This window comes from Nycticebus coucang, chromosome 15, assembly GCF_027406575.1.
Source record: "Nycticebus coucang isolate mNycCou1 chromosome 15, mNycCou1.pri, whole genome shotgun sequence".
Taxonomy (NCBI): Eukaryota; Metazoa; Chordata; class Mammalia; order Primates; family Lorisidae; genus Nycticebus; species Nycticebus coucang.
Window position 1 is genome coordinate 3,386,392 of NC_069794.1, and position 144,179 is coordinate 3,530,570.

The 144,179-nt window shown below is 45.7% G+C and overlaps 1 protein-coding gene, 1 long non-coding RNA gene and 1 other non-coding gene across 4 annotated transcripts; 2 read left to right on the top strand and 1 right to left on the bottom strand.

Moving 5' to 3' along the window:
* Positions 1 to 31,970: 31,970 nt before the first annotated feature.
* On the top strand, positions 31,971 to 59,876 carry LOC128566795 (uncharacterized). Of its 2 annotated transcripts, none has more exons than XR_008374643.1 (3): positions 31,971 to 32,441; positions 34,272 to 34,469; positions 59,509 to 59,876. It is a non-coding gene; the product is annotated as an uncharacterized LOC128566795 (long non-coding RNA). The 2 variants fall into 2 exon arrangements; XR_008374644.1 differs by having other exon boundaries at positions 34,272 to 34,458.
* A 67,504-nt stretch (positions 59,877 to 127,380) lies between these two features.
* Positions 127,381 to 127,484, bottom strand: LOC128567054 (U6 spliceosomal RNA). Its single transcript, XR_008374728.1, has one exon. It is a non-coding gene; the product is annotated as a U6 spliceosomal RNA (small nuclear RNA).
* A 14,602-nt stretch (positions 127,485 to 142,086) lies between these two features.
* Positions 142,087 to 142,630, top strand: LOC128566897 (39S ribosomal protein L18, mitochondrial-like). The gene is made up of 2 exons (XM_053563998.1): positions 142,087 to 142,542; positions 142,599 to 142,630. The coding sequence occupies exons 1-2, from the start codon at positions 142,095 to 142,097 to the stop codon at positions 142,628 to 142,630; spliced, it is 480 nt and encodes a 159-aa protein (XP_053419973.1). The 5' UTR covers positions 142,087 to 142,094.
* The last annotated feature ends 1,549 nt before the right edge of the window (positions 142,631 to 144,179 follow it).

A 144,179-nucleotide genomic window follows, 5' to 3' on the forward strand; every position in this document is an offset into this window, starting at 1 on the left:
TCCCATGACACGCAGAGCATGTGTATAACATTCTGGAAGGAGCATTCCCTTTTCATTCAAAGATCGGTGTCTTTGCCTGAAATAATTTCCCCCACTTTTTTCTTCAGTTACTGGACCTACACCATTTCCATGAAGGATCCTGGCGTTTCTACTCCTTAGTCTGCAACTGCTCAGCCGAGCTCCCTCGAGAGAATTCCCACGCCAGCTGCGGAGCTGCTCCTGTGACACAACGCCTCAACGCCTCAACGCCTAGCGTTTTGCATCAGGTTGCATCAGATGATGTCAGAAGATGAAGGAAAACAAAGCGCTCTCCCCAGGGACAGGCACCCATGACCACAGAAAGGGGGCGGAGGGGCAGGTGGCCAGCCTGGGTTTGGCTGGAGAGCGCCGGCTCCTGGGTCAGTCGTTGTTCAGCCCCACCTTCTGTTTAGTTGCTCTTTACCGTCTTGGGCATTAAAAATATGTTCTTAGTGCCTAGGAGTTTTCTGGGACTCAAAATTCACTTTGCTGTTTAATGACATTCGGGGCTCAGTACGTGACTTGATTTTGTGTCTATCATATTTTAAAGACAGACGGTTGAAATGCCAGAACACCACCAGGCACCTGTGGGAAGTGACACCCAGGACTGATGTCTTATTGACGACCCCCCGGATCTGTTAAAACTTACTTCTTGTCCGGCGGCGCCTGTGGCTCAGTCGGTAGGACGCCGGCCCCATATACCGAGGGTGGCGGGTTCAAACCCGGCCTCGGCTGAACTGCAACCAAAATATAGCTGGGCATTGTGGCGGGCGCCTGTAGTCCCAGCTGCTCGGGAGGCTGAGGCAAGAGAATCGCTTAAGCCCAGGAGTTGGAGGTTGCTGTGAGCTGTGTGATGCCACGGCACTCTACCGAGGGCCATAGAGTGAGACTGTCTCTACAAAAAAAAAATAAATAAATAAAAAAAAACTTACTTCTTGTCAAAGATGTTTATGAGATCAAATGTTTTGAAATAAAAATGTATATGTAAAAAATATAGCTGCTGTTTGGTTTAAGACAGAGGTAAAATATGACTTGATTTTAATCCTTTCTTCATCATGTTTCTTTCTTCCTGTGTGCTTTGATTACATTTCATAAAGAGCCTTGTAATCAAACTGGCACTGACTACTTCTCCTATAGCGAGACCTTGGAACAGGTGCTAAGGTAAGATTTTCCAGGGTACCAGCCCTCGGTGGCACTGGCTCAGATCCTTCTCAGGGGTTGGGACACAGTTGTGAAGTCCCCTGGAGAGATGGTCGCGCTGCCTGGAGTCTCGTCTGTGTGAAGGTGTCTTGTAGAGACACTTGCGTGACACTCAGAAGCACACACACAAACAGCCCACACACACTGCAGGGAGTGAGCCCCACACCCCAGTCTGACTCTGAATAGTGGATCTAGTAAAGGGGAAGGAAGATAAAGGCACAGCCCAGTCCCTCCCCTCTTATACCTGCCCACAGAGGGAGCCTGGCTGCTGTGAGATCTCGGGGTTGGGCTGTCCACTCCCCGTCCACACTTGAGGCTGCCCTCAGAGGCAAAGGACAGCAAGGATGGGGCTGAGGATCTGTCTGATGTTCTGTTCTCTCCAAATAATCTAGAATTTTCCACCATATTTGAGGACATTTTCTCAACAGCATTTCAGACACAGGGCAACTTCCGGTACCTGGTGGAATGGGGTCTGAGGGCACAGGAGTGTGGCTGTGTGGGCGATGGTCCTCACGTGGCTTGCTCTGGTTTCCGGCACATCTGGTCCCGGCAGGGTCAGTTCCCCTCTTGACGGTGGCACCACCTGGGAGAAGACGGGATGGGGTGGGAGACCAGCCGTGCGGGCTGGTGACTCACAGCTCTTGGCCCCTCCATCTGTGGTCATCAGTTAGCGAAAGGCCACAGCACCACTTTGCAGGCATGGGGTTTTGTAATCATGCATGCTGGGTGCTAGCGCTGCCTCAGGGCTGCCCCTTCTCTGCTTTGCCCTTCCCAATCCACCTCCGAGCCAGGAGGCGTGGCTACACTTCACAAAGGCCACCCGGATCCTGCCTTGCCCCAGCCCCGAGAGTGCCCGCTGCTCAGCTCCTCCTGCACTGCCCACCCCGTCCCCATACCACTGCTCTCCTGTCCTGTCTACACCACAGCCTCGCCGGCTTCCTCCGCAGTTCTCTCTCCTTCTCTCTCCCTCACACACACAGACACATGGAGACACACACAGATATAGATACAGATAGACACACAGACACACACAGACACACAAACAATTAGACAGACACACACAGACACACAGACACACACACAGATACACAGACACACACAGACACAGACACAGACCCACAGACACAGAGACGCAGACATGAGTACTGCATACACAGACACGCAGATACACATAAGACACACACAGACACACACACAGACACACAGACACACAGACACACACAGACACGGACACACAGACGCAGAGACGCAGACATGAGTACTGCATACACAGACACGCAGATACACATACAGACACACACAGACACACACATACACAGACACACACAAACACACAGACACACAGACACACGCGTGTGCACACAGTGCTCCTGCCGTCCCTGTTCACGGGTGTCTTGTCTAGAGCCTAAAGCCGTGGTTTTCAACCTGTGGGTTGTGACCCCTTTGGGGGTCGAATGACCCTTACACAGGGGTCGCTAAATACATCCTGCATATCAGATATTTACATTCGATTCATTACAGTAGCAAAATTACAGTTATGAAGTAGTAATGACAATAATTTTATGGTTGGGTGGTCACCACAACATGAGGAACTGTATTAAATGGTCGCAGCACTGGGAGGCATTAGGAAGGTTGAGAACCACTGGCCTAAAGCCTCTTTGATTCCTCATCTTCTGGGCAATTCCCCTGGGCCCTTCCACGTGTACCTCTCACATCACTTCCTTAAGGGAATTTTCTTACTTCCCTCAGAGTAGGTAAATACTCTCCTCTTTTATGACACCACCATGTCACGTACTTTTTCAATGGTTATAAAATATGGCAAATATCTTGAGCCACACTGGAGTAATGTGATGCTTTGCATTTCCTGGTACACCAGGGCCCTCTCATCCTCAGGCTGGCAGCCACCTGCCCAGGGGCAGGAGGGTGAGCAGCGAGAAGCAGTGGACAGGTTTATCCCCACAGTAAGGATAGGCGGCTTCTGGCATGCTAACTAGGACATCTGAGTTCACAAAAACACACAAGGCCCAAAGGCTAAGCTTTGAAGAGAAAGAAAGTGATTTCCCAACCTGGGGATCTCCCCTTTTGACAAATTCAAAGCCAGGCAAAGTGGATTTGATCACAAGGGGTTTCTACAAGGAAGGTGTTGGCGGAACAGGAAGTGAAAGGGGTAGCCTGTCAGCTTTCACTGCACTGTGGGCCAAAGTGGAGCGAGACAGGGACAGCTGAGTGACAGGGCTGCGGGGATGGCCGGGCAGGACGTGTGGGCGAGGGTGGGAACGCACTGCAGACAGCCACAGAGATCTGTCTAGGGCAGAGGCTATGGGACATGCTTTTCAGTAAAGACTTTGTGCGTAGCAGGTCGCCCCTACCACAAAAGTCCACAAGGGCCTCCTCAGAGAGGGCACGGGTTCGCAAATCAGACGGGCAGAACAAGGACCTCAGCTTCATGTCCTCGTCACCCAGGGCACAGAAAACTCTGATACCAAGACAGTCCCACAGATGGTGGAGGGTGTGGGAGAAAGGTGAGGAAAGTCCAGGGGTTATCTCAGTGTAAAGGTTGCCTGGATCCAGAACCCAGTAGCTGTCACAGGTAATTTCAGAGGGTTAGTGGGGCCAGTGAGAGTGAGACCTCATGAGCAAGGGGGATGGTTGGCAGTTCCTGGGAAAATACCCTAAGGCCAAAGAGAAGGTGTTGGCCAGGCTCTGCTGAGGCTGTAAACAGCAGGGAAGCATTAGCATGGGTGTGCAGGGATGGCTGGGCTGGGGTGGCACGTGTGAGTGGATGCTACATTGTGGTGATTGGCCAGTATTTACACCTGTATTTGAATCTCACCCCCATTGCAGGCAAGTACCTTAGTTAAACTCTAACTCAGATTGCTCATGGGTAAAGATTCATTTTGTTGTGAAAATTGAATGAATTAAAGCAAGTAAAGGGGTGAGAACAGTGCCCTTTGGTTGGAGAGCATACAGATACTCACCACTGTTCTCATGGTGTTTGGGGGAAGGTAAGCTTCATCAGGACAAAACCCATAGAAGTCTTTTTCACCAGTGGGCTTTCAGTGGTTAGTAAAGTGTCATGCAAATAATAGGATATTAACAAATATTTCTGGGACAAATATATAAATGAATGAATTGGAAACCTGAAGCTAGACCAGGGTAATATATATGTTATTTTTAAATGCCATATACCTGTGTTAATAGCATAGAATCATGCTGAAAAAAGATATGTATTATCAGAACTATTATCAAGAAACTCACTCACCACAATATACAATAAATATAAATGGATCAAACTCTTAACAAAAAGAAAACATTCTCATATTAAATTCTATTTATATATACACAAGTATACTGAAGCAAAATAACACAGAAAATAACACAAAAACACAAGAACAAAGAAATTAAGACAGATAAAAAATTAAAAGAATCTAAAAGAGCAATACTAATATACAAAGTAAAATTTAAGAAAGAAAAAAAAAAAAAAAAAAACAAGAGAAAAAGTAGGCTACTTCATACTGATTAGCACAGTGTATTATGAGAGTATCCCAGCCAGGAATGTTAAGAGTCAAATGATATAAAATCAAAAGATATCAAAATTTTAAGAAATATAATAAAAATAGTTAAAGCATAGTCTTAATAGCACAATTTAACAATTTTTGCTTTTTGTAGATAAATTTTACATAGGAGATTTTTTTTTTTTTGAGACAGAGTCTTACTCTGTCATTTTGGGTAGAGTGCCATGGTGTCTTCATAGCTCATGGCAACTTCAAATTGTTTGGCTCAAGTGATCCTCTTGCCTCAGCCTCCCAAGTAGCTGGGGCAACAGGCACCCACATAATGCCTAGATTTTTTATTTTTAGTAGAGACAGGGTCTTGCTCTTGCTCAGGCTGGATAGAGAAGAAATTAATTATGTAATGAATGAATGTGTTTTATTTACTTAGTATTTGTAAAAAATAAGTTGTCTTCTGATGTCCATGGAACACATGAACACTAGTGATAGCCTTCCTTTCAGGAAAGTACTCAATACAGGAAACTCCATAGGCCCTGTTTTTTTGACAATAAGCAATAAGCAATTACATAAAGTTCAACATTAAATATAAAACTTTGAGCTTTTAACTCAAGGAAAATATCAGAGAAAACTAAAACTGAATAAAGAGATAGTTTAGAACTGCTGTTCCCAACCCCTGGGCTGTGGATCAGTGCTGGTCCACGGCCCATTAGGAGCTGGGCTGCATAGCAGGTGAGCTGCAGGAGAGTGTGGGAAGCTTCATCTGTATTTACAGCCACTCCTCAGCTCCCCGTCCCTCATTTCACTGTCTGAGCTGTGCCTCCTGTCAGGTCAGCTGAGCCATTAGATTCTTATAGGGTCAGGGACTCTAAACTCTGCTTCTGAGGGATCTGGGTTGTGCGCTCCTGTGAAAATCTAGTGCCTCAGATGATCTGAGGTGAATGTAATGTGCTTGAGTCATCCTGAAGCCATCCTTGTCCTCATCCCCTGTCCATGGAAAAATTGCCTTCCATGAAACCGTCCCTAGTGCCGAAAAGGTTGGGCACCACTGGTTTAGAAGGTAATGATACCATCATGGATGGGATGTAACCAGATTGTGCTAGGAGAAAACTGCAGATTTTCAAGAATTTTATCTATGAATAAGAAAGTATGCAAGAAAACTACCTATTCCACTCCAGGGGCAAAAGAAAACAAACAAAATAGCACAAAACAATGAACAAAACCTTAACAAAGCACAAGAAAGAAATGAATAAAGATGCAATATAAATTACTGACTTAAAACCTGAAAAACTATAACAAATCTAGCAGTGCAAAACCAGATTCTGTGGAGTGAATGTGACACTGACTAACCTTTGGCATGGTTAACAGGAAAATAAAGAATATGCAAATATTCAGCGTCAGACATGAGGACTTAGGGAGGCCCCTGTGGCCTGCTGGTGAGCACAGTGCCCCTGGCTGCCTGGGTCGACTGCACCATGCCCGGCTGTGCGACCCCAGGGAGGTTGCCGGATGCCCCTGGACCACAGATTCCTCACAGTCCAGAGGACTGTTGAAGGTTATATCGAGTTACAGTTTGTAATTCTATTTCAAACAAGACCTTTAAAATAAAATATCTGACTCTGGGAGGCCCGGGTGAGTGGATAGCTTGAGCTCAGGAGTTCAAGACCAACCTGAGCAAGAGCAAGACCCCGTCTCTAAAAGTAGCTGGGCGTTGTGGTGGGCACCTGTAGTCCCAGCTACTTGGGAGATTGAGGCAAGAGGATCTCTTGAGCCCAGGAATTTGAGGTTGCTGTGAGCTATGACGCCATGGCACTCTATCAAGGGCGACAAAGTGAGACTGTGTCTCAAAAATAAAATAAAATAAAATACATGCTATTTGTTAGGTAAAACAAAAAATGTATGGACAGAAGGTTTAAAAAATAAAATGATGGGGCGGCGCCTGTGGCTCAGTGGGTAGGGCACCAACTCCATATACCGAGGGTGGCGGGTCAAACCCGGCCCCAGCTAAACTGCAACCAAAAAATAGCCGGGCGTTGTGGCGGGCGCCTGTAGTCCCAGCTGCTCGGGAGGCTGAGGCAAGAGAATCGCCTAAGCCCAGGAGTTGGAGGTTGCTATGAGCTGTGTGAGGCCACGGCACTCTACCGAGGGCCAAAAAGTGAGACTCTGTCTCTACCAAAAAAAAAATAAATAAATAAAATGATACAATGCAGGGCCATAAGAGAATACATTTTACTATCTAGTTGAAATAAATGAATTTCTAGGAAAGTATGTTTATCAAATCTAAGTTAAGAAGAGACAGAACATTTGAATTGGTCAATGCTGTCGGAGACACTAAAAAACATTAGGACAGAGCTCTGCTTCTGCTGGGGGACAGGAATGTTTGTACTTTAGGCTCAGTTAGTCGTTAAACAACTACTACTTACTTGTCTGCCATGTACCTCATGCTGCTTTTATTATGTTCAGGGTAGAACCATCTTTCTCCATCTCCATTTGTTTAAATTTCAAAGCTGATCCGTATTCCTTGTTTGAAAAAAATGAGAGTAACAAGCAGTGAAGATAAGAAGCAAACATCTCCATCTCCTCCGTCTGTTGTGTGTCTCCTTAATTGTTTTAAATATCTATCTGTGCGTCTTTCTGTCATCTGCATCAGTCCGAGTTGTGTGTGTGCACGTGTGTGCGTGCATGAGTGTGCTGTGTGTGCACTCTCAGTAGGAATAAGATGACTCATTTCTTTTGCCACCTGTTCTCCAGTTGTGTCTGTCCCTCCATGCCAGAACATATTATAATTATGCGTGTTTTATTTTCTTTAAAATAAACCGAGTGAATAAACCTGTAGCAGAGGAAATACAATCCCAGGTCACTAAAACTGGTATTGGAAGAAGCCATCAAAGGCCAACGTCTGCTAGATTCTTTGCCAAAGCTTTGCCAGTTTTCTGAGCTTCCTGCGGCTGCGGCTGCTAAACACGTATCATATGGTCCTTCTCTGTTTTTTTTGCTGTGGGAGCTTTTAGAATTTTCCTTTAATTCTGGTGTTTGTAAGTTTTATCAGGAGCTATTTAGGAATGGATGCATTTTCCTCTTTATCTTCTGCAGTCCTTGGGCTGTTACAGAAGAAATTTCAGCTCTGAAAACAGGCTTCAATCATTTTCTCTGATTATTTCTTTCTATTCTGTATTTTAAAAAAGTATCTGTTAGACAGTGTGACCCTCCTGGATGTATCTTGTATGACTTGTTGAGTTTTCACTTTTCATTTGTCTGCTTGTCCCCCGCCCCCCAGATCTGGGCGGTTTCTCTGCCTCTGGCCAGGCGGGCTCCGGAGGGCAGCGGCCTCCCGCCCACACCCTGCTGGGTTGCAGCCGACGTTCGCCTTGTCGGTCCTGTCTTCATGACTCTACCTCTTCCTTTTCTGTGAGCACCGTTTGCTGCTTTTTCTCATCTCCCCCCTCCCTCCTCCTTTTAATTGTGGCTAATTCTAATTTTATGGAAGCAATTTCCTCTTCCATCTCTCAGGATCCAGTTGGGTATTTTATTGTTATTAGCTGTTTCCTCTCAGGTGAGCTGCCTTGTTTGCCCTGCTCGTCTTTATCTTGCACGCTGGTCTTTTCCTCCCTCGTTGGGTGGCGTCGGTTGGGTTGTTTTTATGAATGAAGTGCCGAGTTGATTTATGGAGGGTGGTTGTGGGCTTCCTCCGCAGCTGCGCACAGCTGTGTCCTGGCGGCCTCTCCCGAGAAGGGCTGACTGCAGGCTGAGGAAGAGGGCGAGGCCTGACGGCGGGACCTGCCTCCCGCGCCCCGCTCCTCCCCTGCCCGCGCCCCTCCGTTCCTCCCGCCTCTCCCCTTCCCTCCCCGCGCCCCTCCCCTCCGCCGCTCTGCGCCCTCCCCTGCCCGCGCCCCTCTGCTCCTCGCGTTCCTCCTCTCCTCGCCCCGTGACCCTCTACCCTGCGCCCCTCCCCTCGCCCCGTGACCCTCTCTACCCTGCGCCCCTCCCCTCCGCCGCTGTGCGCTCTTCCCTCCTCACGCCCCTCCCTACCCCGCTCCCCTCCGCTCCCGCTGCGCCCCTTCCCTCCGCCGCTCTGCACCCTTCTCCTCCTCACGCCCCTCCCTACCCCGCTCCCGCTGCGCCCCTTCCCTCCGCCGCTCTGAGCTCTTCCCCGCCCCGCGCCCCTCCCCTGCCCTCGTCCCTCTGGGTCCCCACGCCCCTCCCGGGCCGGCCGCCAGCCAGGGAAGTTTTGTTTCCTTGAGAGCTGATAACTGTCGTGGGGAGACTTCCGAGCTGCCTTGGGCCATGGCTCTGTCATTGTCTCGATAATTTTTTCACAGCGCCCCTGGGCCAGAAGAACTTCATGGTTCTGCGTCTAGGTAGTCAGCACCAGACGACGCTCTCCAGGAGTCCTCAAACTTTTTAAACAGGGGGCCAATTCACTGTCCCTCAGACCATTGGAGGGCCAGACTATAGTTCAAAAAAAACCAACTATGAACAAATTCCTATGCACACTGCACATATCTTATTTTGAAGTGAAAAAACAAAATGGGAACAAATACAATCACACCGCCTCATGTGGCCCGCGGGCCGCAGTTTGAGGACCCCTGCTCCAACTGTTTGTAGCTTTGGTTCTAGATTAGTTAGCATTTTGTCATTTTTTGGAGGAAAATTTTATACAAATCTACTAAGCAAAAGTAAATTCCTAAGAAATCTCTACATCGGAAAGCAATTTTGGCATACTTGCCCTAGGTATTTTTTTTTTTAAATGAACTAATAGTTATACAGAAAGGACTGAATAAACCAAAAAGCAGAGTCTATAATGCATGACATTTAGCCCTTCAGGAGAGAATAATTTTTGTTACATAATGGATTAATTTAAAAATTTTGAAACACGCATGTGATTTTTTATAAGTTAGATGTTCTAGTCAGCCATTATAAGACCTGGGTAAGTTACCTTATTTTTATTATTTTATTTTATTACCTTATTTTATTATTTTTAGGAAATCCTATGTGCATGAGAATCTCCATATCCTGGAAAGGAGCAAATGGCAAATATTTTGTGAAAGAAAATGGAAGGGTCAAGGCTGTAAAAAAAATAAAATTTCCATCACTATTATCTGAGGGAACCCTACACAGGAACCAGATTTGGGGGGGTTCTACATATGGCTAGTTCAAGAGCTATGCTGTGCTCTGCTGCCGGATGAGGACAGGAAAGTGAATGAATTGGCTGGGTAGATTGGTGACCAACGGTCAGCTGTCCTGGCTCTGAGTTACTGGGTAGATTGGTGACCAAGGGTCAGCCGTCCTGGCTCTGAGTTACTGGGTAGATTGGTGACCAAGGGTCAGCCGTCCTGGCTCTGAGTTACTGGGTAGATTGGTGACCAAGGGTCAGCCGTCCTGGCTCTGAGTTACTGGGTAGACTGGTGACCAAGGGTCAGCCGTTCTGGCTCTGAGTTACTGGGTAGATTGGTGACCAATGGTCAGAGTCCTGGCTCTGAGTTACTGGGTGGACTGGTGACCAACGGTTGGCGTCCTGGCTCTGAGTTACTGGGTGGACTGGTGACCAACGGTCAGCGTCCTGGCTCTGACTTATTTGTCTCAGGACAGAAAGTGTTTTTTTCTGATAACCGTCTGTAGGGGAAAATGGTAGGGAAAATGTGCTGCCCCCAAAGAAAAAATAGCCTATGAAAAGCCTGTTGCAGAATTCAACCCTTTCATTCCAGCAAGCAGGTGTTTGGGTTTCCAGCATGGCTTTAACAAGACTTAGCTACATTGCCCTAAGTTGGCCATCTAGTGTCCTTCAGCCTCAGTTTCCTCAGCTGTTAGCAGAGGATTCGGGCTGGGTGACTGCAGGCATCTCTTGGTGGCCAAAGCCCGTAGCTTCATAACCCCATCTGAGCTCAACTGCTCCTTTTGTGCAGTTGAAAAACAGCAGATCCGCCGGTGGTGGGCATAGAACCCTCGTCTCCCCTCATTTCCTCCATTCGTGTCTGACTGAGACGAGCTCTTGTTCTGCCCTCCTTGGCTGCACATTCTCAGTTTCCCTTTGCTCTCTGCTCTTTTTAGATCCTGGGCTTCCTCCAGCCCCAACCCCAAACTGCTTTCTTCCTGCCTGACCCCACCTGCAGTTTGTCAAAGGCAATGTCTCTGTCTGTACAGATTCGCTGTCCGAGGGTATCGTCAGCCCAGACCTCCTCCTGGAGCTTCAGACTCTGGACATCTTTGCTTCAACGCCCCATAAGTATCTCTAACTCGGTGTAGACTGAGCTGAATTTATTATCCTTTGCCCTTAATTGATCTGTCTTGAAATAGAATACTAATTGATTTCTTTCCCTTCCATGTAACCCTCTCCAATCCATCTTTAGTCTGTCAACAGGATGATCCTACTAAAACCCAAATCTAATCATGTTTCTCTCATGAAGAAAAATCTTTAGCTTTCCTATTACATTCGGAATTCATTGAAACCTCTTTCCAGTTCTTTGTGGCCCTGTCACCTGCTTCTCAAGCCTTTGTTCTCTGCCACATAGGCCCTCAGCCTTGTAGCACAGTAGTTGTTTTGCTTTTGGCATGAATTTCTAATGACTTTGATTTGTGTGTACACTGTGTAACCCCCACCACCATCTGGATCTACGCACAGACTCTGTCAGGCTACCTCTATGGCCTGACTTTCCCGCCCTGGCTCTGCAGCCCTGTGAGAGTGCCTTCTGAATGCCGTCCCCACACTGCAGTCCTATCAACTGTGGAGATGGACTTCTTTCATTCACCACAATGCCTTTAGGGGGCGTCTCATTGTTGTATCAGGTCTGCCTCCTCTTCTCCCTGGGTTGTGTAACAATGAACCACGGGTGATTTCTTCACTCACCTCTGACCTTCTGATGGACATTTTGGTTGTTTCCAGTTTGGGGCAATTATGAATAGAGCTGAGATCAGCATTCATGGCAGGTGGATGTAAGATATAATATTGATTACATTTCTCCCGGGTAAATGCCCAGGAGTGGATTTGCTAGATCATAAGGTAAGGCTGTATATAACTTTGTAAGAGCCTGAAAATTTGTTTTCAAAAGTAGATGACTGCGTTTTTTTAAAAAAAGATTTGAGGTTGGTCCCGACGCACAGTGGGGTTTGTTAGCCATGGCTGAGGGTAATGTGCACGGCTGGTCATCCCACATACTCTGAGCTGCTTGAGGGCAGGGACCACATGTGTTTGTTGCTGTGATCTCTAAAGCCCCAGGGCCCAGCTGGGTGGCAGCACGTGCTGAACATGTGAGAGGCAGTGGTCCTCTGGGGTGGGTGCAGGCTACTGCCCAGCAACAGCACACTCAGAAGATTATTATTATTATTATTATTTTTTTTTTTGAGAGTGAGTCTTGCTTTGTTGCCCTGCCTGGGTGCATTGGCACATGCATATGTGGGTCACTACGAAAGTTCTGAGACAGACTGCATCATTTTGTTTTCAGGAAACACAGTTGACAGTGTTCATTCAGATTCACCCACCTTGCTCAGCTTACTGGTGTTGCTGGGAGGGCTTCCTTTGTTTTTGTTCTTGTGGACTCTACATTTCTTGCTTTTTGTTTATCTCAAAACTTATCTCATTGCAGCCTCCAATCTCAAGTTCATGAGATCCTCCTTCCTCAGCCTCCTGAGGATCTGGGACCTCAGGTGTGCGCCCCCTCACCCGGGTGCACATGGAGGACTGGCACACAGAGCAGGTGCTTTTAAAACACTCCCTTTTCTCTCAAAGTTATTTAAGCGATGATCAGTAATAATCAGCAATAATGATGATTTTCTTGATTTGTTCTTTAAAAACGAATGAAAAGCAGTGAAAATTGTACATTTCTATTTTTAAAACATTTTTTCAAATTCAGCAAAATATTTCATAAAGTAAAGTTTATATTTACCAAACAAAAATATTGCCTCTTGCACCTGGTCCTTGGTTGCCCTGTTTTTAGCTCTTATACATAAATAAAAGCTCCAGTGGCCCCTTGACAGCCCTTGCGGTGTCACTTCTAACGTAGAACTCAAGGTTCAAACTCAAGAACAAGTGGATCGATGGGCACCTGGGCTTCTTCCATGACTTAGCAATTATGAATTGGGCTGCAATAAACATTCTGGTACAAATATCTTTGTTATGACGTGATTTTTGGTCTTCTGGGTATATGCCCAGTAGAGGAATTACAGGATTGAATGGCAGATCTATTTTTAGATCTCTAAGTGTTCTCCATATCTCTTTCCAAAAGGAATAAATTGTGGTATATGTACACCATGGAGTATTATGCTGCCTTAAAGAAAGATGGAGACTTTACCTCTTTCATGTTTACATGGATGGAGCTGGAACATATTCTTCTTAGTAAAGTATCTCAAGAATGGAAGAGAAAGTACCCAATGTACTCAGCCCTACTATGAGACTAATTTAGGGTTTTCACATGAAAGCTATAACCCAGTTATAACCTAAGAATAGGGGGAGGGGGGAAAGGGAGGGGAGGGAGGGGGAGGCGGGTAGAGGGAAGGGGATTGGTGGGATTACACCAGCGGTGCATCTTACAAGGGTATATGTGAAACTTGGTAAACGGTCTGTGAAGCTAGTGAATGATGCCCCATGATCATATCAATGTACACAGCTATGATTCAATAAAAAAAAAAAACAAACAAACAAACTCAAGAACAAGTGTCGTCACAGACTTGCAAAGCGCCTGGTGCAAGTGTGGGCAACTCACGCCACTAGGCTATGCCCCCCACGAGGATGTGCACCTGGGTCCCGTGTGCTGGGCTGACTGTGTAACTTGGAATTTTCTGCAATAACTTTCATGTACAGTGTGATGTTTATTAAATGATAAAAATACTAATTAACCAACTGAAATTACGGGTATTCATTTCCTAGGCCAATGTAACAAATTACCCCAAACTGAGCAGCTAAAAACACAGATATTTATTCCCTCACAGTTCTGGAGGCCAGAGATCTGCAGGGCTGGTTCCTGCAGAGGCCCGGGGGCATCTTTCCCCAGCTGTGGATGGTGGCAGTCCTTGGTGTGGCTTGCCTGACAGACGCCTCACCCGTCTCTGGCCCGTCTTCACAGGCCTGAGGCCATGTGCGTCTGACTTCCTCTTCTCCCCACTGGACTAAGAGCCTCCTGTGCTTCAAGGCAACATCATCTCACCCTGATCACTTCTGCACTCTCCACTTCCAAATAATGTCACATCCACAGATGCCAGAGGCCACTGCTTGAACACAGCTTTTTGGGAGATGCAACTCACTTCGTAACAACTGCATATACATTATGGAAGCTCAGCAGTGAGCCAAGCTGTTAGTTAGAGCTTTCATCAACAACGTTTGTGCGTGTGGAAGTGTTTATCACTGACCGTGTTTAGAATGGTTCCCCGACCGAGGTGAAGACAAACCACCTCGGCTGCCTTACACGTTACAATTACATTCCCTGCAACAGAACTTACTTGTGTGCCCCAGACTGTCTGCTCCCCTCAGTCGCTCTTGCCTACCACCTCCCAGATGGTGGGAACTGGACAGTGCTTAAAATGCCTGGAGAGGGTCGCTCTCCTTGAGGCCCCGCTATCACCAGAGGTAGACCCCCGACGTTTCTTTCCTCTGTTATTGTGTTAAACAAACAAAAATAAACAAAATCAATTAGGAGAGAATGGAAAGGGTTCCTCTCAAGCCGATAGATGTACAGTATTTCTGGGTCCTGTGTCACAGTTTGTGTGCTTTGACCTGGGGACGGCAGGGGGAATGATACTGCTTTCTTGTTATATCACATTAAACAAGTTTGCAAGCAAACAATTTAATGTGGAGAAAAAGCTTCCAATCAGAGAAACATTGTTTCCCAAGTGCTTGGACGTGACTTAACAGCAGGGGTGGGCAATCTTTATCCACGAAGAGCCAGTTTGTAAATATATTAGGCATTGTGGGTCAGGCCTTCAGACCCACCTGCAGCTGCACTCGCACACAGCCACAGACCACACACACATGGGGTGCTGCTGTGCTCCAATACAATGCTGCACAAACAGGCCTAGGCCAGGTTTGGCCCATGGGCTGCAGGATACTAACCTCTGACTTAGAAGAAAAAATGTTTGGAAGAATAGCGCAAGCTGAGCAGACAGGAGATGCCAAAGCATCATTTTCTGCCTTGATAAAATCAATCATTTTTCTGCCTTGATAAAATCATGACAGCACAAAGAAAGTCCTGACTATTTCAGTGGTTTTGATGCTTCCAGGACTTGCTACCTACCCCCCGAAAGAGTGGGACAGTACATTGGGATGTGGAGGGGACAGGGGATAAAGGTTCTCCCCTCTGCCCTCTTAAACCAGTGATTGTCAAGCTGGGGGGTCCTGACTGTTTACAGGTCATTAAATTGATTTAGTGGGTCATGACCTGCATTTAAAAGAATGGACGTGGTTAGAGTGGGGAGTGACAGGGGCTTCGTTCAGGGTTCTCCGTGCTTTGTGAGGCTTTGCCGGACACTTGAGCGTATATATATATATACTAGGTTGCATAATTAATAAAGCCCCACTAGTGGTGGAAAAAACCCTGTTTTTATAAAGTTAAATCTTAGGGAAATAATACGGTCAAGGCACCACATTTCTTTTCTGTTAAGTTTTATGTAGGTGGGATGATTGTGAAAAATTGGAAAGCAAGAAAACCTAGAAAGATTTGACATTTAGATTGTTTGCCGAGGGCTTCGTAAGTTATTTAAAGAAATCCCTCCTAGAATTCAGGAATAGACACTCTAAGCATTATTTACACAAAAATAAAGTGATGGCGAGTTAGAGGAGCCGCCTTTGTGGAAAGCCTCACCCTCCAGCAGGTGCAGCTGCGTGAGGATGTGCCGGGCGGCTCCCTGCCTGCCCTGCGTTGCTCTGAACTGTCCTCAGTTTTGTTTTAGTCCCAGTTTATATCGGCTCAGCCACCCCTGTGTGGTGATAAGGTGCCTCCCTCTTGGCTGGGAGCTGAGGTGAAGGTGAGAGTGACTTTCAGAGAAGCGAGAGGTGAAAAGTACCAGTTTCAAACTCTTTTTACCTTATAATCTCAATAGTTGGTTTGGGTCTCATCTTCGCACTGTCCTCCTGGCCCCTGCAGGAGACCCACATAGCTACGTGTTGGGCTGAAGCATGTTTGATACATGGAGAAATCAGGACTTTCTGCACTGATGTGGCTGGGCCAGGTGACTGGTGTCAGCTAGAGTTTTCCTTCCCCCCACCCAGCAAGTCTCTGCCCTCTCAGGAGCCAGACCTGGCGTGTGTGGCTTTCTCTAAAGGCAGTGCCTCCGTGTTTATGAGCTCAGGGTAGCCCTAGGACTCCTGGATTTTCAAGGAGAAGTGCACCTGTCTGTGTGGGGGTGCATGCCTCACCTGACCCGATGTGGGATTAGGCTAGGACACCAGGAGCTTTGGGGTGACCTCGAGGCATGGTACTAATGGGCTAGGAGAAGTCAGCCCAGAGTTATCTGAACAGCAGCCAGTGGTCACAAGTGGGCACTGCTAAAGGCCAGAAGAATGGACCCTGAGTATCACACTTTAGGGCCTGGAGAAGGATTCCAGCTGGCTGCATGCGGAATGTTGAGGCACCCAGTGATCTGGGAAGAACGCGCCTCTCAACAACAGAAGAGACAATGAAAACATCCTGCCTGTGTTTAGTTTGATGTATTCCCTTTAGGAGGGCATATCGGGGGCAGTTCAAAACAAAAACAGAAGCAGATGACACAGGGGTGAAGTGCCGGCTGTCTGCAGTCAGCCTGGGGCTTTAGCCCGTGTGCACCAGACCGCAGCCAGCTGCTGCCCCCCCAGAACTGCGTCGCTGTTGGCAGTGTCCACGCACAGCTGCCCAGTCTTAGTGCAGCGGGGACACAAGTCTTGCCACAAGCGGTGCAGCTGGAAGGTGTTAGCACTACGGGTTTTTAATTACATCCCCTTACTATATCATCAATTAACAAAAAGTAGATGCTGGACCACAGACGGATTCCATTGTGTGCCTTTTGGGAGCCTCTGGGTAAGGAGGGAGGGGTGTGGACATCAGCTGCAAATGTTAAACGTGCAGACGTGCACAGATATATTTAGCTATATAGATTAGGGAACTCACACTATCCAGGGTTTTCACTCATACACTTTATTGTTAGATACCTACTACTGTTAGATTTCTGTATGAACAGATCCTAATGGGAAGACCGGCCATCCATCCAACCCTCGAGTGCTCACCACTCAGCTCTGACATTTTGCCCTGGTTGCTTTAGGTAGTGTTTAAAATATTAAAACATTAGATTCTTGGAAGTCCATCCTCTTTCTTACCATCTCTTCTAAAACATTTAAAATGATTTTTTAAATTAGACAATGAATTCCAAAAATTAAGGACACTGCTTCCTGGTGGTTTCCCCTCTGCCAGTGAAACGCAGAGGCTGCACCTCGGAGGACCGGGAGCTGCCGGGCAGGGAGTCTGCAGGGAGGAGAATTTCAGACAAATGTCCTTGCTGCTTCCAGCCTTAGTTTTGGTTTTGTAACAGATGAGATGTATTCGCTACTGCTGAGATCTGTTCTCTGTCCCAGTAGCGTATTTTAGACAGCAGTTGCCAGGAGGCACGGTTATGAAATAAAATATATCACCAGACGGTCATATGGGACGAGAACAGCCTTCCCGGAGCTGATGACTGGAGCTAACGGACGGGTCGGGGTCGCTGCTGCTGACCGGGATCATGGACGAGTTCTCAGCGCTGTCGTGAGGAAGTCTCCCTCTGGTTAACGGCTACTGCCCTGTTGTTGGTTGTATGAGAGGATAAAGTCATCATCTGTGACAAGCGTGTATTTCCTGACATAAGTGAAGCTTCCGAGAGCTCAGCCTCTGCCCTCTCCCCCGCCCGGCATATTCCGGCTGAGCCTGCAGCTGAGGCCGGGAGAGGGCCACGGTGAGGCTTCGCTCTGCAGTGTCTGGGGGGAGACGAAGCATCCTGCGGAGGGTCACTCTGAACAGTGACCAGGTGGAAGCGCATGCTGGCCGCACAGTGCAGCCTCCTGTGACGCTGACCCCGCCTTTGCATCTTCCTGGTGCTGGTCTCACTGTGAATCGGCCTGACTTGGAACCCTGCCTGCCCAGCCTGGGCGTCATGGAAACGTGGCCTTCTGCAGGACCAGCCAGCTGCTCCCTGCTCCTCCCCTGCCAGGGTGCAAGGTGCGTGTGTGTGCATGTGTGCGTGTGTGTGTGTGTGTACATGCGTGCATGCATATGTGTGTGTGTGTGTACATGCATGCGTGCATGTGTGTGTGTGTGTGTGTGTGGTGTCCTTTGTTTTTCACGGAGGTTGTTTTCAAAGAAATCTGGGTGAAACGAGGAAACTCTGCCCCTGTTTTCAGGAAGATAGAGAAATGAGCTTCAGCAGGAGCCAGGTCCCCTCTGAAAGCAAGCGCTCTGCCTGGCATCAGGGGAAGCTCCGCATCACAGGAGCTCATCTGTCTCTGCCCCAGTGCCAGGAAGTAAGAGCCCAGTCAGGGGAATCATAAAGAGAATGCCTGGAAAATTCACATCTGACACCAAGTCAATGGGAGTTCCTGGTGCAGGTGTTGGAATTCAGAGAAGACAGAAAAGTTCATTCCAAAGGACTTTGACTTTCCACTGATCTTATAAAAGAAATCACTTGGAGGCTCTTCACATGGGTGCAGCGACAAAGGCTTTGTGCACAGATTAGTTCTCGGAGGGTTAAAGAACACATCCTGCCCAGAGTGGTACACCTGCCACCTGCCCGGCCCTTTTCCTGGAATGCTCTTGTCCCCGGTAGTTGCCGCCTGGCCCTGAATTTGTCTTTCCAATCCCAGTTTAAATGCCACTTTATCCCCTTCACTCTGCTAGTTTTTAATAATACTAATCCAAGATGTTATGTTACTAAATAAATGATTAATTGTTCATCTCGCGTTTACTCCTTCCAGAATGCTCTGTGAGACCAGGCACCTTGTTACCCACGGCTCTATCCCTGGCCCGCGTGGCACCCAGCATAGTGTAGCCTCACTTTAGCTTTAGTTATTTGTCACAGAAATGAATGTCTGAATACATCACCAAACAGAAGTTTTAAAACTCTAAACTCTTAGACTCCAGAGTTTATTTTCAGGAGAGTCAGTGTTTGTTTTTGTTATGTTGTATGTAAGTAAATTATTTATACCTCTTTTAAAGTGGATCTTCGGTGTCTTGCAAAATGTACATAGAATAATATAAAAAATAGGTAATGAAGTCAGACCAAAGAGAAAAATAAGAGTGTTTTTTTCTCATAGGCAGAAAACATGTATTTTTTTTAATTAAATCATAGCTGTGTACATTAATGCAATTATGGGGTACAATGTGCTGGTTTTATATGCAATTTGAAATACTTTCATCAAAGTGCTTAGCACAGCCTTCACAGCATTTTCTTAGCTATTGTGTTAAGACATTTATATTCTATACTGAGTAGATTTAACATGTATTCTTAAAAAAACATTTCTAATATATTCTAAGACAGAACTTAGGAGGCAGAAGCCATCTTATAACAATGGTTCTCTGAATATATTCCTGCAGAAAATGTGCTCTGCAGACTGAACTAAACAGCCTGTTACCTTTAAAATAAAACAATGACCTTTCCTAGGTACACACACAAGGTTTAGGAAATGAATAGACTGTTCTCAATTTAAAAAGTTTCCCAGTAACTTTCTCTTAAATCTTTGACACATTCTACTGCTTATCTGCCAGAAAGCACTTAAACTGATAAGGCAAAAGAGCCAACCAGTCCTAAACCTTAGCTGATCCCAACACCTTGGGATCAGCTGACTGAGGTTGTTTGACGGCTGAGTTTTCATGCACAGCTATGTTCATATTTATGAAATTTTATTGTAAGAGTTCAATGTTGCCATTCTTTAAGCACTAAGAAAAAAATCTAGTTCTAAAAACAGAAGTAAACATTGGTGTTTTATCAGCTTTCGTAACTTTCTGATATTTCATTCCCTAAATCATTTTGGAATCTCTGTTTAAACATATGGCCCTATTAGATAGTCAAAAACAGGAATGGAGGCGTTTCCCTAAGACAATTCATGCGCAGAAAGGAGCGACTGAAAATAAAGGAGGGTAGGTTTTACTTCATTCTGCTCTGTTTTTTCCTGCGTGACGAAGTTTAGCTCTTTCCATTGATCTAATTGCTCAATAATTTTTGAGTGCTTCAGTTTATTTTAGCCATTTGGTAAGACCCTAAAATGCCAACCACAGCATTACATTTAAAATATAAAAGCCTAGATTTTCCCTTATACCTTTGTGCCAAAGTCTTTTTTATTTGGCCCCAGATACAGGCTCATTTGCTCTGAGAGATTTGTGACAAAGAGTTCCACAAGACTCTGGTCGCAGTCATTCAGCAAATGGCAAATTTCAAGGACTAAACAAGTGTGTACAGAAAGCACAGCAGTCCCCTATGTCATAGCATGAGGGTTGTGACAAACCCACAGCCTCCTCCTTTGCCCCCTGCCCCCCTGAGATTGGGGACCCTGTTCCAAGCACCTTCGCAGGGGGGTGTTATCTTGTTTGCCCAGCACTGGGCCTCCCAACCTTGGGACTCAGGCCCGGCCTGCCTGGCTCCTCTTCTCAACCCTTCACTTCATTTTCACCTGTTGCCACAGGCTTAGTGGGTCCAAATTTTGTCCTTTTGTTTTTTTCCCAGAGGGTTGCCTAACTTTCCCCTTTAGCCTAACAAGGCAGCGCTGCCACTGCCAGAGCCAATGGAGCTGGCTCCGGGTCACCTGCTGCTATTCTAGCTCATTAGATGCAGCGAGTTCACGTTTCCCCAGCCCTGAAGTAAACATCACCTTTTCCCCAGTTGACTTGCCTGTGCTGAAAACACACCCACCCCTTCCTGCTCGAATTACAACTTGGGCTTGACTCTGCGCCAAGTTGCCCTGCCGTTTTCCAAGGGAGGCAGCCACCTAGGCCTTGCTGAAAACGTTCAAGCCGTTTTATTCTCCGGCCCACAGAGAGCCACAGAATGCTTATGCTGATGGAGGGAAATTGAAGGCCAAGAAAGCAACGAAGGGTCATTTCCCATGTATCCCATTTTCAAAAATGTGTTGGGTCTCTGTACAGCCACATCCCTCCATTCAACCGCAGGTCTGGGATCAGATGTACAGTTGTCCCTGGCTTGCTCTTGGGATGCACATGTCTCCTGTGAAGGGCAACCTTCCGGGGCACGTGTGTCTAGGAGTGGGCCCAGCTACCCAGCTGGTCTGAGCTGGGAGATTAGTTAGCTCATAAGACTAAAATATTTCAATGACAATAAAAATCAAGCAGGGAGCCGGAAGCTGCAGGGCTGGGAAGTGTCAGGTTATCTCCATGTGCTGCCCTGGCCGCACTTAATAGAGTTTAAGGAAGTCTTCTCTTTGTGAAGCAAAACTTTCAGACAGCACGATATGTCTGGAGTCTGCCACACGTCATGGGACACTGGCAACGTCCATTTCCTGAAACTTTGAACCCCGAGGACCTGCGGGCTTTGAGCTTTGCTTTGAGCTTTTCCTCGGTGGCGAGCAGTCCCCTCTGCACCTGCCTGTCCTGGTGGCACCCGGGATGGCTCTGCCATGGAAAGTCACACAATGGTGTGAGTGACGTCTTTGCAATTGGCTGGGACACTGCTGGGCCTGGGGCTGCCGGGACAGGGCTCCTCTCAGCTTCTAGAAAGCTGCCTCCCCCTGTCCCCGCAGGGATCACCTCACATTCTTACCATTCTCAGACTCCCCCACCCACAGTGGGTGTCTAACCTTGGCTTGGAATTTTCAGAGACAACAGAAATAACCTGGATGGACCCCCCAGCTTGGCAGAGCCTTTTCCCAGGGCCGGATGTCTGCTCACATCTGTCTCCTGGGCTCGTGTCCGAGAAGTGACTCCTCTTGCTCTCCGAGGACGTGCTCACCTCTGCCGCTCCGCCGGCTCTGGGCCATCTTCTCTCTGCACATCTCTTCAAACTTTTTTTGCCACTTTCTTAGAAAGTCAAGAAGAACTCTGTCAACCTTCAGTGTTACGTCCCTCCCTCAGTCTCTTCCCCGCTGTTTACCCAGGGCTTCTAGATGCAAAACTCCACCGGCGTCATGGCGCCAGGCAGTGGTGCTGGCCGCTCTGCACTCACTCAGCGAACTCACAGAGCACGGCCTGTGTGCAGCATCCTGGGCTGGCTCCTGGAGGACGGGAAAAAACAAGCACAAACCCACTCCCAGAAATCTCCTCACTCATTTGCGTGATCGCGCGTGTGTAAGCGGCAACACAGCAGGGTCCATGCCCCCTGCACACCCAGGGGTGTGACTGCGGGGTGGGACCGAGAGACACCGAGGCAGCGTTTCTTTCTGTTGATTTCAGGTTGATATGGGGGTGCCCACGGCTAGGTTACTTCGTCTGCTTTTGTAAGGTTGAAGTCTGGCTTGCAGCTGTGCCCTACACCCAGGAAGTGTGTGTACCCCCACGCAGTGTGCCCCTGCCCCTCGCTGAATTTAACTGAGATCTTCTCCCACACGAGACGCAGTTGTTAATCTGCTGATTCTGACTGAGTACTGAGTATTTCAGTGCTTGTTTTCCATCCTCACGACACTGCACTCAGGGGCATGTGCTCAGATCCATTGGGCATTTCTGAATGAATGGCTGCACTCTTCCTCAGAGTTTATCATACGGGGGCCGTGGGGATGCAGGGGGACCAGATTGCAGCTCAGCCACCCTCCTGACGTAGGGTGTCTGTCTCAGAGGGGTGTGCCTGTGAGAAGGCACCCTGTCCTGCCAGGCAGTGTGGGGTTTTCCTTGAGTTGCATCTGCCACAAGACAGCAGGATGGGCCCCCCTAGGTGGAGAGAGGGACGGCAGGATGGGCCCTCCTGGGTGGAGAGAGGGACGGCAGGATGGGCCCTCCTGGGTGGAGAGAGGGACGGCAGGATGGGCCCTCCTGGGTGGAGAGAGGGACAGAAGGCCCCCTGGGGAGAGGTCGAGAGACCAGGCCTGACCCACTCAGGGGCCACACAGTGGGAAAGAGTGGTGGGAGGACGCCATGTGCCTGCCCAGTGGACTGGCTGGGGGCTGCGAGGATGAGCTTCAGAGGTCACAGCTACAGGGCCACAGAGAGGATGGTCACATGGATGCTGACCAAGACCCGCTTGATTTTGGTCAGAACGTGTTGGAATGGGGCATTTTGGGGGCAAGGAGCCCTTTCTAGGATGCCAGGGGAGGGAGAGTGAAGGGATGAGCCTTGGGATTAGAGAGAGGGAACAGGCCTGAGCGCCTAGGGTGAGACCAGTCAGACCTTGCAGTGAGTAAGGGGCCCCAGAGTGGGCGAGGGGGATGTTGGGTTGGCACAGGGTTCTGCCCTATCTTCCCTGGTCTAGTTTTGCAGAGAGCTGATTCCATGTTATTTATCACCCTGGTTTCTTCCTAAAGCAGCTGCTGTACAACAGAGGGGCAGGTGAGAGCTGAAGGGCAGAGGTGCGCAGGTGAGGGCCCCCACCTCCTGCCCCAGCCGCCTGGCGTGGGTGTGTTTCTCAATCTGGCCTTTCATCCTTCTCCTTTGCTGGCAGGTCTCCCGGAGCCTGGCAGGGCGGGTGATTGACAGCCCTAGCTTTCTGTGTGGCTGTTTTACCTTTTTCTGTTTTCCCAGGTATTCTGGGAGGAAATTGGAGGTGTCTGAGTCGGGCACTGTTCCATGGACAACTGTCCCAGTCCTGGAACAACCTCTGCTTGACGTGACTGCTTCGGGGAGAAAAAGTAACTTGTGGAAGACAAGGGAGGGAAGGAAGGGCAGAGAGCGAGCGCCGGCTTTGCTGGGGGTGCACACACCACACGCATGTGCACAGCAGCGCAGTGCTTGGGAAAGCGTCGGAAGCGTCGTCCCGTCTGAGTTTTGTCATCTGTGTGACCTTCGTTGTCATTCTTTGACCACTTTGAACTTCATTCTCATCAGCTGGAGAATGAGTTTAATAAACCGCCAGTCCCGGGTTTCTACGGGGAATGAATGTTATGTAGTTAAGGGTTCACTTCAGCGGGTAGTGACAGCGAGGCGATATACAATCAGGGAGAAAGCCCCCAAACAAACCAAGAAAATACATTATTGTAATATAAAAATAGTCTTCATGTGATACATAGATTTACATGTATTATAAAAAAAGCAATTTTCTCAGTTTCAAAATTGAGAAGAAAATCAGAGAAGCTATTTCTCTGATTTTATAGTTACATTTAAAAAAAATGTAGGTTTTAGATATATGAATAGTAATCAGTAAATTCAGGTCTTAGATATATGAATAGTAATCAGCTATGATTATTGATAAAGAAAAGAAATGTGTTGCTGAAACTTATTTTAAAAGTGGACAAAATAATGACACGGTCAATCAATACTCTGGAGTGTGAATTGACTACCAATGCGTTATTCACTGTGAGTCCCCCTCACAGCCAAAGGCAGGGTGGTGGTGACAGGCCCAGTGTCCACGTCCAGCCCAGGAAACTGGAAACTGGAGATTCCTCCCAGCTTCTGCCCATGGCTGTGGATGCATCCTGCTGCATGTGCCGTCCACGAGGCCATCCTCTGGTTCCAGGTGATGGACAGGTGACCAGAGAGGATGGACTGGTCAACACGAGGTCCTCGCCATTGTGGGAAGTGCTCGTTCACATCTCGTTGGGATTAGTGTAGAGGCTGGTCACCATCTCGGTAAAGGTGTCCAGGAGGTGTGGCATTGCCTGGTCTGTCATCTTCTGGAAGGCCAGGTAGATTCTGAGCCTGGAAGAGCAAATAAACTGAGCTGGTGAACTGCAATGAAACTCAAGCGCTATTAGTTTCGGCAAACAATCTGAACAAGTCATTCTTTTTTCCCAGCTTCTCTGCCCCTATCACCAGGTGAGACATCAGAGGAGGATTTAGGGTCTCTGGGTCATGAACCAGTATGGGTGTCCTCATTTGTGGCTGAAGATCTAATTAGGCTGGGGCTGATTAAACATGTGACGACAACTCTCTTCGGGGAAGGTTGTGCAGGACCCTCCCCTCTGTTGTGACCATGGCAACTGGCAGGGTCTGGAGCCCAATGGCACATGCCCTGCTGGGCTGAGCACTTGGCGTTAGAGTCGCAATCACTCTAGGAATCCATGTTTTCTAGTTAATGGCGTGCTGTCTGAGTGCCTACCCATCTGGGATTCTTGACATGGCCCTCAAGCCCTGTTACCAGGGCTCTCTCTTACCTGTCACCCTTTAGCTCCACACCTCTGCTTCCTAAGTCCAGCAAAGCTTGCACTATGGACCCTGCAGCTTCAGTTTGGTACTGTGTACTGGTTTCTTCTCAGAGAGAGCTCCCTTTCCAGGAGCTAAAGCCCCGTTCTATCTTCAAATTCCAGTCCTTCAGGGATGGATGCTATTCAGAGGTCACCTTGTTTTTCTTTCAGAATTACACGGCCTTTGCCTATATCTTTTTTTATGGCACTGACAGTTTTATAGCCGAGGGTCCTTATTTGTGGGTGTGTTTTGGCATTCCTTCTAGACCATAAACTACGGAGGACACACAGCCACGTCCTGATCGTATTTCATATCTTTAGACGTCATCACGACTGTTACGGCTGTTCACAGCTCTGTTAATCTGAGGCCTTCCGTCTTGCCCTGGCTCTAGTGTTTATGCCGCATCTGCGTCCACGCAATGCTGTTGGTGCAACAGTGATGGCAGCGGCAGTGATGGGTCAGACACAGGTTTTCTTTTAGTTTCCATCTAGAAGGTCTGAAGGGAAATTAGGCCATAGAATGTGTAAAACTAATTCATTCAATAAACAGGCATTTATGGTGCCTCTGCTGCGTGTACCTTCCCATCCCCTCAGAAAAACTGCTGCCCTCACTGAGCTTATACTCGGGATGGAGAGGACAGGTCAAACACTACAGATGTGGCAGGGACGTCACTCAGTAGGTCAGAACATGCGAGTGTTGTATAAACAGGAGCAGAAAGTCACGTACGAGGGCAACCCAGTGTCCTGGGGGTGGCGAGTCTGAAATTTCAAATAGTGTGACCAGGATGAGTCTTAGGGACGCTGTGAGCCAATGCAGATGTGCAGAGAAGTTGACAAATTTCACAATGTTGTGATTTTTCACACGTACAAATGGAAAAGAATTCCTATATGGAATGTAATTTATAAACAAGTCTTGTGTAGGTTTTAAACATGATTTAACTATATGTAGTATTTTTATTTAGCTCTACATTATAACTCTCCCAGAGATAATGAAGAAATTGAATCACGTGGCAGAGTTTTTATAAGGAGATTTACAAACCCACTCTAAATGGCTTTGACTTTATCCTAATTGTCAACCAAATATTAGAGTATCTAATATTTATCAAATATGCATATCTGAATACTTTTTTATTGTATTCATCTTTCTCATTCCGTATCTAATCCATCTGGATGTTATTTCTCTGTACCGTGTTCACTAATTTCCTCTTTGACTTCTCCTGTTACCTTTGCCCTTCGGCTTTGTAGTGTCTGATTGATGTGTTAAGAAATAACATTTATTATATTTGTATTACATGTTGGCACAGCCCTGTAGTTAAAAGTACATCAGAAATTATTTTGAAAACAAATATGTCAGAAACTATGTAAAGCTCAAGATCACTATTTTTCATTGAAAGTTTTATTTAAATAACTGTAGATATACATGTAATTTTAAGAGCTAGAGCAACAGACACCATATACTCCTTAACCAAGGTCCCCCCGTAGTGACATTCTGTAAAGCTAGAATACAACGTCACAGTGTGGATGTTGGCATGGACACCGTCCACAATCTCACTGGGACTTCCCAGATGCATGGTACTCCTGTGTGGGACTGTGCTAAGTTCTGTCCAACCCTGTCACCGTGTGGTCTCCTGAATCCACCCTCAGAGTCAAGGGACTGAACAAGTCCACATACTCATCCCTCCCATCCCACTGCCTAACTCCTGGGGACCAAGATGAATCTGCCATTTCTGAACTGTTATCTTAAAAATGTTATAAAATTAGAAGCATACTGTATGCAACCTTTGGAATTGGACTTTTTCTTTTTTTTATTCAGGATAATTCTTCTGGAGAGTCATCCCAGTTGTTGCATCAATAATTTGTTCCTTTTTATTTTTGAATGTTATTTCTTTGCCTGTGACCCGACTCCTGAAAACGCCTACAGGGAGTCCTCAGACAAGCTTCCCTCCCCTGAGAGGCCCCAGAGACTCTGCTGCACTGAACCCTCAGACATGCTTCCCTCCCTGCTCCTGAGAGAGCCCTGCAGTCCTGGCTGCCCCAGTCAGCCCTGAGAGGCCCCAGGGACTCTGCTGCACTGAACCCTCAGACATGCTTCCCTCCCTGCTCCTGAGAGAGCCCTGCAGTCCTGGCTGCCCCAGTCAGCCCTGAGAGGCCCCAGGGAATCTGCCTTCTGCCCTCTGCGTCCCTCTCTGTGCTCATCTTTTCTCCTCTGCTGGTCACCATCACCAGCTCTGTCTGCTCCTAGGTAGGTACCACTAAGTCTCAGGTAGTCTCCTCCACCTCTGGGCTCCATCTCCCCATCCGTCACTGCCAGATCAGAGTCCCTGTAATGCAGCTCTGGTCCATGGTCAAAGCCTCACTTCAAGTCCCATCTTCTCACGCTGTTGTTCAGCCCCCTCGCTCCTGCCCTGGTGATGTTTCCATGTTCCCCAGTCAGGTGCACCCCTGTCCTCTCAGCCTCAGCTTGTGCTCACCATCACCTCCAACCCAGCATCAACATTTGTTTTTATCTGAGGAACACCTTGGGGCCGTTCGTTAGGTGAGACACACTTCAAAGCAGTTTGTAAATACTAATGTATTCCGTTCTCACATCGTCCCAACCCCATGTTGCCCCCATTTGACAGAGACCACTGATGGGAAGATAGGCTCTGTGACATGGCCAGGCCAGGCCTACGCCATCACCGGCAATTGTAGTGTGGCAGAATACTGCCCTGTAACTCATTGCTTTTGTGTAAAACATGATAATTATCCCCTAAAACTATAATAAAAACAGGATGAAAGGTAGAAAAAATAGATCAACTGCAAATCCCTAGAAAAAGGACAGGAGCGTATCCATCAAAGTCTGATAATAGAGGAACTAAAATCTTGTGCTCTTGAAAGGGGTCATCACTGGATTTGGGGCAGGGCCATTGATTAGGTTTTCCTCTGGATTGAAGATGTAGCAAAAAAAATGTCTTTGGGCTTTTAACAGACCTTATAAGTCAGGCCTTGGTATCTCCTCTGTTTCATAAAGCTTAAACATACTAAATGTGTTAAGAAAAGGTGTCACCTTGCCTTGCATTGCAGATCCCAAGAACTTTGCTGGGATTATCAGGACAGTGGTGCTGGGGGAACCCAGGAGGGGGTGGAGAGCCAGAGAACCTGAGTTAAATCCCTGTCCTCCAAATGACCAGCTCTGTACATGGTGATTTCATCCATAAAATAAGGGTGGTGACAGCAGCTACTTCACCAGGGAATGGGGGAGTTTTGGTGAGGTCACGCAGGTAAGACAATTAAAACAGCACTTGGCAGGCACGAGCACTTACAAATTCTGGTAACCTTCATTTCACGACATTCATTGACAGGAATGAAATTGCTCTGCAAAATAAAAAAAATATGAAGCCAAACATCTTTGCTTGTAATTTTACAGGAGTACTTCAAGTCATCACGGCTGCCACTAATGCCTGCCCAACTGACATACTTATAGTTTCTTTTTAAAAAATATTATAAAGCATCTTCTTTTTGACTTTTAATGTTGCAATAGGAGTCCACTGAATTGGTTTGTTCATTGTCTTTACCATAATATCATGAGCCTTTGAGAAAGAATCCGGAGATTTCTGAGTCCCAAGCATGGAACGTGAGGCCGGTTATTCTGGGATTTTATTCATGTTGTTCTTACCCTGGGTGTGGCTGAGGCAGTGACTTCACTTTTGTCTTAGAAGACAATTGTGAAAGAATTTTTTCTAATAGAATATGTTATTTTTAACATGAAACTGATAAGAGATCTGGCTCAGACTTTGCTGTTCTTCAAATGATGTTTGAAGTTCAGCTCACGCAGCAACTGCTCCCTGAGAGCCTGCCATGGGCCTGGCACAGGGGTAAATGAGACTTGACCTTGACTGTGGGATGTTATGCTCCAGAGGAGAACCAGACTTTTCAACAGCTGATTTCCAAGAAGCATGGACGCACATGTGGGCCTCAGCAAGGGGCTCCGCGCCATCTCTCTGTGCATTTCAATGTGGAACCTCCCCTCCTGGGGTCCCTTGTCAGTCTCTGCCCCTGTTCGTCTGACTTGCATCCAAATCTAATGCATCTTAGAGAGGGAGGGCCTGGCTTTCAGAGGGTCGGGTGCTTGTCTGAGGTCACCAAGCCACCAGCAACAGCCCAGGCGGCCTTACATTTGGGAGCACTGTGATGGTGGAGAGGTTGGGACTTAAAAAAAATCACAGTTCTCAGTATTTAAGGAGCTCTGAAGCTTCTGATTTAATTTAAGCAATCAAATTATGTTAACGTTTCCTCATTTATTTAGTAGATAGTTGTTAAATTTCTCCAATGTGACAAGCGTTTTTCCTAGGTCCTGGAATTCAGAGGAGGCAACCATGGGCTAATTAGAGATTGGCGAAGGAGGGCTGGACCAGCCCCCAGCAGGCAATTAGTCCTCACCGCACCCTCCCTCTATGATTGTGGCCGACAGAGTGTAGAAGGAATTCACTTGTTTATTTCCTTTGAGGGACGAGAGAGTCCAGGATTAGCTTCTCCAGGAGTCCACATAAAGAATCCACAGGCTGGAGCTTGGGGGTGGGCCACAGTCAGGGCTGTATGCAGAGGTGAGCAGGAAAAGTGAGCAGCAGAGGCATTGACCCTTGGGACCGGAGCTGGACACATGTCTGTAAGTAACATGGGCAAACCGGGAGCTGTGGCCCTGGGCAGCGTGTGTGTCCCTTCCACACCCCAGAGGGGTTTTCGAGAAGCATGGAGCAGCTGGATCACCGGTTCAGGGTAACTGTCCATTTACGCTCTGCTACACAATTTACACTCTCACTTTCCTTGGGTCCCCTTCATCAAGGCCATGATTATAGGACACTCGCCATTTGCCATTTCCCCTGTATGTCTGCTGTTGGTGCGTAAGCAATTAAGAAATAATAGACTTTCTTTCTCAACATTCGCTGATGTGGAAATTTGAGGCTCTGAGCTGGGGGCTCTGCTGTGCCCAGGTCATTGAGGAGCACACAGTGAGACACAAGGTTAGTGTGCCCAGGTGGGGAGCCATCAGCTCCCCTGCAAAACCCAGCTCCAACTGGCCAAGAAGCTGCCCCTACAGACAGCGAAACAAAATCCCCAGAGACTAGTTAAGTGAAAACACATTTCATTGACTTGGGGTTTTATTACGAAATAGGCAAACGTGTGGTTTCCAGGCCAACGCTGTTCAAACGACTGAGGTCCTGACCAAGTTGGCAGCTCTTTCTCGATGTCTGTTAGTTCCACTGAAATTAGCAGGTCCATTAAAAGTCAAAGAGGGACTTGTGAGTGAGCCAGGATGCTGAGCAAACTAGGTCCCCTAGAAAGTTGCACTGCAACCTTGGGTGCCCATCCAAAGCTCAGTGGCCTTTGCCTGGCGGGAGATTGCTGCACAGAAGATGCCACGTGGAGCTGTGTGAGGACGCGGGGTGCTGGGGTCCCCCCGCTCTCGGCTGCCACCACCCTGGGCCCCTGCCCCCCACTCTCAGCTGCCCCCGCCCTGGGGACCCTGCTCTTGGCTGCCACTGCTCCTCCTTTATTTGGTTTCATGTGTATGAAGAGATGACGCCCACGTCACCACACCTGCTTTTTTATTTATTTATTTTTTTATCGTTAAATCATAGCTGTACATTAGTGCAATCAAGGGGTACAATGTGCTGGTTTCATGTACAATCTGAAATATTCTCATCAAACTGTTCAATGTAGCTTTCATGGCATTTTCTTAGTTATTGTACGTAGACATTTGTATTCCGCCTTTAGTAAGTTTCGCCTGTACCCATTCTAAGATGCACCGTAGGACCACACCTGCTTTTTAAAGGCCTGCATTCCAGTGGTAGCACATTCACAAAGCCGGGCAGCCATCTTCACGACCCGCCTTCAAAACTGTACCACCCTGGAAAGAAAGCCCATCCCACGAGTGCTGGGCCCGTTTCCTCCCCGTTTCCTTCCTGGAAACTGCACCTGCCGCCCACCTGCTGCTTTGGGCTTCTGGACACTTCACAGACGAGGGACCGACACCTGTGGCCTTTCCTGACTGGCTTGTTCACCGACAGCAACGTTTCAGGGTCCCTCCATGTGGCAGCACCTGTCAGAGCACTGTCCCCTGGTCATGATGAGGACTCCCAGTGCACACAGGCCATGTTTTGTTCCCTCATTCCTTAAATATTAAAAGAATTTTAAATTCCGTGTGTCTGTGTGTAGATGTGGGGTATGTGTGTGTCTCTGCGTATGTAATATGGGTGTGTATGTAGATGTGTGTGTGTGTAGATGTGGTACGTGTGGGATATGTGTGTCTGTGTGTGTAGACGTGGTGTTGTGTGGTGTGTGTGTAGATGTGTATGAGCCTGTAAGGTATGTGTGTATGTGGGGAGATGTATGGTGTGTATGTGTGAGCCTGTGGGGTGTGTGTGGTGTGTGTGCATGTGGGCTGTGTGGGTGAGAGTCTGTGGTGTATGTGAGTGTGTGGGGTGTGTATAAGTGTGTGGGGTGTGTGTTGTGTGTGCAAGTGGGTGGGGTGTGTGGGGTGTGTATGACTGTGTGGGGTGTGTGTGAGCATCTGTGGGGTGTGTGGGGTATTTGGTGTGTATGAGTGAATGTGTAAGTATGTGTTGTGTGTGCAAGCAGGTGGGCTGTGTGTGGGGTGTGTGAGCATCTGTGGGGTGTGTGGTGTGAGTGTGTGTGGTGTGTGTTGTATGTGCGAGTGGGTGGGGTGTGTGTGAGCATCTGTGGGGTGCGTGGTGTGAGTGAGTGTGTGTGGGGTTTGTGTTGTGTGTAGGAGTGGATGGGGTGTGTGTGTGTGGATGTGGGTGTGTAAAGCAGCCATTTTGTGTCTCACTCAGGAGTGTCGGGGCCCTGACGTCTGTTTTCTCCTCCCCTGTAGGGCTCAGGCTGCTTTGGGCCTTTAGTGACATGTGTAGGGACAAGGGTCACCATGTGCCTGAGTTGGCGCCACAGCAGGGCAGGGCCTTCATCTGTGCAGTGACGGCACAGGGTTGGGGTGGTCTGTGTGGCAACTGGAGTGTCGCTGGTGGGTGTCCAAGAGACAAGGTCGCTGTTTGTGTCCGGCTGGCTCTCTGGCTCCCACCACTCACGGGACGCATTCTTCCCCATCAAGGGGGGATGTGGGGGGTTGGCCGCAGCCCACAGCTCCTGGGGAGCAGGCTCTGGGAGGAGGTTCTCAGCCAGGGCTGCGGGGCGTCTTTGAAGTCCCCCAGGAATGTCTCTGGCTCTGAATAGCATTCTCCTCCTTCCAGGACTCTGCTCACTTGTTTTTTCTATAGAAACAAAAATAGTAACCAGGCGTGTCTCCAAGGATGCCTGAACCAGGAAGCTCAGGAGATCCAGCTCAGAATTGTCTGTTTTTCAATTGCCTTATACTAAATGGAGAAGATGAACCCATCATGATTGAGGTCTGACTTTTGTTGACCTGAGATTTCCAGGATTGGCTAAAACCTACTTCAGAACAACATGGGAAAGAGAAGTTCTCCAAGTTCCGGGAATGACGGATTTGGGCCGCCCTGGTGAGCAAACGAAGACGCTGCCAACTGCTGCTTGGCCTCAGATGGCCTTGCAAAGGCTCTTTCTGGCATGATTTGGAATTTGAGGTCCCCACTTAAATTCTGAATTTATTTTGTGATAATTGGCTTTGGGAAGGTCACCAGAGGTTGGGTCTGGCCTGACACAGAGGCCTCAGCCCGAGCCAGAGGTATACGCATGGAGCTTGTGAGCCCCTGAGCCCCCCACCTCCTTGAAATAGAAAAGGAGGAAAACCCCTGGGGAACTATTGGCTGATTCCTGGACAGGTGCACTGCTGGACTACCCTGCCCCACCCATGCCCGGAGCAGGACTGGGCACCTCTACTAGGGGCAGGTGGGCTCATCCGGGCTGGGCGCCCTTTTCCTGGGCTGTGAGGAAGGATCCAGGGAGCACTTGAATGTTTGTTTGAGACCAGTTCTCAGGGAACTTTCCCAAACTATTTTATGAGTTGGACAAATGCACAGGCTGGAGAAGCACTGACACTGAGTGACCTCCCCGCCCTCGGCCTATGAGCGCCCCTCCAGGCTGTCCTCACCTCCGAGCAGGTATGCCCCAGGGTGCATGGGATTGGGCCCTGTCTGTGCAGGCAGTGTCATTGCTGTGAAGCACACTCTGCCTTTGCCACCTGAGTGCTGTTCTCAGTAGAAATTAGGGGAGTGTACCTAAAACCAGACTCTTTTCTAGGACAGGACAGGAGGAGCTCCCCTTCTACCTTAAATCATCTACCCTGCCTGTCCTGCCTGGCCAGCAATGAGGAGGTGAAACCTAGATGGGGTGCCCTGGGCCTCCTAGGAAGGGAGGTTGGGGAGGGGTCTCCTGTAACTGGCTGCAGATCTTGTGTGTAATTATAATTTGAATTACAACCTTTCATGCAAAAGCCCTAAAAAACTGCATCCAAGTACTTCATCTGCTACCAGCAGGGCCTAATTTTGCCCGACACTTTAGCCATTTGGAAAACTATCAAAAGAAGAAAAAGGGGGTTACGTTTCTCATGCGGCAGAGGGGCTCAGGTAACTGAGGGAGGTTCCTTCCATGAGTGCAGAAATGTCTTTATAAGGCAAGTAGCCCAATTAGGGGCTACTTTTACCTATGTGTTTTCTGATAAATAGCCATTAAAAAAAAAAAAATGCTGCCTGTCCCTGTTCTTTCTAAAGCACCTGCAGAGACGTTTATCCCATTATCATATCTCTGGTTGGAAACCACTGTATTTTTGACTCCATGGATTTCTCTCTTCACTGTTTAGAAGGGGCTCTTCTATTCCCAAATGCACAATTCTAGCTTCAAAGTGAATACCTTGCAATCAACACCAAATAAGGCGAAGACCTTCACAAAGCCTCAGATTGTAAGGGGGCCTCATCAGGTTTCAGAAACTCCAGCAAACAGGCATTCCTAACATATTCCAGGCTGCTTTTACCTCCAGGCACTTAGCAATGTGCAGCCTTTGAATTTGCTTAAAACTATTAAGAAGTAATTAAGCAGTTACAGGGTCTTTTTCAGCCTGTCTGAGGTGGGGATGTGGGGGATGAAAGGCAACAAGCAGCACAGCGCGGCCTGCCTTCCTCTTAGCTGACCTTGCCCGCTAATAAATTCATCCTGTATTTTTTCTGCTACTGCCAATTTATGGCCTACAGGAAACTAATCTTGTACAATAACTACCTTCCTGGACTTGGTTCCTAAATAGAGCCAAATGGATCTGGTGGCGGAAGCGCTCCCCGGCAGTCCTGAGAAACAGCGCTGAGCTCAGCAAGATCCGATGGGGGGGGGGCTCTGCACCCTCCTTGTCTCTGACAATGTAATTATGTGCTTGTTTTCAGCTGCCCTGCACTTAAGGCCAGAAAATAAAAAGCAATCCTGTGTACAACATCTACAACAATGATTTCAACGTCAAACCAAAGAACAAGATGTGTATTTGAAACATGCCGATATCCAGATATTGAGAATTTAGGGAGTGAAACACACCCAGGCAATCAACATTTCCCTGGAGTTTCTGGTAAGATACAGGTATCTGCCCTGTGATTTTTAAAAACATGCACAGAGGAGTAACTTTTTGTAATGAGCTAAGGAAAGAATTGTAGGTCAAACACAGAAGCATCATTGGCTGGGGGAGTGGGGAGGGAATGAAAGGCTGGATATAAACTCAGGGGCATTTATTAGCAGTAGTTTACAGCAAGGTTGACACAGGTGTGGAGAAAAGTAGGGGCTGCTAACACTCAGGATAGCCTGCATGCATCTTCCTAGACCCTCGCAAGCGGCACCGTCCCTGTGCTGGGAAAACTCAGAGTCTGTCCTTTAAAGAAACTGAAAGTGTTTAATCTTTGATAAGTGCCTGGCTCCTCAGGTTGCCTGCCCCGCTGACCTGACGCCTCCATGTTGACAATGATCTGTCCCTTGTGAATGGGCTGCTTCCTGTGTTAATGTAGAGTGTTGTTCTAGAACTGTAAGGAAGCCACGAGCAGAAGGGGAACGGAGCCTCTGCAGAAAGGAGGGAGACAGCGCCCTGACCAGAACCCAGGGCAAAGATGGAAGGAGCACGGATAATCCCAGCTGGGCCAGGACAGAACCCCCTGCAGAGCCTCTAAACCCCGTGAGGCGTCCCGCTAGCCCACCTACATCAGAGCACGGGGGCACGTCTCAAGATTCTGGGTTTCCCAGAAATTCTAGGGGCTGGGCAGGGATGGCTGTTAAATATCTGAGACAACCTGTGGCCTTTGAAGGTGATGCAGAGGAACCCAACCCTGCTGGACATGCAGCCAGCAGGAAGGCCCGGCCTCCCCGGGTCCTGGGCACGTCTCTCGGGCTCTGGGTCGCATGTCCCCAGCTACACAAGTGCAACCCTATGGAGATCAGGGCTTACAAATGCAGTTAATAAAAATACCTAATAACGTTGCGGAGGCCATAATTTTTTTTTTTGTAGAATCTCACTTTGTAGAGTCTCACTTTGTCACCCACGGCAAAGTGCTGTAGCATCACAGCTCACGGCAACCTCCAGCTTTTGGGCTTGGGCAATTCTCTTGCCTCAGCCTCCCGAGTAGCTGGGACTGCAGGCACCCGCCACAATACCCGGCTGCCTTTTGTTGCATTTTGACTGGTGCCGGGTTTGAACCTGCCGCCGTATGCAGATGGTGTCTTATTCACTGAGCCACAGGTGCCGCCAGCCATAAATATTTTTTAAAAAGTTTACAGTGGTGACTACCCATGTTATTATTATTGTCATTATTAATATGAATGAGATAGGTGTCTGATTCAAATGGCCCCTCAGCGGGGTGGGCAGCCCTGGGTGCGTCTGCAGTGAGTGAGCAAGGCCAGGATGTGTGCAAAGGGCTCCTGAGGAGTCCAATGATGTCACTTTGTTCCTAATTTGACGAACTGTCACCCTTCCTCACCCTCCTAAAAGTAACCAGGACCAAAACCATTATACCTATGTTACACAGCACTTTCAAGTGGCCATTTCTCTGCTTTAAAAATTCAAGCCCAAACACGGAATGAGAAGAGGCAAAGGCAGGAAAGCCATGTGCAGCCGGGCCGCTCCGAGCGCTGGACATGCCCAGGAGGGGCACGGGCTCTGCAGCGGAGGTCATGCACTGGGGGCCAGCTGCTCTGATTGCAGCTGCTCACTTCTGGCCTGACACGTGTGTTGACAATGTGTCTTTGGGTGGATCAAAGGGCCTCAGGTGTGGAGGCTCCACGCTGGCTGCTGTGTGTTCTCCAGGTAGGATTCAGTGCCCCCCTGGTTTTCTCTGCAGTGCCAGGCCCTCAGAGGTCACTTGGGCCATGCTGGAGGAGAGATGAGTCATCAGGTGAACAAGCAAAGGTGAGGTCCGGCCTCACCTGGGCCCACGAGCCCCCTCCTCTCCCATATGCCTCAGCGTCCCCCTGCTGCAGGGAGGCTGGTAGCTCGGGATCTGCTCAGCTGGACGGCACAGGATATTAGCACCTGGGTTAAGAACAGGTGGACTGTTTACCAGCATGAGGCCAGGCAGGAGGCTGCCTCCCGTGCAGGCACCAACAGGAACCTCCCCCATCATGGTAACACTTGCCATGCCAATTTGAGACACGGTCCCTGAAATGGTCCTCGTGAATGCCCTGCACATAGTCATTATCTGAACATTGGAAAGAAAAGTCTCAAACAAGAACGAGACTGTGTGGCCCCAGGCTTGGTGACCCTGAGCCCTGACCCATGAGCTTATTGGACAGGGGTCTGGGTGGCAGGACACTGCTGGAGTGGCCCTTCGAAAGTTGCTCTAAATCAGTGATTTCCAGCCCATGTGCCAAGACCATATTAGTGTGCCCTGAGAGGATCTTAGGTGTGCTGTGAAAATTTTAAAGACCATTACTTAAATTACTTTCAAAAGATGTTCAAAGCACAGTAAGTGGTTTTTTACTCTTCTTTTTTGATCAAGATGATTTAAGTGTGCCTGCAACTTTAACACAGGTTCGAGTGCACTATGATACAAAAAATGCCAGAAAAACACCACAGTAAATCACAGAAAGGATGTTGGAGAGACTGGGAAAGAGGAAAGAACACCTCTGTTCCCAGAAAGGGGGAAAAGATCGCACAGAAGCTCATGGCATGTATGTGACGGAGGTTGAGACTTTTCCACTGCTTTTGGTCACTTAAAAAATAAGTTGTATTTGAGTGTGTTTGTATTGCTTTTGGTACAAAATTCTGCCATCGTAAGGGTGGTGCTGATGGATGCGACCCCTTACAAAGAGCACCAGGAGGCAGGCCGGTGCCGGGGCCTGAGCACAGGTGGTGGCCTGGATGGTTCTCATCATCACGGGCTGAGAATTCCTGTGACTCTGCTCCTGCCCAGCACTCCCTCGTCTCAGGCTCCTCCTTGGTGAGACAGGTAATGACTGTGTCCTCTTCATGGGATTACTGTGGTGAACACCCACAAGGCAGTGACCTTACCCAAGTTATTTAGCCTTCTGAGCTTAACACTCTGATCTCCCATGTGAAATACCAACCATACTAACTCTGGGGGACTGATGGGGTGGTCATGTGGGAGGGTGAGAATAAACATCAGCTTCGGGTGTTATTCTTGGCCCGAGATTCTCTGGGCTTTTCTCATCATGAGTTCGCTTGACTAGCTTTCAAGAACAAAGATTACTGGACGCTCTTCTGTCCCCCACCCAGGGACAGACAGTCTTTCCCATGTTGGCAGCTGACGTGCGATCACTGTTGGTCCCGCGTCCTTTAATCAGGACACTGGCAAACTTATGGGGGTGCTCGCCATGGTGTAAAGCACTGGCGGTGTGCGGCATGCCTGTGTCACCTCAGCAGAGGAGCATGTGACCTGGGAACCATCCAGGCCACAGCTCCAGAAAAGCCCTAAGTGGGTCCAGAGACTGCCACGGTGTTTGAGGATTTATTTTCATCAGAAGTTTTAGCCTCTCTTCACACATACTGATAACGGCTCTAAAATGGCTGAAATGTTTGTTTTTTTAAACACCTACAAACCACTTAAGGAGGCGTTGTGAGTACAGCAGGAACTTTTTTTCCTAGACCCTTTGAGGATGAACTGCCCTCCTGGTGCCTGATAGGCCTGGACACGTCCCTGCATCTTCTCCACAAGCGTGATTATTCTCCTACGAAATGATGGTGGAGCCGGCGGAGGAGGGATTAACACGGAGCTGGGCATGTTGCCTGACTCTATTCACGTTGGCCTCAGAAGTGTCCTTTAAAACACAGGATCCACTTCGGAGCCACAGGCTGTCATGTCTCCTCAGTCTCCCTTTGACTATCGTGGCCTTGACACTCTGAAGGTTACAGGCCAGTTAGCAATTACTGAGTATGATGGGTTAGGCCACCTTCAAACCATGCACGCAGCCTGCTCTTCAACCCACCTCTGTTCCCTTGGTTTGTATCCATGTTTTGGTCAAGGGATCATGGCCCATCCTCAGCCCTACTTACCCCACACTCATGTTTTCTCAGCTGGTTCCCAGGGAGAGCTGGGTCCACCCAAGGAGAACGGGCCTTGACCCCATGGTCTGGGCACTCAGGGTGGGTCACGCACTGGGCAGAGCTGCACGACACGTGTGTGGACATACACACACAGGCATGTTTATGGCTGTGTTTCTTTCTAGAAACATCCTTTTATGAGGAAAGCTGTGAGTTCACACCAATATCTCCAGCCAAATCCGGCACCACAGGGCTCCCTCAGCCTCGCTTTCCCCCCTCTGAGTTTGTGACTCCCATCCCCTTCCTGTGCCACCCCTACATTTTCTACCACCCCTGCCAACCTCACCCTCCAAGACCGCTGCCCTCTGATTCCGTGTGTTTTCCAAGGCCAGCACCCCATGTGGGCGTCCTGTGACGTTCTGTCTGAACCATTCCCTAGTGAAAGCCCCCTCATCCTGCCCTTCCTGTGAGTGCCCTCCCCTGCTCACACAGACGCTCAGCTCTGGCCCCCCACCCCCGTTTTGCTGACAGCCTGCCACATCTGTGCTGCCCCACTCATCCTAGCCAGTTTTCATCTCACTGGGCCTCTGACTTCGCAGCCCAGCCCTGTGCACCCCCAGCCCCAGCACAAGCTTCAGCAAACCTTGCCAGGTCCCCTTCTTGCTCAGAGTTCCTCCCAGTGGGGAAGTAATTTTGTTTGGAATCATATATGTTCTGAAGGACCATATGTGTCTTTAGGGTTGAACTGTTCAGGAACACCTGGAAAAAAAAAAAACGAATGGAGCTAACTGGTATAACACATTCAATAAAAATTCCCAGGTGAGCTCCAGGAATTAGTGAGCATGAGGGTAAAGAAAGACCCTTCTCACTTGGGTCTGCAAATCAATCAGCAATGCCTCTGGCTGTGGAACTGAGCGTGCATGTCCGTGTGTACATGTATGCAGAGGTGCCTGTGTGTACATGTGTGTGCATGTGTGCAGTGCACCGTGAATCCGTGCTTGGCCACCTTCTGGCAGGGGGTCACTGGCAGTGCCGCAGCTGGGAGCTTCATTGACGTGTTCTGACATTAGACAGACTGCTGGTGCATGGAGCCTTGTGGCTTCTTCCTCTCTTCTGTCCTAGGGGTGGGCTTTGCAATCCTGCCTGGCCAGGGGAAGGTAGTGGCATCAGCTCCCACTCCAGTGTGGCCAGGGACCCGGCTGATGTGTGCAAGATTTCCCACGTACTCCTCACGTACTCCTCAGAGACAAGCTTTGCCTAAAGGCTGGAGCCGCTGCACTTACTCTGGGGTGGGGGTGGTGGTGGTGGTGTTTGCATTTGCTAAACATGTAAATATGTGGAAGGTCCTTCGGAACAATGCAATCCAGATGGGTATTTGCACAGGAAGTGCCAGGAAGCTGGCAGAAGCCGTCTTCCCATCTCCCCAGGGCCTGGGAGCTATCAGCCCACTAGGGTTCACACAGCTGGATACAGGAGCAGCCACGGCCACGGGAGAGCTGCAGGCAGGGGCGCAGCAGGCAGCTCTGCTTCTCCAGGCATACGGATGAGCCCTCCACTGAATTTCTCATCTATAGGTATTGACAATTATTCTAAGATAGTGTTTTCTTTAGGGCCAACAGCTTGTAAAGAAAGAATTTAAGTGAAAAAATTGGTATTTTAAAATCAAATGGAAAAATGCATTTTTCTTTAATAAGTAATGCTAAGACATCAATTAATCTTGTAAAATCAAAACATAAAGCAACGAGCAATCAAAAGTACTTTGATTCTTCAAACTAAATTTAAAAAATCCTAATGGATTAGGGAGTCAAATGTAAAAGAGAAATAAAAATGAAGATCTAAGTTAAAACACAACTTGCTTTAGGAAGATGTTTCTTAAGCATATAACCAATTGAAGAAACTACAGAGTAAATATCCATAGATCCAACTATGTAAAAATGAAACCCCAAAGTTTAAATGAACAACAACCAAAAGGAGGAACAAAATTCAAAGCCTAATGCAATATTTTTGACCAATCATCAATGGCCTTTAATGTGTAGGTCTTTCACTGATCAATAACGAAAAAGATAAGTACTCCAAAAGAGAAAATTTCCAAGGATAAGAACAAGAAAAATCGAACCAGAAATGAATGAACTCTGATCACCTGCAGTGCTGGGAGACCGTACCAAGTGGCTACCAGAGACCCAGGCAAGGGTGTCTTCATACTGACGTGGACAGCAGTGGTATATTCTTGCATTACTGTAAATGTACATTTTTTATTTTTTTTGCAGTTTTTGGCTGGCGCCGGGTTTGAACCTGCCACTTCTGATATATGGGGCCAGTGCCCTTCTCCTCTGAGCCACAGGTGCCAACCCTGTAAATGTACTTTTACTTAATGAGTATTCTGGTACTATTATACGGGTACTTGTATTTACGAATGAGGGTCAGAAAAAGTTGTGAAAAACAATGTGAAAGGGAAATACTTAGGGTCTAGCTAAAAATTTTGCCAAGCTCTTGTGGGAAGGTTGGATAATAGAAGAACTCGACTAAGGAATCTGAATTATATTTCATTTTATGATTATTTATCATGTATGCTTAGGTAAAATGTATCATAAATTTTCCCAATTAGTTTTGCAGCGGGGGCGGGGGGGCTCAGTCATCAAATAATTCATATAGTAAAAATTAAAAGAATAATAATAGAGGCACCAGCTAACCTTTCCTGAGTGCATTCCTGGCGTAGCACCATGGGTTCACAATTTCAGTTAATCAGCACAATAAGCCTATGAGTTAGGCATTATTGTTATTTTTTAATGTTCATTTTATGAAGGAGAAATTGAGGGCTGGTATCTTACCAAGGGTTCATATATCAGTTAGTGTCAAAGACAGATTCAAATGCACATTCTGGGGTTTAACTTAGTGCCCTGCAAACCTGCCCTTCCATGTCAAAACTTACCAGCACCATCCCTGCTTTCTAATTCTTTGAACTTTTTTCTTTATTAAATCGTATCTGTGTACATTAGTGCATTTATGGAGTACAATGTGCTGATTTGACTTTGGTGAGTGAGCATCTTTCTAAAACATCACCTTAGAAACATCAAAGCACCAACACGTAATTTATCTTCATTTAAAAGGAAACATGGTGATTTTCAAATGGAACACTGTATTGACTGCTGCTAAAACAGATGAATTAAGGAGCTTCCGAGGTGCCTCTCCTGCTCCCGTCTATTTTGTTTTATTATTTAAGAGTATAGATTCCAGAGAGACTTTCTGAAAGTTAGATGCTCTACAGGAGCCAACATAGGTTTGGATTTTCCTTCTCTGACACCCATGACAGCCTTGCTGATCCGATTTCCAAACCAGGATTTTGCCAAACGTAAGCCCCCTGGAGCCCAGAGCCGGGTCTGCTTGTTGGCAGGTGTGTGCCCAGACCCCGGCTCACGGACAGCAATTGTGCAATGACATTTGTTGGTTTTCATCATGAGAGTTTGCTGTGAGAATATGTGTATGTGCTGTGGAAAGAAAGTTGAAAGAAATCGGTAATGTCTAAACATTACTCTCAGGAGGAGCCATTAATCTGGTTGATCGTTCCTCCAACTTTCAGAGGCTGGGCACCTCTCATCTCATCATTAATGCCTTTTCCCTCCTATTCTCTAAACACGCTGGCCTCACAAGAGTGCAACTGCTGGGAGAACGCATTCCAGAATCTCCACCGATGACAAAGCAAAGGCCGGTCCCTCAGTGTGGCCCTGGCTGTGCCACCCTGGTCTGGTCTGCCTGGTCCTGCTGCTGGCCGACTCTCACCAATACCTGGCCCCCTCGTGTGTCCTAACCGCTTTACCCTCACAGCACAGGAACATGGGCTGTTCCGTGGCTCTGGGCCCAGTTCATGCTCCCTGTCCCCTAAATGCCCACCCCTACCCATTCTTTGAACCCCTGAGCTCCCGCAATCTGGTTGTTTGAAAGATCATCTATCCCGTCTCTGCACACCTGTGCTGTAGGCCACATCCTCCCTCACATCTCTCTCTTAAGTCCGTCCATCTTCCCCTTTGGACCTTAGGGTGGTTTCCTGGAGATGCTTAGCAAAGCACCACAAACCTGGTGGCTTTAAACTAGAGAAATCCCTCAGTAGGTTCTGGAGGCCATGCGTCCAGATCCCAGGGGCTGCAGGGACGATTCCTTCCGGAGACCGAGGGGGACTCTGCATCAGCCTCCCTCTTGGCCCCCTTTGCGGTGGTCAGTCCTCCACGTTCCTCAGCTCGTAGAACCTGCCCCATGCCTGCCTCCCTCGCCACGTGGCCTTTGCCCTGTGTCTCTGCATCTCTTTTCTCTCAGAAGGGACACATACTGAGGGATCGAACTCTAATTCCCTGATCTGGCATGACCTTGTTTCCACTGATCATGTCTGCAAAGACCTGTTGGCAAATAAGGTACATTCCGTGCTTCAGGATGCGTGTGAACCCGTTACAGTCCCTGCTCTAACATGGGGATTTCCTCTGTCCCCTAGCAGCGTCCTCCCCTGTTCCCAAATAGCCACACACCGGTGAGTGCTGACACCAGAAACACCCCCGGATCCAGGGGAACAGGGAACATGAGGCCTCGGGGTTGACGAAACTGTCACGGCTAAGAGCCGGTACGTGCTTTTAACTGTCCTCTCTGGGAAAGGGCTAAGCTTTGCTCCGGGTTTCTACCCTTTCTATTTTTTTCATATTGAAAAGTACTTTTTTAATGACATAATAATACTAAGTGGCAGGAAAGAGTTTAGGGAATTGTCTTCATTTTGAAAATTGTGCTTAACTGAAGGCCCTGAATCTGTCTCTCATTTTTCTTTTCTTTTTATTTCTTGATCATTCATCCCTCTCTACTCACTCATCTGTGAAGCTTAAGTCTGGGAGACATTGCTTTATGGTAATTGTTTATTTGGATACCTGCCCCCCTCTATTTTGTGAGAACCCCTTGGAAGTAGGAACAGTATGTTACCAAGGCCACCGGGAAAGTGTCCAGCCGTGCCTGAAAAATAGCATCAACAGTGGCCCGTGACCTCCCGGATGGCCCTTTACCTGTCTCTGTGTCCCCACTGCTCAGCTTTGTGCCCAGCCCCTGCCATTCAGGGGATGTGGACACAGGGCTGTGAGGGCACACAGTGTGGGGGGCCAGAGGTCCTGGCTACAGCCACTTCCGGGAGAATGGACACCTTTGAGCAGAATGCGGTGCTGAATCCTTGAAAAAGAGAGTACTATGTGTTACTTTTATGGATTTTCTCCATAGCACAGCCTGAGCTCTGCGACTTTCTGGGGAGTGACACATCCTCAGGTGCACAGGGGTGAAACTCGCGTGCACAACACCTGTTCACTCCTCCTTCCAGCCATGGGTCGAGACGGGGCCTTCAGCAAGGGCAAAACCAGTTATTGTTCTGGGCATTTCTGCCAAAAAGGATTTTTCCTAAACAGGAAGACTCAAGCCTTTCTGTGGTTGTTGCTTGCATTGTCCTAAGTTCTTCTCTGAGAATGCATTCGTTGTACAAATAATTCTCAGGTGGCCCTGGGAGCTTTTAAAATGAATGACTCTCCTTCCTGAGATGGAAAAGGGAAAAAGGAAAGAGAGAATGGGTTCCTGGGCTGATGGGAGCCCTGCCTGAAACAGCAGCAGCGCAGAGCAGGGGACTCAGGTGACTCTGGCTTGTCCAGAGCAGGACTCACCTCATGACCTGCAGGGGGGCAGCATTGTGCCTCCTTGCACTCTTCCTGAGGAATCGTTTCAAAAAGAGAAAAGATTCTTCTGTTTGTATCTTCCTTTTTTAAAAAGAACATTCTTTTAAAAAAGTTTTAGGGTCAAATAATATTCCATTGTACATATGTAGCCGTTTCTTTATCCATTGGGCAGCCGATGGACACCTCATTTTTTCCACTTCTTGGCTGTTGTGAATAGTGCTGCAGTGGGCATGGGAGCACAGATATTTTTATGAGGTAGTGAGTTCATTTCCTTTGGATATGTGCCCAGAAAAGGGATGGCCAGGTCATATGGTGGCTCTATTTTTAGTCTTTTTAGAAACCCCCATGCTGTTTTCCATAATAGCTGTGCTAATCTCATTCCTATCAACAGTGCACTAGGGGTCCCTTCTGCCCACACCCTGACCAGCCTTGGTCATGTTCTGTCCTTTTGGTGACAGCCGTGCTCACGTGTGTGAGGTGGCACCTCCCAGGCCCTGTGACTTTGTTTCTCTGATGATTAACAGTGCTGAGTGCACCACTTTGATCAGTCTTCTTTGGAGAAACGTCTATTCTCGTCTTTTGCCCATTTTTAAACGAGGTTATTCATTTTTCCACTCCTGAGTTGTATGAGTTCTTTAGAAGTTTGGGTATTAACCCTGTATCTAATACAAGGCTTGCAAATATTTTTTCTCCAGTCTGTAGGTTAGCTTTTCATTTTGCTGATTTTTTTTAGATGTGCAGAAGCTTATCAGTTCAATGCAGATCAAAACTCTGATGATCATTATTCCAGAATTTTCTAAATGCATCTAATTATTTTATTTATTTTGCCTTTGTGGCCTGAGCTTTTGGTGTGATACCCAAAAAATCATTGCTAAGGCCAAGGTCAAGGAGCTTTCCACCTATATTCTCTTCTAGGAGTTTTATAGATTCTGGTTTTACATTTAGATTATTTTCTTTAAAAAATTCGTTTTGAGTTGACTTTTGTGTATGGTGTAAGATAAGGGTCCAATTTCATTCTTTTACTAGTGAGAATCTACTTGTCCCAACACTATTTACTGAAAAGACTATTCTTTCCCCATTGAGCCTTCTTGGTGCCCTTATCAAAAATTAGCTGACCACATGTATTTGGATTTGTGTCTGGGCTCACGTTTCTGTTCTACTAATCTTTCTCTTTGTCTCTTTGTGCTAGTATCAGACTGTTTTGCTACACTAGCTTTATAATATAAGCTTAAATCAGGAAGTCTGATGCCTCCAGTTTGGTTTTTAGTTTTCTGATTTGTTAATTCTCAGAATGATTACTTCCAAGAATGGTTATTGAGGGCCTCTTATGGATCTGAACGTGTTTTAGGATTGTTTTTACTTATGTGAAGATTATATTGGGATTTTGAGAGGGACTGCATTCAATCTGTACATTGCTTTGGTAGAATGGGCGTTTTAATGATGATTCTCCAATCCGTGCACATGGGGTGTCTTTCTGTCTATGTATATGGCCCAGTTTCTTTCATCAATCTTGTATAGTTGTTAGTCTTTTACCTCCTCGATTAAATTTACTCCTAGCTATTTAATTTTAATTTTTTTGGTGCTATCTTAAATAAGATTTTTTTTGTATCTTTTCCAGCTGGGTCATTATCTCCTGTTTGTAACTTTTTAAACTACTGTGACACCTGTTTTCAGAGGGTCAGTAGGAAATCTCAAGCAACTGTCCCCTGACCCTCTGACCAAACTGTCTTTTCACCCGGAAGGCCTGTCTGCACAATTTGCTAAAACTCTTTCTTTCCATTTATGTTCAATGCGGATAAGACGTGAAATACAGAAAATCAAAAAGAATTGACGGACCCTGCCAAAGATAATCCATAGTTAAAACTCTGGTGATCATTGTCCCTGGATTTTCTAAATGAATTTAATTACTATTATTATTATTATTTTTTACAAAAGGGCAGTACCTTATTACCTGAGTTTCTTCTTTCTACTACATGCTACATGAGAAACGTCTTTTCCTTCATTGAGTATCCATGGGAAACACTATTTTGGAGGTTCAGCAGCAATCAATTGTGGAATATACCCTCATTTATTTAAGTAACTTCTTATGAGATTACTTTAATTAGCTCTGCAAGACCCCTGCTATGGTTTGAATGTTTTTTCCTCCTCCCAAACTCATGTTGACATGTATCCCCGAGGTTACAGAGTGAGGGGGGTGCCTCACCCTGGTAGGCGAGGAAGGCTCTGGCTTGGAGAGCAGATTAGTGGATCATGGATTCATAGGCTAATGGGTAAATGGATTAATGGGTTATGGTGGGAACGGGTTAGTTGCCTCATGGGTGCCATTGGCCCCTCACCATGTGATGTACCATAACCAGGAAGAAGGCCATAACCAGGGGCCAACACCTTGATTTAGAACTTGAAGCTATGAGGATTATATGAAATACTCTTCTTTTTTACTTTATAGACTATGCTGTCTGTGGAATTACGTTACAGCAATAGAAAGGGACTGAAAGAACCCCTCCTTTAAATCTTGGGTGAATTCTTGACTTTGAAATTAGGAATTGTGTGTGTGTATTTATATCTATATTTACATGTAATTTAAAATATTTTTATTAAAACTTAGGCCTGCTTGTAGGCCTAGAACAATAAAATGCTACCAGTCATGGGTCTGTAGAAACCATGGAATACACACACTATTTGCTTATATTTTCTGAATTTGTTCCAGATAACAGATAACTTGGTTACTTACCAGAATTAGATGAACTCAAGGGCAATGGCTCCTTCGGCTCCCGAGACATTCTTATTTTTATTTTTATTTATTATTATTATTATTATTATTTTTAACCATTTGACACATTTTTATCACAATGGTTAACATAGCCTTTCTGGCGTTATCTCACACCTGTGGTGCATCTTACAGGGGTATTTGCGAAACTTGGTAAATGTAGAATGTAAATGTTTTGGCACAGTAACCGAGACATTCTGTGTAAAGTGCAGGTACCATCAGCAGACTCAACCCTGCAGGGTCCATTTGGGAACTGGAGAAGTTGTTATTGGATATCTAAAAGGGACTGATCACTTGAAATATACCTCCCAGGTTTATTATAACATGTCCCTCCACTTTCTTTGAAATGTTAGAATGGCCCACATCACAAAATCTCAAAACTGCAGATGCTAGGGTGGATGTGGAGAGAAGGGAACACTTTTACACTGCTGGTGGGACTGCAAACTAGTACAACCTTTCTAGAAGGAAGTATGGAGAAACCTCAAAGCACTCAAGCTAGACCTCCCATTCGATCCTGCAATCCCATTACTGGGCATCTACCCAGAAGGAAAAAAATCCTTTTATCATAAGGACACTTGTACTAGACTGTTTATTGCAGCTCAATTTACAATCGCCAAAATGTGGAAACAGCCTAAATGCCCACCAACCCAGGAATGGATTAACAAGCTGTGGTATATGTATACCATGGAATACTATTCAGCCATTAAAAAAAAAAGGAGACTTTACATCCTTCGTATTAACCTGGATGGAAGTGGAAGACATTATTCTTAGTAAAGCATCACAAGAATGGAGAAGTATGAATCCTATGTACTCAATTTTGATATGAGGACAATTAATGATAATTAAGGTTATGGGGGGGAAGCAGAAAGAGGGACGGAGGGAGGGGGGTGAGGCCTTGGTGTGTGTCACACTTTATGGGGGCAAGACATGATTGCAAGAGGGACTTTACCTAACAATTACAATCAGTGTAACCTGGCTTATTGTACCCTCAACGAATCCCCAACAATAAAAAAAAAATAATAAAATAAAATAAAAAAAAAGAAAGAAAGAAAAAAAAAAAAAAGAAATGTGACTCTTTTTAATACGGTTTTACCGGACAGATTGGAAACCAAGTACATGTCATAGATTGATCTCCTGAGATTAGTATGTAATGTTTCTGAGCCGTGGCTGTTGTTATTTTAAAGGAGTTACCAGAAATTATGGGAGCGAGTAGGGAAAGCGGATGTGTTTATCCGCACCAGCGTTCAGACGGGATAAATACCAGATACACACGCCATTTTTTTCTCCACTGTTGGCGAGACATTACAAAATTAGGACAGAATCTGTGTGAGTTATTTTGGAGACTGACTTGAGTTAGTTTGCTACATACAACACACACACACATATTTTTTGTTTTAAAATAATATTCTGACATCACAGCTGGAGTGCGTGGGCTCTGGCCCAAGAGCACCACCCCCTTCACCAGGACAGCACTGCTGTGTTGGCTCTGCTAAGATTTACTTTTAGGATTTCTGAACTTGTAGCTTACAAGGTCCATCCAGAGAGATGGACAGGTTTTAATCCAGTTCATCCCAGTAAGCAAACAGATACCATGATGTGTGTAGCATGTTGATGTCACCTCGGAGATGTGCATGGATGTGAGAAGAGAAGCTTTGGTTTCTGTTCTTTGATGCAGGGTTTAAGGCAAGAAAGAGAGAAAAAAATGTGCCAAGTTGTGCTTGTTTCCTAGACTCCTTTCTCCATCAAATTAAATTATTTCATCTTTAATGTAATGCTTTCATAGGGCTTGAGTTAAAAAAAATACATATACATACATCTATAAACAAAGCTTTGCCTTGCAAATCTGAGGCCCAGGAAATGGCAGAGGAGCGGAGTTTGGACTTTGACTATGTGGCGTCTTCAGGCTCAGCAAGCTCTCGAGTGGGCTGCGCCCCAGGCCACCCTCCTGACACTCAGCGACCGGCGCTGTGCTTGTCTGTCACCAGTAAATATGGACAGCCATTTTCTCTTGTTTGCATTTTTTGCAAGGATGGGAGGGAGGGAGTCAGAAGTGGAAGAAGAAAGGTGTCAAGTGAGAAGTGTTCAGGGACGGACACCAGGCCGCCCAGCCCAGGGAGCGGGGCGGCCAAGACAGCGCTCTTTCTGAGAAGAGCCAGCTTGACTTGCAGGGGACACCGAGTGCTGTGAGCTTCCTCCTCATGCGGTGGACACTCAGGATGGGGTTTTTGGTCAAAATTAGCAAACACAAGACTCCCTGAAAAAGGAAACATCGCCGCTAGCCCAGCTTCATGGCACACCTCGGTCCTGTCTGGGTTTGCAGAAGTCTCTCCAGACGTCCTCTAACCCTCAAAGTTTAAAAGAAAATGCAGAAGAGGCGTTTTGAGGATGTGGGAAGCAGCTATCTTCCATTTCTCCTTTCAGGGTTTGGAGAGGTGCAGAGGAGCTGTGAATTCTGGGGAAGGCTCCCTGGCAACCTGCCCATACTCACTTCCTGATTTCTGTTTCCCTTCCTGCCCCGTCCTGTAAGTTATCAGCCCTTCCCGCCTTGCATCGAGCTGGCTGTTTTCTTTCCTGGAAAGGGACCTGCAGGGCCTCAGGCTGACAAAACTTCTGAGAAGTCCAGATGGGATGCATGGTCCCCATGAAGCACCTGCTTATATCAGAGAGTGCCAGGCTGGGGCTGGGGAACCTTTTCACGTTGGAAGCCACATTAATCTGGCTGAAATCAAACAAGGCCACATTCAAGAAACTGCAATCACATACACTTAAAAATGTATATTATTTGTAAAAATCTAACTCCTGTGTACTCAACAATTTCAAAAAATGAAAACTCCTTGTTAAATTTAAATTTAATTATTTTTAATGACTTTCGTTGTGTCTGCTTTTTGGTGGAAAACATTTGAACATTTGATAGCAGCGGGGAGGTCTGCAGTTTCACTTGATCCTCTAAACGAGCGTTAGTATTTGTGATCTTACTGGCACCTTGATTTGGGTTAGGAAGGAGAAGGTACATTCACAGAAATAAGTGGGTGAAAAGCAAGGAGACATTTTTCTTGGCCTATTGCCAAAGGTTTGGGTATTCTGCTGCATTTTTCCATATTTTCATTGGCTCTTCCATAGCATCAAAAAATGACTTTTTTTTTTTTTATTGCTGGGGACTCATTGAGGGTACAATAAACCAGATTACACTGATCGCATTTGTTAGGCAAAGTCCCTCTTACAATAGTGTCTTGCCCCCAAAAGGTGTGGCACACACCAAGGCCCCACCCCGTCCCTCCTTCCCTCTCTCTGCTCTTCCTTTCCCCACCCCTCCCTCCTTCTTTCTCTCTCTGCTCTCCCCTTCCCCAACCCCCACTGTGACCTTAATTGTCATTAATTGTCCTCATATCAAAATTGAGTACATAGGCTTCTCCATTCTTGTGATGCTTTACTAAGAATAATATCTTCCACTTCCATCCAGGTTAATACGAAGGATGTAAAGTCTCCATTTTTTTTAATGGCTGAATAGTATTCCATGGTGTACATATACCACAGCTTGTTAATCCATTCCTGGGTTGGTGGGCATTTAGGCTGTTTCCACATTTTGGCGATTGAAAATTGAGCTGCATAAACAGTCTAGTACAAGTGTCCTTATGATAAAATGATTTTTTTCCTTCTGGGTAGATGTCTAGCTTGAGTGCTTTGAGGTTTCTCTATACTTCCTTCCAAAAAGGTTGTACTAGTTTGCAGTCCCACCAGCAGTGTAAAAGTGTTCCCTTCTCTCCACATCCATGCCAGCATCTGCAGTTTTGAGATTTTGTGATGTGCGCCATTCTTGCTGGGGTTAAATGGTATCTTAGGGTGGCTTTGATTTGCATTTCTCTAATAGATAGGGATGATGAACATTTTTTCATGTTTGTTAGCCATTCATCTGTCTTCTTTAGAGAAGGTTCCATTCATGTCTCTTGCCCATTGATACATGGGATTGTTTGCTTTTTCCATTTGGATTAATTTTGAGTTCTCTATAGGTCCTAGTTATCAAGCTTTTGTCTGATGCAACACATGCAAATATCTTTTCCCATTGTGTAGGTTGTCTACTTGCTTTGGTTGTTGTCTCCTTAGCTGTACAGAAGCTTTTCAGTTTAATGAAGTCCCATTTGTTTATTTTTGTTGTAAGCTCATCGATTTCATCTGTAGTTCTTTGGTGCCTTGGTGCTATCAACTAGGTGAGGCTGAAATGCTAATTTGAGTGTAACGTTGTGATTCTCATTGCATTCTCCAATTAATAGGTCTGTAGCTGCTGAGTATTCCTCAAATGATTTGTATATATCATCCTGCTCATCCCTGACCTTTGCTAACTGGGGAAGATGTTCATCTGAAATTTCCTTTTGGAGAATACATGTTTTGAAAAAAGGCAGCTTTTTTTATTTTTATTTTTTTATAAATGTGTGAATGTTTTGCCACATATCATGTGTAGACTTAGTTTTACCTTGAAAGGAAATATTTGAGTTATTTTGATTTGACATGATATCACACACAAATGCTGTGTTCCTATGGAAATTTTTTTCAGTAATTCCCATCGGTGAACTCCCTGTTCTTGTAGAGGTAAAATTTTTGCTAACCCCTGTCTCTGGGATAGCCAACACAGTTTAGAGTGATATGAAAAATCCATGCTGAATCTTTCATTGTTAAACTTTTGCATGCTATGAAACTGAAGATGCCATGTCGCTTTTGCACAAATATAGTTAATAATACTTACAACTTGTTGCAAGTTTCACTTAAAATAGATTGAGCACAGAGATTTTTCTTATACAAGGTATGGGTGAAGGGGAGGGGTGAGGTTTGACAGAGGGAGGGTAAACAGTGGGACCACACCTATGGAGCATATTGCAAGGGTACAAGTCAAATCTATCAAGTATAGAACGTAAATGTCTTAACACAATAATCAAGTAAATGAGGTGAAAGCTATATTGATTAGTTTAATGTAAGCACTCCAAATTGTATAAAAAAATCAACACATTGTACCCCTCATCTGCATAAATGTATTCATGATCTATGTGTACATGACTTAATAAAAAAAATTAAAAAATGAGATATGGGTGAAAAGAAACGAGACCATCTGGAGCTGTTAATACTTTTTTGGAATCTGCAATAAACCCTTCATGTTTTCCTGTCATGGAAGGTGCACTGTACACACACTCACCAAATTTATCAGATTTACCAAGACATTTCTCTTGAAAGTTGTTCAAGATGTCTATTCCACATGTTCTGTTCGGAACAAGTGCCTGAAGTGAGTAACTTTTTCTTTGCAAAGAAAATCTTCTGTTATGACTCGAATGAAGTGTAAAACCTGTGCTGAGTCAGTAGTTTTAATAGATTCATCTAACATGATTGAATAATGTAAACATTTTCCTTTTGAAGTGTTCCATGAAATTGTTCTGATAAGCTGACGGCTAATTCCTGCTGTCAATCAGTTAGGATTCTCTTCAAAAGAGGCAGTTGTTTTTACTTTGAAATTTTATCAGGGTCTAGGCATCCTAAGCTTTAACAATGCATTCTTTCACAATTTCTCCATCACAGAACGACTGCCTTTTCGCTCCAGTATATAAGATACCTTATAAGTTGCTTAAGTGGCATTATTTCCAGGTCTTATTGCTGCTTAAAAGAACTGTCTTAGCTTTCACTTTTTATCTTTTAATTTCTACAATACAACCTTTCATGCCTCTCCCTCTAACTTAAAATATTTTTGGTCCTAATGAGTGTTGTAATGCTGATGAACATTAAATTTCTTTAATGCTGATATTGCAGATTCATAAAGCAAGAAAATCATTTTATTTTTAGCAGAAGGAAGATATAGTTGCAATTCCCAACTCTATTAAAAAAATCTGGCTTGGCACCCATAGTACAGTGATTACGGCACCAGCCACTTACACCAAGACTGTCGGGTTTGAACCCGGCCCTGGCTAGTTAAAACAACAATGACAGCTGCAACAAAAAAATAGCCAGCGTTGTGGTGGGCGCCTATAGTCCCAGCTACTTGGGAGGCTAGGCAAGAGAATCACTTAAGCCTAAGAGTTGGAGGTCGCTGTGAGCTGTGATGCCACAGCACTCTACCAAGGGTGACATAGTGAGACTCTGTCTCAAAAAGAAAAAAAAACAATCTGTGTTTTGGCCAGGCTCGGTGGCTCACATTTATAATCCTGGCATTCTAGGACGATGAGGCAGAAGGATCACTTGAGGTCAGAGGTTTGAGACCAGGCTGAGCAAGACTGAGACTTATCTCTACTAAAAATAGAAAAATTAGCTGTGCTCAGTGTGGATCCAGCTCCTCTGGAGGCTGAGGCAGGAGATTGTTGAGCCCGGGAGTTTGAGTGTAGCAAGCTGTGATCGCTTCACTGCATCCTGGCACAGAGCAATAGAGTGAGACGCTTGTTTCCAGAAAAAAGAAAAAGTCTGTTTTCTTTCTTCAGTGTTCTCTTTTTCTTTGACATTATGGACTATTAAGCAGACAGAATTGAAAAGTACTGCTTAGCTGCGCAACTATTTACAAATTGCACTTCAAACAGAAATGTGGTGCACCACAGTCAAAAGCTGATAGCAGACTGGTGTACTTGACCCCATAAACTCTCGCCAGCTATCCTCATGCAGTAGTAGCACTGGTCAGGTTGGGGGGTGGTTAGAATTATGTCACCAGGGCAGCAGCCATCACGTTAGCCCTGTGCTTTACTGGTATTCTAATTGTGCTGACCAATCTGGGAGCATTATTTTGTTGACATTTATTTCTTCTTCGGTATTTTAAATGCATTCATTTTAAAAATAAAATGAAAATGTAATAGATGAACAAAAATGTATTAATAAAAATAAAAGGGTTTGCTATGTAAAATTTGTATTTAGTCAAAAGGCCACAATTAAGGACCTAGAAGGCCTCACGTGGCCTGGGGCCACAGGTTCCCCACCCCTGTGCTAGCCCCTGCCCTAAGCGCTTCCATCCAATTTCTTATTTTTATTTTCACGAAAGTATTTATATTTATCCCATTTTCATGAACATGGAAACTAAGTCCTGGAGACTTAGTTTATTTAGCTAAAATTTATTCAGCTTTCACGTAGGGGAAGCCAGGATTCAAACCTATGATGTTTAGCTCTGGAGTTCTCACTCTCAACCAAGCCAGCAGCCTGGAGTTCTCCCAGCAGTGGTCTCTGCCTCCCTGCTAGGGGTTCCTACAAGCCAAGGCTGATCTTCCAGGGCCCTCCCGAGGAAACAAGAACCCTCAGAAACCCCACAGGGCATCCACTGTGGCCAGGGAGGACTCCCCACCACTCTGGACGCCTCTGACTGCGAGCGGGGCCTAGGAAGCCGCCACCCCACTGCCAGGAAGGATTTCTGCAGCGGGACCCTGCAGAGGTCTGCCCGGCAGCCTGTCAGGACCCAGAGGATGGATCCCTTGGATTGAACCTGTCTCAGCCTCTACACAGTTGCTCTATGCGCCCTCCTTCCATTCCGCTTCCGCTAAGCGGTTTTCTCCTGTTACCCGTCGCTGCTGCGGAAGAAGCAACGAGAAATGTCTCACTTGTTATTGCCCTGCTCTGTTAGTTCCAAATTCGAGAGGAAGAAAAGGAAAAAAAGGGAAATGAAGACATCCTCGGTTTAGAATTTAACTCTCCCCCTGAAATTGGAAACAAGTGTGTCATTGATGTTGAAACATCAGCCTGGCTTAGCTCACAAAACACCATTTATCAAAATTCCTGGCTTGCACAGTCACTCTGCCAGACTCAATTACAGAATTAATTCTGCCCTAACTGGAAACAGAGGTTTTGGTTCATTTCCTCTCCAAAATCTCTGGGGATGCCTTTGATATAATTCCAGTGTGTCCGATTCAAGCCCGTTCAGTTCCAATCAATGGGCACTTTCTGGCTCATCTTCTTTAACACACACGCACTCACACACACAGACACACAACACACATGCACACTCCATGCACCCAGGCACATATCACACACGTGTGTGTGTGCACGCACCACACACACACTCTCACACGGTCCCAGGTCCCTGAAAACATTTGGGAAGCGTATCTTTAAGAAGTTACAGGCTTATTCTTCCACATTGGTGGGCCCTGTGTGTTTGCCTCTTTGTATTTTTTCCTCCTCACGAATTGCTTTTTTAGATTGCTGCCTTCTCTGTTCCTCATCGCAGAAGTTAGATTTAGATTAACAGGAACTGACAAGAACAGAACGCTGTGTCTCCAGGGAGCTCTATCAGGGAACTGAATTCCAACACTGCTATCTCCACCATCACCCTCAGACCAGAACATCCCTACCAGTTGTGACACACAACCGAATTGTGGTTTCAGCTCCCCGGCAAAGAATATTGTGGGCAAGTAATATGAAGTATATCACTATGTACCAAGTCAGATGTGTGTAAATACAGCCACATAAATACCGAAAACATAATTATGTGATTCTTACTCATTAGCATCAAGATAATAATTGTGAGGCTTTCTGCTTTTAGTTTAACCAGATTTAGTAAACAAAACTGCACAAAATCACCAGGATTGTAGGTAAAATGATTGAACATCATCGATCTTATATGTCTTCATTAGAGGTAAGCCTACATGGTTGGAAATTTCAGATATAAGAAAAGTTGCACTTTTGACATGTTTGTCAGAATTCTGACAAGCAGCTCATGGCAAAGCAGAACATTTTAAAATATATGTATTCAAATAAGGTAATTTTCAAAAACCCGAACATTCTGAACAAGGACACTTATGTGTCTTTGTTTAATGACAAGCCATTGTATATGACACCAGTAAGCGTGCGCTTTAGTAGAAAAATGCAGGATATTATATGACATTAAATTCTTAGGATAGTAAAGAAGAAAACCAAGACACGGTCACATAAGGTAAATGCAGTCATGAATGAAAAGAATCCTTCTGTGAATTATTTGTAGTGTACCTACCATCTCTAGGGACCCGAGAGGTAGATTAAACAGGAGCCATGGAAAGAGCAGATGTGTATAATTTAATAGGGAAAAGGTGGCTTTATGGTTGTTACATGAAGATGAGGCATTCTTATTTTAATGTAGTTCCCCCTGTCAAATCTCATGTGTTTCTTATGACCGGAAACTCATACAGCAATTTTAAAACGCTAGTTTTTAAACAGCCAGTTGGTCCAGAGGTCAGGCCATGTGAGCCCTTGGAATGCTGTTCTGAGACGGCCGGCTGCCCAGTGGACACCCTCCAGAGACCCCACAGGACAGAGGAACTGCAGTAGTGAACCCAAGATTCACTTTAGTCCAAGTTTCACTTTTGAGAGAGAAAGTAAAATGGCCTTGTAGCTGGGAAGGTTTGTTCCCAGCCGTCATTCTAGACAGTCAAATCTCTCATCCTGGGGTCCAGGTAAGGTGTCAGGGGCCAGGAACAAGGGCTTTGGGTCCGACCACTTGGTTGGGGTCATTCATAGTTCTGTGACCTTGGGTGAGTTTCTTATCCTAAGGGCCAGTTTCCTCTTGTGTACAGCTGGGCTAACAACAATCTCTTTTTCCTTGAATTGACGTGGCGTTAAATTAGAAAGTCCACGTAAAGCTTTTTGCGCTGCGCCTGTCACAGGCTGGGTTCTACTCAATCAGCATTTCCTGGGGAAACTGTACGTGCCACCGAATTACCTTCCACACCGGGACTCTTAACCCCGTATCTCAGGTCTTGGGCATTAAGGAAACACTTCATTTCCGCCTTGAGAAAGAAAACCCTGGCTGCAACTTTATGACAGGAAGTAACAATCCAAACAATAACATTTCCCCCCCCCAGATTCAAATTTCCTCTTTGAGAACTTCACAGTTGCCTTTATGGAATCTTGGCTCGTTGTTACAACAGAGGTTTCCAAAGGCTGGAATCATAAGCGCAGCCTGTACCGCAGGACTTGCAGGGTACACACTATGTTATATTGCCCAGATAATTTCAGTAAGGTCTCTGACACTCTGCTCTTTGTCACTTTTCCTAAGAGGAACAGTTCCTAACAGGGTCGAAGGATGGCAAACTCATGGGTCATAAATCTCAGGACTGAAGGGCATGTTCCATGTTATTACTCTCACCCCTTCAATTGCAGGTGGTGAGGTGGAGACGAACGAAGCAGAGACCATGTGGGCCTGGTTATTTCCTCCTAACTTTGCAGAGTTTACATACTATAGTCTAAACCAGTGTTTTCAACCCTTTTTTTTTTTTTTATTAATTTCACAGCACACTTGAACCTATAGTTAAACTTCCATGGCATACTTAAATTATGTTGATCAAAAAAAAAAAAAAGTCAAAAAAAGAATATACTTACTTTTTGAATTTCTTTCAAAAATAATTTAATTAATGATCTTTAAGAATTTTCATGGTGCACTGAAGATCCTCTTACCGTACACCAGTGTGCTGTGGCACCCGGTTGAAAATCACTGGTCTAACTCAGAGACAGAGAGCGGACTTGGCCGTGGGCTCTCTGGAGCTCCTGCCTCCGCCTCCTGCGGGCAGCAGAGCCATCCGCCTACCGTGTCCAAACCACGCTTGTGAACATTCATTAGGCAGAAAAGGGTCAGGGAATCTTCCAACTTCGTGAAATTGATAAAAAGTGAAGTTGCCAACTTTGCAAGGTGGTCTCCGTGTGCGGCCCCGCCGCAGCTTCTCCTCCTGCCCAGAGCGTGAGACCGCGGGGCGCAGCCCTCCCTGCCCTCTCCTCCCCGCGCGTGTTTTCACCCCCACATTTTGAAGTACGTGGCTTCCTGTCATCCCCAGTGCCGTTTGAGTGTAGCACCCTCGTTTCGACCCGCTTATGCACAGTTTTCCTCTGATGTCCGGACGCCCAGGAGCGCGGACGCGGCTGGGCCCTGGGCCCTGGTGGTTTGGGTCTGCTCGCGTTTGTGACCGCGTGGCGCTCACGTCTGCGGGGCATCCAGACGGGAGAGACGCTCACAGAGACTTCCACCTTCTCTCATAAATACTTTAAAGGAGTAATATTCATTTCGTGCTTCTTTTATTTCCACCTTCCCTCGGGAAGATTAAAAAGAAAGGCCTCATGACTGTTTCAGCCCCGGGATCAGCCCCTGCGCGCACCTGCAGCCCCTGCTCGCGGAGGACGGAGCCTCTCATCCCTTCCCCTGCCTTTTATATCATTGGCTGGATCAGCAACATCTTTACAGTTTCTAACATTCAGCTAGAATAAAATCACCAAAATTAGGGAAGCAAGCCGACTTTTACATTTCTGTTAAAAAGGTTTTTGTTATTTTTGTTACAAGGTCTTTATGTTTATTGAACAAATGAATGAAACACTCCCGGAGTCACATCATTGCTATGAAGGGAGACAGACTTATTTCACATTCCGAATGTTTATTGTGAATACTTACTTGCTAAGGAAGTTTTCTTTAAACTTCTTAAAAAAAATTTTTTTTTTGGAAAAATTATGGGTTTCCAGAAATGTTGGAAGGATAGTACAAAGAGGTCTCCTAATGTTAAGATTTTCATAACCATTGTACAGTTGTTAAAACCTGGACATTAACATTGCTATGCTACTTTTAACTATAGATTTTATTCAGATTTTACTAGTTATAAACTAATCTTTTGTTTTGTTTTGTTTCAGGATGCAATTTAGGACACCACACTAGATTTACACTAGGTTTCTTCATAAAGTCAAAAGAGCAAGAATTCCCCCTTAAAAAATAACAATTGATGAACTTTACTAAAAGTTGGCAGAATTATCCTGTAAAAAACAAGATTGTAAATATTTTAGGCTTTGGGGTTCTTGTGATCTCTTTGCATCTACTCACCTCTGTCCTTGGTGCAAATACAGCCCAACATATAAGTAAACTGATGCTCATGGCAGTGTTCCAATAAAACTTTATTTACAAAAGCGTGTGGGGCTGGCTCGTGCCCATAGCTCAGTGGTTAGGGCACCAGCCACATGCACCAGGATTGGTGGGTTCGAACCTGGCCAGAGCCTGCTGAACAACAAGGGCAACGATAACAAAAATAACCGGGCGTTGTGGCCGGCACCTGTAGCCCCAGCTACTTGGGAAGGTGAGGCAAGAAAATTGCATAAGCCCAAGAATTTGAGGTCGCTGTGAGCTGTGACTCCACAGCACTCTACTGAGGACAACTTAGTGAGACTCTGTCTCAAAAAAAAAAAAAAAATAAGAAAAAGCATGGGGTCCTAGTGAAGCAACATGCAAATTTGCCAACCACTAACTTTATTGAGCCGTGACTCACATTAAGCCTGACTCGCTAGTCACTAACATGCACCTTTTCTTACTGTCGCCAAAGCCTTTAGGGTCTTTCCTTGCACTGCCCTGGGGGAAGCATGCTTTGTGCTAAGGTATCTAATCAGGTCTCTCTCCTGTAGTCTAGAAGGGGGGCGGTTGAGTTCTCATGACTGAAGATTTCTCTTGCACCTTTATCTATACCTGGACATCCTCATCCACAATGCTGATAGAATAATCATCATAGAACTAGAGGCTTAAATTGCATATTAATAATATCTCCACGAATAAGCATGGCAGTTAATACCTGCCATGGGAGGCACTTTTGAACAAACTGCTACATCCATCAATTCCCTTTAAATGAAATGTATTTCTGTACGATTCACTCACCTTTTATGCAGTTATATTTGGAGATGACTTCTTTGAAGAGTGTGCTGTTCTGAGGTCAGTGTTGTAAATATGTATATAAGTTTCATGTTTTGCGGCTATTTTCTAGGTCTACAGACAAATTGAAGGGGAGATGCCGAGTCAACTGAGGACCTGAGCAGAACAGAGAGGCCGACTGTGCCCAAAAGAGAAGGGAGCGCCCAGGCCTGATGGTTTCCAGCTGGAGCATTAACTTTTTCCTGCTTTCAGACTAGAGGTGAGATGTCAGCTCTTTCTAGGCCTCAAGCCTGCTGGTCTTTGGACTGGAACTTACGCCATCAGCTCTCCCGGGCTTCAGATGGCCTGATCACCTTTCGGATGGTGGGATTTGCCAGCTTCCGCAATCACTCGAACCTGTTTCTTATAAGAAATCTCTCTATATACACACAAAGACATACACACACACACACAAAAAGTATACACATCTTAAGAAAGGAAAAACTGTATTAAAATTATAATATTCAACATATACCAATAACAAAGGATGAATACACGTCATGCTGAGTGCCTCTCATAACTGCAGAAGTGACATGTGGCTCGGGTGTACACACACACACACACACACACACACATATCCCACTGGTTCTGTTTCTCTAGAGAACCCTGGTTAATACTCTCACCATCACTATCCCTTGGTCGTATTTGGACACATCATCATCACCCAAAGTCTGCAGTTAGCATCAGTTGCCGTGGGGGCCCGCTGTTGGTGGTGGACATTCTGTGGTTCGGACAGGTGCATCCTGACACATGCCCATTACAGTATCATGCAGGGCAGTTCCACTGCGTAAGGATCCCCCCTGCCACCTGGTCATCCATCCGCCCCCTCCCCTGATCGCTGGCACCCATAGATCTTTTTACTGTATCCACAGTTTTGCCTTTTGCAGAATGTCATATAGTTGAAATCATATAACCTTTTCAGATTGGTTTCTTTCGCTTGGAAATATGCATTTTCATTTCCTCCATGTCTTTTCATGGCTTGAGAGCTAATTTCTTGATGGCATTGAAGAGTATTCCCTCGTCTGAATGGACCATAGTTTATGTATCTGCTCACCTCGTGAAGGACACCGTAGTTGTTTCCAAGTTTCGGTAATTAGGAATAAAGTTGCTGGAGACATTTCTTGGTTTTCGCATGAACCTCAGTTTCAATGCATTTGGATAAACACCGAGGAGTTGAATTGCTGGGTCATTGGATAAGAGTATGGTCAGGTACCTAAGAACCTGGCAGACTGCTTCCAAAGCCACTGTCTGTTTTGCCTTCCCACCAGCGGTGAGTGACAGTTCCTCCTGCTTCACAGCACGCCGAGTTTGGTGTGGTCGGTGTTTTGAGTTCTACTAGGTATGTGGCATCGGCTATGGGTTGTTTAGATCTGCACTTCCCGGATGACACGCAAGGACGACCGTCTTCTGTGTGCTTCTTTGTCACCTGCAAATCCTCTTTGGTGAGGTGTCTATTGGGGCCTTTTGCTCATTTGAGTTTTTCATTTCCTTATTATTGAGTTCTTTGCATATTTTCGATAACAACACTTTATCAGATATGTTATTTGCAGATATTTTCCTCTAGTTTGTGACTTACATTCCCATTATCTTCCAGGATCTGGTTACAGAGCAGAAGTTCTTAATTTCGTGGAAGGCCAGGTTCTCAGTCATGCCTCCATGGCTCATACGTTTGTTGTTGTATCTACAAGTTATTGTCAAACCCAAAGTCACCTGCGTTTTCTCCTCTATAATCTTCAAGGACTTCTATAGTCTTGCATTTTACACTCAAGTCTGTGATTCATTGTGGGTAGTTTTTGTGCAATGTGTAAGTTCTGTGTCAAGAATTTTTTTTTTAAACTTGGATGTCCAGTTTTTCTAGCACCATTTGTTGAAATAAGCTATTCTTTATCTAATTGTTTCTGCTCCTTTGTCAAGACCATTTGGTGTTATTTGTGTGGGTCTATTTATGCATCATCTATCCTGATCCGTTTGTCTCTCTTTTGCTGATAACACACTGTCTTTGCCACTGTATGTTTATGGTAAGTCTGGAGTTTGAGTAATTTCAGTTTTTCAACTTTGTTCTTTTTCAATATCATGTTGGCTAGTTTGGGTTTGTTGATGTTTTTACACTTTGTAAGATATGGAGTTATGGCTTTTCAGCCCTATTTCTTTTTTTGTGTGTGTGGCAAATAAAAATCTGTCTTACTTTAAATCGAAGTATTAGACATATGCATTTCTTGGAAACCTTTCCTTTTGTGTAGGCCTTGAATGTTCCCTCTTTATGAATCTCTCTGTCTCATGTAGCTCTTAATTTTGTTGTTTTGCCTATTTCGATGACCAGGTGCACAATGCTGTTTAAAAAAATTGGTTTTTCCACAAGTTTTTAATGCCCCAGTTAGATCATCTGTAGAATCCACAGTTTGGGGTTTATAGAATTCTTTAATAGCTAGGGAAGATGAATTTCCCAGAGTTACAAGGTGTGGTTTTTGGCATGTTCAGGAAAAAGCAAAACAATAGTAAAAAGGAATTTCTAAGAACGTCCCCTGCCTATGAGTAATCTCACTTTATTTCCTGCTTGGCCTGCCTGAAAGGAATTGATCCTCCTGGGAAGAGCCTCAGGTTTCACTGGACCCTGAGGGGATCATGGGTTTGTGGGAAGAGCCGAAAGAAGATGGGCCGCGGTTCAGGGAAGGAATCCACAGTTCTGCGGCTGCCGACTGCAGATTTCCCCCTCTGCTGCCTCACCTGTGAGGGGTGTGGGCCCCCCATGTGAACAGGCGAATCAGGAGGGCCAGACAGTGTCATTACCATGGTCACACACACACAAGTCTGGGTCAGAGTTTTATGGGGTGACTCCCATAGTTGTCATAAGAAAGAACATGTGAAGTGTCTGTTTGGAGACTGAAATTTACTATTGAATAATCTTTTCTGTTTAACCCTCTGGAAATCTGCCTGTTACAGAGTGGGTCCTCAGAAAAATACAGATACACATAATTTTGCTCATAATTTTAAGGGATTCAAGGACCCTCTGAATCTCAGAATGAGAACTCAGGCTTTAAAACCCTACTTTGAGAAGTGTGTACTGTGTTCCTATAATATATACAGTATAAACGCAGCTTAGCTGTGTGTCCTGGCTGTATGCAGTGCTAGCCCCAGAAATTTTGTTTCAGTGCTTTAAACCCCACTGTGGTCCTGGCCATGGTGGCCAGCTGCCAGCTTTTGTAAGTACGGTTTTACTGGCTGCACCCTTTGCTGTGTAGTGCTTTCTTGCTACAAAGCAAAGCTAAACAGCTGCAACTGAGACCACCTGGCCTGAGAAACTATAAATATTTACTTTTTGAATATTTTTAGAAAACATTGGCTGGCCCCTGCTCTAAAGAGTGAACTTTGGAAAAATGGTATACAGGTGTATATTGAATGCACTTCAGCAACTAACTATCCGAGACAGTCTCCAGATCACCTGGATGGCTCTGCTAGCTCAGGATTGGTCCCAGCTGTGGACCTTGAGACTGGGGGTGTCCCTCCCCTTGCATTTCACAGAGAAACACTCATCTCACATGCGCAGCACCTGCACCAAGATCAGGAAACGTCCCCATCACTGTCACCTCAAAGAGCTTACGTGGAAAAAAGCTCAAAATGTATTTCACACAATGGAAATGCACTTATATGATGTAAGAATGAAGCCTACCCTGGCCTCTCCTTCCCAGCTCAGGAATGCGGGGAGCTGGGGGCCAGTGAGAGGGGAGGTGGAGACACAGGGTGTTTGCGGGGACACCTGTAGTCCTGCCACAGGTGCTGCTGCTACAGGGAAGCCTGTGATGGTCTGCGCAGTGCTGGAGCCGTGTCCTCCAGGGTGGTGGTCACATGGAGCATGCTATCTCCGCCTTGAAGGTGGAAGGTCGTCTGCACCAAGAGGTGGCCAAACTGCATGAGCTTCTAGAAAGGGCCATGAATGCAGGGAAGGAAGCAGAGTCCATTATCTCAGAAAGATCTGAGGCCAGAGGAAGGGTTTCTGCAGCAGGAGGCCCAGACATGCGGGCAAGGCAGAGCCACAGGGGGACCAGACATCAGGAGCGTGAGGCACCTGCGGGGAGTGGGGGAGAAGGAGGTCCCTCTGTGAGGCGTCAGAGGCTCCTTCAGTTGTGCTTGACGCAAGGGCTGGCTGCATCTGGCTGCTGTCACAGGCACAGCAGCAGCCCTGAGAGGGGCCGACACCTTCTAATTTCTCTTTGTTTCTTCCCAGCCCTGGCCAGCACTCGGGAGAGTCTGCATATGGAGGGGCCTGGGCAGGGGGCAAGCAGCAGAGTGGAGGCCTTCCCTTCCCCACCTGTCCACATGCCATCAGCCCCACCAGGGAGAGGCCGCTGGTGGGATCAGTGCGTGCAAAGATGCAGGCGGGGACAGACAGAGAGGAAGCTTAGGTGCTCCCAGAGAGCCCCCTCCCCCCAGTGTGCCCTGAGGACAGACAGAGAGGAAGCTTAGGTGCTCCCCGAGAGCCCCCTCCCCCCAGTGTGCCCTGAGGACAGACAGAGAGGAAGCTTAGGTGCTCCCAGAGAGCCCCCTCCCCCCAGTGTGCCCTGAGGACAGACAAAGAGGAAGCTTAGGTGCTCCCCGAGAGCCCCCTCCCCCCAGTGTGCCCTGAGGACAGACAGAGAGGAAGCTTAGGTGCTCCCAGAGAGCCCCCTCCCCCCAGTGTGCCCTGAGGACAGACAGAGTGGAAGCTTAGGTGCTCCCCGAGAGCCCCGTCCCCCCAGTATGCCCTGAGGACAGACAGAGAGGAAGCTTAGGTGCTCCCAGAGAGCCCCCTCCCCCCAGTGTGCCCTGAGGACAGACAGAGAGGAAGCTTAGGTGCTCCCAGACAGCCCCCTCCCCCCAGTGTGCCCTGAGGACAGACAGAGAGGAAGCTTAGGTGCTCCCAGAGAGCCCCCTCCCTCCAGTGTGCCCTGAGGACAGACAGAGAGGAAGCTTAGGTGCTCCCCGAGAGCCCCCTCCCCCCAGTGTGCCCTGAGGACAGACAGAGAGGAAGCTTAGGTGCTCCCAGACAGCCCCCTCCCCCCAGTGTGCCCTGAGGACAGACAGAGAGGAAGCTTAGGTGCTCCCAGAGAGCCCCCTCCCTCCAGTGTGCCCTGAGGACAGACAGAGAGGAAGCTTAGGTGCTCCCAGAGAGCCCCCTCCCCCCAGTGTGCCCTGAGGACAGACAGAGAGGAAGCTTAGGTGCTCCCAGACAGCCCCCTCCCCCCAGTGTGCCCTGAGGACAGACAGAGAGGAAGCTTAGGTGCTCCCAGACAGCCCCCTCCCTCCAGTGTGCCCTGAGGACAGACAGAGAGGAAGCTTAGGTGCTCCCAGAGAGCCCCCTCCCTCCAGTGTGCCCTGAGGACAGACAGAGAGGAAGCTTAGGTGCTCCCCGAGAGCCCCCTCCCCCCAGTGTGCCCTGAGGACAGACAGAGAGGAAGCTTAGGTGCTCCCCGAGAGCCCCCGCAGGGTGCCCTGCCACCGTCACTGTACATGGTCAGTCGGCTTCCTCCAATTTCCCTCCCTGCACGTCCTACCTCCAGTGATAAAACAAGAACCGGCCCAACCACCCATCCCCTTTTTACTCTGCCACATCTTCACTTTGCTGTCCCAACTTTGCCCAATAGCCTCTTCCAGGTTCTTTCCTCCCAGATGTCTGTGGCGATTATCATGAACTCTGGCATGTTTGGACTCACACCTGGCCTCAAGATACCCCCAGCCCCAGTGCCTTCTCCCCACTGATGCATTCTGAGAAGAGAGCTCACTTCCTAATGGGCCCACGGACCCTCCCAGGCCTTGTCCTTCCAGTCTTGCTCTCACTGCCCGGCAGGCTTGGGGTGCTCAGCCCAGCAGGTACAGCCGTCTTCCCATCCTGTGCGTCTCTGCGCTCCTGGCTCTGTAGGCACAGCCGGGCACATGGTTGTCAACAAACAGTGCTGTGTAAGTGAAGGGTAATGATCTCGAGGTCCCCACTCACCATGTGGCTGCTACGAGACTCCAAAGAGAGTTTGTCTTAACCTCTCAGCCAGTATCCACACTTCTATTTCTTGTAAAAAAGTAGGGACTGTGAGGCTTGAGATCAGAGGGGCGAGAGCTTCATTTGCTTGCTGATTGGGCAGCATTTATTGGGCTGCTCCCTCCCACCCAGTTCTGGAGTCCAGGCTGGAATGAGAAGGCCCAGGAGCTGCTGAAAGCCATGCCTGGCTGGTGCGAGAGCCTGGACTCTAATCTGGGTCCAGGAGCGTTGTTCCAGGCTCTGTCTTCTTGCTGCTGAGCGCACATCAGGAAGGGGCTGACTGTGGGCTGGAGTGGCTCTGGTCAGTGACTGGAAGCCCAGCGCTGAGTGGAGACCTGGTCATCCTCATCAGTGAATCCAGGAGGAGGAGGGCCAGCCTGAGAAGTTAGCCTGTCCTTCTGGCCAGTTTTCCCTTCGTGGTTTGGGGGATTAAAACACAAGAACTGAAGGCAGTGAGGACGTGCCATGGGGGAAGTGAGGTGGTGCTGCAGTGCCCAGAGGGTCCCCAGGTTTCCCTGAAGGAACACATCACGGGCCCCTCACCACCTGTGTGTCCGGGGGAGGGCAGCACATCCTTTGCAGAGTGTAGCTGGCACCAAGCACAGGTGGCCGCAGCACCTTCACCCTCCTGTGAAGATGAGCCATAAGGACCATGTCTGCCACCTGCAAGAGACGTGTCTGATTAATGGGCAGTTGCTGTGCACCTCCTTGTCACTGGACATATGCTCATCTGTAAGGCCGCCTGTGGGCCTGGCACCTGGCCCACACCCAAGCTCTGGTGCCAACGCAAAGAGCAGAGGAGCCAAGGAAGGGTGGGTAGACTCCTCCTGGGCAGCGACCACTTCATGGCAGTGAACTAAGGGGCCTTCTTCCTTCTGAGGAAAGGTCAGGAAGACCTTTCTCCCCTTTCTCCCCTTTCTCAGGAGGGAAGACCTATCTCCCCTCCTGAGATACTAAAGATTCTTTTATCAATGTGTTGCGTAGTGAATTCTGCCTGTCACTGACATCTATCTGTGACTAACTTATTTGCCTATTTCTCTCCTTCTTACCTCCCTTGTTCAATCTCCAACCAAAGTCAAGGACAGGAAGGACGTGGTCAGTAGCCAGCCATTCGTTTCAAATCCTTTCCTCCCTCAAGAGGAGACACTGACATCTCTATACAAGGGAAAGTGCACGCAGATCTCACGAAGCTTTAAGATCAGGAAGATCGTATGTTAAGGTCCTATCTATTTCCTGATTACTTGGAAATAGAATTCAATAGGATTTCAAAAGATATTGCTGATCTCTGTGCCCCTTTGCTTTGCTTTTTTTTCTCCCACCCTGTCACCCTGGGTCGAGTGCCATGGCATCACTGATAGCTCACAGTAACCTCAAATTCTCATGCTCAAGTGATCCTCCCGCCTCAGCTTCCTGAGCAGCTGGGATTATGGGTTCCCACCACAACATCTGGCTAGATTTTAGCAGAGATGGAGTCTCAGTCTTACTCAGACTGGTCTTAAACTCTTGAGCTCAAGCGATCCTCCCACCTCGGCCTCCCAGAGTGTTGGGATTACAGGCGAGAGCCACTGTCTAGCCTCCATGCCCCTTTTCTTAAACACAGAGCAGGGAAGATATTGATTATGTGGCGTTCACATTCTCAGAAGGGATGATGTCCTTCCTATGAGTTTGAAGTTAATTCTTGGCAGGCAGGAAAACCCTTGGATTATACAATAGTCTGTGGCCCCTCAAGTGATCTCAGCACCACAGGTACACAGTATATCTGAGATGTTAAAGGTTGAAAAACAACTCAAATAGCTAAGACATTACTCAGAAATAAAAACAAATCAGGAGGAATCATGCTACCAGACTTCAGACTATACTATAAATTTATAGTGATCAAAACAGCATGGTTCTGGCCTCAAAATAGAAAGGTAGCCATATGGAACAGAATAGAGAACCAAGAGATGAACCCAGACACTTATCATCATTTGATCTTTGATAAGCCTATCAAGAACATAAATTGGGGGGAAGATTCCCTATTTAACAAATGGTACTAAGTGAATTGGCTGGCAACTTGTAGAAGATTGAAACTGGACCCACACCTTTCACCATTAAAAAAAAGGTTCATGGGGAAGGGTTAGAAAAAAATGTCTGCAATGTCTCTGTAACAGAGTGATAATGAGCAGAGGAAGAAAGCGCGTGAGGAGGTGAAGCAGGCTTCTGTGTCTGTCCGGACAAGAAGGGGATAGGTGTCCTGCCTGGGGGTGGTGGTGGGGTGGACAGGGCTGGCCACAGCTGTGACCAGAGCTTATAGTTGGTGGCAGACACGCTGTTAGAGCGATTGTTGGGAGGGGGCAGTCAAAAGTGCGGGGTCTGGGTGGTGGGATTGTGGGAGATGGGCAGGTGTCAGGAGTGGGGACGAGATACAGGCCGAATCCTGGGCTTCAGGTCCTGGACACCATGGAGATGGGGAGACAGGGCTCTGTGAGCTGAGCTGGCAGAGACGGGAGAGAGCAGGCTGCAGGGAAGAGGCGGAGGAGAGGCCGTGCTCTGCTTCAGACCTGCTGACTTTCACAGGTCTGTGAACTCTGAGTGCAGTCTCTCCCCTCTCTTATTTTTAGTTTACCAGAGGGAGAAGCTTTTCTCTCTGGTCTGACCTGTGCATTTACCCTGTTATCTTTGCTTCTCAGGGCCAGAGAGCCTCTTTCTCTCATTCTTAGCTCAAGAGAAGGCAAACAGGTGATGCAGTGGTGGTGATAGAAGATTGGCACGGAGCTAAGCTCAGACGTCCCCCTGGGCAAATGGATAATCGCTCTGTGCCAAGCCTGCTGTGGATGGTGGTGCACTGTTGGGTCCAGGGCCCAACTATCTGGGAGCTCCTGGTGCCCAGGGATGGCCGCTGGCCTCCACCTCTGCCGGGTGGCCCTGCGGCTCTTCCAGGCTCTGCCTCCAGCTTTACTCATCCTCACTGGTTGGCCACTGGACCTAGGTCTCTCTGGGGGAGTTCGGAGCCCACCAACATCCTAATTCCTGCTCAGTTCCCCATGAAGGATTGCCCGGGTTATTCTTTACCTCACTGTGCCTTCTGGGGTAACACAGTTCATTTAAGTTACTTTCTTAGTTTTTACAGTTTGGGAAAATTTGGGAGAATTTTCCTAGGCTTGTTTGGAGGCATCCGAGAGGCTCTTCTCGCCGCACCCCAGCACTTGCTCCCCTGAACTGTGGGTCTAACCCGACATCCGCCTTCTCCAGTCAGATGACTTACAGAGATCTAAATAAACTGTGGTGGCCTCTGATTCAAACACCTTACCCTCAGCTTACAGCCTGACTTGGCATCCGAGGTCTGTCTGCCACCACAGTGTGCCCCTATGTGGTGGGCAGCTGCACGCCCGGCCATGTCCTGTCCATCCAGATTGACACACAGGGAGCATGTAACCACCGGGAGGACCTTTCCAGAACCCTCACGGTGCCTGAAAACATGTGGCAACTCTCTGTCCAGAATCAATATTGGTCTCTGTAGAGGCAATAAGGAAAATTTATAGTTTCTAATAAACTGATTTTCTCCAAGAGAATTGATCACATAGAATTAAGTCAAATAAAACATGTTATATTTACAATTATTTTTAATATGATCATGAGTCTTTCTTTCAACAACAAACAAACAAACAAACAAAAAATCCTCAAACCAAACAGGAACATTCTGGTGCTACAGCACTCTGTAAGCGGCCACCCTCTGAGTCCGGCTTCCTGAGGCCCACTGCAGAGCTTCTGACAGGGACACTGCCCTCAGGCCATCTTGCCTCCCGTAGAGACATACCTGAAAATGCCAGAAAATTAGGGTCTTCTTATTCCTGACCTAGAAGGCCTGATCCGGATTCATTTGCGGAGACTGGGACTCGACAGCTAACATGCGGGTGCACAGCCTGGCGCATGATCAAACAAACAGATGAAAATATTGGTGCTTGTTTGTTAGAACCAGTTGTACAGTTGGGATTAATTGCACTGACCATACACTCAGGCGTGGAGACCTCCAACGTAGAGGCGATGTGGGGGCAGAGGGGGGCACGGGTAGAGCAGACACAGAGCGCTTTCTTTCTCCTGACCTAACCTGTCTGTAGTCCCCCTGACAAGCAGTTCATTTGGACAAACGATGTTCACAACATGCAGTGAAACTAAGCAGGAATTGAAAGATTGGCGGGGAAAGAACTTCCCCATCGTTTAACAATACAGAGAGGTGATGGGCAGTGTGAAAAGTAACTGATTGGGAGAAGAATGTGCACCTCCAGCCATCCCTCCTCCGCCCTGGTCACACTGAGCATCCTTTTAAAATGACATGAGCCCTGGAAATCTGAAAAGGGAATGTGGCAAGTGGGTCCCTGGTGTTCCTCCTGCTTCTGAACAGCACAGACATTCTGCTGCTGAGGGGAATCAGTACCTGAGAAGAAGCCAGTCTGTCAATATGTCCTTGTTTTTCTCCACCGGCAAGGAGCTCAGCTTATTTTTAAGAGCCAGAAGGAACACTTGTCTGCCTTTTATACTTAAGCCCCCCCCAGGAAGCTTAGACTCTGGAAGTCACACTTTCCTGGGGTGATCATAGCTACTTAGCTCGTCTGACCTTGTACTGCACAGCGGCTTGGATGAGACGTGCCTTCGAAGGCTGCTGTGTTGCCCACTGTGGAGAATGAGTCAGGCAGAGAATCAACAGGACCTCATGGAAGAACACACGCCTCAGCTCACAGAGGACAAGTCTCCAGAGAGCTGGATCACCTTCCTCAACTGTGTCCTGGGGAGCGCTGGGATTGGCACCTGGCTTACCTGGGCAGATACACTGCCAATCCGTTATCAAGTCTGAGGAGAGTTGTGGGGACAGAGGCCAAAGAGGCTAGTCTATCTCCAAATCAGTGTTTTATTACAGAAACCACGTAGCCTCAATCTGTTATCTACTTAATTCCCTCTCCCCCCGAACACCATCCCACCCCAGCCTTCCTATCTTGAAGAAAGGAAAAAAGAATTGATACCAAGCTGTAGCGTATTCTTGCCAGACCTGGTAGATTCCGTTGTTCAAAGCTCTTAGACCTGTGTAAAACAAACAAACAAACAATAAGCAAAAGCATAAAACTTCAAGCAATTGAAATACATAGCAAATGAGTGATAATATTTATTTTGGGGGGCGGCGCCTGTGGCTCAGTGGGTAGGGCGTTGGCCCCATATACAGAGGGTGACGGGTTCAAACCCAGCCCCGGCCAACTAAAACAGCAGTGGCAAATGCAACAAAAATAGCCAGGTTTTGTGGGGGGCACCTGTGGTCCCAGGTACTCGGGAGGCTGAGGCAAGAGAATCACCCTAGCCCAAGAGCTGGAGGTTGCTGTGAGCTGTGACACCACAGCACTCTACTGAGGGTGACGAAAAAAAAATTACTTTTGGGAAAAAGACCTTTAAATAAAGGCTCAGAGGAAGAACGAAGGAAATTAATCATTTGGTGCATTTCCCCCGACATATTGCCTTTTTAATTTTCAGCGTGTGCATTTCAGCTTCCGCCAAGAATTCTGCATGGGTGCTTATTGCTAAGGATTGGGCACCACCAGGACAGTCTGTTACTATGGCAAATGCTTTTATCAGAAGACTGGAAATGAGATAAATGCTGACCAAATGAACCAGTGAAACACAGACATGGGGAAGGACTCATCATCCTGGGGCCTTAGTACTTTTTAAAGGAGGTGGCGACACTTAAATCAGAACCACAAATATTTAGCGAATACCTACCACACTGACAACCTTGTTTTAAGACTTGTCGGAAATACAAAAGCAAAAGTGAGATCTGCTCTTGAGGATCTTTGACTGCAATTCAGGAATGCAGACTTACCGTGTGAGAAGTTAAAGACAAGAGCAGAACGGCAGTTACCTAACGCAGAGCATCTGTGACCAACGGGGAAGGCGTGATGTAGATAATGGGTGCGTGGGAGTCAGAGGAGGGAGCCACGATGGCCATGTCTGGTCAGGAGCAATCTCACCAGGGATGAGGGGCAGAAATGGATTTTTAATGGTGGGTGGTGTTGGGACAGGTCTGAGACAGAAAAGTTAAAATGTGTATTTGGGGCCTTAGGAGATTAAGTGAAATGTGGGATCTGTGAAGGGAAAAGTTTGGGTCCTAGATTTAAAAGGTAAATGATGAGTTTCTATTCTGGGGTGTCCCTTTTGACCTACTAAGAAATTTGGGAGTTACGGTGTAGGAAAGAGCAGATGCTGAGGGCTTTTGAATGGGCTTTGGTGTCCCACTTCCTTCTGTGCATCAGCAGGTGCCTCATGATGACGACTGGGAATCATCTAGAGCCAGCCTTCCCTGCCCTGTCCTGCTGAAGGTCCTGCTCCGTGGCCGGCAGGGTCGTCCCTATCGAGTGTCTGTGTTCACGCTTTCCAGGCCGTCCCTCACGTACCAGCCTGTCCTTTCCAGAGTGTAGCTTTTCTGCCAGTGCGTCCTGATCCAGCCACAACTCAAAGAAAAGACTTTGGGATCTTTTCAAAGCTCATCACCCACCTTCCTGAGCCTGCCGATTTCTAGCCATTGTGACTCTGTCACTCACTGTCCCAGGTCCTTCCTGACTTCACACACCTTTACCTAGCTGCAGACAATCTTCTTGTTGCCACTAAACTCTACACATTCCCAATTCCAAGGGCCTGTGGCTAGAAAAGTCCAATCTCGGTCGTGGTTCCACAGCTAAATGGGTGTCCTAATGGGCTCCCTGTCTTCACTGGGAATCTTGGCACGATTCTGCCCCCCTCAACCCATCCTCTAGCTAACCAGCCAGGGTAAGAAATACCATATCCAAAGCAATGTGTTAGACTGTTCAATGTGCAATATTGTCCGATATATATAAGCAGAAGAAAAAAATGTTAGAAAGGAACCTAGTTAAGAGGGTTTAAATGTACCATGAGATGTGGGCTGTGGGGATCACAGTGGAATTGAAGAAAGGAGGTGATGTATATGAGAGAGATAAAGAAAAAAGAACCAGGAGGCTGGTCATTTATTGGAACTGAGGAATAAAAAGATAATGGAAGAGTTCCAAGGATGGGACATGGAGAGGGTGATGTCACCATTAACAAAAATAGGGAAATGGAAGGGACATTCAACTTGGGATGAATGGATTAAATATTCAACTTGGGATGAATGGATTAAATTTAAGTCCATAATCAAGTAACAATGGAACTTTGTTCTCAATGTCTTTGAGTGCAAATTATGGCTTGTGGATAATTTTTCTAGTGATTTAAATATAGGAAAAAACCAGTAAAAGATAATGAATCAGCTTGGGAAACAGTATTTCAGAAGTTAGAGATGAGATATATATATTAACCAGTGTGAAGTTAGCGTTCCTAATTCTACACGTAATCAGCACATTGTACCCCATAAATGCATTAATGTATACATGATCTATGTGTTTATGATTTTATAAAAAAAATAAAAATAAGAAGTTAGAGTGAGGAGGAGGAAGAGGAAAAGATAGAAAAATAAGAACCACAGAGCTTCACACTGAACCAAAGTAATTTAGGGCTACAGCAGTTAAATACAAAGTTCAAAAATTTAACATCAGAAATAGATGAGCCCCACCAGGTGCTGAGCGGTCACTGTGGATGTGAAGGAGACACTGACCAGCTTCCTGGTACAGCCTATCCCAGCTCTGGGAACAGAAGCCAGAATAGCCTAGTCAGGGAGTCAGCAACTGTGAATAATTCCACGTGTTGCCACCTAGATTTGGGTGTAAATAAGTGGTTATCATTGAAAAATTTTGCAGCAGAAAAAGAATGAGGACCATGTATAGAGGACTATTGCTGTGTGTGTGTGTGTGTGTGTGTGTGTGTGTGTGTGTGTGTGTGTGTGTGTGAATGCAGGTAAAAAAATAGTCACCGAACCCATAAATACTGAAAAAACACCAGCTAGACCCCAGATAGACCGCACAGTTACGTAGAAAGAAAGAGAATGTTGGAGCGCAGGTCTCCTGTCTTTTGACCTGATCTTTGCTTTCGAAAGAGGTACAAAGTGCTAGGAAGCCTTCACCGGGGTACAGCGTAAAGGACGAGGGAAATAAGAGCACACACCGATGGGGACGGGTGGCTTCGTGTGAGGACCGGGCTGCACAGGGCGGCTGCCCGGGGACAATGAAGACTGCCCCAAGCCAGGCCCTGCCCTGGTGGATGTGGGTGGGAGGTGGAGGATGTCCCTGTGGACACGGTGAAGTTCAGGGTTGTTAGTGGGGCTGAGAATGGGGAGGTGGCTCAGAAGACACAGGCAGGCGGCTGTCCTGCTTGGCTGGAGGAAGTGGCAGCTAGGTTGGTTGGGGGGTAGGGTGCTCTTGGCTGGTGTCGATGATGTGGAAGGATCTGTGGAGTAAGAAAGTAAAGAAACACTTAAAGATGCCATTTTGCCAATTTAAATACTGACACTCTACCCCGAGATTGCTCAACCTTTGCATGCCTGACATTTTTTGCTGGACCATTCTCTGTGATGGGGCAGCCCCGTGCGTTAGAGGATGTGACGCAGCCCCCACCTGTGGTGAGGGTGAAGGTGTCTGCAGAGCTTGCTGAATGCTTGCGGGGTGGGCAGGAGGGGATGTGTGCAGACTCCCCTGCGGACTGGGAACTGCTGTGATAGACAATGATGGATTTCAAGAACAACAACAAAAAGTAACCTAGTAAACGAGTTATCTAAACATGCAAGTGACCTGCTGAAGGACAAACAAAATGTGCTGTGTGCATATATGTGCACACAGCTACACACACAAACAGCGGAAGACGACTCAGCCTCAGAAGGGGAGGAGGCTCTGGTACTTGTCACAACAGGGATGAAATTCGAAGGCATTATGCTAAGTAAGATAAGCCAGACACACAAAGGCAGAGGGTGCCAGAACACGTACGCACATTTCATCAATGGAAGAAACGGTAATAAAATTGTAATGCTGACGTCATACTTGAGTCCTGCAGTGACGAGAGACACAGGGTACAACATGCACGGTGACAAACGTTGTCAGTGTGTACTGAACATCACGATAGACATTGTTCAACACCCTCTGAATTAGATAATTCTACTCTTCAAAGTCCCTAGAGTGGGACGGAGAGCAGCACCATGGTCTGCTGGGTGGGGGCACGGGGCGTGACTGCTCAGTGGACATGGAGTCTCAGTCTGGGAAGATGAAAAAGTTCTGGGGCTGGTCAGAGTGATGGTCACACTACAGGATTAAACTATACACTAAAAATAACTAAAATGGTAAAATTTATGTTACAGATTCATATATATGTATCTGTACATATCTCTGTGTGTGTGTATATATATGTATCATCAATACTATAATCACAAAAAGTTATTTGCACGGATCACCAGGCTCTGCTGCACTTGTTACAGCGTCTGATTGGACGACCCCAGAAGGGCAGTGATGTGGAGCATCGGGGAGGGCACATTGGCCCTGGGGGCGAGCGCCACCTCTGGGAGCGACAAGCTGCTGTGAGTCACTCTGCTCAGGCTGCCATGGTGAGTGTGCCCCCCCAGCTACAGTCTTACAGTACAGAAATTCATTTCTCTGTCAGCGTTCTGGAGTCAAGGAGTCAGCAGGCTCAGCTTCCGGTGAGGCCCTCCATCCCTGCTCACAGGCTGGGCCTGCGTCCTCATGGGGCCTGTCACCGTGCTAGCACTGTCCAGGTGTGCTCTCCTCTCCTTACCAGCTCACCAGCCCTGTTGGATCTGGGCCTCGCCCTCCTGACTCCATCTAACCTCGTCTCTTCCGTAACCATCCCGTTTCCAAGCACAAGCACACTGTGGAGAGGACTTCAGCATGTGAGTTTGGGGAGGACCCAGTTCTCTCTCAACAGCTTCCTGATCCTTCCCTGTGTGTACCGGGCAGTGGGCAAAGCGCTCAGGTGTCTGTGGGGGAGGCACAGGCTCCCCAGGGTGAGGAGATGCGGGTCAGCAGGGATGGTGGGGGCGTGTGGGGGAAAAGCAGCTGTCACCCCCGGGGCAGGGGCAGCAGACTGGGGAGACCTCGTGGAGAATGAGGACTGCTGCTGGCAAAGTGCACACGTGGCTGATCACTCCAGGGGTAAATGGTGACCGGCATGTGTTTACACAGCACAGAGTGGTTTAAAGCCTGTGGATGTTTACTTACAACATCCGAAGTACATCATTTCCTCAAGGGGAGCAAAACAACCCACGATTTCCCAAAGCTATTAAATAGTCGTAAGTGGGAGACAGGCTTCTCTCCTAAAGCACATCGAGATTTCTGCACAGCGGGTGGCAGATTTGAGTTAATCTCTGACCAGTGGGACTAAAGCATTTAAAATAACGATCTCTACTGGTCCAGAGCATTTTCCTGTTTATTCTAGAGGCCTGATCTTGCTCTGCTTATACTCTCATGAAGCTGTGCTGGAAGAAGTGGTGTTTGGCCGTTCAATGGTGGTTTGCTGAATGGGCTCATGCTGGATTTGTGCCCCTGCAGGCCATGCTGGGAGTCTGTCCCTGGTGTGCGATCGGACTGCAGCTTGGCTGATCTCACTGTGGTCACTCCGCTACTGATGTAGATTTCTGGAAGAGTGATTTGACCACATTGCTGATGAAGATAACAGGCGTGAGTGAACAGTTTCAACAAACTAGGCCAGAAGTCTATTTCTGAGGGTCAGTATAGATCTAGCTATGGACTAAAAGTACATTTGAAACTACCTCACTTCAGAAAAGAACCATTAAGGAGCAATCACTGTATGTCAGTTCTCATTATTATTTTTCTTTTTTCTTTTCTTTTTTTTTTTTTTTTTTTCAAGACGGAGTCTCGCTATGTCACCCTTGGTAGAGTACTGTGGTGTTACAACTCACAGCAACCTCAAACTCTTGGGCTTAAGCGATTCTCTTGCCTCAGCCTCCCAAGTAGCTGGGACAATAGGTGCCCACGACGCCTAGTTATTTTTTTGTGGCAGTTGTCATTGTTTTCAGCAAGCCTGGGCTGGGTTTGAACCTGCCAGCCCCAGTGTACGTGGCCGGTGAGGTAGCCGCTAAGCTACAGGTGCCGAGCCCTCTTTATTATTTTTCTCTAAGCCAATCAAATAAGGCAGGAGCATGTCACACTGCATAGAACGGGGGCCCTTGAGGCGGGGCCAGGCTCCTGGGGCCTCTTCTCCTCTCATCCATTCATTCATGGAATAAGCTCTGATTGCTCTACTACAGCCTTTCCTCCACTCTTGAGTAAGTCACCAAAGCTTGAGTGTGAACCTGCCATCCTGGTAAGTGGCCCTGTTTATGCTGGGTTGGTGGCCCTGTTTGTACTGGGTGTGTGGCCCTGTTTATTTATTTTTTTAATTTTTTTCATTTAAAAAATTTTTTTCCAAAGTCTCAAAAAATAGACAACTAATGTTAATAAATAAAAATAGAAGATAATTTCAAGAAACAGATCATGCCAAATCTTATAGACAACAGAAAAAGAAGAAATACTTCAAAATCATTCTACTTCATCTGGATGTAGCTGATACTAAAATTGGAAAAAACATATTATTATAAAGGGAAATTGCAAACATATTTTACTTATAAATGAGGATGCACTATCCTAAACAACATATTAACAAGTTGAATTAAAAATTATTGTACAAATAATGTACTTTGGTCAAAATTAAATCCAATTTATGTGAGAATTAGTCACTATTTTCTTTTCTTTTTTTTCTTTTCCTTTCCCCTCCCTCCTTCTTTCTCTGTCTGCTCTCCCCTTCCCCCACCCCAACCATGTCATGAATTGTCCTCATATCAAAGTTGAATACATAGGATTCATGCTTCTCCATTCCTGTGATGCTTCACTAAGAATAATGTGTTCCACCTCCATCCAGGTTAATACAAAAGCTACAAAATCCCCATTTTTTTTTAAATAGCTGAATAGTATTCCATGGTATACATATGCCACAGCTTGCCAATCCATTCCTGGGTTGAGGGGCATTTAGGCTGTTTCCACATTTTAGTGATTGTAAATTGAGCTTCAATAAACAGTCTAGTACAAGTGTCTTTATAATAAAAGGTTTTTTTTTTTTTTCATTCTGGATAGATGCCCAGTAACAGGATTACAGGATCAAATGAGAGGTCTAGGTTGAGTTCTTTGAAGTTTCTTCATACTTCCTTCCAAAAAGGTTGTACTAATTTGCAGTCCCACCAGCAGTATAAAAGTGTTCCTTTCTCTCCACATCCACGCCAGCATCTGCAGTTTTGAGATTTTGTGATATGGGCCATTCTCTCTGGGGTTAGATGATATGTCAGGGTGGTTTTAATTTGCATTTCTCTAATAATTAGAGGTGATGAGCATTTTTTCATATGTTTGCTAGCCATTCGTCTGTCTTCTTTAGAGAAAGTTCTGTTCATCTCTCTTCCCCATTGATGTATGAGGTTGTTCCCTTTTTTCATGTGGATTAATTTAAGTTCTGTATAGATCTTAGTTATTAAGCTTTCGTATGATTCAAAATATGCAAAAATCCTTTCCCATTGGGTAGGTTGTCTATTTGCTTTGGTTGTTGTCTCCTTAGCTGTAAAGAAGCTTTTCAGTTTAATGAAATCCCATTTGTTTATTTTTATTATTTTTGCAATTGCCATGGCAATCTTCTTCAGAAAGTCTTTCCCCAGGCCAATATCTTCCAGTGTTTTTCCTATGCTTTCTTTGAGGATTTTTATTGTTTCGTGCCTTAAATTTAAGTCCTTTATCTATCTGAGTCAATTTTTGTGAGTGGGGAAAGGTGTGGGTCCAGTTTCAGTCTTTTACACGTGGATATCCAGTTCTCCCAGCATCATTTATTGAATAGGGAGTCTTTCCCCCAGGGGACATTCTTGTTTGGTTTATTGAAGATTAAGTGGTTGTTAAGTTGTTGGTTTCATTTCCTGGTTTTCTATTCAATTCCAAATGTCTATGTATCTATTTTTGTGCCAGTACCATGCTGTCTTGACCACTATGGCCTTGTAGTATAGCCTAAAATCAGGTATGGTGATGCCCCCAGCTTTGTTTTTATTACTAAGAACTGCCTTAGCTATATGGGGATTTTTCTGGTTCCATACAAAACGCAGAATCATTTTTTCCAAGTCTTGAAAATAGGATGTTGGTATTTTTTTATTTTTATTTTTTATTGTTGGGGATTCATTGAGGGTACAATAAGCCAGGTTACACTGATTGCAATTGTTAGGTAAAGTCCCTCTTGCAATCATATCTTGCCCCCATAAAGTGTGACACACACCAAGGCCCCACCCCCCCTCCCTCCGTCCCTCTTTCTGCTTCCCCCCTCCATAACCTTAATTGTCATTAATTGTCCTCATATCAAAATTGAGTACATAGGATTCATGCTTCTCCATTCTTGTGATGCTTTACTAAGAATAATGTCTTCCACTTCCATCCAGGTTAATACGAAGGATGTAAAGTCTCCTTTTTTTTTTAATGGCTGAATAGTATTCCATGGTATACATATACCACAGCTTGTTAATCCATTCCTGGGTTGGTGGGCATTTAGGCTGTTTCCACATTTTGGTGATTATAAATTGAGCTGCAATAAACAGTCTAGTACAACTGTCCTTATGATAAAAGGATATCTTTCCTTCTGGGTAGATGCCCAGTAATGGGATTGCAGGATCAAATGGGAGGTTTAGCTTGAGCGCTTTGAGGTTTCTCCATACTTCCTTCCAGAAAGGTTGTACTAGTTTGCAGTCCCACCAGCAGTGTAAAAGTGTTCCCTTCTCTCCACATCCACGCCAGCATCTGCAGTTTTGAGATTTTGTGATGTGGGCCATTCTCACTGGGGTTAGATGATATCTCAGGGTTGTTTTGATTTGCATTTCTCTAATATATAGAGATGATGAACATTTTTTCATGTGTTTGTTAGCCAGGATGTTGGTATTTTAATAGGGGTGGCATTGCATTGGTAGATTGCTATGGGAAGTATAGACATTTTAACAATGTTGATTCTTCCCAGCCTTGAGCATGGTATGTTCTTCCATTTGTTAAAGTCCTCTGCTATTTCCTTTCTTACATTTTCATAATTTTCTTTACAGAGGTCCTTTACCTGTTTTGATAGGTATATTCCTAGGTATTTCATTTTCTTTGGGGCTATGGCGAAGGGAGTTGTTTCCTTAATTAGCCTCTCATCTTGGCTGTTACTGGCATATACAAAGGCTACTGACTTGTGGACATTGATTTTATATCCTGAGACATTATTACATTTTTTGGTGACTTCCAAGAGTCTTGTGGTTGAGTCTTTGAAGTTCTCTAAATATAAGATCATATGATCAGCAGAGAGGGAGATTTTGACCTCCTCTGCTCCCATTTGGATGCCCTTTATTTTCTTGTCTTGCCTAATTGTATTGGCTAGAACTTCCAGCACTATGTTGAATAGTAATGGCGACAGAGGGCAACCTTGTCTGGTTCCAGTTTTAAGTGGAAAAGCTTTCAGTTTAACTCCATTCAGTAAAATATTAGCTGTGGGTTTGCCACAGATAGCTTGAATCAGTTTAAGAAATGTGCCACCTGTGCCTATACTCTTCAGTGTTCTAATTAGAAAAGGATGCTGGATTTTACTGAATGCTTTTTCTGCATCTATTGAGAGGATCATATGGTCTTTATTTTTGCCTCTGTTAATATGGTGGATAACGTTTATGGACTTGCGTATGTTAAACCAGCCTTGCATCCCTGGGATGAAACCTACTTCATCATGATGTATGACTTTTTTGATGATAAGCTGTAATCTATTGACTAGGATTTTGTTGAGAATTTTTGCATCTATATTCATTAGTGAAATGGGTCTGAAGTTCTCCTTTTTAGTTGGGTCTTTTCCTGGTTTTGGTATCAGGGTGATGTTTGCTTTGTAGAATGTGTTGGGGAAGATTCCTTCCTCCTCAATTTTTTGAAAAGATTTCTGCAATATAGGAATAAGTTCTTCTTTGAAGTTTCGATAGAATTCTGGTGTGAAGCCATCTGGACCAGGGCATTTTTTTGTTGGGAGATTTTTTTATTGTTTCTTTGGTCTCAGTGCTTGAAATTGATCTGTTCAGGAGATCTATTTCATCTGGGCTAAGTCTAGGGAGAGGGCATGATCCCAAATATTGATCTATTTCCTTCACATTGTCAAATTTCTGGGCATAGAGTTTCTTGTAGTATTCAGAGATGATCTCTTGTATCTCTGTGGCATCAGTTGTTATTTTGCCTTTATCATTTCTGATTGAGGTTACTAGAGATTTTACTTTTTTATTTCTAGTTAGTATGGCCAAAGGTTTATCTATTTTATTTATGTTTTCAAAAAACCAACTCATTGTTTCATTAATTTTCTGAATGATTCTTTTATTTTCAATTTCATTAATCTCTGATTTAATTTTGGATATTTCTTTTCTTCTGCTGGGCTTAGACTTAGATTGTCCTTCTTTTTCCAGTTCCATAAGATGGTTTGTGAGTTTGCTGATGCACTCTCTTTCTCTTTGTATGAATGGACTTTCACAAAATAAGATGAATAGAATGCTACCACACTTATCAATTATCTCAATAAATGTCAATGGCTTGAATTTCCCACTGAAGAGGCATAGATTGACTGATTGCATTAAAAAACACAAGCCATCCATTTGCTATCTTCAGGAAACACACCTCATGTCAAAAGACAAATTAAAACTAAGAGTTAAGGGTTGGAAGTCAATTTTTCAGGCAAATGGAATTCAGAAGAAAAGAGGGGTTGCAATCTTATTTTCAGATACATGTGGATTTGAAGCAACTGAAGTCAAAAAAGACAATGATGGTCACTTCATATTGGTGAAGGAAAAAATACAAGAAGACATTTCAATTCTAAATATTTAGGCACCCAATTTTAATACTCCCAGATTCTTGAAACAGACTTTAGTCTGAGCAATGTGATATCCTATAACAGCATGACACCAAGGTACATTAACACCTCTCTCTCAGAGCTGGACAGATCCTCTAAACAGAAATTAAACAAAGATATAAGGGACTTAAATGAGACCCTAGAACAACTGTGCTTGATAGATGCATATAGAACAAAGATAAAGAATATACATTCTTCTCATTGCCCCATGAAACATTCTCCAAAATTGATCATATCCTAGGACACAAAACAAACCTCAACAGAATCAAAAGAATTGAAGTTTTACCTTGCATCATCTCAAGACCACAAGGCACTATAAGTGGAACTCAACTCCAACAAAAACGTTCAACCCCTCACAAAGGCATCAAAATTAAACAACCTTATGGTGAATTACAGTTGGGTGCAGGAAGAAATAAAAAAGGAAATCATTAACTTTCTTGAGTGTAACAACAATGAAGACACAAGCTACCCAAACCTGTGGGTTGTAGCAAAAGCAGTCCTGAGAGGAAAATTTATTGCTTTAGAAGCCTACATTTGAAAAACAGAAAGAGAGTGTGCGGCCCTATTTATACTGGGTAGGTGGCCCTGTCTGTACTGAGTTGGTGGCCCTATCTGTACTGGGTGGGTGGCCCTGTTTATACAGGGTGTGTGGCCCTATCTGTACCAGATGGGTGGCCCTCTTTATATAAGGTGGGTGGCCCTGTGTCCAGGATGGGTGGCCCTGACTGTACCAGGTAGGTGGCCCTGTTTATATCAGGTGGGTGGCCCTGTCTGTTCTGGGTGGGTGACCCCATCTGTACCGGGTGGGTGGCCCTGTCTGTACCGGGTGGGTGAGCTCCCTCTTCTCTGCCTTCCCTCCTTGCCACTCAGTGTTTCCCTATGTGCACCTGTTCCTGCCTCCTGCCTATGACACCAAGAGTGTCCTCTTCATTTCCAGGCATCCTATCCACATGGAGGCTGCCTTCCTGGGAGGAAGGAACCGTGTCTGTCGTCTCCCTCTGCAGAATAACAGAGAATAGACCTGCACCCTGCCTGTCACACGGTGTCTCTGTTAACAGCCCAGCTTTCTCCGTTCCTCAGCTCTGATACTAGGAAACATTAGCCATGAAGTTACAGAAGTTCTTAGAAAAGCCTTTTGGCATCACATTGTATGTCCAAAATAATCACTTGAGCTTGTTCTTATTCTCTTCCTAACAAATTGAATCTTGATTAGCTGAAAAGTTCTGCTTCAGCAATTGCATCATTTGTACTTTTTGTCCTGGGGTTAAAATGGCAACAGCTCTGAAGGAAACCTATGGCTGTGCATTGTGGCATCATCAGCAACCTTCCCTGGTACCTTTCCTGTGGTCTTGGATATTAAAAGCATGTAAGATCTGTGAATAACTCAAGTCCTATGTCTGTGCTAGACCCGGGGTTTAGATCCATGCCGATCTTACCTCCTTAAATGTTTCCAGTGTCGTGGGTTGGGAGCTGTTGCTGTGATGCCATCAGGAGTGAGAGCTCCGTGGCAAGGCAGCCCACCAGAGTCACAGCTCAGATGGGCCGTTGCCGCTGCAGACCCCTCTCCTCTGACTTACCTCCACCTGCTCCCTCTCTAGGTTTGCATCATGAAGGGAAGGGGGATCCCAAGAGAGAAGTGGGGCTGTGAGGGCAGTGCTGCCCAATCATTGTCAGGGATCATGTGGTCTGGAGACTGGACCTCGAGGGGGTACCAGCCCCCACCCAGCAGCTCACACATCCTGTGCCGGACGTAGGGGAGGGCAGAGAAGTACCCAGCTGGAGACCTTGGCAGGTCAGAGTGGAGATGCTAGAGGTTAAACATGCGACAAGCAATGTGGTGAATGTAACTGAGGGTAAACATCAGTGGGCATGTCACTGAAGCCCCTGGGAGCACACAGTGGGCAGCGCGTGTGTGGGGAGCTGGCCGGGAGTGCATAGTGGGCAGTGGGTGTGTGTGTGGCTGGCTGGTAGCGCACAGTGGGCAGTGGGTGTGTGTGTGACTGGCCGGGAGTGCACAGTGGGCAGTGGGTGTGTGTGTGGCTGGCTGGTAGCGCACAGTGGGCAGTGGGTGTGTGGGGCTCTGGCCAGGAGTGCACAGTAGGTAGAGGGAGCAGCAGGTGCAATGCCTCAGGTCTGAAGCTGCTTGAGGTCTGGTTTATCTTAAAGCAAACATGGGACTAAGAAGGAGCATGAAGGCTCCGCGCCTGTAGCTCGGGGGCAGCGCACCAGCCACATACACCGGAGCTGGCAGGTTCGAATCCAGCCCCGGCCTGGCAAACAACACTGACATCTACAACCCCCCAGAAAGCCAGGCATTGTGGTGGTCACCTGTAGTCCCAGCTACTTGGGAGGCTGAGGCAAAAAGATTGTTTAAGCCCAAGAGTTTGAGGTTGCTGTGAACTGTGATGCCACAGCACTCTACTGAAGGTGACATAGTAAACTCTGTCTCAAAAAGGAAAAAGAGCATGAAATCACAGGTTGGAAAAGTCAGGCCCAGACCCTGAAGAGCCTGTAGAGCAGGCTGGGCATGCTGGATTTTAATCCCCCCAAGAAGCTACTGAAAAGTCCTGGGTCCTGTGTGTATTTCAGTTCAGGTGACTGCAGTCTGGAAGTGGGCAGGAGGGAATTTGGGCAGCCCAGTGTGGCTGTGGAGGGTGATGATGGCAGGGTCTAGCCTGGGGCAGGGAAGCTGACCACAAAACGTGGGCTGTGCGACTGTGTGTGTGGGCAGTGGGGGGTGTGGCCATGAATTCCCAGGGGTCCCTATACGGGGGTGTGAGAGATTGAGGATCTTCCCCACAGGTGGGAATCGGATGAAGATTTCGATTCATCTTTCCCCTCCCCTGAATAATTTTCTAGGCAGATGTTTTTTTTATATTTAAAGGTTTCATCAATAATTCAGTTTTTCTATATGGCAACAGGAAGAGAACGATCCATTTGCATTTTCCACTCAATAAATTTTCTCTCTATTCAATAGTATTTCTAGTTATCTTCAGTACTATCCTTAAATTTTCAGAATCTCTATCTGGGCTTACTGTTCTGTTGCTCGCATGTACTATTCTTGTCTGAAGGAAATACTTAACTTTCTTACTTTATGTTACTTTATAAAATATTTTATATCATAAAGAATGATTCTTTAAATAGTTTACCATTATTTTTGCTGACCTTGGCTCTTATGTTTTCTTGTTTTAGAGTAAGCCTTTAATTTATTTTCATAAAGTGTATTTTAAAAAATTTTATTTCTATTTTTTCTGTCAATTAATTAATGGGGGAGAGTGGATACCATAATGATAATCAATCTACATATCCATTAATATGTAAACCTGATATATTTGACGTTCTTTAATATCTCTAAAATGACATTTCTAATTTCCTAGGTAGATGTCATGCATAACTAGTCTTAGACTTACTGCTCCATAATTCATTCTTTCGAGATTGTATTTTTTCTTTGTTGCTAATTTCTAGGCAGATTTAATGAGTGGACAAGGGGTAGGGAGTTCAGGCTTCTTTTTGCGATGGATGCTAACTAGTAGAGAGGGACGTGGGGGTGGCAGTAAAGAAGAGTCATCAAGATGCTGGGCTTATCTGCATGGACATGAATTCCTTCAGCTTTTGGCAAGATTAGCTGTGAAGAGGACTCTGACTCAGTTAGCAAAATCTTTAGTCGGCAAGAGGGATTGTTTAGTAACACGGCGGGAAGCAAGCCTGGACGTTCAGAGCTGCTGCGGTGGATACCACAAGTCAAGAGCTAGTCTGGGAGCTGCAGACACAGCTCAGCACAAGGCAGAGGACAGACGTCCTGCCACACGAGCCTCCATTCCTGTGGTGAGGACAGATGACCCTCACCGTCCAGATAAGTGGAATAGCAGAAAGTTGGACTTACGCAGGGAATTAGACGTGGTGACGTGACAGCATGTGACCGAGAGGCACCCTGCTGCTGAGCTCTGACGGCCAGGATAGAGTTTCCCACGCTGGGTCTTGCATTGCCTGATGAGATCCTGGCAGGCCCGGCTAAGGCTATCTTTCCCAAACTGTGAGGAGCCTGGATTTTGGGAGAGATGCTCTCTCTAGCACAAGGACTTTCCTGACAGGGATTGCCCCTCGTTGGCCCAGAGTCATCCAGGGACAGTTGATCTCCAGCCTGAATCTCCTGTGTGAGTGGAAGAGAAGGAAGGGTGCCCCACCCCCTTTGTGGGTAGGTAGGAGTCTGGGCAATGGCAGCCTGCCTGTGTGTGCAGACTAGCACTCACGGGTATTTAAAAAGACCCTTTCTGGAAGATTTTAAAATGTGTAAATGCAGATTTCATTTATCATCCTCTTCAGAGTCACTCCATTGTCACAGCCCTGTGGCATCTAGGACCAAATCCCAACCCCGTGGCGTGGCAGCTCAAAACCCCAGGCTAGCCTCAGCAGTCTTTCCAGCCACTTGTCACCAGGCTTGCAAACCCCAGGCAGCCCAAATGCTGGTCAGTTCTCAAAGAGCCACAATCTATAGCTCAAGAAATCTGTCCCCGTGCCGGGAATACACACTCTCTGCTCTCTGTCTAGTGAACAGAATTGTTCTTCAGAGTTAACCACAACATCCCCTGGAGCCTCCTCAGAGCCCCCAGCTGGCGCTTGCTCACTGATCTCTGCCCATGTAATCGTGTCTGGTGACGAGTGTTACAGCACAGGGCAGAGTCTCTCTTACAGTGAGCCAGGAAACTCACTTCCGTAGTAGATCCAAAGTCAGATATCATTAATTTAATACACTTCAGCCTAATGGTTGTCTATTTTTTGTCTTTAAAAGGAATAGAATCCCTAATTTTTATCTGGACCAGTGGCTGCTCATTAGATTACACTTGGCAAGGGTGGTCCACAGAGTAATTTCTGATCCACAAGATCTAAGTCAATGCATTGACTAACAGCCCCTGGAAACCTTTCTGAAAGACAGCTTGTGCATGCCCTTGGGTATTTTTTCATAGTTCTTCTATCCTACTGCCTGGAATGCACTGATGATCATAGGAGCTCTGGCAGCTCTTTTGGAGCGTGATGGTAAAAGTGAACTCTCTAGAGATTATGGAGTGGTGACCCAGAAACAGAGCAAGTCTCTGAGGCCTTTGGTGGCAAAACTGCCAATGCCTTGGACTAACAGAAAATTTCTTTCTTTCTTTCTTTTTTTTTTTGAGACAGGGTCTCACTTTATGCCCTTGGTAGAGTGCAGTGATGTAATAGCTCACAGAAACCTCCAACTCCTGAGCTCAAGTGATCCTCTTGCCTCAGTTTTTCATTTTTAGTAGAGAAAGGGTCTTACTCTTGCTTAGGCTGGTCTTGAACTCCTGAGCTCAAGGGATCCACTCACTTTGGCCTCCCAGAGTACTGGGACTATAGGCGTGACCCACCACGCCCAGCCCTGAGAATTTCTATTTTAATATGCCACTCTTGGAACCTGCTCCTGACTGGCACACAGTGAATTCTAATTAGTTCCTTATCATTACTCCATGGTAGAAATTATATTTTTAAATCTCTGTGCCTTTAATCATCAGGTGGAAACTGCTAGGTATGGCATATGTTATATCCTCAATATTTGTAAAGTAAAATATTTTATTGTTATTTTGAACAAGGCGACTCAAGTACAGATTACGTGAATGAAAGGCAACATTTAAATCAGGCGTCCTCAAACTTTTCAACAGGGGGCCAGTTCACTGTCCCTCAGACTATTGGAGGGCCGGACTATAGTTTAAAAAAAAATTATGAACAAATTTCTATGCACACTGCACATATCTTATTTTGAAGTAAAAAAAAAAATGGGAACAAGTACAATCACACCGCCTCATGTGGCCCATGGGCCGCAGTTTGAGGACCCCTGAAAATAATATCAAAAATGAGGACAAATAGACTCTTTGAAAGAGCACCAGTAAATAAATGGGAAAATACCTCAAAATACAACCCACAGGCATTTTTTATCCCCAACAATATCAACACATCTAGAAGCCCGATAATAAGGATTTCACTTTGGTAAGAAAACTCATCCGAGGCACTTACTCTGAGAATCAAAGGATGGAGGTTAGTGAATAATAAACTAAGTAAATGGTCAATAAACCCTTTTGGAGAAAGATAGAGGAAAAAAGGAATAATAGTTGGAAATTCACACAACTTCCTCTGATAATTGACTCTGATGGGGCTTAAACTGAAGTAGAAACTGCACACTTAACTTCCACGGAATCAATAACGTCTGAGTCTCTGTAACTCCAGCCAGTATCCTTTCCAAAATCGAAAGGGTTAGAGACTCTGCTTCTGCCTTTGTAAATTATGGCTTTGTGTTTAACTGCCAGGAACATTATAAACTCTAACTCTGGAAATAACAGGCCATAAAATTATTATAAATCAAAATCCAAGCATACAGCTTCCAGATGACCATATATTATTAGATATTGCAGGCCGCGCCCAATTCAATGCAGTCCACTGGGCTGGGCCTTAGTTATGAAATTATAGCAATCCCATTTTCTCTTGATGTGCAAAGTTTATTAGTATAACAAAACTATCAAAATAATCAGTTTATAAATCTAAACAGGCCATCCGGGTGAAGGGGCCCTAGTGAACATTAGGGTCAATGTCTAAATCAATAATACAGTACACTACTAGTGACCCTCGGGGGCACCTTGAGGATCAGTTTTGCTGCTGCTGCAAAGGAAATCACCAACAATCAAATGTAATTTAGCATCACAGTGACATGTGGCAGGCAAAGTAGATCTGATTCCCCTCCTCCCATCAAGGAAGGTGAAGCCCAGTCATCATTTCAGACGCTGAAAACAACGTGCTGAGGAAAACATGTTTTGCTATGTGGAGGTGCACAGCAGGCAGAGCATCACAGAGGTGACAGTGGGGGACGGGGATGTGAGATTCTGCTCTGGCTGGCCTGGCCGAAACATTTGACATCCCCTGAGTTAGTGTTTCCTACGTAAAATGAGGGAATAATGGTTTCAGAGGAGAGAGAGTTTGATGAGCTGTGAAGCGTCTTGGAGCGCTGTGTAGCTCCCACTGCCCAGGAGGCACTGTGAGATCAGCGGGTGGCCCTCAGAGCTGGTCGTTCCAATGAAGTCTGAGTGGTGGGAGGAGACAGGCACCTGGTTTCAGAGAACAGGGCAGAGCCAGACAAGCAGCAGGTATAGGCTGCAGGGCAGTCGTGACTTGATGGAAATGAGAGGGAGGCCCTGGCTTCCACGTCCCCGTGAATATTTTACCTTTCTTCCTTCAGCAACCCTCTCCACACAATCTCAGGTAGCTTTGTAAAGCTGTCAACTCACAGCATTTCCCCAGGGACCCGCATCATATGTATTAGTTTCTGAGAGCTGCTATAACAAAGGACTGCAAAGTAGGTGGTTTACCACAAGAGAAACTCATTTTCTTGCAGTTCTGGAGGCCAGAACTCTGAAATCAAGGTGTCAGCAGGGATGTCTCTCTGAAGGCTGAAGGGAAGAGCTGAATCCCACCTTGTCTCTGCCTGACGTCTGGTGTCTCCAGGCTTCCCTGTTGTCTGGGTTTGCAGAGGTGTCACTCCGATCTCTGCCTCGATCTTCACATCACCTTCCCCCGTGTCTCTCTGTGTCCTCTCCACTTCTTATGAGGACTCTGGGATTAAGCCACCTTAGTTCATATGAGTTCATCTTAATTCACTTAATCACATCTAAGTAAGTTCATATCCTGAGGTTCAGGTGGAGATGAATCTTGGGGGAATACTATTCAACCCACAGTCCCATAGATTTATTATTTCCTGCTCAGTGGCTTCTCTGCCGTCTTAGAGCACACGTGCAGGAATGCAGGTGGACAGGTGTGCATAGCTGGCAGTCATCTACAGGATGCCACACACTTACAGCCAATGGTTTCTGCTGGCTCCTCAGGCTGTGGCAGAGCTTTCAGTGAGAGGAAGTCTCCCCTTTCTGGAATCTCACCTCTTCAGGTCCTGGCTGCCTTGGTCATTCCTGAGTGCCTTTTCACTGATATTTTTTGATGCTTTGTTCAGCTTTTATAGTTGTTTTCGGAAGGATTGTCCTGATAGAAGCCTGCTGTCTTCCTTATCTTTGCAACATGTCTTTTACAAGGATAAAAATGTACTTCATTAAATTTGTAGGCACCAGCCTCCCTTCAATCACTGTAATTTTACAACAATATATAATGTTAAAATATGGGAAATTAGTATAGGTAACTTAAATTATTTAATATATCCTATGCTCACAGTGAATTCTGTGAAGGTGTTAATGTAGACATTATGTTCTCACCTCAAATATGGATAAATTATACTGCAAAAAGCTAAGTGATTCTAGGGCCTGTGGCTGATACGTGGAAGAAAAAACTCACATGTTCATGGTTCGTGGGTTCGAATACAGTGCTGGAGAAGGAAGTATTTGATGACATTACCGAGTGGAAAAGTAAGGACTAGAAGAAGAAGTCGAGGACAGATCGTTATGACAGCTTTATGAAAATAATGACACATTTTTCTTCTGTACCATCCTCCGGCTTTATGTTTCCACTTGTGTGGAAGCATCTAACTAACTAAATATTAGTCCATCTGGTTAACTTTCAGGGGCTAGGGCTTCCATTGCAAATAATGATTTACTCCTTTACATAATTAAATTGATTTTTGAGCACTTTTCTCACTTACAGTTTAGGTAACCCAGTGCCTCCTGCGCTAATGGTTCCATGGTGAGCCCGTACTTCTGTGATTTTTGTGACTGTAACTCAGAGTGAATTACCAGTTGGCCATTTAACCTTTCTGCCTCAGTTATTCAATTTTCAAAAGAGTGATAATTAGGCCTTGATTAGAAAGAAGGGAGGACAGGAGCTAAACCAAGTATTCTGTTTTCTCAGAATGCATGTGGAAAGGGCGCCTGCAGCCTATGGAAACCTGTACCCGTGCAGTGTTGCTATGTTAAAATGTTCACGTGGACGGACACCACACGGAGAGTTGTGTGTACTCACCATACAGATTAGGAGAGAAATATCGTTTGAATTCAAGTATTTCTCCTGTTAGGATCAGAAAAGAATAGTAACACTCAACGCCCCATGGCCAGTGCTGCTTCTCAGTCTTGTCCTGTGCACATTACCTTCCGTCCCTTCCACGGGGAGAACGTCAGGAAGCAGGTGCCCTGGAAGTGCAGGATTGAACGTCAGGAAGCGGGTGCCCTGGAAGTGGAGCATTGAATGTCAGGAGACGGGGTGTCCTGGAAGTGGAGCATTGAATGTCAGGAAACGGGATTCCCTGGAAGTGGATCATTGAATGTCAGGAAGCGGGTGCCCTGGAAGTGGAGCATTGAATGTCAGGAGACGGGGTGTCCTGGAAGTGGAGCATTGAATGTCAGGAAACGGGATTCCCTGGAAGTGGAGCATTGAATGTCAGGAAGTGGGTGTCCTGGAAGTGAAGCATTGATGTCAGGAAGCAGGTGCCCTGGAAATGGAGCATTGAATGTCAAAAAACGGGGAGCCCTGGAAGTGGAGCATTGAATGTCAGGAAGCGGGGTTCCCTGGAAGTGGATCATTGAATGTCAGGAAGCGGGTGTCCTGGAAGTGGAGTATTGAATGTCAGGAAGCAGGTTCCCTGGAAATGGAGCATTGAATGTCAGGAAATTGGGTGCCCTCGATGTGGAGCATTGAATGTCAGGAAGCGGGGTTCCCTGGAAGTGGATCATTGAATGTCAGGAAGTGGGGTGCCCTGGAAGTGGAGCATTGAACGTCAGTAAGCGGGTGCCCTGGAAGTGGAGCATTGAACGTCAGTAAGCGGGTGCCCTGGAAGTGGAGCATTGAACGTCAGGAAGCAGGTGCCCTGGAAGTGGAGCATTGAATGTCAGGAGACGGGGTGCCCTGGAAGTGGAGCATTGAATATCAGGAAGCGGGTGTCCTGGAAGTGGAGCATTGAATGTCAGGAGACGGGTGTCCTGAAAGTGGAGCATTGAATGTCAAGAAACGGGATTCCCTAGAAGTGGAGTATTGAATGTCAGGAAGCGGGTGTCCTGGAAGTGGAGCATTGAATGTCAGGAAACGGGGTTCCCTGGAAGTGGAGCATTGAATGTCAGGAAACAGGGTTCCTGGGAAGTGGAGCATTGAATGTCATGAAGCGGGTGTCCTGGAAGTGGAGCATTGAACGTCAGGAAACGGGGTTCCCTGGAATTGGAGCATTGAATGTCAGGAAGCGGGTGTCCTGGAAGTGGAGTATTGAATGTCAGGAAGCGGGTGCCCTGGAAATGGAGCATTGAATGTCAGGAAATGGGGTGCCCTGGATGTGGAGCATTGAATGTCAGGAAGCGGGGTTCCCTGGAAGTGGATCATTGAATGTCAGGAAGCAGGGTTCCCTGGAAGTGGAGCATTGAACGTCAGGAAGTGGGGTGCCCCAGAAGTGCAGGATTGAATGTCAGGAAGCGGGGTGCCCTGAAAGTGGAGGATTTTGACGGCAATGTTAATTTGTCCTTTGGGATGACCTTCAGACGCTGTCCTGTGACTGTGGAGGCCATTCTTCTGTCAGGCCCGCGGGTGGCTTGCGGTGGGTCTGGGTGCTCTGGGGTTACCAGTTATGCTTCACTTACAGAGCTACCTTCTACTTAGGGTAAGTGACAATGCCGAATGCCACGACTCACTTTAAACCAGCCTTAAATGAAATCTGAAAATTGTAAAGAAACATAAGATAAATAATGGTTTCACTGCTGTGCGGATGTGGCAAAAATTATGGGGTGCTACTCAGATATGGAGTAGGAGAGACTTTGCCCTGCCCCGTCCCTTGTGTGCAAAGTGATCCACAACCTCCTCAAACAGGTGAAGAAAGAAGCCGCAGATGTGTTAACAGGAGTTCTCTGGGGGCATCGAGGGATTCCTTGCTTTCTCCCTAGTTTCCAAGGATTACCCATTAGCAACATGGGGGCACCCTGTAATTTTTGGAGAATGTATCACCTCCAATACTATGGGTTCAATAGTCTTGAAACCCAGAGTTAATTCCAGTGCCTTAGAGCAGAGATTTTAACCCACATAGTAAAGCGCACACATTTCTTCCCCTCACATGGCAGTGACTCTATCACTGACTGTCAACAAACTTGAAAGAAAAAATACATACAAAAAGGAAAAATGAAATTCAGGGTAAGTTACACAATTTGAAGCGATTTTTTAGAATTTTTTTTTTTACTTAGAAAATCACACCTCTTGTGTCTATGTTAGGTCAGCTGTTTGATTTTACTGCTATAATTTTTATTCTGTACGGTACTATTTCTTGGGAGTAAATAGAGGAACAACAATAGAAGAATTTCCGACATGAGGTTTCATCCTATTAGAGAGCGTGCCCGCAGGAGAGATTGGGCTCGGGGGCAGCTGGAGTTTGGGGAGGGGGTAACTAGTGTGACATGAACAGGAAGGGAATGGTGTTGAAGCGAGCCACCCATGAATGTAGAAATGGCAAAATCAATTCATGAGCCTAGTCTGTGTCCAGTCTTTATGTGGGGTGTAGTTTAGGTGCCCAGATGTGCAGAATGAGTTGACAACTGAAGCTCCCAGTAGAGAGAAAACCATTCAGGTTGCAGTGTTCTGAAGACTGGGCTGGACCCTGGATTCACACATGTACTCGCACGTTCATTACAAAGCTACATATAGATGCTACCATGGTCTGGACTTTCTCGTTTCTTCTTCAGGTCTGTGATTTTGCTCTGTGGATTTTCCTTCCCAGGAGACTTTTGTTTAGGTGGCCCAAACTCCTCCAAGATCCGAAAGGAAAAGGTAATAACACTTTATCTGCATTTCGTGTTTTATAAAGTCTGTTTAATTTTTGAAGGTATGCATAGTTCAACGGTATATTTCTCTCTGAAAGCTTATTTTTGCTGTTCCCTTTACAGTAGTGAAAGGCCAAATGATGTGTTTGATTTTTAACTTTATAAAAAACTTACTTTCTTACAGGTACTGATTCCTTGCTGATAGCCAACAGGCAAAGTTACCTGCTGTTTTACTGATTCTGTACACTGAATTATGGAGTGTGTTTGTCACTGAGATATAAAATAAGTAAATAGATGAAATAAATGACAGCAATGGAAAAGTTTGTGCTTTTGTGTCTGCACAAAGTGATTTGGGTGACAGGACTAACATGTGCTGAGTGCCTAGGAAAGATCGCAAATTATTATTTAATTCAAAACCAAACTGTGTGGTGAGATTTCAGGGCAATAGAAATCGAGAAAAAGTCAAAATCTTCTGTGTTTTATTAGATAGGTCCGTCTTTATGGAGGGAATGGAGGAACTGGAATTTAAAATAAGAGCATTAGATTTGACAGACATTATGAATGACGGAAATGTGGAAGTGGATGAAAATACTTGAAAAATAAAAGGGGTTTACGAGAAAGCATGGTGTTTGAGTGTGACACTATTAGTCCTTAAAGGTCTTTTTGTGAAAATAGTTGGGGGAAACGAGATTAGCAGGGGAAGGATGGCCAGGAGGAATCCCTCCCTGCCAAGTGAGATGTTAGATTTGCCTGGTTAACGGCAGAGTGATGCTTTACTATATCAGCATTTTATGATATTAAAACGTAAGCCTATTGTATTGTAGAAAAGCTTGAAAACATGTGAAAGTACAATGGAAAACAGAAAAGAAAACACTTAGAGTCTTGCACTAAGAAAAAGGCGCTATAATTTCACTTTTTATCATTTTTTTTTGATTTAGATACATATAGTAGGGGCAAAAAAATGTAAAAATTCTCCACAGACGTTTAACATCCTAATTTTAAAAAATATTATCCAATATTGTTATCAAGCTATTATTCAAACTGTGTTGGATAGTACTGATGTGTTCCCTAATATTAAACTATTCTTATGTTCTTGGAATAAATTCCAAGCAATGATGCTATATTTTTCATTAAATATGCTACCAGACTAAATTTGCTAATTAAAAAAAATTCTATTGACAAGGGGAAATTGGCCAGCAGCTTCTTTTTTTGGTGAAAGATAAATATAAAATTCTTTGACATATTTTGGACAGAATATGACAATAATTTTTAAAAATCTAACATGCTTATATAAGTATTACTGAATCAACTGGGAAGCTTTTCACATTGCTAATTTAGATACGAGTTAGACACACCTCGCCTGCACTGGATCTTCTAGTTCCTGCCCCGCGTTTGGTAGAGTTAATACAGAACACTCCTTCTACAAATACACATGAGGCATGTAAAATCTAGTAAAAAAGTTAGTGAAGTAAAAACACAAAAAGCCATGAAATTAAACACACAGCCTACCTCCAAGAAAGAAAGGAAACTGTGAAGATCCCAGAATGAGTCCAGAACCGAGAATGTCTGGCAGTCAGCAGGCGACTGTGCCGGGCCAAGCGGGTCATGAGCCAACCAAGGTCCAGAGGACAGGCAGGTGCCAGCTCCCAGCAGATTAGATGAAGGGTCCTCACACAGCTGGGGTCTGAAATTGCTTGTCTCACATAAACCTGAGCCCTCCATGATAACCAGGGCAGGATTCCAGCTTCAAATCATATATCCAAAGGAACAACAGAATCATTGTTGGGAGAATGACAATGGAATATCTTTAATGCTACAAGAAAAAAATACTGTCAGTCTAGAATTCTGATCCAATAAAACATGGTAAAATAATGAAGACAAAATACATTTAGTTTTAGAAAAACAAACGCTGAGAGAATTGATGCCAGGATACCAAAATTAAGAGAAATTCTAAAAGATAGACTTCAGCAGAAGGGAAGGTATGCCAGAGAGAGTATTTGAGATGAAAGAAAAGATAAAATTCTTTGACATATTTTGGACAGAATATGACAAGGGGAAAATTCCACACCTGGCTTCGTATGACAGGTTGCAGTCAAAATATAGACATGCAACACTTTACTCAGCTTCCCCAAGGGGAAAAAAAGCCCCACCCTGCCCCCTTCAGCTGTGATACGTATTTTCCACACAGGCTCAGCTTCATCTCTGCAGAGGTGGCAAAATGGCAGACATGCAACTGAACAAGCCAATGGCAGGTTCCCAGTGGGGCCAAGACCCACACACAGCACTCACTGTGTTTGTTTGCTTAGTCTCTGCTCTCTGGTGGAAAGGTATTATTGAAAATGTCAAAAAGGCATGAACATATCCCTACGGGTAACAGTGACAGGAAAGGGAGGACACATTGGCGCTTCTCTAAGGCACAAAATGTCAGGCTGTTGGAGAGAGTGGACAGTGGTGTCCGTGTGGCTGTTTCTTAGAAGGGCATGGTGTTGACCACCGTGTACAACCAGAGGAAACAAACAGAAGGATGAGCTGGAAGTTCTATGCCAAAAGTGACAAACAGAACTTCACGAAAAATTAAGAAGACACTGAATACGGCTCAAAATGAAGATCTCGATTGTGCACTGAGAGACTGGCTCTGCCAGCCTCATGGTCAGCATGTACCACTCGCTAACAAGCTGATCACAAAATAAGTGAAGATCTAGCACAGGGAACTGAAAACTGAACGGAACTATGAACATTCAACAGGCTGGTTGCAGAAATCCAGGAAAAGACATGACATAAAATTTTTAAAGCTTTGTGGTGACAAAGCATCTTCTGATCACAAAGTGATGAAGAAATTCATTGATGAGTTTTCAAGGTCATCGCTGATAAAAATATGATGCCAGAACATTCTGTATTGCTGATGGAACATCACTGTTTGGGCTTCCTTGTCCTGGAAAGACAGTGACAACGCCGGTGAGATAGGAATTCTGCTGGGTGTGCTAATGCAGCAGGTGTGCATCGGGCTAAACTGGCTGTGATAGGCAAAGGAGACAGCTTCTTGGAAGTCCTTTATTATTCTAACAAAAAGACATCTGTCTCCAGGGATTTTGTAAACATTTTGTACCCATGGCTCAGGCTCCCTGCAGGGAAGCTGGACTGGATAAGGACTGGGAGATTTTGTTATTCCTTGACAAAGGCCAGCAAACATATTCAAGTAGTATTGACCTTATAATTAATCAGGTAAGTGCAAATTAAAAGCAAAATGAGAACAATTACTTAACCATCAAATTGGCAAAAAAGAAAGTCGGAGGCAATATTATTAGTGAGGATGTGGGGCGAAGTGTCTCTCACACAATGTTGAAAACAGGTTGGCATTATCTGAACTATTTGAAGAAGTCCATACCTTTTGACTAAGCAGTTTCACTCTGAAATACATATCCAGCAAAAGGTTGCATTTGTGCATGAGAATATACACTGAAAAAAATGTACAAAGTAGTATTTTTTAATAAAAGAAAATTTAAAAATAACTCAGATGTCAAGAAAATAGATATAGCAAATTTATTTGACTATGTATATAATGTGCACAGCAATGAAAATGAACAAACCACAACTGATTATTGCACCATTACAAAATGGGTCAACTTCACAAGCATAATTTGGGGTAGGGGAAATGTCACAGAAGAATGTGTTAAGGACTGAATTTTGTCCCCCTCAGATTCATATGTGAAAAGTGTGGTCTTACCGTCGCCCACCTTATCCATAGTTTTGCTTCCTGTCCTATCAGTTACCCACAGCCATGGTCCAAAAACAGGTAAATACAGTCCAGTAAGTCACTGTGTGAGAGAGAGGGAGTGACACACCACACTGTCCTCGTATAACTTTTATTACAGCTTTTTTGTTATAACTGTTCTATTTTATTATTTAACATTGTTAATCTCTTACTGTGCCTAGTTTATGAATTAAATTTTGTCATATGTATGTATATGCAGACAAAAGACGGCATAAATAGAGTTCAGTACTATCCATGGTTTCAGGCGTCCACTGGGGGGTTTAGAACACACACCCTCAGATAAGGGGGGGCTACTGTATTTGCAATTTGATTTGTTGAAAGATGATCATTAAGGTTAAGGGAGGTCACACAGGTGGGGCTCTGATCTAATCTGACTGGTGACCTTATGAGAAGAGATTAAGACACAAGCATGGTCCACACAGAGGGAAGACCATGTGGGGACACAGGGAGATTCTGGCCTTCTGAAAGCCAAGGGCAGAAGCCACGAAACCAAACGTGCTGTCACTTTGATGTTGGGCTTTCAGCCTATAGAACTGTAAGAAAATACATTGTTGTGGTTTAAGCCACCCAGTCTGTGCTAGTTTGTTATGGTAGCCCATTAATACAGAATTATTACTTTAAATGATTGCATTCATATAAATTTCAGAACTGGTAAAATTGGATTATGTCCTTTAGGAATATATACGAAGAGGATAAGCTAAGAAAACAATGTTCTTGTAAAGTCTATAGACACCGGCTTCTTGTAGGGGGAGGGAGCTGAACCCACCAGGAAGAGTTCACTACGAACTCCCAGGGCTAACGATGAAGAGCTCCGAGGGCTGATGATGAAAACCTCCCAGGGCTGATGATGGGCACACTCTCGACCTGGGCTGTGGCTGTGCAAGGTCTCGGCATAACTCCCTGTGTTATACCCAGGTTCTATGTAATGTTGCGTAAAGGTGCTACATTTCACAACTGAATGAAAATTCAAGGCTCTAGTAAGCAGGTAAATTAAGATGGTGTTGGATTTTGGGGAGGACCCAATGATGAGAGGAAGCCAGTGAAGGGCTCCAAATGTTCCGTGAATGCTCAGGGTTAGCAGAGGGCACAAGAGTGTACGTCTCATCACTGTTGTTCTCTACCTGCGTACGCTTTATGTTCATTTTGTATGTACTTAACATTTTAGAAAAGCATTCTTTTTCAAAAATGGTAAATAAGGATAATGATACCTAGTGGTCTCAGAAATCAACTGCTATTTAACTTATGAAAGTATCTAACTAATAGAGTTGCTAGAAAAAGAGATGCAGAAAGTGAGATTTTAAAGTTATATAATTTAGTGTAATTTCCCCCCAATATTGCGTGGGATATATACCTATGGATAAAATTATTCACTGTTTATAAGACATTCATATTGAACTGAGCATCCTCTGCTTTTGTTGATTGTACCTGGCAGATCTAACAGATGCCAGAGCCTGAGCGACTCCAGGAAAGCTCCCTCCCCTGTCCTTAAGTCAGTGCAAAGCCGTAGTGTCTATCTAGCGGCTAAATTCCCTTGTCATGGCACGGATCCGCTCCCTCAGTAAAGGGCTGTTGCATAAATTTATTCATTCCTCGGGCATCTCCATCTAAATGTGTCCCAGAACAAACTCATTATCTTGTCTCTAAAACAAGATCATGCTCCTTACTTCCCTAAGCATGTCTAGAGAGGATGTTGTCTTAGGATTCTTTGTTGCAAGTGTCAGAAACTCGACTGGACCACGTGTAGTCAAGAGATAACTTACAGCCTGACGTGTTGTGCTACCTGGGGGGCAGAATGCAGCAAGTGTCGGGATTGGTGAGATGGGAAGGACCCTCCACCCCGGGTTCCCGTCCCTACTCTTGCCTGGTGGCTGCCTTCACTCTCACTCAGCTTGGTCGGGGTCCTACATGGCCCCACCACGCTGCCCCCACCCACCCACCAGACCTCCCCCCACATCGTCCCCCCTGTAGGCTGCCCCCCACCACCCCAGCCCCACTGTCATCCTCTGTAGAAGTCTTCTTTGTCATTTTCACCTCCTCCACCTGTGCAGTCTTGTCATTGATAATTTTAGGCATCACGTGTTTCCTTCCTGTCCGGTGGAACGAGCTCCATCCGCAGCCCCTCACCTGCTCCTTCACCTCCATTGCACACCTCGGTGGCGTGCGCAGACTCGCAGGAGCGCATGTGCATTAACGCTGTTCCGCGCAGGCCCCGGGAGCACCATGGTCACGGTTCCTTTCTTAGACGGCCCTTCCAACGGGAGATTCGTGTTTTACTTCTTTCCCCATTTGCACTGACTTCTATCCTCAGGCTCCACACGTCTTAAAATGTCATCATTCTTCCCTTGCACTCGAAATGTTGGCTGATGTTCGATTCTAAACGGGAGATCACTCTCTCTGAATTCTAAGGCGTGCCACTCTGAGCTCTGCAGTAGCTCAAGTGGCTGCCCAGCGCGTTGTGTCTGCTCGGGGCGGTGTCTCGATTGGCTGCAGCGAGCGTGTCACGGAGAGCGGCCTATCGCAGGGCTGGGGCACAGCGAAGCCCCTCCCACCGCTTGGCCCGTTGTGCAAATCGGACCCGTGGGTTCATATTAGACTCGGATTTCTTCCCACCTCTCACCCCTCTGAAAGTGTACGACTTCCTCCTATGACTTTCAGCTTTAGCTCAGGGACCCCAGGTTGATCCATAGTCCTCCCAAGTTTTTTGCACAACTTTTGAAGTTTGTCCAATGTGCATGATGGTCTATTGGCAGTTGGTTTTTCCAGTTTTCAACTCTTAAGTCGTAGGTCGTTTGCTATTGTAAGTCATTAGCGTGGGCCAAGGAGCCAGCGCGGTCTGTGCCCACTAGCTCACTGGCAGTCTGTCCTTGGAGTTTGTTCTGGTGACAATCCTATTGTATACAAACAGATTTGGAAGTGGGATTTTGTGCAAACCGTATCGAGTGTGTTACCATCATCATTGTAGACACACTGCCTCCGCTCTCTTGCTTTCACCTATATACATCTTGTTATTCCATCAAAAAAGCAATCAAGTTGTCTGTGGGGTGATTTGCTCCTCACAAACACCCAGCGATTATGGCTCCTGGTTCCATTAGCCTGTGGACGTTTCCACAGATTCCTGCCTCACTGGAAACACAAGACCTGCACAAAGAATTCAAATTCGCCGCGTTTCACCCATGATTTCACAATGCTGGTAAGTAGGGAGATGGGACTGCATTTCACCAATGAAGCAGATAAAACAAATAAATGTATGAATTGAAATGATTCAACTATAATTTTCATTTTAAAAAGCTTAGTTCCCCTGGAACTGAAAATTTTGTTTTGGCAGAGCTAACTTTGCCCATCCCTTTCTCTGAGGTCTCCCAGTTTAGAAAAGTTGTAAATAACCACCACGCTTCCTCTGCCTCCCTGGAACAAGAGCAGTACATGTGGTTTGCTTCCAACTACTTACTTATTTTGTAGCCACTCCTTTTCACACTTTCTCTTTTTTGTGCAATTTGGAAACAATTTCAAATATTGTAATTCACACAATCACTGAGCCAAAATACATTAACATGCCTGGGATATGCCAGTCCAAACTGCAGAGGGGATGGCACCGCTGTATGAAAAAGGTAGTTCCACATGGCCAGCGAAGCTGCCCTTGCCCCAGGCCCCAAGGACAGAGCGCTCCAAGGTAGGCACACGTCCATCCTTTTCCTGACAGCTGATCAAGCAGTTGAACGGGGCTAAGAAGAAAAAAAAGAGAGAGAAGAATGGGGGAAAGAATTGGCCATAATGGTTTCAGGCTGGACGGGGTCGTGCTGTGCAGTACGTGCATACAGCTCTTGGTGTCTTCCTTAGAAACTTCTACATGAAGCAGCTCTATCTCACCCAAGGGCAGCAGGAATTGGTGTGGACAGTTAGGAATGGAGGGCTGAGGCCTATTAGTAAATGAGGTTTTACAATATCAAGTTTAGAGGCTAAAGATCAAATTTCAGTCAGAGTAATCTAGAAAACCATTGGCACAATTGCTTTGGGATACTTTGTTTTGTTAGAAGATGAAAGGAGAGTGAAGTGGCTATTTGGTGACTCGGAGGAAATTCCTAAGCTTCTGGCAGGTGTTACTCCTTCCACTACCAAAGGCAAGTTCATCCTCTCAGACAGAGGAATGGAAGAAGCATCAGAGGCTTGCTTACCAGGCTCAAGTTTTACAAAGAGAATAGGTACTATCAGCTTCTGAACAGACGGCAGAGATGTTCATTGGCAAGGGAAGTGAGTAAAGGTGATTAGTCACATTATTTTGTAAGAACTTTTTACAGTTGGGTGACTGTCTATGGCTGCAAGTCAAATCATAGATTTATAGCTAGAACTTATACGCATGTATTTGATCTCATTTGTTTTTCTTTTCTTATAGAATGATACTACTCAATTTATCTCATTTACACATTGATCATCAAACACACAGGCAATTCATGAAGACAGAGAGGAACTTCCTCAAAGCACTGGGCTGAGAAGATTCCATGAGCAGAGATATCGCATGGGGTTATCGGTCAGGTTATATCAAAAGCTCTGTCATTTGTTGGGTTTTACTGCTGCCATAATAGCAGCCAATGGGTCATATATGCACTGCGTGTGTTTGTAACAGAAATGCTCTGATCAAGAATGCTGACTGCACTGCGGGGCCAGGCAGCTCCGGCTGCTCGTACCTTGCGTGTAATTTGAGGCTTGTGCTTTTGGGTGTGCATTCTCAATAACAAGCAAGATTTGCCTCTATCGACTACAATTCGGACAACTACATGTTGAGTGTTGCGGAACTGGATGTTCCACATTTTCCCTCTTTCACGTTGATAAAAGCAAGAGCCTTAGAGAGACCAGCCCACCTTCCAGGGGGAGGGAGCTGGTTGGTGGTCAGATGTGGTGCTTTGTCACCAGGCTCAGGCCAGACCTACTGCAGCCCAGGGGTGTCCAAGGCTTGGGACTTGGACCTCTTGCTGTGAGGCTGAGAAGAACACCGTCTGTCACTGGGATGATGGATGTCACACGGCGTGGGTGGGCCTGTGTGCTGTGTTCTGTGCAGTCCTTGGGGTAGACGTTATAGATCATGTGAGATTGTGAAATCGCTGTGGAATCCGTGAACTGCTTTATGTTTTCTACCTTTCAGTTTGTGGGACCTGTGCTCCAGGTATTTCCTTGATCCTTCTCCTCTGTGAGTTAAAACAGCCAAGTGAAAATGATAGCTCTGAAGGGAAACAGGCACAGGTTCTAATCCCAGCTCTGCCAGGATGTGAGTTTGGTCCACTCTCTATCTGTGAAACCTCAGTTTCCTTCTGTCTCGAATGCTGCTCTTGACAAGGACCTCACAAAATTGCCATGCCCATTGTTAATAATGTATTAAGGAGTGGTCATTCCGTAAACTATAGAAATTATTGTCACTGCAATCACAGCAAGTAAACATGTGAGGATGAGGAAGCAAGTTAGATTTTTTTCTGAACCTTTTCCGCTTTTGCTTTGATCTTCAGCTCTTGGCACAAACTACTCTGAAGAGCAAAGGAATGAACATAGTTTTGCAAAGAGCAATCAGCTTGTGTTTTTTTTGTAAAATCATCTAATCAAAAGAATATTGATTAGTTCTGATGTCAGGTGACCTTTGACCCTCCAAATCAACATGCTCTGCCTGAGGCAACCAACTCGTTCAGGTCTTTGGCCAAGATTAAGCATGATAGACAGATGATATTTCTTTAGTGGAAAGCTATAGAGGAAGTTTTAAATAAATTCTTTACATACCTTTTCTTTTAAGTAGAAGTATTCCAAGGAAATACAAGGTAACTAGAAATTCCTGAACACAGAAATACAGGCGCTAATCTCGTTGATCGGGATCTAAAACTTTATCTGCTAAATTTCTGTTCCATTTTATTAGCACTGAGGATGAGAATCACTGCTGTCATCCCACAGACGTTTTCTTTTCATGCATAACTGAATTTATAGATCTCATGAGGTGTTTCCTCATAGCTTCAGGGTACTTTTAGCCAACAGAAATGTACATTCAAAGAACAGGAAAGCATCCCAGCTTGCTTGAATCTATGCAGATTTGCTTTCTCACCAACTCCAGCTGCAGAGTGCACGGCTGCCCTGTATGGGAACAGGGAGGTGAAAAGGCTTTCTATCCACACTCACCTGTCTCCAATGGCCTATGAATGTGAGATTGTCACCTTAGCACTTGCTGCAGGCCACATGTCCTTCCTTCTACCTGGCTTGACCAGTTTACACTCAGTTCTCGTTATTCAGTTGTATAAAGTCGCCATGAACATGAAACCATCAAACACTAAGACCACTGCTTCCAGGGAAAATAGGGGAGTGGGTTCCCATGAGCCTTTCATCCCAATATTGTCATCAACTGACCAAGAATGAACTTGTCGTATTTGTGTTGTTGTTAGACAACAGCTCCTAGAATGCGTATTGTTGATCCATTAACATTGAGCTCTCGGCAGCAACACTGTGACTCGTGCCTGAGTGAAGCTGGTCTCACACACATTTGTTCTGTCAGGCACGTCACAGCCTTCTCGCACTTAGGGATGTTAGACAGCTCTTTAGCACACCACTTGGGGGCTGTTTTAAACAGTGAAATCACCCCCCAAATTAAGAAAGCACTAAAGTGCAAAAAATGTGGTGCTAAGCAGATTGTAAAAGACTTTTACTTACTGAGACAGGAGTGATGCCTTCCTGGACTCAGGTGGGTGTGGGGACCCCTGGTGAGACGTTTCCTGGCCCTGTGCACATCCCCATGATCGAGAGGGCATGTGAGAGTTGAGCAGTGTCAGTCAGCAGGAGGCCCTGCCAATAATCTGTGAGTAATGTGAATTGACTGTGACTTCAGAGTTTTCTGAATTTTACTACCAAATTTGTAGGAAAAAATCTTATTTGGTGCCTTCGAAGCAGGGGCCAACAGGTGTCCCCAGTAGGCAGGGATGGATTTACACGGAGGGCTCTTCCTCCAGGACTGCTGGGCCAGCTGTCCCTGCCTGGCTGTGTGCTGGGGAGGAGGGCACCGGACTTCCTGGCACATGTTAGTAGCAGGGCCTTCATCTCTTTTGCATGGCTTGGAAAGACGTCCTCAGCACACCGGACGCTTTTAGCCTTAGAGGCTAAAAGCAGAAGACCGTATTTTATAACTGACTGTAAGCTGATTGGGGTTGGGGGTGGACGCAGACCTCTGTGGAACCCATATATGACTCTAACTTTTGACTTACTCCTTCAATCTTAACTACTAACAGCTTGCTGCTGGCCAGGGCCTTACTGATAACACAAACTGTCACAGGAACTGTCTTGCCCTACTGGGATAAGCTTCCTCAAAATAGCTAATGTGCATTTTGTATGTTGTAGGTATTTATATAATGTATCTTTGCCATGAAGTTAGCTAAAGAAAAAATGTTATTAAGAGAATCATAAGGGAGAGAAAACATATTCACTACTTATTCAGGGGATGCGGGCGATGGTAACGGTTTTATGCTCCTCGTCTGCCTGGGAGGAGGCTGAGGGGGAAGAGAAGAGGAGGGGCTGGTCTCGCTGTCCGAGGGGTGGCAAAGGCAGAAGACAACAGCTGCACGTACACGTACCCGGCTGTGCCCAACCTGAGTTGTCATGGGAACCCCCACACAGGTGGATGGCAAGCTGCACTGTTGCAGACTGCACATCAGCCTCTCTGGGCCTTAGCCTCAGGCCCGCAGGATGGTGTTGACGCTCACGTGGGTAGCTCTCTGGCTACTGTGATGACCAGTCCAGCACTTTACACTTTCCAGCTGTTGCACCTGTAAGATGGGATGGCTGGACCTTGGGCACAGGGCCACACGGCTGTGCCTGTAACTGTGGCACCGTAGATACGGAAGATAAACAGGACGGGGACCCAGCTATGCTGGGTCTGATGCTGTCTTCTTCCCCTGGGGTGTGGCTGACACCTCTGTGAAAGGCACACTCGGAATGCCAGGGGTGGAAGGATGAATACACCTCCACCACACAGACGAGTAGAGGGCCGGGTAGGAGAAGCTGCCGACTCGCTCACCTGCGTTTCTCTCTTCCCCACATCAACAAAGAGGCCTTTGAATTTCCAAAGTCTGTTTCTTTCTGAGCTGCACAGGTAGAGGGATGGAATGTGAGGCCTTCCCAGGGTTCCTCCAGGCCCCAGAGCCTGAGACTTAAACACGCCGGCACAGACATAAACATGTACACTGAGGTGGCGCGCTGTGGCAGGCAGCCACCTGCTCAGAGCTGGGTGGTCCGCAGGGAAAGCCACGGGGGTGCCCACCTGCTCCCTGGGGCCCAGCCTGGTGGCAGAGTTCACAAGGGGATTTTGTCCCGCACCATATGAGTTATAAACGAGAGGAAAAACACACTAAACGAGATGCCTAATTCAGCCGGAGACTGCGTGTTTAGTTTGAGTCTGAGATGGTTTGAATGATGGTGTGCTCGCCAGAATACACACTGGAACTTAGTTCCCAGAGCGGTGCTGTTAGAAGGGGAGGGTTCTGGGGAAGTGATTAAGACACGAGGTGGAGGGAACTAGTGCAGGACTCTCTCTGCCATGTCAGGACACAGCCCTCAGGGTATCATCATGGGAGCAGAGACCAGGGTCCTCACCACACACCGAGCCCGTGGGGTCTCGATCTTGGACTTCCCATCCTCCAAAACTGTGAGAAATACATTTCTATTACATACAAATTACCCAGTCCCAGGTATTTTGTTACAGCAGTGCAGACAGAGCAAGACACAGGCAAATGTGAATCTCACCAAAATCTCAGATGGGACGACAAAGGGCATTAAAGTATTCAAAATCTCGAGAGTGACAAGCATCACTAGTCCTCCCTTAGTGACGGAGACAGCCCTCTGATTCATATGAAACATTGCCCCAAAATTGTGCTTGACGGTCACCTATGCACACACTGAACAATGTCTGCACATCACAAACAGCAAGAGGGCCCATTCTGAACAGACGCTACAGTCACACAAAGTCCTTCTCTCAGGCTGAGGCAGCCCCTTCCCTCTCCTGGGGGGCCACATGCCTGTTCCTTGGCCCACTCAACTCCCATCTGACCCTGTGGGAGGCTGGGATGACAATGCCTTCCCCAGGGACTCTGCCCCTGCTTATCTTGAGAACACGGTAGGTTGGCCTCTGAAGGTTGAACTTTCCTTCCAGAATCACGATGAAACTGAAGTGAGAGGAAAGAAATGTTATCTTTTTGTTCTTGTCTCAAAACACAAAGGTCATATTGGGTCTTCAATGATCCCAAGGTGGGTCTCCAAGCTGCCAGCCCATACCCTGTGCTCACGGGTGGCACGAGGATGCCCAGCATACCTGTAAACAGGACGTGTCTGTGACTTGATAGGGCCCTTCCCAGGTCCCCAAGGGGAAAGGAAGGGAGAAGGCAGTGGCCAGGCTGTGCCACACCTGTTCCAGGGAGAGGCCACACACCTGGGCTGACATTTCACCCAGATGCCTGGAGCCTCACCCCGAATGTGCTCAACCAAGAGGCTGGAAAAGAGTGGGCAGCTGGTGCCCCTGAGGCTGAGAGCCAGTGGCAGACACTGCCGCTTGCTAAGTGGGTCGCAGCATTGAAACACTCCTTACCTCTCCCGTGCAGTGCTGCACCCCCCCAGGCACCTTCCCATCCACTGCCCAGCACCCCCACCCCAGCTTCCCCAGATCCTCATGGCCGAGGAACTCAGGGGTCAAGAGGGATGCAGCTGGGACCTGCATCTCTCCTCCCTGCTCTGTATCTGAGCCATACCACTGACTACTTTGAACTAGATCCTTTAATTTTTTAATCTGCACTAATGAAATCTCTCTGGAATGGAGTGTCACCTTCTTCCTCCGCCCTCACCCTGTCTATGAGGAAATATTGCCTTGGAGGGGAAAGGCACTTGGTTTGCAGAGCGCATCACAGGAATGGAATTGTCTGCAGTCACACGAAGATGGGGCTAGAAATGAAGAGATGATACCAGGGACGCCCATGCAGGCGAGGGCTCGGCAGTGTCTGAATGGAGACAGCATCTCGACTCCCTCCCACAGTGCTACTTAGGGGACTCTCGCCCTGATAGTGACAGCTGGCTGGGAAGCAGCACAGAGGTCCCACAGTCACTTGGCAAGAAAGGATGGCGCAGGGGACAGCGGACGATTTATAAATCCTTCTCAGAGCAGAAAGCCATCCTTCCATCATTTTTCCACCGGACTCCCCTGGCTCTCTGCATCCTCACGGCCAGCATCCTCGCATTCATCCTCTGCACTTTTGTGATGCAGAAAAGAGAGAGATTAATTGCACGGTGAAACTCTTCAATAATTTGCTGAACCTCTCTCCTGCTGACATTCATCTTTCCCCAAGTGCCCTATCATTAACTTGAAAAATCAACCGGGCAGAAACTTAGAGTAGCTTCATGCAAATGAAAACACATAAATAGAGAGCAGGGTGGGGATGGAGAAGGGTGTCGGGCTGTCTGAGGAACCGCGGCGGACAGCACACGAAGCTTTCCTCCAGGACGCCACAGCCAGGGGGTGTGCCACTCACCCACAACGCGGGACTCTGTGGTTAGAATTGTTTATTTTGGGCTCAGACCTGCTAAAAGCTTGAAAAACATTTCCATTTTCAAGTTGTCTTCAAATTATGCAAATAAAAAGTGACTTCTCTTCTTCCGTCTCGAAAGAAAATCTCTGTTCCCTCTCCATGTGTGGAATTCGGTAACCCAGACTGTTCTCAGTTTGGAAAGAAAATAAGCAAAAGATTTATTTTTAGATTTCCCCACATAATAAATGTTCTTATTAGGGCAGATTTGAATCCTCTTACTCTATAAAAGATTGGCCAGAGAAATATATTCATGTATTGATTTGGAAATTCTGAAATATATTTTTTTGGCTTGTTTGTTTTCAAAGAGAGTCTTTCACATGTAGATTTGTTTGGATTTAAGAGGAGGTCTCGATTTGTGCTCACAAAATCGATACGACCAAGAGGATGGAAAAACAGTTTTCTCTGGGGCCAGCGTGGAGTGTGAGTGGGTGGGTTTGGATCTCTCCCTGGGGTCCCCAGGAGGCGGAGCCCTACCTGGCTCGGGGTGCGGCCCCCCACCCTGTGTGTTCTCTTTTTATACAGCCCAACCTGCGATGTGAGTTTTTATTTTACCAGACTTTGGTGCTGAATGTTGGTGGTTCAGGAATGAGAAGAGAGGACGCGCCCACTTCTTTCACTGACTGCTTTTGAACTGGATCCTTTGACTTTTTATTCCTTTGATTCCACTGCACCAAGTGGAATCTCCCAGTCGCCACTCACGTGAATGAGGTGGAGAGAAAGCTGCACTATTCACACAAAACCAGGGCGAATGAACAGTAAAGTCACAGATTCCTGGAAAGGAAAATTTAGGGATTCGCTCAGTTTATTTTCTTGGTCCAGTTGGAAGTTAAATGTATAAATTGCATTGAACCTGAACGCTTGTGGTTGGAACAAAATTTAAAGTGACATTTAAATGACAAGTGATCCGCTGCTGGCTGTATATTTTTCTTTGTAAATTGTAAGTGATTATGTGATCAAGAAAGCTAAAACCCAGCAATGGCTTGGCTTTACTTAAGAAGGAATTTAGATGGTTTTTATTCAATTAGCATTTATTGAGTGTCTGTAGGGTGAACGTCTCAGTCCTGAAGAAGAAAAATAGTTGAGAGGTTTATAATTCAGACAGCCCAAGACAATAGCCTGGATAATAAATAATATAATTACATAGAAACAGGTAACCAGCAGAATCCCCCAGAATAAACCCTCTTTTCCCAAGTCTGCCCATGTCAGTAGCCAGGAAGAATAAAAAAACGATTAGAGTTTTGATGATTGGGATTTATTTGCATGTTGATAACTAAATTAATAATTTATTTTTATAAGATAACTGTTCAGCTTCAATTAAAGTCATTTGAACATATGTGCATGGTAAATAAGTTTGGATTTGTAACATGTTGTGCAGAATAGAGGGAACTCCACTGGGCTACATCTGGTGTAAGCATCATCAGTCTACACAGATTACTTCCTTAAACCAAAACCAACAATGAATTCTCAGCAAGTGCCAGGCAGTTTACACCCACGAGCACGCACACACACACACACACACACACTTTACTCCTCTAAACAACTTTGTGAGGGACATATCAGTGTCATCTGCATAAAATCACAAAGTCACACATGTGTCGCAGTGGCAGTGTGAGCAGGAATCTTTCTTTTGAGAGGCACGGAGGGGCTGATCACCAGTGCTGCATGCCTGTCAGATCCAGGCCGTGTGGTCGGCCCTGGAGGTGTCCAGATGGTTAGTGCCCCATCCTCGCCAGCAGCCTCCCTTCTAGAGGGTAAATGGGTGGAGGCAGGAGGTGGAGGAGGCTCGGGCGGGAAAGCTGGAGGTTGGGAGGAGCACCCAGTTCTGCCTGCAGCTTTCACCGAGCAGTTGATGTGCTCATGTTCTGGGCTTGCCCTTTTCCGGTAGGTGGCCTGGGCCAGTTGGAGCCATGTCTACAGATCCCCCAGATTCTAACAGTGTGCTTGAGGCAATGTTGTGTGCCCGCCACCCGACAGAGCTGTGATCACAGCACCTTTAGCAAGTAATAAAGTATGTCGCCAGATTCGCTATGTCCAATGTGAAGGTCTCAGCCAGCACCCAGAGGCAGAGAAGGGCAATTATACCCTTATGTGAAGAGTAGGAGACACTGGAGGTCTCTGGAGACACAGGAAACCTACTTCACCACCCCCCCCATTCTGTTCACTGGGAAAACCCCTCAGCAGCAGTGGGAGACATTGGCTCAGTGTCCAGTGTAAATGGTAGCAACAAAGTGAAATGAATACATTTGAAGATTGTCTAATTTAGTCATTTTAACAGACACTGCACTTTAAATTATTTAGTGAATATTTTGAGGGACTGAACTTCACTGTCGCAGTGTATTGAGAACAAGAACATATGGATGGTGTTGATCAATAACTGGTGCACACCTGTGTGTGTGCGGACATGCATGTGCGTACGTGTGTCTCTGTGTGTGTGGCTTACCACTTTAAGGCAGCAGTGTGTGACATAGGTATCCCAGCATGGTTTACCTCACACTCTCCAATCTCCCCAGACCCAGCCTGCGTTCACATGCACGCTCGCCTATAAAATCATGTGTGTTCTACAGGAGTTCACTGATGCCAGCCCAGTAATGGGGGAGGCTGAACTTTTTCCCCAAGGCATACTGCAGTTTTCATATCACAGAACCGTGATGTAATTTCAAGTATTTGTGAGTCACTAGTAATCTGCCCTAACTTTAAAAAGGTGGATACCTTGAATATGATATTCAAATCATGAACTTCTGAAGACTCCGGCGTTGGCTGTTCTTGGCTATTATCTTGGAGCAGACTGTACATCTTAACTTTGGCTAAGGAATGTGTCTAAGGGAAGTATTTGGCCATTAGCACTATAAAAAATTATCAGATGTCTGGGCATGGGCTTCATAAAAGATACACATTAATCACAAGAAAAGTCAAAAGTCCAATTAGAATATAAAAATAACCTCTATGAGTTGAGAGGGAAATCAAAGCTCTCCGCCTTACTGCGGGAAAGAACTCCTCGACTGCCCACAGCAGGAACGATCTGTTACCTGACTGCATTAGAGTTGTCCTTGAAGACCCCAAACTGATGCTCCTGCCTGCAGCCTCAAAGGCTTGGGAACAGCTGTGCGGCAGTGGGAGTGTGCGGTGCCACGGGAGAGCTTGGGAACGGCTGTGCGGCAGTGGGAGTGCGTGGTGGCCACAGGAAAGCCCATTCCCTGTGTCTTGCTGTGCAGGGAGGTCAGGAAATTTGAGTAGCTCTCAGAATGAAAAAGATACCATTTCTTACCTGCCTAAATAACTTGGCATAGTGTGCTCTCCTCATACTCTTTGAAGTGAATTCTTAGAAATTAAGACACCTTTGTACATAAAAGTACAAAAGTCTTTCTAAACAAGTGTTGATGAGGATGAGGAGAACTCGGAACCTTCATACGTTGCTGGTGGGAATGCAAAATAGTTTAGCCACGTTGGAAAGCAGTTTGACATAGTCCTTTAAAACATCAAATATAGAGTTTATCTGTGACCCAGTCACTACTTTCCCAGGTACCGACCCAAGAGCAATGAAAACTTACGTATATACAAAAACTTGTAAAGCAAATTTTCTTATCTGCTTTATTCATAAGAGCCCAATTGGAAATGACCCAAATGTTATCAACAGATGGATGGATAAACAAAGTGTGGTACATGTATATATGTGCCTTGGAATATTATTGGATGTTTTATAGAAATAATGAAGTCAAAGAGGCCGTAATAATAGGTCACATATTGAGGATTCCGTTTATGGGAAGTGTCTAGAATAGGCAGATCATAGATACAGAGAGGAGATTAGTGGCTGACTCGGGCCTTGGAGAACCATCGGAGGGAACTGGGGGAGACTGTTAATGTGCTTTCTTTCAGGGCAATGGCAGATAGTGGTGATGGATTTTATGATATGTGAATTACATTTTAACAAAACTGTTACAGAAATCCTTTCAAGCTCTTCTAGATAGTTCAAGCCTTTGTCCTGAGCAATTCTTATAACCAGTCAGGATTTAACTAGTTGTTTTGAGATGTACTTAGCTTTAGACGAAATAAAACAATATTTAAAGATAAACAAAAACAACAAAGCAATGTGAAGTTATTTTTTCACATATGTTGAAATGTCATGTTTTCAAACATGTGAAGAATTTCATCCATAAACTGAATCAGAATGATAATAGATATATTTTTGCAGCACTCTCACAGATGGTCTTATTGAAACACATTCCGGGTGGTGATAAATACAGAAGCTTATAAGTTACATAACATGGGACGCTGGTTTGGCGATGAGACCAGATGAGCAAGTTCTCTGAGGGAACGTTTCTTATTTGTCTGTGTAGTTTCTGGGACATAGAGTACCTGTTGGTTAAGGAAGGATTAAATGGGCTGAGAGCAGTGGCTCATGCCTGTAATCCTAGCACTCTGGGAGGCTGAGGCCAGAGGATTGCCTGAGCTCACAGGTTCGAGACCAGCCTGAGCCAAAGTGAGACCTCATCTCTAAAAATAGCTGGGCGTTTGAGGCTGAGGCCAGAGGATTGCCTGAGCTCACAGGTTCGAGACCAGCCTGAGCCAGAGTGAGACCTCATCTCTAAAAATAGCTGGGCGTTGTGGCAGGCGCCCGTCGTCCCAGCTACTTGGAAGGCTGAGGCAAGAGAACTGCTTGAGCCAATGTTGCTGTGAGCTGTGACACTACAGCACTTTACTGAGGGTGACAAAATGACACTCTGTCTCCAAAACAAACAAAAAAACCCCGAAGGATCAAATGAATTATCATTTTATACCTGTGCCCTTTTTTGCTGGGGCACCATTAACTAGTGATGAAATAAACGTTTCTTTACCTTTGAAATAATACAATTTTAAACAATAGCCCAGTCCAGAAAGCAGTGAGCACTTGATACATATTTCCTGAAAGAATGTAAACTCGTGAACAGATAAATTCAGAGTACATAAAAGTGGATTTCAGAGCTAAGTCCCCTCCCCAGTTTTTAAGTTAGCATCTTCATCTCCAATATAGGCACTGGAATTTTGAAGCATTTTTAATGAACAAAATATCCAAAAATATCTGTGGCTCGGTTTTTGTGCAGAAGATGCCCTAAGAGGTCCTTTTGTTTCCTGAGTCTGTAGGCAGCATTGTCAAGAACTTTGAACTATAAGACCGGGCACATTACAGTCCCTGGGACTGAAAATGAAGATGGTGCTTCCCTAAAAGTCGCCAGTAGGAGTGAGACTCAGGTCGTAGCTACACCATGTGATTATAAAATACTTTCATAGGGTAAAGGGATATCACTACAGCAGAGGACTTTTTGTCAGTCTCAATGGGTTTTCTCCCCCACACCCGGTTAAACAAATACTGTGTGTGTGTGTGTGTGTGTGTGTGTGTGTATTACAATTTCCACAGAAGGAGAACACTTCAGAATATATTTGTTGTCTGCAGAGGGAGAGGGAACCCAGTGGAATGTTGTGTTTCTGAATATTATCGTCTCTTCATTGATTGAGATCCCTTTGACATTTGAGGTCACTTTCCACTTTTGAATATATTTTCTAGCAGAAGTATCAACTTGGTTTATAGTCATTTGAATCTGAGTATTTCTTGGTGTAAAGAAGACGATGTCATCAGTAGGTCCTCTCTGAGGCCACCGACAGTGACTGGCTCACACGCCCACCTCTCCATCTACATCTCCCCATGGAGTCAGTGCTCAGAACCTGAAGGGCAGAAATAGGAGGTCAGTTCTACCAAATGTTGAAGGTTTTGAGAATTCCTTATTGCCTTATTTCCATGCATTTGCACACTCTGAGGTCAGGTAAGAAGTGAGAACACTGGATTTCTCATAGGGAAATTTTTAAGTTCAAGTACACTAACATTGCCGTGTTGGACATGTATAGATGTGCAACCTGCAGGGTGCATGCGCACTGCCCACCACCGTGCGGCCCGCTAACCGTCCGACTCGCAGACCTCGCCCAGGGGCTCCAGCAGCTGCTGGTGTCAGGCCTCCTGTCCACCCTTGGGCAGCTCGTCATTCCTCACCAGAAAATGAGAGACCCCAGTCAGCTCTGCTCTCAGTCACATCTCAACCAGTCCTGTGCTTGGGCTCCGTTGTCCCAAATTCAGTCTGGACCTCTGGCTTGATTGCCTCTGTTTCCTCTTCTTGGCATTTTCTTCCCATCAAAATCTTACTAACCCTTCCCCAACCCCAAACAAATCTGGTCATACTGTAAATGACTTCAGAACACCAGGAGAGAGGCTGACTCTGAACTCTCAATCTGGTCATACTGTAAATGACTTCAGAACACCAGGAGAGAGGCTGCCTCTGAACTCTCAGCACTTATCTTCCCTATCAGACAACACGGCGTGTACATTTACAACTCTGTTTTGAAGGCAGACGTGGGCGTGTGCCTTCAGGAGCTAGCCCTTCTGCCTAGGGCTAGCTTATGGATTCTTGGAGGTCACAGACCACTCTGATTGATTTTTGCAAGGTCCTTCACATATAGCAAATTTCCAGTGATTGCTGGTTGACTGAATGAGTAGATTAAAAAGCTTGAAATTGAGGAAGTTCCTTATCTAAGAGGGGTCCAAATGGTGAATAATTACACAGGGGCTGTTACTCGTCCTGTTCTTCCTTCTGACCTGCACTGTTATCCAGGAAGCTGAGATCCTCAGGTCACTAAGTGAGCAGATGTTCAGATGTAGTTCCCTGACCTGTGTTTGGGAAGGACTTGGACTGTCATACACAAAGCAAAGGTGAGGACACACCTGAGGTTGGCTTGCTTTGCAAAGAGGCATGCCATTCACAGAACACTTTGGCCACAAAACGGCCATGCATTTCTCAAAATGATTTTTTAAAATTTCCCTCTAGAGAGCTCACAAGAAACCCAGGATGAATCTCCTTGACCCAGGGTAACAGTAAATTTGATATTGAGACTGAGGTAGTGATTTGGGTTTCTCTCATGTAGCCACCCCGGGGAAATTGTTTTCAAAGGTTCCAGCACAGACCACTTGGGTACAAAGGGTCAAACACAGTCCAAACAAATGCTTGAGAATAACAGGTACAAAGGACTCGTGTCCTTGGTGAATGATTAATCAGAAGCTGCCATGAACAAAAGTGTTCCATACATTTGATGAACAGGTTTGGAAGAGAGCATGGGTGACACAGAAGAAACTCACATCTTTCAAAATTGAGTGTCATTCATAAGACAGCTGTTTTTCCTCTGGAGGTTTTCGTTTGCCACCCTGAGTGAAGGTAGGCCAGCATGTGTAGGGTCTGCACCCCACGCTGGTGATGTACATGATTCTAATTAACATGCACTTGTGAGTTGGCCACCATAGCTCCTAGTGGTCAGTGTACCTGTCCCACACACGAGGGGCAGGGAGTTCAAACCTCTCCTGGGCCTCAGTAATAAAATGCACCTGCAGCCTTCATGGGCGTCTCTTTCCTTTCTTCTCCATTCACTAGATTATTGTATGCACATCATTCCCAGAAATGGGGTTGCTGTAAGGGAATGTCACTTTTCCCTCCTCTATTTTCACTTCTTGTGCAAATGAGGGAACAGCTGTGACAATCACTGGGTGGGAGGACTGCTAAACCCATTGTGAAAAAAATAAGAATGAAACATTGCCTCTTCAGATCAGCCTAGGAATAAAATTACAACTATAAAAAAGCCCCTGAGCGTCCTTCCCCCTACAAATGTACAGGAATGTATGTAGCTAAATTTTAATATGATTATTCCAAGTTCCCCTCTTCTTGAAAGATCATAAAAATATTTCCCAGTAATTTTGCTCTATCACAGAATTTCTGTTTACCAATTATATTAAGGATGGCTTTATTACTGTGTAAATAAATACTTTACACATCTACACAGAAGAAAACAGTTTCCTTCTTCAGCTTAGGAGTTAACTGTGCTGTGGTCAGAGTTGTAGCAGCCTTCTGGGTACAGCAGAGGAAGGGGTACTAAGTTCAGGGTGCACGCAGGGAAATGGTTGCGATGCGGAAATTCATGGACCAACCGGAAGCTGGGTAGGCCTCAGTGAGGAATGGAAATTATCATGAAAATGGAAAAGAAATGGGGACCAGTAATGAGAGAAGCTTTCCAGCTGCCCTGTGTTAATAGGAATGTTTGAGAAATGGTTTCTTGGCTTTGCACTGGGAGGAAGAGAGGACCACCCCCAATACCGTCTGAACCCTAAGGCCCAGCACCAGCCTTAAGCTTCTACCGACAATCAGATACAATAACAGAAGCAACAAAACACAGCAACTCCAGATACTTTTGAACATACAGGTTAAGATATATGTTGAAAAATAGAAAAGGGAAGACAGGAACAGAAGCACATAGAATGGCAGCCCTCGTGTCTTCTAGAGAAAGCTCTTTAATTTTTTCTTTTTTTCAAATTTCAGGTTAATGTGAGGGTACAAACAACGAGGCTGCAGTGTTTGCATTTGTGAGGTACAGACCCCGCTGTAGTTGTGTCCCGCCCCCAGGAGTGTGCCGAACACCCCACATTGTGCCCATTCAGGGGGAGCACACGCCTCCCCCGCATCATTTCCTCTCCCCCCAGCATGAACTCAGTTGAGTTTTTCTCTTATGTGGGGGTGCATTAGATCATCAACTGCCTTCATACTAGTATTGAGTACATTGGATTCTTGCTTCTCCATTCTTATGATACTTTACAAAAAAGAATGTGCTTTAATGCCATCTAGGTTAATACATAAGATGTAAAATCACTATCTTTTTAATGGCTGAATAGTATTCCATGGTGTACATCTACCAGAGCTTGTTAATCCATTCCTGGGTTGGTGGGCATTTAAGTTGTATCCACATCTTGGCCATTGTAAATTAAGCTGCAATAAACAATCTAATGCAAATGGCCTTATGATAAAATGATTGTTTTTCCTTCTGGGTTGATGCCTAGTAATGAGATTGGAGGATCAATTGGGAGGTCTAGTTTGAGTTCTTTGAGGATTCTCCATATTTCTTTCCAAAGAGGAGAGTTTTTTAATTTCTTTTACATGTTTCAGAAGTCTTTCTTTCCTTTTTTAATTTTGGAATCCATATTCTCCTTCTTCTTTTCCTCTTAACAATACAGATCTGAGGGGTCTTTAAATGGGGGTCCTCAAGGGAAGCACTTTTCTCTGCTTCACGCTGTGACCCTGTGAGGACCCTCTCAAGCCGTGTCTCTTGGCCCAGACCTACAGATGGCTCCTGGTTCCTTTCTGCCCTGCTCGGCTGGAGGCCAACATCCCGAGATTTTAAAAATACATTATAAAATCACAATTTATTAATCATTTGTGCTTGAATTCTCCTTACAAAATTCCTTCGTGAGGCTCCCCAGGACCCAAGGCTCTTTCTGTTGAAGAAAACCTTCCCCAGTGGAGAAGGTGTTAGATGAGATAGTGTGGAAATCTGTCTGCAGCAGGTCCTGATACAGCACAGACTTGTTTGATGACCTTTCCCTCCTTCAGAAAGCTCCCTGGGATGACTCTGACTGTAGGGATCTGCAATGTGCCCCTTTGGTTTCCACCCATTGATTCCAGGGTTACCCCAAAAATTCTTCTGTGCCTTTTCTCACCATCAGGCAGACCTTTTTTCAGCTTTTCCTCATAAGATGTGTGTAGGAGACCATGCACCAAACTTGTGGAAGTGGTCACTGGCTCTTGAGGGAGGCGCTGGAGCAGGACAATCTCCTAGCCAGCATGGAGATGTTTGGCTGCATGGAGACAAGCCCTCAAGTAGCTGCAGACATTATTGAGTTATGATCGGGCGCTTGTTAGTAAGCAGGTGTTATACATTGGCCATTCGTGGTGCAGCAGGTGGGAGTGGACCCAGGGTTGGGGAGGAGCATGTAGTGATATTAAGCATGTAGCTCTTGTGTGTGGGCCCCCCACCTGTTGTATAATGCTTCAGTAAAAGGTCTGGAATATGGGAAGCCCCCTCTTGCAGGCATTTGGACCTTCAATCTGTGGTCCCAGCTGCTTTTCTTCCTGCAGTGATGGGGTACTCACGGGGCACCAACAGATGTGATTTTTCTCCTCTGCCCTGTTCCTGTTTGTTGGCACTTACCAGCCAAGACTTTAAGTCACCATTTTAAAGTATTATTTTTAAAGGGCGTGTATGTGTGTGTCTGTGTATTTATCACACTGTTATACCATTTTGTAGCTTACTACTTTTTAACTTCCACTTCCCTTTCTTAAATGCTATCAAATTATGATTTTAATTATTCTAGTTAATAATAATCGTAGGAACAAATATGTAGTGAGCTCTTGGTACAGATCACACACACATTTCATTCATATCAACCCTCTGAGGCACACTTACTGTCAGCACTGGGCAAATAAGAACCACAGTCAAGGCAAGACGTGTGCAGATTCCAGAGCAGCCGAGTTCACCAGCAAGTGCAGGGTAAATCTGAGATCAGACACAGGAGCTGCAGGCACAGAGCCCAAACTCTTCATTGCATTGTTCCACCTTTCTGGCTCTCTGTTGGCTAAAATGTCATTTTGTTGCTCTTCATCCTTCTGTAACTACAGCGCTTTGGAACTTTACCCTGTGACAGTATTTTCCAAAACCATCCTTCTTTTTCATACTCAACTTTGGGCATGCAGCCATCACCTAAATTATGTCTGTGAACAACATGAGCCCAGGGAGTGGCTGGCAGCCACATGGTGCCCCGAGGACTTCCCCTTGTCCTTTAACTGAATGGGAGCTGTGTCCCGGAAGGCAGCCTGCCTAGCATCATTTTGCAGGATGGGCCTGCCGTTCCCGGGAGCCTTCCCAACGGCCTTGCTAAGCCCTGGCTGCACGTGTGACTTTGGAAAGCCTTGCTTTTGGGACTCTGCCACCCAAAGTGCTTGTTTTTTTCCTTGTATCCCCTAGCAGTCAATTTCAGTGTCTGTGCTAACAACCGAGCAATGAATCATTGGTGTGAGGTACCAGGAGCTGGCCCAGAATTCTCCACCTGCCCCACAGGCATGGAGGGCTGAAGTCTGCCATCATTCTCCATCTGGTCTCTGTCTTGGGGTGGCATAGCTAAGCCAGGGCCACATCATCACACTTCCTTGTTTCTTTGGTCCAGTGAGTGACAGTGATGGACTCTGCCATATGAACAGAATATCCATCTTCACCCAGATCCCACCAGCACCCCAGGCCTTCCTGCTCACCAGCTCTCTCCACACAGCTCCATCTGTTCCCTTTGGTGTGGGGTGCTGTGACACCGTACCACAGACTGAGCTCTGGAGGCAGAACCCCAAGAAGGTGTTAGCAGGGCCATCCCTCACAGACAAGACTCTGCTTAGAACCTTCCTGGCCTCCTCCCAGATTCTGGGGTGGCCATTCCTGGTCTGGCCACTGGATCACTCCATCCCTGCCTCTGTCACTCTATGACATTTTCCCGTGTATCTGTCTTCTGTTCGTACTGACACTAGTCACATAGGATCAGGGGCTCTAATGCCCCGTCTTAACCTGGTTACACCTGCAAAGATCCTTAATAAGGTCACACTTACAGGTGCTGGGAGTTCAAAGATTTCAACATATTATTTTGGGGGCATAATTCAACATATAACATTGGCAAACCTGCTTCTTGTAATGGTGTATACTCATCTGTCACCATATTCTAGTCATAAATCCCACCAGGACAATGCTCAAGGTAAATTACTGTAGTTACCACCCTAAATGATAATTCAATTTCACATTAAGTGTGAACTCACTGGGTATTGGGTATTAATGTGTGGGTCCATCCTCTACCACCGCTCCCGAGTATGTTCACGTGTTACCGACTTACTCTCTGCACCTTTCTGCATCATGCTGAGTGTCTGCTCTGTGCTGGCAAAGTTGTAGGGCTGGGGGCGCAGAAGAACCAGGACTGATGCCCTCTCTTCTCTCATAAGCTTGAGTTCTAGTGGTAAAGACAGAAACCCAAGAGTATGATGACAAGTGCACGGATTATGGACTCGGTCTTCCGAAACTTGGCCCTACTCTTCCCTACACCTGTGGTCGTGGATAAATCACCTGGCCCCTCTGCACCTCTCCTCTGTCCAGGGGATACTATCAGTAAACACTTCATAGCATTACTGGGAAGATCGAATAAATACATGTGAGATTCCCAGGGCAAGTCCAGACAGGGAGCAGGTGGGCTCTGAGTGCTAGTTATTATGTCACTGGAGAGGTCACACCTCACCAGGGGGCAGGAGCCCTACCTGCAGAGGCCTGAGGAGTGAGTGGCACTAGGCGGGGAGTGGGGAACAGGACTTTCTGATCAGCGCACTGAGGGACACTCAGCGATGCTTCCCAGAGTCCCGTCCCTCTGTCTGTGCAGCCCACTGGCAGGTGTGCTCGTCCTCTCTCAGGTCTAAAGCAAAAGTACCAGCCATCTAGCACCCAGAGCTGCCCTCTGTCTATTCTTTTGTGGTTTTTTGGGCCGGGGCTGGGTTTGAACCCGCCACCTCCGGCATATGGGACCGGTGCCCTACTCCTTGAGCCACAGGTGCCGCCCGTCCTCTGTCTATTCTTACGGGCAGGTGTACAACCTCTCCCAGCACTAAAACACTCTCCCACTCCCGACCCTGGCTCTGTAAGAGCCCTGCAGGGAGAGATTCTGCAAATGCAGCTTCGGACAACATACATCTAAAAAAAAAATCTGTTGTTTTAAATTTCAGGTTAACATGAGGGAACACACAATTAGGTCACATTGTTTGCATTTGTAAGGTCAAGTTCAAGCTGTGGCTGCTTCCTTCGCCCAGGAAATGTGCCACCTACCCCATCTACCCACACATTGTTCCCTGTGGGCAGGAACTTGCTAAACCCTCTCCCTCCCTCTTTCTAGAATTTAATTGAGTTTTTCTTTCAAGTAAGCATGTAGTAATTGATTTATTAGCTTCAACTTTGTATTGGCCTAGGTGATGCTGGTTTTCCCATCCCTGTGATACTTCACTCAGGAGAGTGCTCTCCAAGTCCAGATTATCACCAAAGATACAAAGGCTCCGTGTTTTTTTATGGCCGAATAGTGTTCCACAGTACACACATACCTCAGTTGGTTCACCCTCTCAAATGTCCAAGGGTGCATGAAGCTCTTTCTTGAACTCTGGTTCCCTGCTCTTCTGTACAATGGCAGATTGCATCGCACCCCGGGTTGAGCTGTGTCATCCCAGGCTCCACTATGACGTGCCCACATCAGAGGGGTTCACCTTTGTCTCAGGAGCTCCCATCTTGGTAGAGTGTGACTGAAGACACCGTCCCGAGAAACCACAGTCCTTTCTGCCTGTTGCAGCCGTCAGTGATTTTCAACCAGGTGTCTGCTGTAACTTCCAGCCAGTCCTCCTTCCAGGCTGTGGACCCTGTGGTCCTGTCACAGCCACTCAGCTCTGCTACTGGACTGAGAAAGTGGCCAGGGGTAGCGGTAAGCAAAATGGTGAGCTCTGTTCCAAGAAAACTTCATTTATGAAAACGTCCCCCACGAGGATTGGCCTGTGGGCCAGAACTTGCCTCCCCTTACCTAAGACTATAAAATTTCCTTTGGAAAAGTCAAAACTGTTATCTGATATGGAAACATGGTGGATTTCTGCTTAAGTTTTAACACAGTTGAAACCAAACTCCTTTTTCTACTAAAATTATCTCCCTACCCAGATTCCCTACTTCTGAGAATAGTAACATCTTCCAACTCACCCCCTTTGAGGACACGGAGCTGGGTGTGTGACCCACCCCCCTCCCACCCCACCATGGCCACAAACCTAGAATCCGTGACTTCACTGTTCTCAGCCGCATCATCTGGTCATCAGATTTTAATTTCACAGCTTTGGTGCACCAATTTACCTTCAGTTTTTCTCACCAACACATCCTTAGCTTGACTTTGGGGTTATTCTTTTCTAAAATGTTGCTTTTATCAATCCTTTACTTTCCAGTCTTCAAATCTACCAAATACTGACTGCAGTCTGCCCTCCCGCTTTCTGCCCAGGGGCCACTGCGGAGTCTCCCTGACCAGGACGCCCACCGCCCACCTGGCTTTGTTCCCTCATCCTTCTTCTTTGGCTTATTTCCCCACAGGGCTCCTGTCACCATGTGCCCACTTTCACAAGCAGAGCTCCCTCCTGGCCTTCTCCCCGAGCTCGTTGTCTGCTCCATCCCGGGCCTATGTCTCCCACCTCTATTCCTGCAGGGGGGTTGTCTGTGACCCACTTGTCCTTCAACCACATACTGCTTTGCATAATTTTCTCACATTTCCAAAGTGTTTGCTTCATTTCCCCAATTAGCATGGCATTTGTCAAGGTCAGCACCAGGATGGTGCCTGCATAGGAGCTGCCCAGCGAGTTTGTTGTTGGTGGATAAATGAACGATGGGAACGGATGGGATATCCATGGGCTCCCTTCTCACCTCCTCAGCAGTGACTGGATTTCAAGGGATGCAGTCTATAAAAAGAAAGAAAGAAGAAAGAAAGCTAAACGAATTATCTCATAGAAAATCCCCAATTTGTAAATTGCCTGTGTTTTACAAGTTTCTTTGTAAGTCAAATCCTGAAATTCAAACTATTTTTTCCAGATAGACACTGTTAATGCTAGGGTGTGATGCTAAGATCCCAAATCAGAGTAGCCAAGGCCATCATACCAGAAGAAGGTTTTTGCCAAGTCCAGCAGAGGTGACGGGGACCTGGGAGAGAACCATGTCACACAACTCACAACACTAAAATGAAAATGAATTAGTGTTTCAGCCTCTGCTTTGGGTGGAATATTTGTGCTTGAGATGAAACAGATTTTGTTAAGGGAAAATAAAATGATAGGCAATTTTATGCATTTCCCAAAGGGAGTTTAGATGTATATATAAATATATTAAATGCTGACTAAAAAAGGATTTTTTCTTAAATACCTCGTTTCCCTTAAAAATTAATGGCTTTCATTTTCTTTTAGATGTATGATTATCACTGCCACTGTTTTTTATGTTTCAGCTTTAATTAGAATTTTTTTTCTCAATCAAAAATTGAAAGAAAACATTCTTGAAAAGCAGAATGCACAGAACCACAACTGTTCCTACCACACTGTAGGGAGGAATGGCAGGTTCGGAGCCCCGGCCTGTGGGTCAGGTCAACAGGCTGTGAGCTCCAGCCTGTGGGTCAGCTCAACAGGGTGTGAGCCCGTCCTGTAGGTCAGGTCAACAGGCTATGAGCCTGTCCTGTGGGTCAGGTCAACAGGCTGTGAGCTCTGACTTGTGGGTCAGATCAACTGGCTGTGAGCTCCGGCCTGTGGGTCAGCTCAACAGGCTGTGAGCCCGTCCTGTGGGTCAGCTCAACAGGCTGAAAGCAAGTCCTGTAGGTCAGGTCAACAGGCTGTGAGCCTGTCCTGTGGGTCAGCTCACCAGGCTGTGAGCCCATCTTGTGGGTCAGGTCAGTAGGCTGTGAGCCCATCCTGTGGGTCAAGTCAACAGGCTGCAAGCCCCGTTCAGTGGGTCAGCTCAACAGGCTGTGAGCCCGTCCTGTGAGTCAGCTCAACAGGCTGTGAGCTCATCCTGTGGGTCAGCTCAATAGACTGCGAGTCCCATCCTGTAGGTCAGGCCAACAGGCTGTGAGCCCGTCCTGTGGGTCAGCTCAACAGGCTGTGAGCCCGTCCTGTGAGTCAGGTCAATAGGCTGTGAGCCCATCCTATAGGTCAGGTCAACAGGCTGTGAGCCCTGTCCTGTGGGTCAGATTTGACCTGCAGCCTATTACATATAGCCTGCAAATTTAAGAATGTTTTTAGATTTTTGATGTAATTTTAGAGGAAGAAAGAACATTTTATTCATGTGAAACTTACATACAAATCCACATTTGGTGTCCACAACTACTTTTTATCAGAACTCAGCAATATTCACTTACTGTGTGCCCTCTGTGGCTGCTCCCTGTGCTACACAGCAGAGCTGAGCAGTCAGAATCCCACGCAGCTCTGGCTGTGGAAATGCTGCCGGCTCGCTGAGAAAGCTCTTTTTTTTTTGTAATTTATCATTAAATCAAAGTTGTGTACATTAATGCAATCATGGGGCACCATACACTGGTTTTATAGACCGTTTGACACATTTTCATCACACTGGTTAACATAGCCTTCCTGGCATTTTCTTAGTTACTGTGTTAAGACATTTATATTCTGCATTTACTAAGTTTCACATGTACCCTTGTAAGATGCACCGCAGGTGTAATCCCACCAATCACCCTCCCTCTGCCCCCCTCCCTCCCCACCTTTTCCTCCTTCCCCCTATTCTTAGGTTATAACTGGGTTATAGCTTTCATGTGAAAGCCATAAATTAGTTTCAAAGTAGGGCTGAGTACATTGGATACTTTTTCTTCCATTCTTGAGATACTTTACTAAGAAGAATATGTTCTAACTCCATCCATGTAAACATGAAAGAGGTAAAGTCTCCATCTTTCTTTAAGGCTGCATAAAATTCCATGATGTACATATACCACAATTTATTAATCCATTCGTGGGTCAATGGGCACTTGGGCTTTTTCCATGACTTAGGATTATGAATTGGGCTGCAATAAACATTCTGGTACAAATATCTCTGTTATGATGTGATTTTTGGTCTTCTGGGTATATGCCTAGTAGAGGAATTATAGGATTGAATGGCAGATCTATTTTTAGATCTCTAAGTGTTCTCCAAATATCTTTCCAAAAGGAATGTATTAATTTGCATTCCCACCAGCAGTGTAGAAGTGTTCCTTTTCTCCAATCCATGCCAACAGCTGTGGTCTTGGGATTTTGTGATATGGGCTAATCTTACTGGAGTTAGATGATATCTCAAAGTAGTTTTGATTTGCATTTCTCTGATGATTAAAGATGATTAGCATTTTTTCATATGTCTATAGCCCGCACGCCTGTCTTCTTCAGAGAAGTTTCTCTTCAAGTCCCTGGCTCAGCCTATGATGGGATCACTTGTTCTTTTCTTGCTTATATGTTTGAGTTCTCTGTGGATTCTGGTTATTAAACCTTTGTCAGAGACATAACTTGCAAATATCTTCTTCTATTCTGAGGGCTGTCTGCTTGTTTTATTTACTGTGTTCTTGGCTGTGCAAAGGCTTTTTAGTTTGATCAGGTCCCAGTAGTGTATTTTTGAAGCTGCTTCAATTGCCCAGGGGGTCCTCCTCATAAAATACTTGCCCAGACCAATTTCTTCAAGGGTTTTCCCTGCACTCTCTTCTAGTATTTTTATAGTTTCGTGTCTTAAGCTTAAATGTTTAATCCAGTGAGAGTCTATCTTAGTTAATGGTGAAAGGTGTGGGTCCAGTTTCAGTCTTCTACAGGTTAATGGCCAGTTCACCCAGCACCATTTGTTAAATAGGGAATCTTTTTCCCTCTGAATGTTTTTAATTGGCTTGTCAAAGATCAAATAACGGTAAGTAGCTGGATTCTTGGTTCTCTATTCTGTTCCAGACATCTACTTCACTGTTTCTGTGCCAGTACCATGCTGTTTTGATCATTATCGATTTATAGTATAGTCTGAGGTCTGGTAGCATGATTCCTTTGTTTTTATTTCTGAGTAGTGTCTTGGCTATTCGAGGGTTTTTTTCTGATTCCATATAAAACGAAGTATTATTTTTTTAGGATCATTAAAGTATGATGGTGGAACTTTATTAGGGATTGCATTAAAATTATATATTGCTTTGGGTAGTATGGATGTTTTAACAATGTTGATTTCTTCTCAGCCATGAACATGGTATGTTTTTCCATTTGTTAACATTTTCAGCTATTTCTTTTCTTAGAGTTTCATAGTTCTCTTTATAGAGATCTTTCATGTCCTTTGTTAGATAAATTCCCAAATATTTCATCTTCTTTGGCACTACTGTGAATGGAATAGAGTCCTTAACTGTTTTTTCAGCTTGACTATTGTTCGCGTATATAAAGGCTACCGATTTATGGCTGTTGATTTTGTAACCTGAGATGCTGCTGTATTTCTTGATCACTTCTAAGAGTTTTATAGTAGAATCCCTGGTGTTTTCCAGATATACAATCATATCATCTGCGAAGAGCGAAAGTGTCATCTCTTCTGACTCTATATGGATACCCTTGATCACCTTTTATTCCCTAATTGCGATGGCTAAAACTTCCATTACAGTGATAAAGAGTAGTGGAGACAATGGGCAGCCCTGTCTGGTTCCTGATCTGAGTGGAAATGATTTAACTTCACTCAATAGGATAGTGGCTGTGGGTTTGCTGTAGATGGCCTCTATCAGTTTAAGAAATGTCCCTTCTATACCAATTTCCTTAAGTGTTCTGATCATGAAGGGATGCTGCATATTATCAAAAGCTTTTTCTGCATCAATTGAGAGAATCATATAGTCTTTGGTTTTTAATTTGTTTATGTGCTGAATTATACTTATAGATTTACGTATATCGAACCAGCCTTGAGACCCTGGGATAAAACCGACTTGGTCATGATGTATAATTTGTTTGATGTGTTGCTGGATTCTGTTTGTTAGGATCTTGTTGAATATTTTTGCATCTGTATTCATTAGTAATATCGGTCTATAATTTTCTTTTCTTGTTGGGTCTTTTCCTGGTTTGGGGATCAGGGTGATATTTGCTTCATAGAATGTGTTGGGTAATATTCCTTCTCTTTCCATATTTTGGAACAGGTTGAGTAATATAGGTACTAGTTCCTCTTTAAAGGTTTGGTAGAATTCTGAAGTGAAGTCATCTGGTCCCGGGCTTTTCTTTTTAGGGAGGTTTTGTATGGTTGATGCTATTTCAGAACTTGATATTGGCCTGTTCAACATTTCCACTTGATTCTGGCTAAGTCTTGGAAGGTGACGTGCTTCCAAGTATTGGTCAATTTCCTTCAGATTTTCATATTTCTGAGAATAAAGTTTCTTGTAATATTCATTAAGGATTTTTTGAATTTCTGGGGAGTCTGTTGTTATTTCATCCTTGTCGTTTTTGAGACAAAGAGATTTTACTCTTTTTTTCCTGGTTAGGTTAGCCAAAGGTTTATCTATTTTATTGCCTTTTCAGAAAACCAACTTTTTGATTTATTGATCTGTTGTATAATTCTTTTGTTTTCAATTTCATTTAATTCTGCTCTAATTTTGGTTATTTCTTTTCTTCTACTGGGTTTGAATGTTAGAATGTTCTTCCTTTTCCAGTTGCTTGAGATGTCCCATTAAGTTGTTAACTTCCTCTCTTTCTGTTCTCTTGAGGAAGGCTTGCAGTGCTATAAATTTTCCTCTTAGGACTTCCTTTGCGGTATCCCAGAGGTCTGATAATTCATGTCTTCATTGTCATTTTATTCCAAAAATTTGGCAATTTCCTTCTTAATCTCATCTCTGACCCAACTATCATTCAGCATAAGGTTATTTAACTTCCATGTTTTTGTATGAGTATGCGGGTTCCTGCTGTTACTGAGTTCAACTTTTATTCCATGGTGGTCCGAGAAGATGCAAGGAATAATTTCTATTTTTTAAAATTTACTGAGGTTAGACTTGTGACCTAAGATGTGATCGATTTTGGAGTATGTTCCGTGGGCTGATGAGAAGTATGTGTATTCAGTTGTGTTGGGATGAAATGTTCTGTAGATGTCTGCTAAATCCAAATGTTGGATGGTTAGGTTTAAATCTAAAATTTCTTTGCTCAGCTTCTTATTGGAGGATCTATCCAAAACTGCCAAAGGAGTGTTGAAATCTCCGACTATTATGGAGCTGGAGGAAATCAAGTTGCTCATGTCTGTTAGAGTTTCTTTTATAAATTGAGGTGCATTCTGGTTGGGTGCTTAAATATTAATAATTGAAATTTCATCATATTGAGTATTATCCTTAACATATATGAAGTGACCATTCTTATCCTTCCTTACTTTTGTTGGTTTAAAGCCTATTGTGTCTACAAATTGAATTGCAACACCTGCTTTCTTCTGATTACCATTTGCCTGAAATATGGATGACCATCCTTTCACCTTGAGTCTATATTTATCTTTTAAGGTAAGATGTGACTCTTATATGCAGCAAACATCTGGCCTGAGTTTTTGTATCTAGTCAGCTAACCTGTGCCTCTTTGGAGGACAGTTTAAGCTGTTCACATTAGTGGAGAATATTGATAAGAAAAATATGGAATGCTTCATGAATTTGCATGTCATCCTGGCGCAGGGTCCATGCTAATCTCTGTATCGTTCCAATTTTAGTATATGTGCTGCTGAAGCGAGCACGAGAAAGCTCTTATTGACCCTCCTCTACAGCAACAAAGTTATCGAGCAACAGTGGAGACTTTCAGAAGTACAGTGTTGAATGAACAAAGCCTCTAAAGAGAACATGTTGTGTAATCCAGGCACCATCAGTACTGTAGTGAGGCCAGTCAGAGGGAGGTTTGCTCTGGGTGGGGGCACTGTTGCTCGATAACTTCCTGTGTGCAAGGAAGGTTCTACAGTGACTTACATCTTGATCAGAGTTCTGGTTGTACAGACGTGTTCCCCCAACTCACTGGGCATTTTCGACATTCACATATTATTTCAATCTTAAATGTTTGTAAGTTAAAGGTTAGTGGCTGAGCACAGTGGCTCACACCTGTAATCTCAGCACTCTGGCAGGCTGAGGTGGGAGGATCACTTAAGGCTAGGAGTTAAAGACCAGCCTGAGGTCTGGTCCAGGCATGGTTGGGAGTGAGGCACCTGTATTTCAGCTACTTGGGAGGCTGAGGCAGGAGGATAATTTGGGCCCAGAAGGTTGAGGTTGCTCTGAGATATGATGTTGCCAGGGTACTCTATCGAGGCAATAGAGTAAGACCTTGTCTGAAAAAAAAAAAATAAAAATAAAAGCAAGCTAGGAAGAATGAAAAAGAGAAGTAAAAATAGAGGAAAGGAAATGTGTGTTGTGGAACAGTGAAGAGCTGGAAGACAGCAGAGGTGGCTGGAGGTGCCTGGAGCCCTGTGAGGCTGGTCAGAGGGCATCAGCCTAGAGATGGCTTTGAGAGAGGGCTTCCTGGACGGGTAAGCCCTGTGCAAATAATGGCCAGTTTAGTCCCATCTCCAGATCGGGCAGATAATATTATGTTTCTTTTATGGAAAAGGAAACTGAGGCGGAGAGAGATGCATCCTACCATCTGAGGACTCACAACTTGTGCATAGAGGATCTGTTTTAATTCAAGAGGAAACAACAGTTTATTCATCATTCTTCTGAAAGAGAAGACAAGAGCTGGTGTGGAGGCAGTGGCAGGATTCTGTCACTGTCACTGACTGTCAGCGATGACTGAAATCCTGGAACTGCTTTATTATATCTTAGAGTGGGGACCTTGGTGGGGTCAAGGACATCTGACAAGAGCTTTGGGTGACAAAGCGGTTTCAGAAAGGACAAAGGGATAGGGACCCCATTGAATTCTGAATGTTCGTGTCTGCATTTCAGCCTCCTTAACTCAAAGGCCCGTATGTGTTCACAGGTTTTATTTCTCTTCGTGCGATGAAGGTATTTCTCCAGCCTTGAGGTGAGTTGAGGTGCTTTATCTGTGTGTAAACTGTGGACCCAGTTTAAGGGACTCTAATTAAGATCAGTTTTCAATACAACTGCTGAAAGTGGGTGGCTGACAAATATTTTTAAATCTTTCTATGCAGAGAAAGCAAGAAAACTTTTCTCTTTTGAAACGTTGTAAAGTTTCCCAGATCTTTTCAGAATCACGGCTGTGTGGTCTGAATTTGTGTGAGCCAGTGGAAAAGCAGGTGAGAAGTTGGCCTGCATGCGAAGTGGATGCTGGTTTAGTTTACAGGAACATCCAAACACTCAAATAATAAAAATAAAATGAATAAATAAACCTCAAACATGTGAGCTCAGTTTGGGGTTGAGCCTACAGGGCATATTTGTGTTTATTTCTTGTTTTTTATATGTATATAATTGATTCCGATGGGGGTTTGGGATTATGTTGGGTGCAAATTCCTGATCAGATCCTGTGCAATAAGAAAGTCATCTAAAAAGGCCAGTTAGAGAAACATTTGGATGGCCAAGCATTTCCATGAATTATGCATGCATCCTCACTGCAGAAACTGGTGGTGTACACGGAAGTTCCAGACAGATGAAGACCTCCTCAAATGTTGGCTTCCAGTCTTTGACTTATTTGAAACACACACACACACACACACACACACAGAGACAGGAACAACAAAAAACCTCTCCTGTTCCAACCGTAAGCCCTCTTCTTTCTCCTTTTGTCCACGCTCCCTCCTGAGCATGTGAACGTGGTGTGCGCCCATCATGTGCTGAGACTCAGAAATGCCCCTTGAGTTGTACACCCCAATTTCAATCTACTTAACTGTTGAAAACACCCCCGAGTCTGCATTCATTGTTGTGATGGCTTTTTGGTTCTTTTTTTTTTTTTTTTTTGCAGTTTTGGCTGGGGCTGGGCTTGAACCTACCACCCCCAGAATATGGGGCCGGCGCCCTATTTCTTGAGCCACAGGCGCCGCCCCCAGTGGCTTTTTGATTCTTTTGCTCACTTCTCTAAGAAGGTGACAGAGGGGGGTGCGGGTCAGGTTACTACAGAGCATTGCGCTCATCTACGAAAAACTACAACTTTCCATCACTTTCCCAGGGGATCAATGACACAAAATGAAAACATCAGTAACTGTAGTTTTACGAGGGGCACTTTTGGTCACTTCCCAAGACAGACCTTGGAACAGGCTGGGAATGGCTTCAGACTCTGAAGGCTGGCTTCTCTGATGATAGAAAATCTTGTCTGTGCTTCTGGCCTCAGGGACTGCTGCCACCTTCAGCGCTGGCCAACGGGACAGAGCACGGCGGGTGTGCATCTGTTATCATTGAAGGGGAGCCAGGCACTGAACAGAAATGGAAAGGCCTTTTCTTTGATCCCAAGTAGGTCATTCCAGTGATCCAAACTGTGGTGACTAGTGAGTGACAATTGCTGTTTCCAAATGTGATTACCCAGGAAATGACCTTCGAAGACGCTGGACCCATCCAAAATCAATAAACCAAAGCCAGAAACATCACACGTTCAGATTCATGCTTCACATATCAGTGACGTGTGTCGCCCATTCAAGCTTATATACCCACAAATTCTGGCACGGGAAAGTCGTATTTTGTATATAGATTAATTCCCAGGTACAGACACAGCCTGTCAGGGGAGGCACCTGGCAGCCCTAACGTAGGGCAAGTGCGTGCTCAATGTCCTTTGGACAGTGGGCATGGCCAGTATTTGCAGATCTGGGGCTTTTGCCATGACCCAGTCTCACATCATTGGCAGCAAACTGACTTTTTCCCCAGTAGATTCGGGTGTAGAGTGAGGGGCGGCGTATTAATGAGTGATATTCACATTGGGGGACTAAATTGAATGCACGGAGATGTAGGTTGGCTATTAAGGTGCAGGCATAGGAATGCTTAAAAGAGGACAGAAGCCACGGAGTACACACCAGGGAGTCATCTCACCCATGCCTTTTCTACAGAAGCAGAACGCTTGGTTTGGGATCCTCCGGTCGACAACCACCCACCCCGGCGCATCTCCTCCACCTCCGGCTTTGCTGGCTATCCAGTTGTTCTGTTTTTACTCCACCTCCCCCCCTCCGTATGGTTTTCTTGGAGATGCTTCTCTTCTTCCTTAAGCAAGAACACACCCTTATAAATAAGAGACAGCTTGTTCATGTCGAAGATAATCTTGATTTATTAAGAAGATCTTGAAATTCCTTTGGTGCTATCACGAGGACCCTTGTTGGGGTACCCAGGCTGGGACTATGGGAAAGGATGTTCAGATAAGAATGAGGAGTCTGCACAAAGGAGCAGCATCCCCCAAACCCGGGGTGGGGGGCATTGACAATGACTCTCCATGTAGACTGTGACAGTCTGAACTGGGAAAAGCCTGTTTCAAAACTGCTCTGTAACAACTAAAGAAAAATGAGTATCCATTAAACTGATACGGTAGGGGTCTGTGTGTGTGAATGGCGCGGTGTATGTGATAACTGAGAATGGAAACGGGAAGAACCAGGAAAGCAGAACCATTCTTTGGCATCTCTCTAACATACCGTAAGACACTCCCTCTTCTAATTACGGGATCCTGTTTCCCATCTCCTGATATAAGTCAACCCTCTGTACCTGCAATTCCACATCCCTGGATTCAGCACCCAGAGATTAAAAAGTTTAAAAACAGAATAATAACAAACATAATACAAATAAACATACACTGTAACAACTACTTATTTTTATATTCTATTAGGTATTATAAGCAATTGATAGGTAATTTAAAGTATTCAAGAGAACGTACATATGTTGTATGCAAACACTACAGCATTGTATGTAGGAGACTTTCGTATGTAGGTCCCGGAACCAATCCACCTCAACGTGGACTGAGAGTTGTCCCGCTGCCAGTGTTGGGTCCATTCTGGAACAGAGAGATGGACACTTTGTGCTGATGAATGCTCTGTACTGTGGGAAGGTAGAGGGGGGATCACTGGTCTGGTTCTCCCAGTACCTAAGACTGTGAGGAGTTCCTAACAAGGCAAGTATTATCTCCTGAAAGCATCAAAATAGTTTGACGGTTTAGCTTATTTTTCTCATCTTCTAGGTAAGGAAACAGAGACATGGCAATGCTAAATAATCGGGCAAGGTGTATCTCCCTACTGGCCCGCCCCTGCTGCGTTAGTCAGGCTTCTTCATGGAAACAGACCCGACTGGGGATGCACACACACACTCAGTCACTTGGTATTTACCATAAGGAATTAGCTCATGCAATATGAGTGCTGGGAAGCCCCAAGTTTTGCAGTGGAGCAGCTGGAGACCCAGGAGGCTGGTGTGTGGCTCCTGCCAACATCTGAAGGCCTGAGAGCCGGGGAAGCCAGTGGGGTACAGTCCAGTGTGGCAGCTGGTGGGCTGCAGACTCAGGAGGAGATGGCACTTTAGTCCTGGTCTGGAAATGGCTGATGGCTGATGTCCCAGCTCAGCGGCCAGGGAGGTGAAGCCCCCTGTCACTCAGCCTTTTGTTCTATCCAGGCCCTCAGTGGGTTGGAAGAGGCCCACCTGCACTGGGGACCATCTTGTTTAATCAGTCTTCTCCCCAGATGTGAAACATCCTCAGAAACGCCCAGAGTGATATATGACCAACTATCTGGGCACCCCATGGCCCAGTCAAGTTGAGGCATAAAATTAACTATCGTGTCTCCTAACCCACCTTCCTAGCTACCTTAAAGGTATTTCACTAGCTGGGCAGAGGATGATACCCTCCCTGCATGTCTTTCCTGGGGTGTCCTAGGTATACTAGGAAATGAGTGATGACCCCTGAGGTCAGAGGTGAACTGGAGGTGAAATGGGTGATGACCCCTGGAGGTCAGAGGTGAACTGGAGGTGAAATGGGTGATGGCCTCTGGAGGTCAGAGGTGAACTGGAGGTGAAATGGGTGATGACCCCTGGAGGTCAGAGGTGAACTGGAGGTGAAATGGGTGATGGCCTCTGGAGGTCAGAGGTGAACTGGAGGTGAAATGAGTGACGACCCCTGGCAGTGCAGAGGTGAACTGGAGGTGAAAGTGCATGTGAGGTTTCAGGAAGTGTGTGACATAACAGGCAAATGTACACTCAGCTTTTACAGCACTTTGCACACTAAATAACTCACATGTATCGAGTATAATTTGCCTTTCCACGTAAGTTTGGCACACAGAGCTTCGTGTAACCTGAACGTGCAGAGTTCTCTCTGCAACAGCCTTAGGCAGATTCTAAAATCTCAATGAGCCAAGTGTGGACATTATTCTTCCAATTACTCTACTCTTCCCGGGAGTAATGATCACGTGGAGGACAGGATACCTGCTGCTGAAGAGGCCGCCCCTCACAAGAAGAGCCTTCACGCTCCAGACGAGAGGCTGGTCTCAGTGAGGAGGGCGCTGCTCTCAATTCTCCTCCCACAGAAGGTCTTTGTAGGAGAGCGTTCTCGTGGGCACATGCCACCCCCACACACGTGCACACACACTACACACACACACACAAAACGGGAAGGGAAGGCAAAGCTTCCAGTTGGAAAGCAACATGCCCCTGGGATCTCTTCTGATTTTCTTAGATAATTTTCATGTCAATGGGAAAATAGACAATGTGAGTAAAAAGCTTGTTTTTCAAATCGGAGGGAAGATTCTTTCTCCACCCCCAAATTCCAGTGCATTCTGTGAGAGCCGTCAATCTGGCTTTTTAAGTGAAACTCCTAGCTTATCTTTCTTTTAGATAGGTGTTGGCCTGCTGACACCCACAGAGTGCAGACCCCATGCTCCCGCAGCCTAGACACACAGACATCTACAGCTTGGCTCTATTATCCGTTACAGGTGGAGCCGTCACCAGAGTTCAGAGCTTTGCTTAGGGGAGATAACACTTCAGCCCCATTTTGACAATTTTCTCGCTCACCTTTGTAGTTGATAGAAAGTACTTCATGGCATTGTACTAATTTAAATTGATTCTTTTATCTAGTGATGGAATAGGCTAGATCGTATCTTTCCATCACTTCATTGGTTTCTAAATTTTTATCTATCCCTACACCTTTATTGGCTTCCAGCCACATTCGAGGCAACGACTTCTTACCCATTTCCATGCTGGCTTAAACAGCAAGCTCAAAGATCTCACCGTGGTCTCTCTCGATGCCTCCATCAAATTTCACACAACGTAAGTTTGTTTCTCTCTTATGGTTGCACAAGAGCAGGATTTCTGTGGGGCTCTGTTTCTGTATGTACTCTGCTTGCTGCTCCGCAAGGCATCTGTCTTCCCTGGGAAGCCCCATGGTAAATCGTCACTGCATATTTGAATAACGTCTGTGAGGCCCCCTTCAATATTTCAAACAAACCCTGACAATTGTATCGCAACAGGATTATAAAGAAAAATCTCAATGTAGCAGACATCAAGCAGATTTAAATATCAATAATATAATACTCAGGCATAAAGTCATTTATTACTTGAATTAATTGTTACCATGATTTATTGACACAATTCCCCTCTCCTGCAGGCAGTGGTTCCAGTGACATCCTGGTGTACATGTTGCTAAGTAATCACCACACCAGATGTGCACCAGCAGTAGCCCCAGGGGTGCATGAATCCACTGGACATTCCAAACGTGTGGGACGAGGGCGCTCTGGGGAGAGACGCTTCTGGGTGCCGCCCTGTCCTTGTTGGGGTCTCAGAGCCTTAGGAGACTGTTCTACCTGGGCATGACTGTGTTTCCTTTCCTCTGTAGCCTCATACAGTCTCTCTGTGTACTGTGAACTTGGCAGTGGCGGTGGGAGGAGTGTGCTTTTTTCATTGCTGTCTATTGTAGAAAGAATAAGCATCGTCATTGTGTAAAATGTACAACCACAGAGGAAAGGTGCTGGCTTTGGCCCCATCCAAAGGTTATCCCTGAGAATGCTGCTGTCACTAAAACCTCCCTCTGTTCAAAGTCATTTTCACAGCCATGGCTAGAAAATCGCATTACTTTATAATTACACTTTCTTTAGCTGTATAGAGAAATAGTGTTTAGCCTCAAAAATGAACACTTTTACCAAAGTGGCATCAAGATATTTACCTGCATCCAAAATCCACACCCACCCTAAAAGTTTGATGATTTCATTCATTCAAGATCTAAAAGAGTGCTACGCTTTCCAAAGGAAGATTCTGAAAGATGAGTTCCAAGCATGTTTTGAACACAGGAAGGACAACTGGAGTAAAAGCCTCGTCTACTGGGCAATCACACTCCATCGTGAATTAGGTTGAAAGCACATGAGCTCTTGTGTTTGCAGTTTTCTTTTTTTGGCCAGGGCTGGGTTTGAGCCCACCACCTCCGGCATATGGGACCGGCGCCCTACTCCTCGAGCCACAGGCGCTGCTCTGTGTTTGCATTTTTAAAAGACAACTGCGCGGAGTGTGTGAAGAGAAAGGGCTCGTGCCAGCAGCTCAGGGTGGGCCTGTGTCCCTGCCCCATTCTCCGTCAGATTTTGAGAAGCCCAGTCCCTGCTGCCCTCCGTGGTTTTCTCCTTCCTGTGACAGGCATGGGCCAGTCCAGAAACATGCAGGAGGAAGCCAGTGCCTGGATCCTCCCGACTTTTTATAAATGAAATGGGAGATAGATTCCCCTCCCCGGGCCCCTGGGAAGGCAGCCAGCGGCCCTCGGGGTTAGCCTGCCTCTGGCTATCGTCATAAACATAAACACACACTGTCTTTGGACCTGAATGGAGTCAGTTTGGCGTAAGTAGGAATAAACACAGTGAACCTTGAGAAATCTTATATCCTCTTCCTCTTTTATTTTTCCTTTTGGCAGGTGTTCATGGGAATCTAAGGGCAAATTTATTTGTTGAGGGCAGACCTTTGTGGTCGTTGCTCGTAGAAAGGACAAGTGGGAGGGAGACATATTCAGATGGGCAGGCAGGGCCACAAAGGGGGCGGGTCTGCAACAAATTCTAATCACTCAATGCATTTTTATTTGTGGCCTTAACCTCTCAGAAACTTGTTTTTTTTAATTTTTTTTTTTATTAAATCATAGCTGTGTACATTGATATGATCATGGGGCATCATTCACTAGCTTTACAGACCGTTTAATCTTATCAGGTTTTTTTTTTTTTTTTTAAATCTAACAATCATGTGTGATGATAATGATGCTGATAACACGGACCAGCAGTGTCAGAATGGTCATTTTAAAGCATGGCTCTACATTTCTTTCCTTGGGTTTCCAGACCTTAGTGCCCAGGTTGCAGCATCTCTTTCTGAATACCAAGTCACACAAAGGAGCAGGTGGGAGGCTCGCTTGTATCTCTGAGATCCATAAAGACCTCAAGGCCAAGGGGACACGATGGGGAAATGAAACCAGGTCTGACACCAAACCCACACTGCCTCTGTTCTTTTGAGATAGGGGTTATCTAGTGTGCTTTGCCAAATGGAATTTTCTAAGTGACTCCCGTCTGCGCACAGATGGCCTATGTCAAGGCTGTGACGTGTCTTCCTCATAAAACAAAGTAATGTCCCGCACAGTTTTCCCCTTGTGCGTAGATGGTGGCAAACGATTGTTTGCTAAGCCTTCTACCCCCTCCCTTTCTGTGTTCCACTGAGATCATGGAAATGCTAAGTAAATAACTGCCGCGTGAAAGGCCTCCAAGAGTATTTATGTAAGAGTATTGTTCCAGGATGTGCACAAAGATAAAGACCTTGTGTAATGAATGAGTGACTCCGGAGGCCAAATACCAAGAAGTCATATTCTGTACCCAGTAATGTGCTGGCCAGAGTGAGGTCACGCCCAGCTTCCTCAGGCCGTACCCTTAAAACGGGGTCACCTTGCCAAGCGGAAAGCCAGGCCTCTCAAGCACAGGAGTAGGTGGGCCTCAAGGAAGGAGCACAGGGAAAGTGGGGCCGTTGACTGGTTGTCAAAACATCAAGGTGGCAGGTGGAAAAAGGAATCTGTTCAGAGAAAGCGGTGAGGGAAACTGTGGCCAGGCATGGGGCTCCAGGAACAGAAAAGGGTGGTCCTGGGAAGGGCAGATGAGCTGGAGGGCAGGGCCAGATGGTCGGAAGTCCCAGGGCAGCAAGGGTAGGAGTCTGCAATCTGAAAACACCGGCCGCCAGGAGCTTGTTTACGTTCAGTTCCTGAAGGGCCAAAGAAGAAATGGGACTGGTTTTGATTGTGGTGTCACAGAGGCTGTCCACAGAAGGCAGGAAAGCACTGTTCTTCAGGAAGCCAGGGTGATGGATTTCAACATCACCGGTTCCCTCTGGACGCAACAAACACACAACAAAAAACACTAAAAGCCTAATCTGGAAGCCTGTCAAATAAAATACGACGGAGCAGGAAGCGCACAAATGTCTCTGCATATTTAATGATTATTGACTTTTTAAATTGGTTTTAAAATAAAAAGCTTTCTGGATGAAATACAGTTTTGAAAAGATTACTAGAAAGTGGGGCTTGAGCACCCCACTTACTTTGCATTAATTCCCCACTTTTATCCATTCCACTAATTTCCCACAAACCTATATCTGCAGTGCAAATTGTTTTTTTGACCACTAACAATCCCATAAACACAATCTGATGGTGTAATGAACAGATTTTCCATAAACAGATTTGTTTACTCACCAATCGCATGTGAAGGAGACTGAAGGATGTTTGTGAAAAACTAAATCACACAAAAAGCTGTTTTCTTTAGGGGGCCTGGCTCACGGCTTTACATAGTAAGAATATAAAGAATTCTTTATAAAGAATTGCACTTTATTGATAGGGAAGCACATTTTATTGCTTTCCCTAATTTGACATCTTTACAAATGTAGTGAATTAGACTCCCCATTTCATTAAAGTAAGATTACTGGCCCTGTTTCATCATCACTGTTCTGATTCTTCAGGAAAGGAATAATCTTCTAACAGCCGTTTGTTATTCAATTATTATCATAAGGAGCAATCATAAAATTGCTTGCTTTTTGTAGAAAAAACACAGAAAGGATGTCTTTTAAATTTTTTTAATTTTAAAATTATTTTCTTTCTTTCTTTTTTTATTGTTAAATCACAGCTGTGTACATTAGTGCAATCAAGGGGTACAATATGCTGGTTTCATATACAATCTGAAGTATTCTCATCAAACTGTTCAACGTAGCCTTCATGGCATTTTCTTAGTTATTGTATGTAGACATTTGTATTCTGCCTTTAGTAAGTTTCGCCTGTGCCCATTCTAAGATGCACCACAGGTGTGGCCCCGCCCTTTACCCTCCCTCCACCCTAACCTCTCCCCTCGCTTCCCCTTCCTTGGCCCTTTCCTCATAGTCTTGTGCTATAATTGGGTTATAGCCTTCATGTGAAAGCTATAATTCAACTTCATAGTAGGGCTGAGTACATTGGATACATTTTCTTCCATTCCTGAGATACTTTGCTAAGAAGAATATGTTCCAGCCCCATCCATGTAAACATGAAAGAGGTAAAGTCTCCATCTTTCTTAAGGCTGCATAATATTATATCCAATCATACATATTTACAAAATATGCAATCTTCTGATACATGCACAATGTGTAATGAGCAAATCAGGGGAATTAGCAAATCCATCGCTTCAAGCATTCTTTAAGAACATTCACAGTTCAGTCTTCCAGCTACTTAAAAATACCTTTAATACATAAGCTTTTGTCACCTACAGTCGCACAGTAGCGCTATGTTCGTGGACCTCTATGAAGGGATCCCCCTATTCAGTCAAATTGTGTGTCCTCCAGCAAGCCTCTCTCTATGCTCCGCGCGCTCCCTTTCCCAGCCTGTAGTCACCACTCTCTACTTCAGGAGATCAAATTCTTAGCTTCTACCTGTGAGTGAGAATATTCGGTGTTCACTTAACACAATGCCTTCCAGGCTTGGCCATGTCACTGTCCCTGACAGCATCTCACTGTCCTTACCCATTTATCTGCATGCCGTTGCCCCTGAGCTGCTTTCATATTGTTGCTGTGACGCGTAAACTTGCTGTGTAGACATCTCTTCCACAGGCTAGAGCCAGAGGCGGCACTGCTGGCCACACGGTGGTCCCCTTTCAGCAGCTGTACATTCCTACCATATGAAAATCCCCCCCCTTTTTGATTCCTTTGGTATTTTCTTTTTGTGAGTGTTTTTTGATAATAGCCATTGTAACTGGGGTGTTAATTTGCATTTCCCTGGTGACTAGTGATGTTGAACACTATTCTGTATATTTGTTGAGTGTTTGTATGTTTTCCTCTGAGAGATGTCTATTCATGTCATTTACCTATTTTTAATCGAATTATTCATTCTTTAAAATTTCAGATTGTAATAGGGACTTTACCTAACAGATGCAATCAGTGTAACCTTGTTTCTTGTACCTCAATGAATCCCCAACAATAAAAAAAAAAAATTTCAGATTGATATGAGGGTACAAATGATTAGATTACATTGTTTGCATTTCTAAGGTGAAGTTCCAGCTGTGGCTGAGCCCTTAACCCAGGAGGTGTGCTGTACATCCTACATCGTGCACTTGAGGTGAGAGCTTACCAGTCTTTGTTTTAATAGGTCACTGTAGTGGGAGGAATTCTTACAGCTCATATGGACTTTAAAGGCTTTCCAAAACTTGGGTGCTGTGAGGTTGTGTGTATCTGATGTGAACTGACTCAGGCCAGATGGAAGCCAAAGGATGCCCAGTCCCTACATGGAAAGACTGAGACCATGAGGGTTCCTACCAGGAAGAGAAAATGGTGTGCAAACAGGAAGGACAAGAGGAGAACTGAAGATGCTCCTAACTTCTCACTGCCCCTCAGGAGAGCTGAAGATGCTCCTAACTTCTCACTGCCCCCTCAGGAGAGCTGAAGATGCTCCTAACTTCTCACTGCCCCCTCAGGAGAGCTGAAGATGCTCCTAACTTCTCACTGCCCCTCAGGAGAGCTGAAGATGCTCCTAACTTCTCACTGCCCCTCAGGAGAGCTGAAGATGCTCCTAACTTCTCACTGCCCCCTCAGGAGAGCTGAAGATGCTCCTAACTTCTCACTGCCCCCTCAGGAGAGCTGAAGATGCTCCTAACTTCTCACTGCCCCCTCAGGAGAGCTGAAGATGCTCCTAACTTCTCACTGCCCCCCAGGAGAACTGAAGATGCTCCTAACTTCTCACTGCCCCCCAGGAGAACTGAAGATGCTCCTAACTTCTCACTGCCCCCCCAGGAGAGCTGAAGATGCTCCTAACTTCTCACTGCCCCTCAGGAGAGCTGAAGATGCTCCTAACTTCTCATTGCCCCCCAGGAGAACTGAAGATGCTCCTAACTTCTCACTGCCCCTGAAGATGCTCCTAACTTCTCACTGCCCCTCAGGAGAGCTGAAGATGCTCTTAACTTCTCACTGCCCCCTCAGGAGAGCTGAAGATGCTCCTAACTTCTCACTGCCCCTCAGGAGAGCTGGAGATGCTCCTAACTTCTCACTGCCCCTCAGGAGAGCTGAAGATGCTCCTAACTTCTCACTGCCCCCTCAGGAGAGCTGAAGATGCTCCTAACTTCTCACTGCCCCCTCAGGAGAGCTGAAGATGCTCCTAACTTCTCACTGCCCCTCAACCCAAGACCTTTGAGAATGGCAACAGGTCTCACCCAAGCTTTTGCTAATTGAGATCAAATAGAATCTTTTTACTTTCTCTTCTTTTATCACAGACTCAGGACACCTTTGGTGTGTTTCCCTCCCGAGTGTCTGTTCCCCTTGGACGTGTCTCTGAACCTGCCAGGTGTGCTGGGGGCCCACAGCTCAACTGCAGCAGCTACTGCGCACTGCAGCCACAGGACCAGGGCACACGCCCTCCTCTGACACACACAGCACCAGGGCACACGCCCTCCTCTGACATACACAGGACCAGGGCACACGCCCTCCTCTGACACACACAGGACCAGGGCACACGCTCTCCTCTGACACACACAGGACCAGGGCACACGCCCTCCTCTGACACACACAGGACCAGGGCACACGCCCTCCTCTGACACACACAGGACCAGGGCACACACCCTCCTCTGACACACACAGGACCAGGGCACACGCTCTCCTCTGACACACACAGGACCAGGGCACACGCTCTCCTCTGACACACACAGGACCAGGGCACACGCCCTCCGAAACTCATTGTCTCTTTTTCTGCCTACACTGGGGAAGAGAAAGCTCACCCAGCAACTGGTAACTGAGGGAGAAGCTCCACAAAGGCATACAGTCTTCCTCGTGGGGGTGCTGAGGATATAAAAAGACACTGCCTGGGAAACACTAGAATAGTCCTTCCCACCACCAGGGACCGTTTCCATTCTTGGCTGTAGAATACTCATGATGATATTATCTCACTTAATCCTCCAGTCCACAGGTTAAGTATGACCATACATTAAAATCACCTGGGAAGCTTCGCAAAACACTGATGCCTTATTTCATTGCCAAAGATTTCAGTTCAAATACAATGGGGAGTGATATGGCTTAAAACCTCCCCAGATGATGGTGATATGCAGCCAAGTCTGGGAACCCAGTGTTCCAGTCCATAATTTACAGAGGAGGCTGCAGAAGCCCAGAGAGGTTTACATTTGCTCAGCGTCCTACAGCTGGGTGCTGGAGCTATGACTACAATAGGTGAGACCGATTACCAACCTGACTTTTTGGGACCTGAAGTTGATACCCTTCAGATAACAGCTCCCGACCCCAGCTGGGTAAAAAGTCACTGAGGAAGATTTTATAAGGCCTGGACTTCATTAAATATTGTGAGTCCTTATTTTTTAAAGTTTCCCATATGGATTTTATGTAAAAACAAAATTTCAAATCAGTTTCACTGACCTGAAAATTAACTAATGTGGTAAAATTTCCTAGCGTGTACCAGTTCCAGGATGCCACCCAGCTCCGCCAAGACACCATGTGTGAGGTGGGGGCCAAGGAGCTTGTTTTAAAATCTAGATGAAGCTTTCCTGGCATGTTACACACTGGAGTTTTAGAGCTAGTGTCCTCCATTTACCACCCAGTTCTCACATTTCAGTAGATTCCTCTCTTCCTCTCTCATCCCTTCGTTCTCTCTCTCTTTTCATCCTCCTACCTCCGTATGTGTGTCTGTGCATTAAAACAAAATAGCTCCTTGGAATAAACTTATTTGTAGACACCTTCGGGGGAAAATTATACGTAGGTCTCACCTTGTCAAGTTCTCGAAGAGATTCAGTCTGGGCCTTTACTCCTTAGAAAGTGGAACTATGTATACGGTCTCCCCGCTGCTTAGAATGCAGGGTCCTCCCTGCCGTGCCCTGCGGGTTGCAGTGTGCTTTCCTTTTCTCCCCACATTTGGAAATGTAGGAGGAACTTCTCTCATAGTTAGAATTAATTTACCATTCAAAACAGCAAAATTTTGAAAAGGAGGTGACTCTGTCTGAGATCGTCCAGCGATGGCGCTTCACTCGCAGTTCTGCAAGTTGTTGTCGATTTGCAGGAGCCCCGAGGATAGGTTGGCAGCCCTCTCAACAAGTTCCAAGCCGACAGTGAAACCTGAAGTGGAACCTCAGGAGAATGAAGCTGTTGCCCCAGAGTTCACCGACCAGAACCCCCGGAATCTGGAGCTCTTAGTTGTAGCCAGGAAGGAGCGGGGCTGGAGAACAGCGTGGCCCTCTCATGAATTCTGGCACAGGTTGCGAGTTACAAGGACTCAATATCATATAGAAGCATTTGTTGAGCGTCAGAGTGGTCAGGTTGAGGTTTCGGTGTCCACTCATGAATGGGCTATTAAAAATCACCTTTTCAGTACCAGAAATGTGGTGGCTTGTGAGGGTGCAGGACGAGTGTTAGCAGAGAGATGCTTAGAGGCAGGAATCAACTGCATGGTCTACCAGCCGACCCCTTGGCCCAGAGATGCTTAGAGGCAGGAATCAAGTGCATGGGCTACCAGCTGACCTCTTGGGAAGCAGCTTCAGACTCAATAAGATGACTAAAGAGTGCCAAAGAAGGTGGTGTGGTTCTATGGGAGCCTTGGAGAATCTATGAATAAATTAGAAGCATTGTTTTGAATGTGATGAAACTTAATCAGCTGTGATAGCCACCAAAAGAGCATCCAGAAGACAACCAACTTGGCAGTTTATAGCAATAACATCACAGTGGGATAATATTTATAGTTACAATCATAACCCCTTCCCCTTGTATGTATTTTTTTAAATCAAGGTTTAAATGCTTCCCCTCTTTTGGACATGAGAGAAGCATCTATGAAAAGCAGTAACAAATTATAATAAGTTGCAAAATAAAGGCTTATAATGAACTCTTAAAAAAAAAAAAAGCCTGCTTTGAGATATCATTATTATTAGCCCATATCACAAAATCCCAGGACCAGAGATGCTGGCGTGGATGTGGATAAAAGGAACACTTCTACACTGCTGTTGGGAATGCAAATTAATACCTTCCTTTTGGAAAGATGTTTGGAGAACACTTAGAGATCTAAAAATAGATCTGCCATTCAATCCTATAGTTCCTCTACTAGGCATATACCTAGAAGACCAAAAATCACATCATAACAAAGATATTTGTACCAGAATGTTTATTGCAGCCCAATTCATAATTGCTAAGTCATGGAAAAAGCCCAAGTGCCCATCGACCCTTGAATGGATTAATAAATTGTGGTATATGTACACCATGGACTATTATGCAGCCTTAAAGAAAGATGGAGACTTTACATCTTTCATGTTTACATGGATGGAGCTGGAACATATTCTTCTTAGTAAAGTATCTCAAGAATGGAAGAAAAAGTATCCAATGTACTCAGCCCTACTATGAAACTAATTTATGGCTTTCACATGAAAGCTATAACCCAGTTATAACCATAGAATAGGGGAAGGGGGAAAGGGACAGGAGGGAAGTGGTGGGCAGAGGGAGGGTGATTGGTAGGGTTACATCTGTGGTGCATCTTACAAAGGTATATGTTAAACTTAGTAAATGTAGAATGTAAATGTCATAACACAATAACTAAGAAAATGCCAGGAAAGTTATGTTAACCAGTGTGATGAAAATGTGTCAAACAGTCTATAAAACCAGTGTATGGTGCCCCATGATTGCATTAATTTACACAGCTATGATTTAATTAAAAACACACACACACACACACACACAAAACAAACAAACAAAAAAAAAACAGCAAAATGAGGCTGGGTGCTGCGGCTCACACCTGTAATCCTAGCCCTCTGGGAGGACGAGCTGGGTGGGTTGCTTGCGTTCATGAGTTTGAGCAAGAGCAACACCCCATCTCTATTAATAATAGAAAAATTGAGGCAAGAGGATTGCTTTAGCCTACGAGTTTGAGGTTTCTGTGAGCTATGATGCCGCAGCACTCTACCCAGAGTGACAGCTTGAGACTCTGTCTTAAAAACAAAACAAACAAACAAACAAAAAACAAAGCAAAATGAAGATTTCATTTCTCGGTTCCGAGTCCAGATCCAGAGTAGGGGTGGAGCAATCTGGAAGAGTCCGGGCTCACGGCAGGTCAGGGGAAA

Excerpts from the sequence above, each read along its gene's own strand:
- LOC128566897 (XM_053563998.1), top strand. The coding sequence starts at position 142,095 with ATGGCGCTTCACTCGCAGTTCTGCAAGTTGTTGTCGATTTGCAGGAGC. Across the intron at positions 142,543-142,598 it reads CATGGTCTACCAGCCGACCC|CTTGGGAAGCAGCTTCAGAC; the intron begins CTTGGCCCAGAG and ends ACCAGCTGACCT.